This window comes from Ostrinia furnacalis, unplaced genomic scaffold, assembly GCF_004193835.3.
Source record: "Ostrinia furnacalis isolate ACB-3 unplaced genomic scaffold, ASM419383v2 OfSCF7340, whole genome shotgun sequence".
In the NCBI taxonomy this organism is placed as follows: domain Eukaryota; kingdom Metazoa; phylum Arthropoda; class Insecta; order Lepidoptera; family Crambidae; genus Ostrinia; species Ostrinia furnacalis.
The window spans coordinates 634,382-775,081 of record NW_021137579.1 but is presented as its reverse complement, the minus strand read 5'-3'; the positions used below and the strand labels follow the sequence as shown (position 1 = coordinate 775,081).

General features: G+C 36.6%; 8 protein-coding genes across 8 annotated transcripts; 3 read left to right on the top strand and 5 right to left on the bottom strand.

The window, feature by feature from the left end:
* Window positions 1–17,046: 17,046 nt before the first annotated feature.
* Window positions 17,047–18,022, top strand: LOC114364036 (lisH domain-containing protein FOPNL). Its single transcript, XM_028320015.1, has 2 exons — window positions 17,047–17,185; window positions 17,684–18,022. The coding sequence occupies exons 1-2, from the start codon at window positions 17,090–17,092 to the stop codon at window positions 18,020–18,022; spliced, it is 435 nt and encodes a 144-aa protein (XP_028175816.1). The 5' UTR covers window positions 17,047–17,089.
* Window positions 18,023–50,927: 32,905 nt separating this feature from the next.
* On the bottom strand, window positions 50,928–67,014 carry LOC114364032 (uncharacterized). The gene is made up of 17 exons (XM_028320010.1): window positions 66,940–67,014; window positions 66,655–66,788; window positions 66,159–66,280; window positions 65,634–65,791; window positions 64,681–64,864; window positions 63,332–63,438; window positions 62,561–62,782; window positions 61,229–61,441; window positions 60,144–60,330; window positions 59,618–59,760; window positions 59,038–59,157; window positions 57,289–57,490; window positions 56,181–56,276; window positions 54,642–54,850; window positions 54,099–54,194; window positions 53,141–53,284; window positions 50,928–51,375 (listed from the first exon to the last, which is right to left on the bottom strand). Exons 1-17 carry the CDS (start codon window positions 67,012–67,014, stop codon window positions 51,184–51,186), a joined length of 2,604 nt encoding a protein of 867 aa, XP_028175811.1. The 3' UTR covers window positions 50,928–51,183.
* Window positions 67,015–67,044: 30 nt separating this feature from the next.
* fh (frataxin) lies at window positions 67,045–67,931 on the bottom strand. Its single transcript, XM_028320012.1, has 2 exons — window positions 67,589–67,931; window positions 67,045–67,342 (listed from the first exon to the last, which is right to left on the bottom strand). The coding sequence occupies exons 1-2, from the start codon at window positions 67,871–67,873 to the stop codon at window positions 67,091–67,093; spliced, it is 537 nt and encodes a 178-aa protein (XP_028175813.1). The 5' UTR covers window positions 67,874–67,931; the 3' UTR covers window positions 67,045–67,090.
* Window positions 67,932–69,601: 1,670 nt separating this feature from the next.
* LOC114364017 (carbonic anhydrase 1) lies at window positions 69,602–77,282 on the bottom strand. The gene is made up of 6 exons (XM_028319995.1): window positions 77,195–77,282; window positions 76,733–76,951; window positions 76,098–76,258; window positions 74,272–74,358; window positions 70,279–70,506; window positions 69,602–69,884 (listed from the first exon to the last, which is right to left on the bottom strand). Exons 1-6 carry the CDS (start codon window positions 77,220–77,222, stop codon window positions 69,618–69,620), a joined length of 990 nt encoding a protein of 329 aa, XP_028175796.1. The 5' UTR covers window positions 77,223–77,282; the 3' UTR covers window positions 69,602–69,617.
* A 368-nt stretch (window positions 77,283–77,650) lies between these two features.
* Window positions 77,651–79,514, top strand: LOC114364016 (MYCBP-associated protein). The gene is made up of 2 exons (XM_028319994.1): window positions 77,651–78,195; window positions 78,266–79,514. The coding sequence occupies exons 1-2, from the start codon at window positions 77,681–77,683 to the stop codon at window positions 79,512–79,514; spliced, it is 1,764 nt and encodes a 587-aa protein (XP_028175795.1). The 5' UTR covers window positions 77,651–77,680.
* Window positions 79,515–80,009: 495 nt separating this feature from the next.
* Window positions 80,010–95,645, bottom strand: CAH3 (Carbonic anhydrase 3). The gene is made up of 6 exons (XM_028319993.1): window positions 95,486–95,645; window positions 86,559–86,708; window positions 84,968–85,106; window positions 83,008–83,204; window positions 82,098–82,237; window positions 80,010–80,169 (listed from the first exon to the last, which is right to left on the bottom strand). Exons 1-6 carry the CDS (start codon window positions 95,556–95,558, stop codon window positions 80,044–80,046), a joined length of 825 nt encoding a protein of 274 aa, XP_028175794.1. The 5' UTR covers window positions 95,559–95,645; the 3' UTR covers window positions 80,010–80,043.
* LOC114364014 (uncharacterized) lies at window positions 89,547–93,239 on the top strand. The gene is made up of 2 exons (XM_028319992.1): window positions 89,547–90,227; window positions 91,643–93,239. The coding sequence occupies exons 1-2, from the start codon at window positions 90,053–90,055 to the stop codon at window positions 92,344–92,346; spliced, it is 879 nt and encodes a 292-aa protein (XP_028175793.1). The 5' UTR covers window positions 89,547–90,052; the 3' UTR covers window positions 92,347–93,239.
* A 7,358-nt stretch (window positions 95,646–103,003) lies between the features above and the next one.
* On the bottom strand, window positions 103,004–137,869 carry LOC114364013 (carbonic anhydrase 6). The gene is made up of 9 exons (XM_028319991.1): window positions 137,706–137,869; window positions 136,635–136,744; window positions 132,530–132,616; window positions 132,074–132,110; window positions 129,207–129,236; window positions 125,193–125,360; window positions 117,449–117,696; window positions 108,542–108,751; window positions 103,004–103,171 (listed from the first exon to the last, which is right to left on the bottom strand). The coding sequence occupies exons 1-9, from the start codon at window positions 137,794–137,796 to the stop codon at window positions 103,058–103,060; spliced, it is 1,095 nt and encodes a 364-aa protein (XP_028175792.1). The 5' UTR covers window positions 137,797–137,869; the 3' UTR covers window positions 103,004–103,057.
* Between the last annotated feature and the right edge of the window lie 2,831 nt (window positions 137,870–140,700).

The window sequence follows — 140,700 nt, the reverse complement described above, 5'->3', positions numbered from 1 at the left end:
TTTCGCAGATTTATTAGTTTTTATATTTAAGCACAAGAATCGTCCTCTTTCGAATCAGACAGGGTTTTCCTAACATACTGTAGAGCATTGCGTAAATTCTAATGCTCATCACACTTACATTTATTTCGGACCCAGTGAGAAAATAACTTCTCAATTGGCATTTAAGCCTATGCCCATTCTCAAATTAATATAAAACACACGTTGGTTTTTCGTTACGGATGTTCCCAAAAGGTATCTTTATCTCTGAAAGTTGTACTTTTTAAACAATCTTTTTTTACGTAGAAAACAACTTTTCCGAGTTATCGTGAAATCTACACGAGCGTGAAGTTAAAACGGAACTTTTCAATTTTAGTATTTATGAACTCTTCAGTGTTTACACTACAACTTGGTTAACAGATAAATACACGAAATTTCTAGCTAATATACAGCCCACTTCTTTACTTGCATAATTTATATTCCCCAAAATTCTCAGCGTTTATCAAACAAAAATGTTGATGAAATGCATAATTTTCCCAATATTAATTACCCTTTCGTTGGTAAGCTAATTCAGAACACAACCCTCTCTAATTCACAAGAAGTAAAAGTAGGATTTGGCTCACACACTCCCACGCAAAATAGCCCTCCTTATTTATTAACACGTTGAGTGCGAAACCAGGTCTATAGACCTGGTGTACGTCTCGCTTACCGTGCGGCTAAGAAAATTATAGTCTTCCTTGTCGTGCGAAAGGCATAACTTCAATTGGGTCCGGTGTAGGAAAGTGATGAACATATATCTATGATGTATTCTTAAAATAGAATCCAATGATGTACCTACCTTAATACCAGGTTTTTAGACCTGGTACCGCACGGAAGTAATAAAATGTCTTCACAATGCGAAACCAGGTCGAAGCACCTTGTACCCTGCGCACCTGGTACCGCACCTCACGCTAGCTTCGTGCAGCCAGTGTTGCCTCGCATTTGTAAGAAACGCACATGTCGACATGGCGTCAAGAGAAACGAACAAAATCAAAACTGCAAATTGATTATAATTTAATTTGCTACACGATTTATTGCTAATTTAAATAATGTTTTTCGTGACAAACATTTGAAGTTGTAACTAAATGTTGTTAAATAATATGTTTTCTTTAAATATAGCTTATTTAATTATTTATGCACGTATGTCTTATTTGTAAAATATTTAGACTAAATTATTAAAACATCTTTGTTTGTTACTTTTTTAAATTTTTATTAAAACTTAATTTGAACTATCGATATTTGTATTTCACATCCCTAGAATACCCACCAGACTTCCCTACTTCAGTGCGGCACAGGGTGCATAAGCCTTGTATTTTGAATATAGCTATAATTTTTATACTAAACAAGTTATTCACGAACGCCTTCAGGTGTATGTCAATAAATGCATTATTATTAATATTCAAAGAAAAAATACACAATATCTATTAACATGAAGCCAAAAGTAAAATTAATATATCTTAAATATTACAAGGTCTTTAAGCCTTGTGCCGCCACAATGTAATTTTTAATACCAGGTTTATTGACCTTGTACCGAAGGAATGGAAAGTATTAGAAAGTTACTGCCGCAGCAAAGGTGTTAATACAGTTCACTCAGAAGAACAACGCTGTGCAAATGATGTGGAAGTCCCAAAACATCGTAATTATTAGGACAATGTTGGTTCTGATACATTAACTTTAATCGCAAACGAAACAAAGACAGAGTCCCAAACTACTGCAGAAACTACAAAATTAATTCAGAGATTTCCTCTTATTGCGTTACAAATAAATATGGATGAAGCCGACGGATTCTGTATGAATATGGAGGAGGAAGAAATGGGCCTAATAGAGACAAATTGTTTAACAAGCATTCTGAAGTGTAGGCATGTTATTAGTGGTAATGTACCTAATGCTAATACTGTTAGTTGATTACCTATGTAATTGCCGAAAGTTCAAACATTTATAACTTTATCCCTATAACTCAATGGTATCTTTATTATTTAAGTTTTTTGATTAAAATGTTTTTATTTTAATAATAACTAGCGTCTCTCTCCGGCTTCACACGGATGCTAAATACATATAAACCTTCCTCTTGAATTACTCTTTCTATTTTAAAAAACCGCATCAAAATCCGTTGCGTAGTTCTAAAGATCTAAGCATACATAGAGACAGACAGCAGAAAGCGACATGGTTTTATACTATGCCTATGTAGTGATACTGTTAGAAAGTACAAAATGCTTTTATTTAAACCACCTTATATTTTCATCTTTTTTAATGTATAACAAACCTAACCTTCAAATACATTTTCATTTACAAAGGTCATCCGTGTCAATGACAAGTTATTCAATAATTAACTTTAAAAAAAAATAAAACCGACTTCAAATGCGTGAACACAAAAAAAAACTAAAAATTAAAAATATTGCGTATAAAAAAGTTCATCCCCAATTTTCCACCCTTGGGGGTGAAATATTTTCTTCAAATTCGCATGAAACCACCCTTTTGATAATACCTATTCAACAAAAAAATAATCGTTCAAATTGATTTATAATTAATCGGCGGAGATATTGCGTATAAAAAAGTTCATCCCCAATTTTCCACCATTGGGGGTTGTTTTTTCTATTATAAAATTTAAATGGGACCACCCTTGAGGTATTACCTATACGCCGAAAAAAGATTTGTTCAAATCTGTTCATAATTGGCGGAGTTATCGCGTAACAAACATAGAAAAAAAAAAAACATACGGGTCGAATTGAGAACCTCCTCCTTTTTTTTTAAGTCGGTTGAAAATGTAATGCCTCACGGTCCGTATCGCGATAAATGTAGAGTCCAAGTTGTCCTAAGATTTGGATAAGGGTTGAATTTGAAATTAGGCATCTCAGCAAGAAAATCACGCTTCAAATAAAAGGTTTTTCTGTACAGAAGTATGAACGCGAAATAGGTAAATACCAGTTTATTTAAGTAATAAGTAAATCTACTTATGTGCCGAGTAACCTTGATTTTAATTTCATAAGAGCCTACCTACGTATTTAATTTTCCTTATACTACTGTAAATCTTAGCCAAATTGATCAATAGTGTAAGCAACTGATCTGCAATATTACGGAGAATTTAAAATACCTTATTGGTATTATTAATAGTACTAACGACCCGCCCTAGTTTCGCAATGCTATGTATTCTAAATCTTCCTCTTAAATCACTCTATTTTAAAAATCGCATCAAAATCTGTTGCGTAGTTTTAAAGATCTAAGCATACATAGGCAAAAGGCAAAAGGGAAGGAAAAGCAACTTTGTTTTATACTCTGTAATGAATATGAATAAAGAAATATTTTTATCTATTCAAAGAAATAAAGGAAAACCAATAACACTTAAGTGATCTGTCCTTTCACTGACCGATAAATAATCCTCAATAGCTTTTAACTATTTAAGAACCAATTAAAACATACCTTAAATACACATCAAAGGTGAATTTAATTGAACGCCGTTTACATAAGAAATTACTTAGACAGTGTGTGAAAATTTTAGTGTATTTATCTTACCTAATTTAAAATCCAAATACTAATAACTATAAAACTGAGTTTGCCATCCCAATATTACAGCAATAAATACTAATTCCGGAAAGTTTTCCCTAGAGCAACTTGCTCAATGGGAAAACTGTTCGACCAAAGGAGCCATTAATTTTGGCACTAATCGTATATCCTGTATATCGCATACTATATTCACTATTCTTCCACAAAGGTGTATATAAAACCTCTTTTTATAATTTGTGGCCCAAGTTTTTAAGGCCAAACTGATAAAAAAGGGAATACAAAAATATTCGCACTTTTCGATGTGTGATCTGATTATGAAAAGTTTCATTCGAAAAATTGCTGAAACAGGAGTTGAAAAATAGTATTAGTAAAATGTGGATTTATCCATAATCTTTCTTTCATACTAAACTTTAATTTATTGGTAATTGTTTGTGAAAATCCAAGAAACTTTTATTGAAGTTGGCAATGTTTTGAAGTTCCACATTTTCCCTTAAAACGTTATAAAATCGATATGTGCATTAAAATAAATCGGTAAATTGAAATTATAAATTACTTAACTACTTACTGATTAAAATTTTTGAACACTTTTTTATTATTATTAGTCAAGTAAAATCGTGTCAACTCCTACTTTGAACTTACCTGTTTCTATCCTATAAGGTGTGCATGCCAATAAACACGGCACTCATGTCCAAGCACTTTTAGACACGACTATACCACTGACACAAAACGATCGCGCGGCAAAATCAAAGGGCTTAACACGTCCGCCCCCGACCGAGACCACGGGCGCACTGAGCTTCAGCAGTGCCGATCCGAATATTTTGAAGATCGGAGCACCTCGGGAAACTTCGTGTTAGGTGCAGTTACATATCTTTTGCATTACAGCCTGTTTGATATGTGAATAATTTAGACACTGAAAAAGGTGAGGCATCTGACGGCTTAATTGAGCGTTTGATCATGCGGATGATGGAAGGTAAACGGTATATCAAAGTGACCTAAACCTTTTCTTGGTCCTTTTTGATGCTTGTGTAATCGTATTACGTATGATCTAATTTATCCTTAACAACGTTCGGCCAATGTAATAGTAGCAGTAATGATGCGGCAACCTTTTCAAATACCTAATGACTTTCACGATTTTTTAACATAAAGTTTATCTATTTAGGCAATTTTGTTAAGAATTTATTTAACTATGATTTTTTTCACCAAGTTTAAAGCCATATTTTTCTCACTGTATAAGCGTGGTATAAGATACAATACAGATTATTTGTTTTTCTATACTACGAAATAAGATACGCGTAGCGCCTCTGTAGACATGTCGTAGCGCATATTGCTACGAGTAATGCTACGGACTACGAGAAATATCTAAACTCTGATTTTTAATTCGACGGAATTTTGACATTTCAGAAGTGTTGGCAACATTGAAACATTCCCACTAAGAAGGGAGAGCATTTTCACAAATTAAAAAATAATCCTTTCTTGAATATAAGGTTTCACTTGAAAAACTAAGTCTTAAAAATGTACTGATCATTTCAAAATGGTTATTTGAATTTTTATTATCATATTTTCGAAGTTACAAAAAAAATTGGGAAATTATTTTTCTATTACTGGACTCCCTGGCCAATAATCCATGGGTTACAAACCTTTTTTATTAAAATAATTTTGTTAATAAAATCTTAGCTTCATAAAATAATCAATTTAACAAGATGCCAATTTTATAATCCAACTTGATTATGATGACGATAATGATGATTGATGATCAATACATATTTTCATTTATGATAATATGTTGTTTTACTGTGTTAAAAACAAGTTTTTTTCTATTTAATCTCTAAAATGTACATAATAATTCGTGTACATTGAATTCATAAAACAAACAATAGTTCATTCTTGTAAGTTGTACTTGATGAAATTTCATTTCATATTATTTATTAGTAATTCAAAGCAAAAAAGACTTATTACATCTGACTTGTCAAAAAATGACAGCTGTCAGAATTCCGTCGAATTAAAAATCGGACTATACGTTAAATACTAAACTTCTATTACCGTACAATGAAGGCAAACTTCAGAAAAATGCATTCAGAGAACTGCTTCTGAATTAATATATACCTACTCGATACTTCTATTTATTTCAACCGATAGACAGTGGTGACTGAGTTTATTGCAGCGCTTCTTCTCAGCACCTGCCAAATGTTGGTCTCGAAGCGCTGGTAGGGCAAAAAGATTATGAGACATTGAAGGCTCCAGAAGAGCAAAACTTTAAAGCTTTTTAATTAGTCTTTTATTTTTTGTTTTTGATTTGCAAGCACTATTTTTAATAGTTTACGCAAATAAAGGATTTATGAATTTGACTTTGCATTTTATAATAATGTCATTATCAAAATTATAATGAATAGGGATGTTCTTTCGTACATGGTTAATAATACAAATTCCTAGTAATTTATTTCAAAAGGCAATCTAATAATAAATTTCTGTCTAATTACCGTTTCATTGAACATTTAAATCTAATTTAACGATTAATTTTCAAGGAAACGAGTCAGTGGAGCGTATCACCTAATTGCTTGCCGCAATGATGTCAAATTTTTACCCAGTAGGCATGTAAAAAAGGAATCTGTGTGAATATAAGATACTAGCGGGCGCCCGCGACTTCGTACGCATGGACCCCGTTTTACCTCCATAGAGGTGGAGTTTCGAAAAGGCCGTTCTTAACGGATGTCTTAACACCCATCACGGAACCTCCCTGACATTTTTCAAGTTTGTAGATGTTTTAGTTTCTGAGATTTCGCTTTTTAAGGTATACTAGCGGCTGCCCGCGATTTCGTACGCGTGGATCCCGTTTTGAAAAATCCCGTCTAAGTAGTGCACCTACGTTCTAAAAGGAACCCCCATGCAAAATTTGAGACTCCTAGCACTTGGAGTTTCAAGATTTCGTGATGAGTGAGTGAGTCAATCAGTGACCTTTTCCTTTTATAGTATAGATATCATCAACATCCTCCTCGTTACTATCGCATATTTCCATGCAATGCATTGTAGTTTCTTAATACTTTGGCCTTGTTTCATAGAATTCAATAAGACCAAAGTAAATTCCATACAAAAGTTTGGAAATAACGAAAGTGCCCGTCGCAGCCAACCGGCTAACAACGAGGGTCACAGCCTCCTAATTATCGCATTAATCATACGAAATCGTTAAAAACCAGTGAATGGGCCTGCGATAAATTCGGCAACTTCTTTTATTAGAAAGAAGGTCAAACAATGTTTCATGTTCGATCCGGGATAGGGATGTGCTAGTGTAAAGTAACCGGTTTCGGTTCAAGACATCAGATGTTTTTTTTTGCTTTTTACAAGCGTTTTTACAAGAACTGTTTTTTTTATTTGAGCAAATTATAGTAAGGATTTGCGTGTAAACGGATGATCGGGATTACTGTAAATAATTAAAATGTAAACTTTCAATTGAAACAAATATAAATTATACAATAACGCGTAATGCGTGTTTTACTGAATTAAAGCGGTGAAACGCATTGGATAAATATTTAACGCAAAAAATGGTTTCAATAAAGTCTTATGCTGAGTTAAACTTTGACGAACGTCAAAAATCTGTCAAATTCCATATAAAAAGCACTGGATTGTTATTGTTAAATAAGGTGGTGCAACTCCTCCTCAGTCTTAGTTATTAAGTAGTTTAGTATCTTTCCATAAAATGCGCACTACTGTTGATACTCAGATGAATTAAGTGATTGCTCTGAAAACTTTTTATAATGATTTCAAGTTGATAGAATATGCTTAAAATATTCAAAGCGCAACCTAATCGGTTTTTCTGAAGAAACATTGTTTCCCATCCCTACTGACCAGTGGGCACGCTTTATGCCAACTCCAGTTCTTTTGAACTTTTGTTCGAATTCATAGAAATTTTCAGAGTCACTTAGCTCTTTTATCTTTGCCCTAAAGTGTTCCTTGCCGTGACGTTCGTTAAGGTAATTAAGTTCCTTACTCACGACAGGTTTCGCTTTAAAAATAAATCGCATGGAAAAATTACAGTAACTGTGCAAGTGAGGTTTAATTTCAGTTGGTTGGGTCAGGTAATCTTAATTGTTACTAATTATTAACGTTAAAATATGATATTTGAACATTATATTCTGTTCTTCACATTTGATGATTATTTTTATGTATTACTTACTTGCTTTCCGCCCGCGGCATCGCCCGCGTGGAATTTTGTCTGTCACAGAAACATCTTATCGCGCGCGTCTTGTTTCAAATACCGGGATAAAAGCTATCCTATATCCTTTCCCGGGACCCAAACTATTTCTATGCCAAATTTCATCAAAATCTGTTCGGTGGTTTAGGCGTGAAAGCAAGACATAATAGTTATACCCAGACAGACAGACAGACAGAGTTAAACTGTCTCTTTCGCATTTTATAATATTAAAGTATAAATTTAAGAGTATAGTGTTTTAAGAAAGGCCTATGTTTAGCAGTGGACGATCTGTGACTGAAATGATGATGATAGTTATTAGATGATTAGTGACGGATCAAAAAGAATGAGAATTGCCAAAAGCAATTAACAAAAATAGTTTAAGCCCTTTAAAAATATTAATTGCTTAATAGTTACTGCATCTCCTAGCATTAATAGGTATAACAGCATCGTATACAAAAACGTTAGTATTAACTTCGAGAGTAAAATCGCACACAAACGGCTGTATCATACATTTATTCCGAGAAAATCAAATATCTACCAACACGGTTCATGAAAGCTCGCTGACAGACGGACTGACGGCAGAGGTATATAGGAAAGCCCCTTTGGTTGCTAGGGAAGTCTTCAAAGTTCATACAAAGATTTATGCCTATATAATTTTTAAGTGACCCCTATGACAACAAAATTCCTGTTATTTGTTACCATAGGGGTCACTTAAAAATTAGGGATTGATGGTGAAAACGGGCATTAGACAAGCTGATTTTGAGATGAGGATTTTAGTTACATCTTATTCAGTATCCTCTAGACTTAGGTACAAAGAGAATGGCTCTTAGCTTATATTTGCCTATTCAAGAACTGAACCCCCGACCCTTGTCTTTGTCGAGCAGAGGACGATCCACTAGACCAGACAACTATTTCGCTTATTGCCAGTCCAATACGAACTTCGTGCTCTATTGTATACAACTTCAAATTGTCATTAACTAAATTAAATTCGCCATTATACGTCTGCTAAAACGAGACACTTATTAAAACTTTTGTAACTTAAATATTGTAACAATATTTTATAATTAAAACCGATGGAATAAAGTTGGTCCTTTGATTGCTAATTTAATTTTGAAATACTTGCAAATATTTATCCTTTTTAATTACAAAGTAGATAATTTAAAATATTGCAATTAATTTCTCGATCTATTTTTGGCAAATAATCTTTGAAATGTCATCAGTGAAAGTTCTATGTAAAATAAACCAGCCTATTTTTAGTTACTACAATCTGTATCTAAAAGATGACTCGCGAATGTTGGTGAACATAGATTAGGTATTATTACTCCTACACACTAAACTTAACTAGACGTTTGATGAACTTTAACTCCTCTCTTAAAAGATATATTTTTATAGCAGATAATAAGCTATAACTAAGTACTGTCTTTAAATCTACACACGAGTAGGTAGCAACGAAGGCATTTTTCCGTTCGTTCAAGTGATCTTATTTATGTCTGGCGACAATAATGCGCAAAAATATTGGTCTAACGGTTGCAAATCGTACAACAAATATGATTCATCCATTCACCAGCATGAGGAACGAAAAATAAAGCATATTCTTTTAATGTTTATGACCAAGCAAAAAATCATGCGTAGTTGTAAACCGAGACCACTTCTTGGCAGAGCTTTCCTTAACAATATGCCAAATATGAGCTAGAAATATTCTTAAAGTTTACGGAAAAAGTGATGTTACTGATCACAGCTCCAATATTGTTACCAAAGATTAAGTTAATATTATCGTGAATTACATTTAAGCTGCTAATCTAAATTTAACAGCTGATACTGTATCCCCAGACACCAGACGTAACATAATTTGACAGACGGCTGCTAAAGAGGTTAGCATAACTTTGCATACACTATTGAAAGCTGGAAAGATAAAATATTCAATAGGTACTTTTAGTTCGTGACAGTTTCTATTAGATTAAGTATGGTAATAAGGGTTTAATAAGGGTTTGCGAATTTGGACTTTGAAATAACAAAGGCATAGTTGAGGCGAACTATGTAATTGTGAAGAATATTAATTATTTTTGGAGCCTTCTAAGGCCGTCTGCTCACTAGCTGTATTTGTAACTACGCCTGAAATTATTTTCGTTTTCAAAAAATCCTAGAGAAATTGGTATTTATTTAGTTAACAATCTGTAAGTAAATAATTAACATTCATATAGTCGAGGTTCTAATGCTCGTAACAATAATAAATATTCGTCATTAAATATTAGTCATTTTAGTCTTTCAGTCACTACACTACTAGACTCTAGTGCATTGGTTCCCAAAGTGGGGCGCGCGAGCCATCTGTGTACTTAAGTATAAAAACCTGCGACCGCTGAGAGAATGCATTCCAGACTGCTCGATACGACCAATAAATGATTTTGACTAGAGGAGGGGGGGCGCGGAATTTTAGTATGGTCGAAAGGGGGCGCGTCTCAAATAAGTTTGGGAACCAATGCTCTATTGTATGTATCGAAAAATCTAGCCAGTTCTATTTGCAGTATTCGTTGGCCTTAATCGGCTTCCTGCACACCGTGCATTCTGTTCTGGCGAAACTTTCGAATATACCAACAGGTAACAGCACCGTAAAACAGGCTGGATTGCATCATCTTACTTTAACTTTTACAAACGTCAGAAATCTGCCAAACTCCATACAAAACACATAGGTTATCGTTATAGTTACGGTCAAAGTTTGGTAGTGCAGCTCAGCCTTACAGTTCCAGCTCGCTAGTGCGTACTCGGCCTAAGACGGTAGAGTGGGAATGTACTACCACAATCCTGACCGATCCTAATTTAGAGCTGCCGCAAACTGGTACTAGCCAGTGATTATAACCACAAATAGATTATTCACTCATACATAACTGAAATATGACGTTAGGTACTGTTAATTATGAAAAATCTAAACGTTAAAATAACGGTATCGTTGTGGCCAATGAGCTGTTGTCATAGTGTGACATTGACAATACGTCAATGTCACAATAAGATCAAACGTCAGATAGCGGAACGCGCGGAGACGACTCTGCGCGCTTTTGTGCTAAGTGATGAATTGTATCTAAATTAAGGCAATATAATGTGAAAGATGAGTATCCAGTGTTTTATTTATGAGAATAGATCGACCGGCCTCTAATAGTACAAAGGTAAGCTTTCATGTACATTCAGAATAAACATTTTTATTTTAAATCACCCTCCCTGTCACATTACAACCACCATGAAACACCGGTATAGGTGTACCAGAATCTCATGGCAAACAAAAATATTGCAAAAGTGTGTTTTTCATATGGCCATTGTCTATGGCTTTATTGTCACCTGTCAAAGTAAATCAAGAGATCTGTCAGCCGCTACAGAAATTTTGTAATCTCTTCATGCCTATTTGTTATTTTTGTGAAAAAGATGAAAAAACTCAAGTAAGTCATATTGTTTTCATAATGTATTGTAAAATAAGGCATTATTCAAAGTCAATCTTTGATTTTAGAGCGCGTCGTTGAGTTGACAGTAAGTTGGAGTGAAATGTTTTGATACTTACCTACATTTAGTTTATTACCTAACTGCGTCAGAAGGAGGGTTATGTTTATTTTTATATTATTCTTACCTGGGTGCTTTATCGGGATTTTCAGGTGTATTTCATGCATTGGTGCAGAGGAATGGTGAAAATGTTATGACCATGTAAAGAAAATTGAAAAAGATTTCATCAAGCAAGTTTGAGTAATTGAAATGCTGAAAAAGCGATTTATATTATATTAATACCTCTTTAACTTGATCATCTATTTGAAGAACAAGAAATGCAAGTGGAGTTCTTAGAATCGTTTTCTAGTTCTGAATGAAGTGATAAGTTATAAGTATGATACAATAAAATTATTTACAGTAATATACGGTTTACTTATTTTTCAAGACATGTTCGTATGTTAAAAACCCGATGTATAACAACATTCTTCATACACATCATACCTAAAATGTATAGGTAGGCATTCGTACTTCATGTTCATTAATATTAGTCATAAATAAAAATTAAACAGTATCAAGATCGTTTAATCCAATTTCCCCAGTATTGCACTCAACAAAGTTTATTTTCCCCATTTGCCATGAGATTCTGGTACACCTATACCTTGATGCATTTCTTCTTCTTATCATTTCGACAACAAACCTACACAGTGTCAGCCCAAAACTCCGCTACAAGAGTGGCGTTGTTGCACTGACTGTCTACTGGATTTTTGGATCCGTGTATTATAATATTCCATAATTATAGTTTGTATGGCTTGGTGGTTGCGCTCTTGACTTTATATTACTGGTTGCGTTGGCGTGGGTTCATATCTCGTCTATGCCAAATGTTAGACCCTAACCATAAATGTGTTGAACTAGTTGCCGCCGCAGTTAAATTTTTCCACCATATCATGATGTGATTATTAAGAAAGACTATTATTTTTTTAATACCAGCCAGTCTGCTTGTGACCAAGGCTGCAGCATCGCAGCCGAAACGTCAAGCCGTGAGTACATAATGTAACTCATTAATAAACGTCGCGTTAAGACCCGCGTTTTTACTATTTTAGTTATATTTTAATTCCATGAAAATGTAAAGTGTTTATACGGGTAGGTGAGTTTATGGCAAACTGACTGACAACGTTTCAAGATTATTTTCTTTTCAAATTCCCAAAATTAAGTCCTATTTTAACAAATGGGCAACCTTCAAGTGATACAATTCCGCGTTTAAAGGTTAAACCATACCAGGCATAGGTTCAGTAAGCCCATAACCTTAACATCATCTACAATTCTATAACATTAATTTTGATATAAATAAATTAATAGTCTACTCATATATTTATAAATATAAACCCATCTTTCCCTTGGCCACGCCATTCTTTTTTAAATCGGATATTTTCAGAAAACTCGACAGTACTCTATCTTCGTGCGTTTTATGATTTATTATGGCGCATCCACACATACCGGGCGGTACGGCCGGCGGTACGGCCGGCGGCCAACCCGGCGGCCAGGACGGCACACCGGCAAAGCATTTTGAAAGCCGGCGGCAAACCCGGCGGCATAAGCCGGCGGCATGTGTGGACACGCCATTATGAATTTTACAGACATGAATCTATGGTCTTGGTAGAAAACGATTTTCACTTGGACGAAGCGAGTTAAGGCGTCGTGTGAAATGGTACTTCCAATTATAACTAGATTTCCAGTTTGAACATAATAGGGAGAGTAGGTTATTAACCCTACTCTATGTATCCATATTGCATTAAATTATGTAGGTACCAATTTCCGCAAAAGACAAACCACATCGCGTGCGGGAAACGATAGAATCCGAATTGCGAGTTACGGCCTATATTTCAAAATCAAATTGGTCCCGAGCGGCGTCAATTTAAAGTAACAATAATTTTACAGAATCGTCCGCCCCTAAAACGTTTTAATGCGTTGTTTTGAGAAGATTTCGCGAGTCAATACGCGATTGTCTGTGTTATTGACTTGTTTACAAAAAAATTAAACATTGTGGTACATTTTGGCTGAACTGAAATACAGCCTAAAATTAATATTGTAAAGTCGGCACTATATCAAAGTAATGTCCACCGACGATGACGCTTCGATAAAAATATTACTCATATACTTAAAAGCTTGTAATATACTTAGTTATAAGCAAATAATTTAAAAATCCTTGCTTAATCTTGGCTCAAGGTATTTTCAAATAATTTACATCTTACATTTTGAACGACGTAACGTAAATGTACTTTTTGATAATTACTCTATGTAATTACTTGACACTATTTACTTTTTTACAGGTCATTGTCCTAAGACCAAACCTAAGTTTTGTTATCACATGGCGTGTATGTAAAAGCATGAGAGTCTCTATCGACGCCTTGGAAAAACAGTCAATTACAAGAAGTATAAATATAAGAACGGCACGAAACGGTTTTCAGTTTGGGGAGAATAATTAATTAAAATATTAAAGTATTATATAGCTTTAGAACTGTAATTAGGTATTAAACTCGAACACACTTGAAAGGCTAACAACGTTACCTATTACTAGGGTTTGATACCCGACTTATGCAGTGTTTAACTTGAGAACAACGCTTGTTAGTGAACAAAGCAGATCCCGAATTTGGGTTCGGTTATTAACATTTAGTTGGGGAACGTAACTTTGCGACTGAATCTCACTTAGTACACCCACGTCTAGTTATACCTTGATATTTGTAGCGCATCGGTAACGTATGAGAGGACGATCTGTGTAAGTTTCGTGGTAAAGTTAGTCGTGTGGTTCTGCCAAAGTAGAATAGAACTACCCCACACTTTCTGTAGTTTTGTAAGAGACTATGGGAACAAATAACGTGCATTTTTGTAAACTACTTAAAAAGCCCTTTATTTTGATTTGAGTGGGACTCGATAAGTTTTGGGGAAGAAAAATTTTTTTTAAGACAATATGGCGCCTAAAATCCGCCATTTTGTTTTTTTTCCAACTTTAATATAGCCAGTGTCACTCTCACGATTAAGACGAATCTAACAACACCACTTACGATAAAATCGGTCAAGCCGTTTAGGCTGTAGGCAGTGCCAAAGAAACATACATATATACATACACTCGAAAAACATAACCCTCCTTCTGGCGCAGTCGGGTAAAAAAATATGTGAACATCAGGCATTCTCAACCTGCCTCGCGTGGGGAGTTTGGGCCAAATCTTCCATTTGCCTCTGTAAAATAATAAAAGGTTGTCCTCCTGTAGAAGAGACTAGATGACCTGATGATTAAGATAATGATGGCAATAGAGCAATGATTTCTTCGTGGAAAAAGCTTGTGGGAAATGAGTCGAACATCCCCGCACATTATTCAAATTTATTGTATTAGCTACGGACCTTTTCCTACCTCTAGTTCCAGCTACTGCAACTGTGTAGCCAAGATTGTGTTGATAAATATATAGTTTGACATCTACGTGTAAATGTGTTACTTAATAAACGAGTAATTTTCTTGCAGATCCGCTCGGATTTTGCTTAATCAGTTATAGGATGTTCACTGTGGTTTAATTATTGAGTACCGCACTAAGACACCATCAATTTGCGGTTTTAAATCTCATTAGAGGCAAATGTTACTGTTATATGGGCAGAAGGAAATATACCTGGTTTCATGGGACGCAGGCCGCTACCAATCGATCAACGTGGAAAGCATTGGGGGAGGCCTATGTTCAGCAGTGGACGTCCTGTGGCTGAAATGAATGAATGAAAAAATAGGCGTTTAATAGGTAATACATACACTCAGCTCACAGGACAGGTAGGTATAGATCCCATCAAAAACAATACTTATCTTGTCAAAAAAACCAAGTCTCGCAACTCAGTTGTTCTACGGTAAAAAGTTGTGAGATCCATGTAATACCAAGTCCAGGCCAGGAAATCTTTAACGTTTTACATAAATTATTGACTTGGCCATCGCACTAAATAATTTAATTTGTCTACACGTGTTTTCATGCGATGGCCAAGTCAATATATTTATGTAAAACGTTAAAGATTTCCTGGCCTGGACTTGGTATTACATGGATCTCACAACTTTTTACCGTAGAACAACTGAGTTGCGAGACTTGGTTTTTTTGACAAGTATTGTTTTTGATGGGATCTCATTTCTTTTTGTATTTTGTAGACAGCAGTTATGTATCTAGAAAACTGGACCAAAATTGAAAAATTTTACTCGACTTGGCGGGGACACTACCGTGCGCCTTTATATTTATATGGTATTACAAAGTTATTTAAGTAAGTAGTTAAATATTTATAAAACTGGACCGAAATTGAAAAATTTTGCTAGACTTAGCGGTTGCACTACCGTGCCCCCAAATATTTTAGTTTTTCCTTGATTCATACACCAAACACTAGTTTATATTCCAAATTTGAAGCTTCTAGGTCTGCTAGAAGTGCCTTAGAATTTTGATGATCGGTGAGTCAGTCAGTCAGTCAGTGAGTGACAAAATTAAGAAACTTTGACCCGTTATAATTCTTAAACTACTGGTTCAAATTGAATGAAATTTGAAATATACCGTGTCTTTACAATGCCTGCATAGCTAATGAAAATTTAGCCTTCTAGTTTTATCCACAACGAAGTTACAGGCGGTCGAAAATGGCCTGAATTGCTTCGAGAAAAGGATGGTACGGCCGTGCCGCTTTTTAGCTCGACTTGGTGGGGGCACTGCCGTGCCCCCAGATAGATGAACTACACTGAACCGTCCCATCAAACCATTAAACAGTTTTTCTAAAGTCGTTCTGTAAATCAAGGGTCTACAGTATTTTCAGGTTAGTAAAACCTAAAAAAATGTTATAGCTCGTTATTGTAATAGAAAAGGTAACGTTACTGTTATTTTACCACAAAGGTTTACAGTTTATTTACAAAAGAGTCGATGACAAACATCAAAGCAAACACTGGCAATTAGGACCATTTGACGCGCGCTGTAATATAATACTGACATTAATGTGACGCACTAGTGATGCATGTAACAATATCGATAAAATGATGAAATTAAAAATTATGACATAATTTTTGTTTTTAAATGTTTTTAATTTCCCTTTTGTCATTACCGCGCCTTGTGTTAGGTACCTGAGATGAAGCGACTGGTAATGTTAAACTATTTTCATGAGTAACATCAATAAATAATATTTATTGATAATTATGTCCTGTTACCGTGTGGCTTCAAAATTTTAATGACATTACAAGTCTCAGTGATCCCAATTTATTTACCTTGCCAATACAATGTCAGCATCAAAATTCACCTTTTGCCACTGTAGAGCCAACAATACTCAAAGAATAGTTGTTTTTAAGTTATATTTTAGTACCGCTTCGAAACATAAAAATAATAAAAAGGCTACAACAAACTCAGTTTTCTGGGCGTATCATTGATTATTTATTGCTATAGGTACACCCGGTTTTACGTCGATTCCTCTGAATTATTAATTGGTCTTTGTTATTTTATATGTTCCTTGACAGCTAACACCACCAGTAGTTGTTTCATAGTTCATTAATATACAAAAGGGTGTCGTCACCGTAGCATTCATTTATTTAATTGTGTTATCTACAAAATCTGTTGATGGTTAAATTAATTGACTTTTAAGGAGTCTATACTTTTTGATTACATTTGTGATACAATAATAACTATAGCTTTAGGTGGTAACAAAAAGTAAAATGTTAATTCTATAGCAAAGCTTTAAGTAAAAAGACCAATATTCTTTTATTTTTAAAATATTTTATTTTTCTCCGGCTATATCGAAAAAGAAACTTACTAAATTAGTTACCTACATGAAAAAAATCTATGAGACAAACTTTTGAGATCATCGACATTCCCACTTCACTACCCCCGGCTGTAAGCTCAAAACAATAAAAGTAATATTATTATTCCCATAATTATAATGAACGAAAACAGAGTAAATTCTGAGCAAGAGCTCCTGGTAGCCATAAAAGATCTGCTCAAGAAAAGTGGCCATTTGAATAAATTACAGGCTGAGGTAATTAACATTTTGTTCGTTGTACCAGTTGTACTGTGTGTAGGTAATTGAGGTTAAGCCAAATGGTATTGGAAAATAATAATCATGATGGAACGAAGATGGAACTGAATACCTACATGAAATATGTGCGTGAATTTGAGTGGAATTGTTTCAAAACTTTCTCAGAGTTCAATGCCATACTTATGACATGCTCTGAACATGCTCTGAATACATTCCCTATCAATGCCATACTGGTTTTGACAAAAAATAGGTGTTTTTGATCTGGAGACTCTTGATAATCGGACACTCTTGACAAAGTGATCGTGGTTGCGCTGACGAGGTACACGGTGGGGTATTCGACTGTATCATTTCCGAGGGTAGGTAGATCTGAATATTTGGAATATTCTTGCATAGTCTATCATGATACACCCTAACCTCAATCAGAGTCGACCAACGAACTGCCTATCCCTATGAAAATCAATTTAATCTTTTTGGTGATGCGATTCTAATCCGTTTCAGATGCGTGCCAAAGTGACTGAAGTACTCCAAGAAAGGCAATTCTCGATAAATGCCGGAGAAAGGAAAACCCTGATACCCGCTCCAACTGACGAAGTCCTTCTAGTGAACGAACTGGTGCGGGAATACCTTGAATGGAACGGGTACTTGTATACAGCATCAGTGATGACATCAGAGGCAGCTATGGCGAAGGATAAAAGAACAAGGGCGGATCTCTGTGCGGAGGTTGGTGTGAGAGATGATGAGAAGTCATCATCACTGCCGCTTCTGTCAAATATTGTGGCTGCGTACACTGAGAGGATTAAACGCAAAATTAATAAGAGCAAGAAGGATGCTTGTTAGTAATTTTGTTTTATTTGTGATGTTTGGTTGAATAAAACTTGCACTTGGATATTTTTATGGAGTGTTTTTATGTTTGAAGTGAGATTTTGTTTGGCCCCCGTTTCTTTTCATTACAATTAATTTATACTTAGGTACCTTTTAGAATGGTGCAAGTAACAAATTTCCAAAGAAACAGTTTATCTACTTGGTAGCTTAGTTATTGTTTTGAAGATACGTTCAACAGCTAAAAGACTACTATAGACTACTAAAAAAAATATTTTGCATCTAAATTACGTACTGCATATTTACCTACATATACTCCGTTTTGTACACCCTATATAACCTCGATTAATGCAGTTGCAGCCAGGCTAACAAAAATAGCGCGCGGCTTAGCGATATTTTCTTAGCTTTGGAATAAGAAAACGAAGTTAGCATCTTAAAGTGGTTAGCAGAATGGAAACTTGCCGGAATAGTTAGCTGATACAACAATGTGTGCTTGCAAACTGTTTACGGTGGGTGAACTCAGCCTACAGTAGCTAAAGGTATAACTCGTAAATTTTGCGTTCATCATCATCATCATTTCAGCCATAGGACGTCGACTGCTGAACATAGGTCTCCCCCAATGCTTTCCATGTTGATCGATTGGTAGCGGCCTGCGTTCAGCGCTTCCCTGCTACCTTTATGATGTCGTCGGTCCACCTTGTGGGTGGACGTCCCACGCTGCGTTTTCCCCGCGGCCTCCATTCCAGAACCTTGCTGCCCCATCGGCCGTCAGTTCTGCGTACTAGGTATGTTTCCTGCCCATGTTGCGTTCAAAGACTGAAAATGCTCATTGGAACAAAACAGGGTGTAGTTCGTTGTGAAACTCTATTTCAGTCCTTTTTAACCGACTTCAACAAAAGGAGGAAGTTCCCAATTCGGTTGGTTTTTTTTTCTATGTATACAGTGTGAGTCACGTTAAAGTGTACATATGAAAATAGATGAAACTAGACCTATTTTTATCGACAAAAAAGAGGTCAAAAAATTTTTGAGATTTTTTTTTTAAATTTTATCGATTTTTTTTTCTTCCAATTACTTATTGTAAAGAAAACGTAATAACTTTTAAACTAAGCGGTATATCCTGATAAAATAAAAACAGTAATAATGCCAAATAACAGGCGATACTAAAAAAATACATAAAATACACAAAAAATGCCAAGAAATAATAAAAAATGATACTTTTTGAAAAAAATCTGCTCAAAAATTCGTGTTTTTTTGGTTATTTGATAAATTTATCCAAAAAATGCCCCTATAACTGGTGGTTTTTATTATTTTGTATTATTCTCTATCGTATTACCTTCGTAAAACCAAAAATCGCATGTCTCTATTCCTATCACAACATTTGCTATGATCGTTTGAACAAAGGCCTGCCACAACATTATTATCCGCTACAGGTAGAGACAATTTTAATTTTAACTAAAATGCTTATTTTTCTTCGAAATCTTTTGTTTTATTTCAAATCTAACTTGTCTTTATGAAAATTACAAATCTAGAGCCATTTTCAGTTTCTTTGTCAACGAAGCGTTGAATGGCGCGCCCGGAGAGGCTTAGTTCAAACGATCATAGCAAATGTTGTGATAGGGATAGAGACATGCGATTTTTGGTTTTACGAAGGTAATACGATAGAGAATAATACAAAGTAATAAAAACCACCGGTTATAGGGGCATTTTTTGGAGAAATTTATCAAATAACCAAAAAAACACGAATTTTTAAGCAGATTTTTTTCAAAAAGTATCATTTTTTATTATTTGTTGGCATTTTTTGTGTCGAGACGAGCAGGTTGCGGTGCTCTATCCACGGTGAGTCGGGATAGTGAGCGGAGGCGTCTTCGATGGTCGGGCGTGGAGCTGGGCCAGAGCTGTACCCGTGCCCAGTGATGAAGTGACGGTTGCTTGCTGCCGAGGAACCAGGAAGGTCGGTTGCGATCTGCGATGGTCCCTGAAGGCTGGATGCTGGCTTGTTGAAGACTGGAGCTGATGACGGAGTGGCGGAGATGGTGAGGATGGCGGAGGCTGATGCCGAAGATGGTGGTGATGGAAGGTCACGTTCCAATCACGTCGGGGTCACCAATGTGGGATATGATGCTCAACCACAATAAGGAAGCTAGATGTTAGTGCTTCCTTCCGAGCGGGTGTTGTGCTCGGGGACCAAGGTCCAATTTACACCATCTTGGTTTGTCTATATATACTTTTGGCAGGATCTAAAACTTCGTCACCGCGATGCAGGTTTGTATGAGCGGCGGAGTGTGCCATAGTAAAATATGATTGTGAACATGAAGAAAGTAAAACATGCAGATTATTTTTTTGTTTGACTGTAGTTTTATTATCACTTGGCAGATTTTAAAGAACTTTGAATCCAAAGTTTCCTTTACTGATTCTGTAAAAAATGTGTGAAGTTTGATCTGCCCAGACTCAGAGTACATTTTTGTAGTGTGTAATAGGTGATAACTTGTTGTGACCGTTGAAAGCGCTGCAGCTTGCTGCAGCTAACTTTGAAGCCAGTGGGCATGCTTATTACGTTAATAAATTAAAAAGGCACTTTACGTGGTCATTAATTAAATTCAAATTGGATTGCCTAGCATAGTAGACATCAACGTAGAATTAATCACCTCATCCATACCCATTAAGGTGTATTGCGTGATTGATTGCTACCCTGCTGACCTTCAGTCAGCGGTATGTCAATGAGTTAATAGCCTACGTCTTGGCTATTCATTCATACCCTGCCCCCTGGGTGCCCCTTGGCCATCAGTCTTGGCGAAGTGCAGGTTATTTGTTATTGTCCCCAGTAACGCCGTGCTGATTGATGGTGTTTGGGCATAGCATCTTTAATTGACGACCAAAGGTGGATACCCATTTCATTAAGAACTTTCATTTGACTCGTAGGTACACCAAAGTAAGGTTTCTCCTATATGTATGTATAATGTGACAACACAATGCTAATTTAAATATGTAGAGTAGAATAAAATATTATTTAAGGCTATATCTGTGTACACTTGTACAGTTTGCATTATTTTGATAAAGGCTTATAATTCGTTACAACTTTTGCTCATAGCGTAGCGTACGTTAAGAAACCGGAAAGGGTATTCCTTTACGTTAGTTTGATCGCGCTCGAGTCTAACCTCTAGTTAAACGACTCTATTAGTTGTCCAAATTCAACTCAAAAATGTGCCACCTGCGGCATTCGAACCCGCCACCACGCATAGTCCTTTACACAAAAATTAGACAAGGAAACAAACTATATAACTGTTTAGTTGATAACAACAAGTTAATTTATTTTGAGTATCCAATCCAAAATATTAGGATAACATATTAATTCTTATTTTCATCAATCAATAACAGCTTAGTCAGAATCGCTTCAGTCACGCAATCAACATTAGGAATAGCTCTAATTATGGGACGTAAACTTCACAAAAGTGCACCATTCGAAACACACCTTTACTCCGCCCACGAATCAGTTTAATGCCAGTTTTTGACACAGCGAAGAAAAAGTAGTAAAGTAACGAGAAAATGCAGACACGTTCAAATTATGTATTAACGTATTTCAATGCAAGTAGGCAGGTAAGTAGTGGTTTACATACGGTATGTATGTACGGTACATGTATATCATCATCATCAAAATTTAGCCTCGTCTACAGAAACACGACCCACTCTAATAATTTTGCAAAGGAAACATTTGGCCAAAAATCACCTCCTTTATACATCTGGGCATAGACACGCGCATTTCAATTTGTTTGATGCGTACTGAAAATGCTCAATACTGTTTAAAAGTTTCGATTACTATATCTCAACAAGGAGAAGTAACTAGAACTAGTTTTTGAAGTATGAAATATACGTTAACAAGGTTTAAAGAACTCTGCACCAAGCTACGCTTGATATTTATAATACTACTTCAATTTACACTATGACCTTACCTCCGAGCCATTTTTGAAATGGCCACTCAAAGCCACAATGAACGGTAACGGACGAGTACATTTATCTTCGGAAATCTGTCCGCTATTCAATCGTGTCAAAGAACCATTGTGCCCTAACTGATTACTACAGGTAATAGAAGCGAAAATACGACTTGTACAATGGGATCATCACGGATGCCAGCTTAGGCTACTCACGGGCGATGGGGTTTTAACAGCTTGAGTTATGATTTTCCGTTTGGTTCGTTCGTTTCAGCCGAAAGACCGGTCCTGCGCCGCTCGCATCCAGGCACTTCCCGGGACCCTCACCAGATCGTCGGTCCACCTAGTGGGAGGCCTGCCCACGCTACGTCTTCCAGCTCGTGGTCGCCACTCAAGAACTTTCCTGCCCCAGCGGCCATCAGCTCTACGAGCTATGTGCCCCGCCCACTGCCACTTGATTTTATTTTATTTTATTTTATTTGGGATAACAAACAATTGCGCAATGTTGCAAATACAACTGCTGAACATTAAATAAACTTATACTATTACGCAACCAGCACTATTATCCTCATAGTAATATTACAAACTTATTTTGGTACAAGCTAACCAAGCAAACAAACAGTGTTATTTATGTGCTTTAACTTGATTTTTCGTTTAATAATGACTAGTTAACAAAATTTGCATTTAAAACTGAGTTGTAATACAAACTATACACTCTTTTTGATACTGCTTCTAAAAGGTAACATTGGCTTTACTTTTTAGAAGCAGTATCAAAAACAATGTCAATATGGTTTCCCAAATATTAATAGAGCTCTAGAATCAGAAAATAATTGAGGAAAAATAGATTGTGTTCTAACATCAAACAGCCTTTACAACTTTTATCATTATATTGTAATTGCAAAAAAAAAACTAAGTATCTATTGATGGATACCGACGATTAGCAATGAGGTTCAGTTAATACTTATCCATATCATCATATCTGTACCCTAAAATATGATAGTGTGACTATGAGGAAAAAAATATTCTGTGCCACACTGGGGTCACAAATTGGTGTGACAGCAAATCGGGACTGCTCTCAAAACACGGCTTGTACTTGAGGCTTGTCTGTACCTAATTATCTCACAGCCAATTATTATATCCAATTGAAATCTGCTGGACGTTCTTCCCTTCCATGTGTATTCCTACAGAGCTCTTCCTGAATGGCAAGCGATCTAAGAGCAACCCCATGCGCGATTTAGACCAGTATGGGATTCAATTTGCCCGGGAGACTCCATTAAAACTACGCGACCGTATATCAAAACGGATTATAACTAAGTACATATCATGTCGGAATTACGTTGGCATTCCATACAATTAATCACAAACTGTATGGGATTAAATGGTCCAATTCAACAATTAAATTAGTTAACTGTGGCAATGGGGGGTTGCATTTGACGAGTTGTGGATATAACGATTATTACCAGCGGTTTAATCCCCATTTGGAATGTGGTTTTGGGCACGGAATATTGATAATTTTACAGCGAATCTATCATTTAATTTTGTTTTAACGAAATTACGCAGCAGTCAAACAAAATTATGATTTGTGTAAATTAATTATTAATTCACATCAAAGCTTCTAATCAAGCAATTTACAGTCAGGAATCAGGAAAGTAATTAGTATAATATTTTACTGTCCTGAGCTCGAGATAAATACTAACACATTTTATCAAAGTTGAAAGAAATTACAGTGGGCAGGGCACATAGCTCGCAGAGCTGACGGCCGCTAGGGCACAAAAGTTCTTGAGTGGCAACCACGAGCCGGAAGACGTAGCGTGGGCAGGCCTCCCACTAGGTAGACCGACGATCTGGTGAAGGTCGCGGGAGGCGCCTGGATGCGAGCGGCGCAGGGCCGGTCTTTGTGGAAATCCTAAGGGGAGGCCTTTGTTCAGCAGTGGACGTCTTTTGGCTGAAACGAACGAACGAACGAAAGAAATTACACCACTCCAAAATCCAAATTACTTGCAATTATGTATTGATAAAATCTATGCCCTAAGAGCTTTGGACGAAACTTGGCACAAATAATGCTATTACCTTACAGACATAAACATTAACTCACTTGTCACATAAGCACTTAGGCGATTAAGTACAAAAGGCTAGGTAAAAACTGTTTTCCTGCCAAATCAGGTGACCCCAATAGGTTTTTTGCCAAGCGAGATCGTCAAATATGTCTAGAGTCCTCGCAGACTACATGGCGCAAATACACTATACGGCAAATTGACCGAGACGAAGGTGCGAGCCCACACACCAAAGTATGGGCGACAGTGGAGTGGGAAGGAGAAAGTAACCGAAATGCGTGTTTACACTATTACCGTCTCAGTCATAGTAGCATAGTGTACTTGCGCCAACAGACTTTTTGTCGACCGAAAGTTTCATCGGACTAATTCTGCATGAAGAAATGAGAAACTATACACATAACCGATTTGGTAGGACCGGCTGATTTCTCAAACAAATTAAAAGCCGACCAAAGTTACCGCCTGAAAATAATGTGTAGTTTGCGGGAACTTTAATAAGTAACTAACGCCCGTATTCACAAACGAAGCTTGCTTGCTTGAACGCATAGCGTTGAATAGAGCTCTGCGATTGGTTCATGTGTCAACATATGCGTCCACGCGCACTGTGAGACCTTATAGTAATGTGAATAAGGGCGTAAATATTGGAAAAAGTCGGTGAGACGCAAAATAATAATATACCTAGATGACGTGACGCGTTCTACGACCTTTATTTAAATTCTAGTCATATTTTCTAGGCTAATGGATGCCATTGTGGAGAGAGTGACATTTTATTTCTATTCATTCTGTGGGAGTATGAATTGTTAGTCTTTTAGGGTAATTATGTTGTATTAGGCGTAGTTGAGGTTTTCCATGACAGTTTAAAAACCTAGTTAATGCTTGACAAGTTCATTTTTACACGCGATATTTATGTCCTACTTATTTAGAAATAAAACATAATTTTAGCAGACACAGTGACGTGCAGTTTAACTTAAGTAAGCTAAATACAACAAGTAACTTATCTAAAAGCATAAACCGCTTCCACCTTCGGCCTGATCGTCACTTACCATCAGGTGAAATACAGGCCAAGAGCTTCCTCGTTGTGGATAAAAATAAAAAAAAATAAAAAAATAAACTGTTTCTGTTTCGGTCATTCTTCCTTTTTTTGGAACGAAAAATCTTTGGTTCTTTTCCCCTCCTACCCAAACTCAAAGTGGCAAACTCCGGGACCCAGAAACGTTTAAAGACGAATACTTACAAGTTTTCCGGACAGCACCCTGTTTTAGGGATGTCTCTCTGTAATCAACCAATCATAAAATCATTATCAGGACGGGTAAACATCGTAAAACTTACTCAAATACCTATTGTGAATACTCGTAGGTAATTAGCATAGTTTATTTGATTGTTTTTTTTTAAGTTGATTACCAGTCTTTATTGATTTAGGCCTGATTTTTCAATCATCGGATAATATCTTGCTGGTCATTTTGACACATTTCCCATATTGAGACTGTCAATGTGCCAAACTTACCTACCTATTATTCGGTCAAAAGTTATGACGATTGAGAAAAGAACTCAGAAGATTGACTGAAGTATTATTCGCCTTTCCAATTTTATTCAGGTTGGAACTTCTATACATACCTATGTGGCAAAGACTAGTGTGTCTTTTTATGCTGGAATCCTGACGATAGAGTCGAACGGATAGAGTCTTCTCGTAATATTTAACAATGCTAACCAGACTTTGACTGCAAAAATGATGTGTACTCGATCACTTGCAAGAAAAACAATCGACTGCCGACTCGATTGGAATTCGATATGATCGCAAATTGTTTCTGACGAGTGCATCCCTAGCGGGTTAGCCGAAGCGACAAATTAGGCAATTTGCGGCGCTGGTCCGGCGCCCGAGCAGCCGGTGTCCGCGACTCTAATTGATTGTGCGTTCCCGTTGCGTATTAGTTGATCAACCGTCAGTTGACTGCGGTGATTGGGTGTGTTTGGCCGAAATGATTACAAATGGAATGACGTGAGTTCGACAAAGGAATGAAAGCTATCTTACCGAGTAGCAAAATCTGGTACTATAAAAGACCTGAGAACGTTTTGAACGTGCTATTGCCAAAAATAGATTCTGATACAATGAGTTCTCCAATCTCAAGCGTCTGGAGATCGAGTTTCAAAGCCAGATTTAGATACAGATTTTAATTAGTAACATTATGGATTACAATCTCACAAATATACTCTACTAGCTTTCCGCCCGCGGCTTCGCGCGCGTGGACTACATTATCTACATATTTAACGGAACTCTATTTTTTTCCAAAATAAAATTTAGCCTATGTTACTCGTGGATAATGTAGCTTTCGAATGGTGAAAGAATTTTTAAAAACGATCCAGTAGTTTTTGAGCCTATTAATTACAACCAAACAAACAAACAAAGTTTTCCTCTTTATAATATTAGTGTAGATAGATACTCAGCAATATTAAGACTGGTAACTTTAGCTTTTTAAAGGGTAAGGGTCACACCTGCAGGGTGCAAATACAATCTTTGGTTACCCATAAAATGGCTATTCACTTTATGACTATCACTAAAAACAAGGCAAGGACGTTGGTTCAGCTGTTAATTTAGATTTTTAAGCATTCCAAATCCTTTGCATCAATAAATTGCATTCATTCAATAAAGTTTCTCCACATTTATTTCAATAATTTTAAACCATGTTTTAAAAACTATTGCAATAAAAACTGGATCCGTTGCCAGTAAACCACAGTTAAAATCAGCATGAAATACTGAATTGAACTCTCTATATTCAATATCAAGTTAAAACACCGTGGCACCTCATTTTTGTTACCCACCTCTTGTGTTAGTGTGAGATGCTTATTTTGGGACAGCCTGTATTTGAATTAATGGCAATCATCTCCAACAAACACAAGCTTTGAATTATGACCTTGCTGGGATAAGCCTGTACCCAAAAGTAATTAGTTAATTGACTAGTTCTAACGATTGATTGACTAACCAACCCAACCCTAATTCTCTTGTAATTGGAGTTGGTAATCACGACCAGAGTAAATACAAATGAGTAGGTCATCTTCATAGAAACGCACCGAGCGCGGTTTGTATCTGAGCGCGTGCCAATACGTAAAACACAAAATTCGGGGCAACTCACCGATAATCAACGCTAAATTTTGTCAGTGTGTGCGTGCGCGCCGCATACGTATTGGCGCGCGCTCACATACAAACCGCGCTCGGGCGTTTCTATGAAGATCACCTACTCATTTGTATTTACTCTGTCACGACGCAACCTCAAGACCGAACAATCAGTGTTCTGGGTCGATTTAAATAGGCCACATTTGTCACAGGTCAATATATGTATAAGCGGTACTCAGCTAATGATGCTGTTTTAAGACACATACTTAAGTATCGATAAAATAAAAGCACTAAGGTTGATGGTGCTGACGGATGACAGAATCTTATTGGTTACATAAACGTTAATTGCTTTTATTACGATTAATCAAGTCGATTAAATCTTCAAGTCCTAATTAAATTGGAAACCGTAACACCTAATTTTCTAGATGGAAAAAATGTTACTAAGATACTGGACTATTAACGTCCATTTTATCAGTCCAAGGCACATAAAAGTAATCCATAGTGGAAGATTTTTTTTAAGAATCCAGTTGATATACTATCGATAAAGTATATCGATAGTAGACATACCTACCTAACTATCGACATCGCACATCACTACGTCCAACTAATGGGCAAGAATTGGACCCGATAAATAAGGTGGTGGCCGCGTGGTGGCATTGGCAGCGACACAATTAATTACCACACGGACTATTTACCTTGTGTGTAAGGCATTTTACTGTATTAACAGAAGTAAATAAGGGAGATTAATTTAATTTAATATAGTTTTCGAACATGTTTAAGTATAGTAGAAAACTTCATGACATACAGAATAGCTGGTGAGATTATCCTTACCAAAATTTTTCTTCTAGCGTGATAATACTAAAAAATATGCACACCATGTAAAATCCCCCATTTGACCCCCTAAAGGGGGTGAGATTTTGATTTGAGCATCACAATAACTCCTTTTGCGTCAGTTAGGGTTCGCATGCTATAATAGGCTAGTTGCCTAAAAAAATTTTTTTAGTCCGTAATGTTTAATATCAAAAAATATTGGACACATATATTTTTATTTGTCAATCTAACAAATAATTACATAGTTATGGTGCGTTGAAGTTGCGCACGACGTCACAACGTGCGGCATTTTTAAGCAAGCGTTGACGTCACGGGCCTCTTCTTATGAACTTTGGGGCGCTTTATCTCTTTAAATTTTCATTAGTTTGAAAAAGTGAAAAATACGTGTAGAGTATTTTTTTATAAGTTAACTGACGGACTAATTAAAACTCTTGCTTTTTGACCCAGGCAACATCCCCAATTGTTATGAGAATCCAAAATTATTCTAAACATACTCGTAGTAGGTACAGGCACACTTCGGGATGCATAATAATCAAAAGCTGATAACGTTTTCGTTAATCAATACATTTTTAAAGTAATCACTTAAAAATTAATATTCTCATGCATACCGGATTAGTTAACCCTCGAAAGACATAAATTATGAAATGATATATTATGACACGTTTAAATGAGTTACCCCTTACTTTACGGGTCTCACAACCCCATCATTTATAATTAAATATTACATTCAAAGCCAGAATTTTCAAAGCAATGTTTTAGGTAGTTCGCAAAACTCATTAAGGCGTACAATACCAAAAATAAATATATTTCCTCAGAGCACAGTTGAGCGAAATTTTCAACACCCACAAAATCATTTTCCAATCTCGGCCTAATCTTCGTTTGGTTCATAAAGCTTTGAAACTGTATTCAAAACGCGAAATATAAAGGAATCCTTTGTAATAACTTATATGAGATCTTGAGTTTGTCTGTATGGTACAGAAATAACAATATGTTATTTTAAGCTAAACTAAATGACTCGCAGAACCTGCCAGCTGAGACAAATACCTACCTTCCCTAGGTGCTATACATTAAGGAAAAAACCTAATAACAATGAGAAAGAAAGATTCTTGAGACCGCTTAGTACGTGAAAAGGTAATAAAACACTAAAGGAAGAAAATATAGGTATGCAAGCTGCCAATACTCACGCTTTTTAGCTTAACAGGCAGTGAAATATTTTTGACTAAGATGATGATGATGGTTTACAAAGTATATCAATTATTAAGAAATAAGAAGAAACACACAATTTTTAATAGAACCTTATTATATCTGCTTTTTTGAAGTCGACTAAACGATTGGCATGATTAGACTGGACTTTAATACTGATGTACGTAAATCTAATTTTAACCCATATATGCCCAGAACTATTTAGGTCCCAGATTTTTATGTATGTTGGCATATTTACTCTATATAGGCCCATAATCATGAACCAAGATGAGTTTTTGGATTTCAGGATTTGGAACTAATTTTTTTTCAGTCGGTCGAAAACGACCGCCTGGGCATATATGAGACTAGAATGTAGGTGTTCATAGTATAAAGTATTTTCAAATAATAGTCGTATTTATTATATAATTAGTTTACAAATTTGAACAGAATATAGCAAATAGTGTATAATAATCATATTTGGTTTATTTAGGAACTTGAATAATAATACAGTTAGTACAATTTAGGCCGCAAAACATTTGTCATGGAGATTTACACTACACTTGCTGCATTTCTTCACAGTTATGTGTTTGCATACTGCACAATTTCTACGAATCTGACCGATGAGGATCAATCAAATGCTCAGCACCATATCGCCTTACACTTAGTGGTGTATTAGACGGCACTGGGCGTGTTGAAGGTAGACTGAGTTCAAGGAGATCTATCTTTTGGAAGCCAATTTCTAGCAATTGACCTTCGAAACTCCAGAGTTATTATTGACGGTGACATCAATCAACCATGTCAAAAACATTAGAACCATTTTTTTCCTTCACATCAATAATTTTGCCATAATAGCAAGATCCCTTGGAGCATCTGTAGACACTTTGAAGTTTCGAAGGTAAATTACTAGAAATCCGCTTCTTACAAATGGATCTCCTCGAACTCAGCCTGGACCTTCAACACGCCCAGTGCCCTCTAATATACCTCTAAAAGGCTGTATGCTGTCAGCATTTGATCCACACCAGTCAGAATCGTAGGAATTGTGCTTTATGCAAAAACAAACAAGTGTTTTGCAGAATTTCGTGCCTAAATTGTACTAACTGTGTAATTATTCAAGGTCCTAAATTAACCAAATAACATTATATTACACTGTTTGCTATAATTTGATGAAATTATAAACTAATTATATAATAAACACGACTTTTATTTGAAATCCTTGATACTATGAAAATCTACATTCTGGTCTCATATATGCCCATGCGGTCGTTTTCGACCATCAGAACTTTTGCAAAAAATAACAAAGCACATATTTATATTTTCATAACACTTCTTAGTTATTTACCTTGAAAATATATTCATTTTAATATTTCAATCGCAATAATCGTTTAAAACAGAATACATAAAAGAATATTTACATTTTCGTAAGACTGGGTGCACTAATTTCAACAACAAAAAAATCTGTGAAATTCAATTTCAAATTCTAAAAAAAGTGGCGGCGTACGAACTTAGTAACTGTTATATTTGATTAGGAAGTTCTTTCAAAATTATATTTATAGCGCTAAAACAGAAAACAAACGTACAGTTTTTTTGTAATTGGCATCGCAAGGGTACATGTACCATTGGGTCGTTTTTGTGCCTCTGGGCATATATGGGTTAAATTTCCCCATAAACATAAAATCCACGTATAAAGTAACATGATTACCTTGGCTTCAAACAAAGCATGTAAACTCAAACGGTAGGTAATTCCATACAAATTGTATGGACGAAATAAAAAGGGTTGAAGTTTACAAGCGTTTTATTTTGGCATACATTACGAAACAAGAATATATTTCACCCTATTGTATTAGACTGGGAGATCGAACACAATAAAAAGGCAGTCAGTCACACCGAACTGAACATTTGAAGTACCTAACTAATCTCCCACATTAACAACTCTATACTCGATAGATAACAAGATTGGGATAATCCATTGGGAAGAATCAATCATTTCACCCTAGGGATCATTGACAAGATGATATAAGGAAACCAAATTAATTGTTCGTCAAAAAGATGATTCAGTTAGAGAGCATCACTTCTAGCATTTGGCATATTAGGTACAGCGCTAGTAGCATCCTCTAAGACTTTGCTGTATCCAACAGAATTCCACTAGAATATGTTGTACATTTCATAACGTGACCAAGCGGAAAATAACTCTACTTTGAAATAACTTTGACTATGACACTCATAGGTAAAATCAAATTTAGACTTTTTGAAGTAGATCACATAGAAATCAAGTTCGCTCTCTTTGATCGTATCTCCTTAGTCAGTCCTTCACAAATTGCTTCATCATTATCATGATTACAGACCCACTGCTGAATATAGGCCTCCCCCAATGATTTCCATATCGCCCGGTTAGTAGCGGCCTGCATGCAGCTCCTTCCTGCTACCTTTATGAGGTCATGGGTCCACCTTGTGGGTGGACGTCTCACGGTGTGTTTTCCGGTACGTGGCCTCCACTCCAAAACCTTGCTGTCCAATCGGCCGTCACAAACTTTGTTCGTTCGTTTCAGCCAAATGACGTCCACTGCTGGAAAAACTTATGAAAAAATAACAACAAATTCCACTTCACGGTTACCTTCGGTGTGATAAGCAGTCGCGATCACGACCTTCCGACTGAAATGGGGCGTGAGCACTTAGATGTGTGTTTATCTTGCAGATAGTACTTGCTAATGCTCCAGCTACTTTTTGTTTGGCTTTGGCACGGGCTTTCTGAGATGTAGATCTTGAACGGTTCTACTCGGTAGGTAGGGATTAATTTGTTTCTTTGTAGTTAAGGTAGACAATACTGAAATTAAGCCTGCAGATTAGGCATTTCAGTGCGTTATTCGATTATCTGATAGAATATTTGTATTGAAATATTTGAATGAGTTTTTTAATGAAAATAGTAACGCAACTCTATAATACTTTGAAATGGTTTGATGTAGAGAGTTGCTTAAGAGCCATTTCACAAAAATATTCCGCGCGAATTTAGGTAAAAGCTGTCAACGCAACGTCAAAAGAGTAAAAAGAACGCTGAAATGGACAAAAAAATCTTGAGCCGTGACCGTATTAAGACTTGATTTAAGTTATTAATTTTAAGGTAGAATGAGGTATTCAAACTTGATTAATTAATTTAAATTTTTAATAGAGTTTATTAAGTCTTTTATATTTCGATTCATAATGAAACACGAATAGGTATAATATGTAAAATATATTAAGTACAAAATAAAGACAGTCACATAGTGAAAAAAAAAATCTGCCCCCTTACAGCTCCATCATCGGACCCTGGATACGAAATATTCGTCAAGGCGAATCACACAAGCCCTTCTTCTGCGATGAAGTGGAAAATGGTTCTAATAGAATTAAAATATTCTAAGAAAATTAATTTTGTTAAATGATTATATTTTTTGATATAAAATCTACACATCATTATGTTTAAATATTTGAATACTTACAAAATTATGAGATCTTTCTAAAACAAAATTAAAACACTACACCTGCCGCAGATTTCTTTGTAAACAATGTTTTTTTGTTTTTTCTTCAGATGCTAAAATCACCAGGCTATTGTGTGCGCATACTCTGGAGTATTCCACATACAACTGGTCGTCGGAGAAGCATAGATTTCCATTAAGTCTACTCCCGCTACCATATGGAACTCCGCTAAAACTCGTGAGGGCGCCAACACTTGCTTTTGTATCGAAAATTAGTATGAGATGAGCAGCTGCGCACGCGGTTGCCCGTTGCAGGCTCTATGCAACCACACTATTTTAAACCGTGGTCTCTAAGCACGAGATGGGAAACTGCACTCTCTTGAATTCTCTTGAATTTGATGGTGTTAGGGGAATCCTAGGAATTAATACAGACTTTCCAATGGAATCTACTCATCAATATTGCGAAATTGCGAGTTGCAATGCAATGTTACGTTTTCACTTGTTATTTTATTGTAATCTGACCTTGATTTTTCAAACACGTGTCAAAAAAAAAAAAATCAAAAGTACTAAGGAATATTTCATTGATATCAACTTAGAAACAAGCATAGATCACAGAAACTAAAGGGAAATGTGACAAGGGACAAATTGGAACATATTGCTTGTGAAAGCAATGATGACGCTTGTTGCTTGATGACGACGTCATTATGTAAACAGTTTATATTGCTTGCATAGTACTAAAGATTATTCGAACGTTGAATACTGATACCGCAATGGATAATGAGCACATAATTTGATTTCTTTGTGTGTGTGAATTTCTAATACGACACTGAGTTTCAAACTCAGCGCATTACTTTGCATCTCTCTATATTTCTATGGAGCCAAGTTATCTCCAAAATAACATTCCACACCTTTTTAAGCTAGTCAGGTAATAATTTTAATAAAATACGAAGCACGTTATCTATCAATAGGATATTATATTTTAGAAGTTAATAAATTATGCATAAAATATAAACACTTTAGAAGTTTAGTTACATTATTACCTATAGTCTGTGCTAATTTTATCATGATAGGAGGAAGTTGAATCGACAGAGCATATCAAAATAACATTTATACCTACTCAGTATAGCTAAATAAATAGGCCTTTACTTTTATAAAAAAAATATTTACAAACATAGCATTAATCTCCATTATTTACCTACCTAAGATTTTAACTCTTCAGATGCAAGTCACACGACCTATAAAAACGTAAAAATGAGTAGGTACACATAACTTTTTAACCTTACAACTGTTTTCTGTTGTTCAAATAATATTTTTCGTGCAATTTTTATAAAACGCAAGCACAAAGCACGCATGAAATTAATTGAAAAAGATGATTAAACGGCAACGCTCAAAGTAAAAATCACACGCCTTTACAAACGTCCCTTCTGCAACAATTGGACGGGAGAAAAATATATTATTCAAGACAACATTTTGTTGTCCCGGATGAACTTTTGGGTTCACAAACGCTCCAAAGAAATTTATTTTACCATGTTCGTGATTTATGCATATTATGCAAGTAGGTATCTTGATTAATATCTTTATTTAAAAGCAACTAAGTATTATAAGGCAAAGTAGACGAAGTAGTCAAATATTTTAAGATAATTTTACATTGGTCACATTTGACACCAAAATCCTCCACACAATTATTATTACAAGTACATCATAGCGAGCGCTTCTAGACCATTTATATCTAGTGGCATTTCACATCTTTTTACCCGACTGCGCCAGAAGGAGGGTTATGTTTTTCAATTGTATGTATTTAACTAAGTCATTGGTGAACCAGCTGCATTTTTTTTTAAATGACACCTTCACATCTACTTATGATGCCGTGCTTAGTTGTGACTTTATCAGTAGGTACTTATAGTAAGAATAAGTCACATTAACTCGTTTGTAACTTTCTGCCAACTTACTATTTGGAACTGAGATTAAGTAATTTAAACGCTTTATCTGGTGCTTATGCAAAACCAGTCTTGGCACATAATTGTGTATTAAAACCAGTTTAGATAAACATCCAAGGAAGAGTATATTCTATTATTTAGGCCAAAGGAAGTTTCGGCTGGAGAGTACAACGTTAGTGCTTACATCGATCGTTATAACCACAAACTAGCTACATACTTTTTAGCCACTAAGACCGTTTTGTAATTACATTAATATCAAAATAATAAACAACCCCCTTGTAACAGCTGATTTTTTTTTATGTGATAGGAGGCAAACGAGCAGACGGATCACCTGATGGTAAGTGATTACCGTCGCCCATAGACACCCGCAGACCCAGGGGCGATCGATTTATTAGATAATCATTTTAGTGACGAAGAGTTAAAAGACAAAATAGCATAGCATAGTGACTAAAAACAGGACCATGTTATAAGTTGGTATAACTTTCAAAGGCTCTCAATCAACCTTTATTAAAAGGACCGCATAGGAAACTTTTAGTACCCTTATTAATTTGCTTATAATGCATTTCTGAAAACTATGACTTATTAAGTGAGTTACAAAAATATTATTCCGAGACAATGCTTCTAATTCATCAAACTTAAAACAATGGCATCATTTTACCGTCAACTCTTCACCACTTCGCCAATATAAAAAGGTACCAACAAGTACTAAAACAAAGAGATTAATTATAAGTCCCGTCCAAGTATCTCCTAATTAAACGTTTTATGAAAGAAGAAGATAATTAATTTACGCCTCGTAGGAAACCGCTTGCGAAATCCACGAAAAATTCGTACTCCAACAAAAAGGACAGGGAAGCGTGAACATTTTTGATACCTTGGGTTCCGTACTATGCTTTAAAAATGTAGCAAATGGTTACAGTTGTGAAGTCAAAGTCAAAATTTCTTTATTTGTGTAGAAGACTATTTAAATAGTACTTACAACATGTTTTATAATCTTTTTACCCTACCAGCGCTTCGAAACCAACATTTGGCATGTGCTGAGAAGTAGCACCGCAACAAACTCAGTCACCACTCAGTAATCAATAATCATCATCATTAATTTCAGCCACAGGACGTCCACTGCTTCTTTTTCTTGTCGCGTCAACAACAAAACTATACAGTATCGCAAAACTCCGCTACAAGAGTGGCTTTCTGCGTGCGTACAGTGCTGTCCACTGCTGAACATTGGCATCTTCTAATTATTTCCAAATTGGCCGATAGATTGCGGCCTGCATTCAGCGCCTGCCTGCAACCTTTATGAGGTTATTTTGGGGGTGGACGTCATACGCTGCGCTTGGTACGTGGTCTCCATCCCAAAACCTTGCCATATCGGTTGCAATAAGTATGCGTTGGAACTTTCTCTTTCCTCGAAAAAACTAAAGTTAATAATTTTGTTCATCACATATAGGATTTGAATGGGAAATTAATATGTTTTGTTTTGAAATTTTAATTAAGTAACGTGGTATTTGTAATAAATATTGAGATAGTTATAAAGCATGTCATGCAAATACTATAAAATATGTATGATATATACACCTTTCACACGTGTCACAGCCTCCAATGTCAGTCCCTCTCGGGAAAATAAGTTACTCATTAATTCAATACGAGTACAGTATCAGGTCTGTCCTTTGACATGCGAATCTCTAAACGTCTACTTAGGAGGGAAAAAACCGAATTTCCCTCAGACATTTGACGCAGCCCTAACAATACGATGGGACCCGGAGTGCCCTTGAACAAGGCGCCATAAAATTGAAAGAAGATTTTGCCCCCGAATTGAGCAATTCGGTAATGTTTTTCACGCGTTCCTTTTAAAATCTGACGCGAGGTTGCGGAGTAGGGAAATATTTTTTTCGAGTCCTTTATATTCCTGATTGAAAATGTAACAATAGGTAACATATTATTATAATTGGGAGTACCTACCGTATTAAGTAGGTTTTGTACATGTCGTAATATGTAAGTGTCTTTTGATATTAGCGATGATATTATGACCTAACTAAACCTTGCCTCCCCAACTCGTCTGGCCAACGTGGGGAGTGTAGGCCAATAATTAAAACCTACCTACATAGTTTTATCCCTCATACTCGTAAATATTGAATATAAAACTTTTAAGTCTTAATAAACTATTAATTGAAAAAGTTTGTAAAAAAAGCACCACTTTTGGACGCAACCGTTTCTCTAACAGGGAGTAGGGGGATCTTTATTTTTTGATTCGAGATTTATAAACTAAGTTTTCCGTCCAAAAATCAAATAACATCAATTCTCTATAGTCCTCATCAGCAACACATTGCATCAATTGTTCGACACATCGAGTCATCTCAAAACTAAGCTCACTTTATAGCAAATTGGTCTCCACAAAAAGTGCTGGCAAGACGATCACGAGATAGACAATGAAACAAATGAATCTGACCGCGATCACCTCGATGCAACACAGCTGGACTCAGTAGACATTATAAAACTAGGCTTTTTAAAGTCATTTTTAATTATTTGAGTGGTAGTGTTTGTTTCAAGTCCACCTGGCTAGCTACCATTATATCAGCTTAGTCAGTCGCCAAAGCAGCGATACAGCTTGTTGTTTCGCCAGTTGGATGTGAGCTAGTTCTTTTGTAGTCAAAGAGTGCGAGTGAACCTCGCTTCCATCATCGGCCTGATCGTCACTTAGCCCAGGGATTAATGGGCCGTTCTGTTGGATGATACCTACCAATAACGGCTGTCAGCCGACAAATACTAGTGCAGGATGGGTTCAAGCAGTAGTAGATCACCCTGGCATCACCTAGATGCGCCTGCTTGAACCATGAGTGTCTCGACTCCCTTAACCAGAGCGAAACGACTGGTTTTAACTTGACCTAGTTCTTATGGTCAGGTGACCCTTAGGAACATAGGCTGATGTATGCTGTTTAGTGTATTCACCAGTCGCAAAAAAATATTCGTTTTTCTTTACAACAATGTAACCCTTCTGTGTACCTGTATCGTATTGACGTCTTCAGCTAGAAATGTAATACCAAGTTGCAATAGTTGAGTCAATACTTGCAATCAGTGTCGCCCCCTGGCGGAGCGCCAAACGGGTGCGGCTAAGGACTCAGATTCACTGGCAGAGGTACAAATCTTGCTGCGCTGAGAACTTTTGTGGCAGAAAATGTACTTAGCAGTAAGTCACTTATCTTTGAGAAAGAAAATCTTTATTCGACTAGCTGACCCGGCGAACTTCGTACCGCCTTAGCGTAGAGATTTTCTTAATATTTTTTTCCGTAAGAACCATCCTTGGACTTCCACAAACATTAAAAAAAAAGAATTATCGAAATCGGTTCAGCCGTTCACACGTGATGCCGTGACAACGCGAAACGGGTTTCATTTTTATATATATAGAAGATTATAAAGTTTTAGGAACAAGAGAGCGTGAGCGTGCATATTTTTTAAAGATTTTTGTTACACATTTTGGTACAAATTCGTAATATTCCCGCTACACTATCCAGATAAACTAATTAAGCGTGCTTGAAGTTCACCTTAAATGTAGTTCAGCGGACGACAGCGATCGCACTTGCGACCCTCAACTTAGCAGTCCAATACAACTGTTGGGCTAACACCTAAGAGTCATTTTACAAAAATATGAAATAAAAACAAACACAACAATCAAACAACAAATCATAAAGAGCAGACAAAAAAAATACAACAGGAACGCATATAATATGCCTGTCTGTATTTTATATCGATTTAATTCTGAAACAGTTACAGAGCACTAGTAGGTACCTATTTTGACCTCTAAACTATTCAGAGTCCCATAAAGTGAGAGGTTTCAATCAATTTCCACGCGTTCAAAGTCACAGGTACACCTTGATAATGTTAATTCAGTACATGACACTACCGTAGCCCAAAAGGTTAACCAAAGTGGCAATAGGCCCAACACAAAGCAAACGCAGTCACTCAGCCATGTTAGGTTGAGTCAAGTGGACTCGAATGGAGTGTGATCAATAAGCGATGACCTGCTCAATGAACTGATGATTAGTTTCCTGGAACCAATAGATAGCTACATAGATTAGGGTTACTAAAGTCTTGGGTTCCGTTCTTTGTGGTACACCAAGTGAAAACTACTTGGAGGTTGGAGCGAATGGGTTTTCCACAAAAAACCAGAACATAATAATATGACAGAATATTTTATGTGTCAATAAAAAACTATCTGTATCTAAGTATTATTTTTTTGTGTCTGGATTCATTGCACATTGGTGATTTGAATCAAAAGCATTGTTGGATATGAATCTACTGTATGGTTTGAATCGTTACCAATTTCATTTGATAACGTGCCTAATATAGTCATAGAGCACGTTTCAGACGCTTTTTCAAAACAGTTCCAAAGTTAACTGAAAACTGTAAAGCAAAAAAACATAGTTATTCCTAAAAAAAATACAAACATGTTCAAACATTTAAATCCCCTGTTTCCCCGTATGTCTAATGAAATTTCTCGTATACGATATCTTAGGGCGATATTTATACACAATTGCAATGTTTGCTCGAGATCTCACTGTCCTCTAAGGCACTGTTGGCCCGAGAACGCCCCTTAATTGAATAACGGACAGGTGGGGGTAACAAGGAAATCTAATATGCTGGCATTCCTTTGTTTTTGCAAAGAAAAAAATAACGATCGCGACTGGATTAGGTTTGTTATTTAGTTGCGATTTTCAGGATTTTCGCTTTGTTTTTAGGTTTGTTGTGGCTGTTTGTTTAAATTGTTTTCTTTAAATGAGGGTTTTCGCGATTGAAAAATCCGCCAAAATCCACCAATCACGCAGCATTTGGACCTCGCGTCTACGTATTGCCATCTGGCGGATTTTGCAATCGCGAAAACCCTCATTGTGATTAACGTTTTTCATTTATTTAAAAGAAATGGTTAGAATACCCAATAACGCTATACCTGCTCTGCGATTTGCTGAATATAAACTGAATGAAGGGTGATGTTGATGATGACCATTTTGTTTCCCTATGCTATGAAAATTGTGAGTTAAAAGTTCTCTTCTAAAATGTAGGTCTGTACGTTTTAAATATAGGTACATGAACTATGCACAATATTCTTTCACCATAAGATTGTTTTTATACAAAATCTTTTCTTTTGTTTTTTTGAGATACGGTCTAGACATTTTAATTTCGATTCGATTTCAATTTAAAGTAGACTGGGACAGAAAACCCTATGAATATAGTAGAAATGATTACTGTTGATTCTATACTATAAAGTTTTTAATTAAAACGAATAATTGAAATCGTGTCTACCAGACCAACCCTTTTTGCGAAAGGTCGATAGAGTATAAAAAAATTGGCCAAGTGCGTGTCGTGCCACGCGCAGTGTAGGGTTCCGTAGTTGTCCGTCGTTACCACAATATATTTCAGAAGCAAGCAATTTCTTCATCTAAAGTAACTTTTAATATTTTCTTCTAATGAAATTTTACTAGGTAAGAAATTGTATTATACATGAGTTAAACGACTATTACTCTTAAACTAACTGATCTATCTTAACCGTTATAGTTTTCCTTGAAAGTTCATAAAAAGTACTATTATCATGAATTTTTCCAGATTTTTTAGGCCTACAGCCCTACTCGAACAAAAATTGGCACTTTAAACTTTAATAATTTGCAAACAGATTCCTAAATGGAAAAATAGTCTTAGAAACACTCCTAAACTATTTTAAAAGACCTATCCAACGATACCCCACAGGATGAGGTAGAAAATGAAAAAAAAAATTAAATCATCCCCTCTTTAAATGTAGGAAAGTCTCTAGTGCCAATAGTTTCCAAGCAAAACCCCGGACGGACAGACAGACAGAGAGACGTACATAACGAAACTATAAGGGTTCCTTATCAGGACTACGGAACTCTAAAAATATAGGCAACTTTTCTCTAAAAAGCCAGTTTGTGAAGACTTTAAAAGTGTTTGTTTTTACAAGTGTTGAACGGATTTTGAATTTCCAATGATTCTGAGAACAGTAACTTTTTCGATACCATTTTGTTCGGACTTTGTTACTAACTTGACAGGCTTCCAACGCCAAACAAAAATTACCATACCTACTGTGTGCACGTACAAAGTAAATAAATGCAAAAACACAAAACACTATCAAGCGTACAAAGCAATATATTCCAAAAAACAAAGAGTAATGGCATATATTCCCATCAGAGGATTATAGAGTAGGCCCACGCACAAATTCAATGGGTCATTAAAATTTGTAGTAATGGTTGTATTTTTGAAAAAAACCTTATTCTTTGATGTCTAGTCTACACAAAATTAAATGAATTTAGGGCTCTTTCTAGACGTCGACAGAAAAGCACCTAAATGATTTCTTTTCCATAAACTATGATTAAATATTGATTTATCTAACCAATCTACCTAATAAGTTGTCTACGAGTCAATGGAAAGGCTTCGCAAAGTACCTAATGTTGTTTCTTAGGAGAGCCAAGACTCTTATTTTTTCCAGTGATACACAGATAATATCGAAGGTCACCCACAAGAAGTACAGATAATCTCAGTTACGTATGTAAGCTAGGAAGGCGCTGGATGCAAGCGGCTACGAACCCTCTGGAAATCATTGGTTCAGCAGTGGACAGGACAGTAGTAATGGAGTTCTACTGATTTTTGAAAGAATGTATACTGAATCTCGCTCTGCTATGTGAATGGCATACATTGTAGGTTACTCACTATTTTCGCCGACGTTCAGTAGACTATAAAAAGGTCACAATGTATTGGCTTTAAAGGCGGTAGAGCGTGAACAACAGATAAATAAGGATAGTTCTACACGCTTTGAGGAGTCCCGTTCGGTTTCCAATAGACAACAGTTGGGAAATGTGTGTTGAGTATGAAAAGAAATACTTATTTTGTAATGTATTGCTTCAGGAGATTTAACATTTTGTCATGGGTTATCTTAAACAAATAGAAGTAAGTAGAGTTTACTCTGACATTATAGATCGTTCCATCCATGAAGACGCGCCCCACCATTCTGCCGCTTATGTTTGAGTGTTATCGGTACACGCTAAATTATCCATGAGTGCATGCGCACACTGCAATAATGACGCTCGGATTACTTGGATCAAACTCGCCGCGCGCTTTCCTCGACCAAAAATTTGTGGAGCGCATCTTCGTGCTAAATTTTTACGAAATTCTGTATAATTTTTTATAATGTGGAAAATCCTTGTGTAATAAGTTCTTTCATCAAAAATTCCACTGGTGAAAATGTTATACTACTTGGCGTGTGCTTTGCAACAATTCGGTAGAGCGCTTACCACAATTACCTTCTATACCTTCCTTCACTGTAGTGTTATCAAGCCGAGTGCCAGAAAAGTTAGACCGATTTCTGCCAAATAGGCAAACTGTGTGCCTATTTATTGTCCTAAGTTAAAAATAACGCCAAATCTATTCCATTGTCCAGTGCGGTACCGATAAATCGTAGTTAGGAACTGACATCGATTTTCTTGAGACCACAAATTGTGAAACTTGGCTATTGTGATAGGTACGAGATTAAAGTCGATTTTGTGATTTCTGTCATCAGTATTGTAATGTGTCTGAACTTTATCTTTTTGTAAGTATAATTTCAGCCACAGGACGTCTACTGCTGAAAATAGGCATAGGCCTCTCCCAATGATTTACATGGACCTTTATGAGGTCGTCTGTCCTCCTTGTGATTGAAATATAAATAAATATCTATGCGACCCAGTCCCAAACTAAAGAAAGCTTTTACTGAGGATACCACAATGGTTACCATAAATGCTTTTTAAATCTAGCACTTATATTTAACACCTATGCTAAGACAGCACTAAATCACTAAACATTACATGACCTTTTTTACGTTCTATTGTCACCCGTATCAAATCCAAACCTCACCAACAATGAGTTACAAATCACTATTGAAACATATAGCAATCAAATGTCGAACTCTACCATCTTCCCTCGAAGTAATTTTCCCTCTTTTCAGAAGGAAAAATTCCAATTTTCTTCAATGAAAAAAAGGAAAAATCCTTACTAATAAATCAAACTGTAAACGCAAACTGCCGAAAATAGGTGCACCCAATGCACAAAGACGACGGAACTTGGTAAGCGTTCGCAATCTGGCGCACAATGGGCGAGTTCCACAATTTGTGGCCGCACGGAATCGATGGCAGTTCCTAACTATTGGCAGTGCACAATGGCTTAGTTTTGGCCGTCTTGGTTTGGGCAAAAGTAAGAAAAATAATTATCATTTAAAATTATTCTAAAGTATACACTGGGCCTTAAAATTAACAATTCAATCATCTATCTGACCAAAGAAATAAATGTGCTATTCCTGCTTTTATAAGTTATAATGGATATGTAACATGGTGTGGTGGATTCCTCCCATATTGGAAAACAAAGTCATCTGCGGTTGCAGATTTGAATCTCGCTGGAGTAAGATAATAATATACTAATATTCATTCCTGTGTCTCTATTTTTATCTACTCGCAAAACTGGGAATTGTTAGGCTGAGTTGCACCACCTAACTTTAAGGGTAACTATATCGTTATCCGGTGCTTTTTGTATGGAGTTTGACAGATTTTTGACGTTTGTTAAAGTTAAATTACGATGGTGCAACCCAGCCTAACTAGGTAATAGATCAATTTTATTACCGATTTAAACTTATGTTAATGTACGTGAATTCAAATCAGTTCGGTGTCACAAACACCGTTATGGCTCATAAGTCTGCCACAAAAGTTGTTTCAGTCTCAGTATTGGATTATTGTCCTCTATGACGTTAATCAATTCTGAACCCAAACAATATAATCAATCAATGCGGTACAGATCCGGACACAAGTTCCTACTGACCAAATAGATACGTTTAGGCCAATCCCGGCCGTCAATCCTGCACAATCGGATAAGGCGAACTGCGTAATATCAATTACAAACATAACTAAAGCTTGAGGTGTACACACATGCGCATAGCTGTGTTTGTGGACCAACACTAGCCACATATTGCCTCGAAGCAATGGGATTGTTGAGAATATCTTAGGAATATTTTTTTTAATGTAGACAAAAAAGGACAACATTAAGGCTGGCTTGCACCATCTTATTTTAACTTTGACAAACGTCAAAAATCTGTCAAACTCCATACAAAAACACCGGTTGGTGTAACTCAGCCTAAGAACGCTAAAGTTAGGCTAAAAAATTTCTTGGATTGGAGGACTTTGTTCATTACGTATCATGTAAGTTGTAATTTGCTGTATTTGATTGAGGCTTACAAAGGTGACTGAGTTTCTTCCACCACTTCTTCTCAGCACCAGCCCATAATAATAATAAGTAGTGGTAGGGAAAGCTATATTTGGAACGTGTATAAGTGCCCTGGAATGAATTATTTGATTTGATTTATTTCAAGATCCTACCTCAGTACACTGCTGGACAAAGAATATGCCAATACACGCCACTAAACCTAGTTATGTGCATGTAATCTTCAGTTTAACCTTTCAGACACTTTCTGTACAAAAGCAACCAAAATGACTAACTAAACGTATCGTTTTTCAATTTCAGTCACTTTCTGTGAATAAGGAAACGAAGACCTAAAGGTTTTTTTCAGTGTTGTGTGCATCACTTTTTGTAAAGAGACAACCAAACGCAGATCATTTATGTCCTTAAACGTATCGTTTTTCAGTTTTTTTTATCCATATCTCTTGGCCTTTATCTCACCTGATGGTAAGTGATGATCAGGCCGAAGGTGAAAGCGAGCTTCACCCGGAATCCCCAACCACGGAGGAACTGGCTATCTTACCTCTAACTGCCGGAACACAATAATGCTGTTAACATTGTTGTTATGGCGACATACTTAGGTAAGATGGTGGTAGCTAGCCAGGCGGACTTAGAACAAGTAACAACACTCTTTGTGTTTATGGAAACAAGAGTTGATCACTTAAACGCTTTTCTCAGCATTATGTGCACTCGGCATTACAGTGCTACGTCTACGATATCAGATATTATTGCAGCTAAAGCAACACAGCAAGCCGCTCTAATTTACTTAGCGAGTAAGCACAAGATAGTGGCGCTTAGTACAAAGGGGACATTAGTTTGGTTCCAAAACTATTGGCAAGTAGACAATTTATGCTCACTGTACTTCTTGCCAGGGTCGGACTGGGTTTGAAATTCGTAATGTTAAAAAAAGGGTAATTAATACGCTTTGACTTTTTCAAATAACACAAGAACACATAAATGCAGACGTGAACCTACAGACATCAAGGTATCTAATCAAGGTAAAGACGGTATGGTAGTTAGGCATCAACTGTAACATTTACCTAGTTAAGTAGTTTTAATAATATGGTGCTTCTTATCTGGAGAGTGGAAAACATTTCAGAAGTTAATTAAAAAACTTTTCTGTCGCTACCTATTTAGGTACTTGATGAGTTAACGAAGAGATTGGACACTAATAACCGATGAAACTCAACGAAAAAATAATTTGCTGAAAAAAATACGTCATTATTATTTTGTGGTCATACAGCTTCTGTGTGGCAGATTCTTGTGGTACAAATATTTGAGGCCATGAAACAGTTTTCTCATGCAAATTCCATCAGTCCCCGAATCCAGCTCCAGCTATTGGTAAATACGGGACTGGCCCGCCGTCAGTTCGGTTTCGCTAAGATTGCGCCAGAGGTCGCCTTTGTCGGAGGGAAATTGGAAATCATTGTTTATGTGTTCCGACCGGGGTTTAATGAAACCGATGTTTGGTATAGTATCAATATTAGATGTAATTAACAATGGCGTTGAAATATTGGGACGGCGGGAATGGAAAGGTTCCACATCGGTGATTGGCTTAGACTGGTGACTCTACATTCTTTTTTATGGGTTGATAACAAACCCACATTCTAATTCACTGTCCTAAATCAGATAGTATTTGTTTATTTCTCATTCAATTGTTGTGAACCACCCATTTGGCTGTCACCAATTTAGACCAGCTTGGATGAACTGGCACTGAACTTTTTGGCTACTTTGGGTGTCAGGAACTATTTCACGCTGACCTGCTGATTCAGTTGAACGCAATTGTTTTGTATTTTAAAGCTACGTGTCCCAAGCTTCAACGTTTTAAACTGTGTGAAATGTCTAAAGAAACAAAATGCAATAAAATAGTTTGTGACAGGACGAGCATCACAAAAACAGCATATTTTTGCGATTCGCTGCACCTAACCCGTGCCAACTTTGGAGCCACTTTAAAAATACATTTTATGTCACAATTTCGCGTCACCACAATGGTCGTTAGAGTTTGTTACGTAGGCAATAAAGTCTAAAATCAAACAGTATAAATCAAATTTTGATTTGGGGCTCGCTGAATGCATAACAATCGTATCACACTGGTGGCGCGAGTTGAATAAACAAGCAAGGGACAACTTCACTGATCCGTCCCTTACTGTTGGTTTACTTACTTACTATATCACTATCACTACATATTATAAAACAAAGTTGCTTTCCTGTCTGTCTGTCCCTATGTAGGTATGCTTAGATCTTTAAAACTACGCAACGGATTTTGATGCGGTATTTTAATAGATAGAGTGATACAAGAGGAAGGTTCTTAAATATAATAAGTACACATACCTATGCGAAGCAGGGGCGGGGCGCTAGTCTATTTTATTACAACATACCAAAATGGTACTTTCAGGTACCTACTTCATAAAACTCGACTCTCAAAACAGAAAGACTTATTATAAGATTTTAAACTTTCGCGTTCCATTTTAACTAAAATAGTAAGACACGGGTCTTAACTCATTAATAAACGTTGCGTGAAAACCCGTGTCTTACTATTTTAGAAAGACTTATTCATCTCAAATTATTTTTATCACACAAGATATCAAGCTCCGATCGGCGGAGTAGGTAATATTAAAGAAACCCTGAAAGACAACGGGTTTGTTACGTCACTTCTTTAATACCTACTCAATTTATTACCAAACAATAAATGTACTAAAGGCGTTTAGGGCACGCAAATTTTCCGTCACGGGCTTAATAAGTTTAGGCAACAGGGATGCAAGCTTTTGGGATTTGCAAGTAAGCTCCCTGAATGGCTCAACTCACTAATGAAGATTTGATTTTCCTTTACAAAAAATCTTACATAGCAAGTAAAATATTCGTATAAAACAGGCGTTTCTCGTAGCCATTCAAGTATCAGGAATAGAAAACAATTGTTACCGCGGTCTCATGCGACCACTTAAATTCCACTAATTAGATTGCAACCAAATTAAGGTAAGCAAGAGAGTTCTAAACAAGTCCTAAACAGTGAGTACCAAGTGAGTACCAAGCGAGTACCAAGTGAGTGCCAAGCGAGAACCAAGCGAGTATCAAGTGAGTACCAAGTGAGTATCAAGTGAGTGCCAAGTGAGTTCCACCAGTAACTTCAGAGCTGATCTCAATTTCCATGTAACATGTCGAACTACGCCGCGACGCTGTCTGGGCGACTGTCCCGGTTTCTATTTCGGATCCATGTTGACAGCGGAACGTACTATGGAATGTCTAATTGTTAATTTACATTACTATGCATTGGAATATTAACTTCTGTTAACTTATATCGTCCTATAATGTTGTGTAAACTTATGTAGGTAAACTTCCAGTCATTGAACTCTACCAGCCATTGACAAAACACAATAAAACCAAGTTGTTCTAAAACGGGAACACTGCAACTGATGTCTTCCTATAAAGATATCAGTTGGTGTACCCTTTTTAAAGCAACACTAATCAAAATAATAATATGGTTTTACTGTATTCTGTCCTATGACTAAGCTTCCAATCTGTATGGTGCCATTCTTCACCATCATACACTTTTTAAGCGTTTAATAAGTTTCAGTTTAATATATTCTATTAAACTGAACTTTTGAATTAGTAAATCACTCGGACACATTTTAAATGATAGGTACATTAATAATGATTCAACTCTTTGAACCGCTCGACGTTTTCTATTAAGCATTTTCTCCATGAAGTATCTAATAAATATTCAAAAGTTGCGGTCTGGTATTTAGAAAAACATTTTGCTTGGTAAGCTCTCACAGCAGTCTTATAGAAAAGAATGGAAAACTTCCCTGGAGTAGAGGCGTGTTTATATGGATAAATCTATAAAATACTCGTACAGCTGAAGTTCGTTCGTTCGTTTCAGCCGAAAGAGGCCCACTGCTGGACAAAGACCTCCCCCAAGGTTTTCTACGAAAACCGATCTTGCTCCGCTCGTATCCAGGCACCTCCCGCGACCTTCACCAGATCGTCGGTCCACCTAGTACGTACGCACGTAGTAGAACGAACAGCTGAAGAGTTTGTTTGAACGCGTTAATCTCAGGAACTGCTGATCCGATTTGAATAATTATCTTTGTGTTGTATAGCCCCTTTATCGAGGAAGGCTATAGGTTTTGTAACATCGCCCTACAGCCAATAGGGGCGGAGCAGTAAGAAAAATTGTTGCAAAAACGGGAAATATTATTCAAACTATTTTCACGCGTACGAAATCGCGGGCACAGCTAGTTTTTAATATGAAACAAGGTTTTATTGCACTGAAATTGAGGAAGACAAGTGGCAGTTGCACAATGTGCTTTTGTTATCTTTATGAGAAAAGGAAATACAGGGTGTTAGGTAAATGGGTATATGAGCCGACACTAGCCCATGTTAACATGGTCATATAAATGGTATGCTGAAGTCAGAAATTTGATATCATCATTTTATTTTTTTTAATTTTCATACAGAATTAATTTTATAAAATCCGATTTGTATGAAAAATAAAATAATTAAAATGAAGATATCAATTTTCTGACTTCACCATACCATTTATATGACCATGTTAACATGGGCTAGTGTCGGCTCATATACCCATTTACCTAACACCCTGTATATCAGAAAATCGTGAAGCTCGGCTTTTGCCCGAGTCAGAGCAGTCGGATTATTTCGAGTTTTATCGGTGCTCTTTTAATGGTACGCTATTATACTCGTTTACATGTGTAGGTGGTATATCAGTAGACATTAATTTATCTAAGTGGTACAATATAATATTAATAAGACAAATAATAATTCATTCATGACGACCTACTTAATAAGTCAATGAAATTCATTAACGTCCGTATTCACAAACATTACTATGAGGTCTTACAGTGCGCGTGGACGCAAAGGTGACACACGAACCAATCACAAAGCTGTATTCAACGCTGTGCGTTCTATTTTCTGCTTCACTTAAGCAAGTATCGTTTGTGAACGCGCAAAAATTATTACTATTTATCTCTACCAAAAATCATTACATAACTTTAACAAAACTTAACTCTGTAAACAATTTTAAACGATAGGTACCTAATACTCGCATACCTACACATAATAATAATTGTGTTATATCGGTAGATGATGAATTTGTTACTGTTAATAATTATTATTCTGTGGTATTATCTGAAAAGGTTTTTCCAGTAACTTCATGAATTAATTGATTCCATTAAAAAAACTTACTGCTTCTTCGTTGGGGATCTTTTGAAATAAAAATACCCGCTCTCAGTGGACTCCGCCTTACAATCGGTGTCATAAGTTTTATAACTGAATTTATGGTACGCCCCTTCACAGACATTGACATTTGGAAGGGGACTTTAAACTTTAGATTTTCTTTTAAGTTGTTCCTCTGATAACTTTTTGTAAAGGCGCCCCACCACTGGGGACATTCGTATGTAATGGAAAGGTTCATAATACTACTACATAAACATAACGTAGAAATCAGTGAACGAGTAACAACGATTGTTACAGTGCGTAAAATATGACATCAATGAGTGAGGATACTGAGCAGTGGGGTGGTAGGTATAATCCAAATTAAAGATTGTTTGTCTCATTATAGGAAAATATTTTACACTCTTGCTTTACTGATTGCCTTTAAAGCAAGTGTTATAATACCTAGGTACATCTTATATTTTAAAAGTTTCTAAATTAAAATGAATGAATTGTTTAATTTTAATGAAAATGATATTAGTTACTTACCTTTCAGTAGTAACCTTTCAGTACTTTCAGGTTTCAGTAGTAATTATGAACAGTTACGCAGACTTTCTTGAGAGAATCTGAAGACGTCACCTTGCGCCGTTTTGTATCACTTGTACACTTATTTCACAAACACTTATATCTACTTATTTCAACATTAGGTATTGCACGTGAATATTCGATTCGAACATCTTCTTGGATTTTACATTACAGTCGATTGTCCAGGCGAATGAGCACCTTAATGTAGAGCTATCAGGTCTCATAGATGCCAGATGATAATGTTATTACAGTTTGACATCTCGCTGCTAGAAATTTCTTCGGAGTTTCTTCGAAATATTGTGGCGATTGTTGTTATATTGTACAGTCGTGGACAAAAATTGATATAAGCCAAAAATGAGTGTTTTTGCTCCACGACTGTTTTCGTGTTTCGGTTGAAAATTGGGACTTAACATCCACATTGTTTCTATCAGAAGTTGTTGAGAATTTTATTGTCGCCGTGGTAGTGTTAGGGTAATAAGTTAAGGTAAATAGTGTGCTTGCCTAATGGTCACCTGCTCGGTTAAGTTAATTAGTTTGTTAATCTTGTTAGTAGAACTACATAATAAACAAGTAGTTCTAATAAACAATAATTCTGAAGATAAAAATATCATTTAAATAACCACTCAAAATATTTCTCTAAAGTCTATTCATTAAAGGATCATTATGTAAAATAAAAAGTATTTTAAGCCATTTTATTTTTATGATTATTTGGTTAACAACAGTACATTTCAATTGTTACATTATACTTAGTAAGTTGCACTTTTAACTTTCACTATTGGTGATCATTTGTAGTTCTTTATATTCAGTAACACGACCTGCGGTGTTACAATCTGCCCTCTGTCTACGTGGTCGACCCAACGAGTAAGACAGCATGACTTCTGTTGGTATAATATTTATTGTTTCCTAGCGCATTATCTTTTTATTAATTGGTGCTGAAGATATTGGTAGGGTCTTTCGGTCTTCCGGTTGAGAATGTCGCAAGGCGCGATCCAAGTCAACTGTGCGCCATTTATTGATGACCATTGGTACTTCTTTGTATTTAGTTGAGCGTAGATGGTTTGCGGTGTAGCAAAATAAAATTAAAATAAAACTTAGAGCAGTCCTTCAGTTGGCGCCTTGAACATGGCATATACCACCTAGTTTTTTCTTGACGCTCTGAGGCCAGCATGACACGTCACTGACCTACAGTAGCCCTTCAGTTGGCGCCTTGAACATGGCATATAACTCTAACAGTTGTCGCGTGATCTTGCAAGTCTTGGCGCCTCTGAAGTCAGCCAACTCATAGCGCATCAAACTGTTCAATCTCAGTAAATAAATAAAATAAAAATAAAACTTAGAGCAGTCCTTCAGTTGGCGCCTTGAACATGGCATATAACTCTATCAGTTGTCGCGTGCTCTTGCAAGTCTTAGCGCCTCTGACGTCACCAAACTGCATCACGTAACCTTCTGAGGTATGTCACGTGCGTGACCTACAGTAGCTGTTCAGTTGGCGCCTTGAACATGGCATATAACTCTAACAGTTGCCGCGTGCTCTTGAAAGTCTTGGCGCCTCAGACGTTAGCGCGGCGTATAAGGTACGTCATAATAGAGCAGTTCTCGAGTTGGCGCCATAATCACATTATAATTATGTAACTCTAACAGTTGTCTCAAGCTCTTGCAATTCTTGGCTACTCCACGGAATGTCACGTGACCTACAGTAGCCCTTCAGTTGGCGCCTTGAACATGGCATATAACTCTATCAGTTGTCGCGTGCTTTTACAAGTCTTAGCGCCTCTGACGTCAGCGCGGCGCATGACGTGTGCGCGTGCGCCTTCTATGCCCGACCAGGCCTTTGCGCAAGCGACCAGCTTACTCCACGGCATTGGCCATTCGTTGCGGAGGAACTGTGAAAGAAAATCGACTTCATTACTGGGTTTTAGGTTAGATTGTATATTTTGCTAGAAACATGGATAAGTTGTTGAGTGACGATTTAAAAAAAAACAATAGGACTGGACTGGGAGTAGGACAAGGACTTATGCATAGAATAATATATCTCAGTCCCAGCATCTCGGCTAATCCTAGGATAGAAATTGATCAAGCCCGCTGCTAATATTTCAGTGCCAATCTTCCATTTTCACTGAGTTGAGAGTCAGTGCATACAGGTACAACTAGGCTCTACAGTTTGGCCTTCAATTCCACTCAACAAATTTAATCCTGTGTAGCTTAAATCAGCAGCTAGCAAGTGTATATGTTACGGTTAATGTGATAAATTGAAAATTATTAATAATAACCGGTTATTATGAATAATTACCGACAGTCGCGGTAAAAGTGATAAATTAATCACATTTAACAGTGATTATTCAATAATTCAAACTTAGTACTAACAAATTTCATAAAAGAGAACAACATAATCTTGTGTACGTGCTCGTGTACAGCCAAACTTTTGAACGTTTTGATATCATATATTAATATAATTTGGCATAATGAGTTTGGAATGTTTCTTGCATAATATTACTTTTCCATGATGCCTATAACATAATGTTTTGATTTAAAGTGAAAAATAGGTTAAGGTGCTATTTAGTTAGTTTTATACACACACTAGCGGCCGCCCGCGACTTCGTACGCGTGAATCCCGTTTTTCCCGCTAATTCCCGTTCCCGTGGGAATTCCGGAAATTCCTTTCTTAGTGCACCTCTACGGTACCTAAGATACGTCCCTTCCAAATTTCAAGTGCCTACGTTTAGCCGTTTAGGCTGTGCGTTGATCTGTCAGTCAGTCAGTCAGTTTCTCCTTTTATATATTTAGATTTACCAAATCAAACGGTAATTATTCATAATAACCGGCGATTATTCATAATTTTCACATTTATCACTTTGACCGTAACATATACAGTGTGATAAACCGTAACATAAACGATCATAGCAAATGTTGTGATAGGGATAGAGACATGCGATTTTTGGGTTTACAAAGATAATACGATAGAGAACAATACAAAGTAATAAAAACCACCGGTTATAGGGGCATTTTTTGGAGAAATTGATCAAATAACCAAAAAAAACACGAATTTTTAAGCAGATTTTTTTCAAAAAGTATATTTTTTTACTATTCGTTGGCCTTTTTTGTGTACTTTATGTATTTTTTTAGTATCGCCTGTTATTTAGCATTATTACTGTTTTTGTTTTATCAGGATATAATGCTTAGTTTAAAAGTTATTACGTTTGCTTTACAATAAGTAATTGGTAGAAAAAAAATTCTATAAAAAATTAAAAAAAAATCTCAAAAAGATTTTGACCACTTTTTTGTCGATAAAAATAGGTCTAGTTTCATCTATTTTCATATGTACACTTTAACGTGACTCACACTGTATAATTATCAGGTCATTTAGCCTCTACTGCAGGAGGACGACCATCTCAATTTTACCAGAGGTAAATGGAGGATTTGCCCTAAGATTCCTTCTTCCCACGCAAGCCAGAAGTTGGGGAGCCTTGGATGATTAAATAATTATGTCAAGTTAAATAGATAAAGGTGACTGAGTTTCTTGCGCTGCTTCTTTACAGCACTGGCCCATTCATTGTCCCGAAGCAGTGGCTGGTAAAGTAATACTTGGACGTCTAAAAGCGTTTTTGAAAGCCTATCTGAAGAATATGACTTTGGACTTTTCAACAATACCTGATCAAACGGTCGCCTCCCAATGTGGAACATGATGTATATGAGCGGAGCCTTGTTAAGCGGCACCGAACTATCGCAAGGCTCTTGCGTACCGAGTTCCTTGTATATCCTCTCTGCGTGTAACTGGAGGTGGTCGTAGATTACCTAGGAAATATGTTGCTAGATTAGTATCAAGCACATTGGTAACTATAGATCTAGGGTCGAAGTACTATTTAAATCTATTTAAATAAAAATGAATTGATGTTCGTTAGTCTGATTTAAACTCGAGAACGGCTGGGCCGATTGAGCTGATTTTGGTTTTAAAATGTTTGTCGTAGTCCAGGGTAGGTCTAAACGGTGAGCAAATACGCGCGCGATATTGTTTTTCTGTGACAGACAAAATTCCACGCGGGCGAAGCCGCGAGCGGAAAGCTAGTAGTCTATACAAATAAAGACATTTTTGACTTTGAGGGCATAACTGAGTCAGTGCCAGAGATATAGGAGCGGCAGGGGAGGCGTGTTGTAACATTTATGACAAGTCTGAAGCACATCTGAAGTCTCTCTGACGTTTGACATCAAAAAACACCCTCCCGTGCCGCTTCCATACCTGATGATAGACTAAACATCTTCATAGCATTGACATTATTTATTAATTTACATTATTTTTCTTGTCGTGTCGACAACAAACCTACACAGTGTCAGCCCAAAACTCCGCCACAAGAATGGCACTGTCAGTAGCCTTCCTGCGTGCAGTTCTTTGGGCACGTAGGGCACGAAATCATGTGCTTCGTCGACTGACATAATTTGTAATTTGCATTGTATAACTTGTTGGCGCTTTGGAATCTCTGTGAGCCTTCAAGCAGCCTATTATAAATAAATAAGTTTGGCAAGCTCTTTTTGGGACACCCTGTATACATATACATATTAGTAGCATTTATTATTTTAAAAAGTTTAGTTTCATATTTTATATATTACTTACCCGCAAGCTATCTCTCCCCGGTGCTGACATCAGAATTTGACTAGTCAGAGCCGCGGCGTCACTCGCCCGTTCCGCGTTAGAGCCTGGCACATCTCCCTAGGAATAAAATAACATTATTTTTAGATAGTCGATATTCTTAAATGACGTCAACGTTCTTAATAAAACATCAACCGTGTGATGCAAGGAAATCTACTGTGGATCTAGATTATCTAAATAATTGCCGCATGCAGGAAAATGGGTAGAAAATGAGAAAACACAAAACAGGGCAGATATGTACCATCTTAGATTGCATCTCACTTAACACCAAGTGTGATTGCAGTCAAATACCTGCTTTGCCATGCATAAAAAATTGCTGTGACATACAGACGGACAGACGGACAGACAGACATACATGACGAATCTATAAGGGTTCCGTTTTTTGCCATTTGGCTACGGAACCCTAAAAAAGCCGGCCAATTGCGACATAGACTCACGAACTGAGGGTTCAGTACCCTTCAACTCTTTCTCAATATAAGTTAACTACTATAAAGGAATAAAAAATACCTCTTCAAAAAGTTCCGCGAACTCCGGAAAATCCTCCAATCCAAATGTATTGGACAACGTAAACGTTTTTTTAGTCTGTGCCACCAGTTGAACAATTTCTTGTGTGTGTTTGTCATCTTCGTCTATAGAACATAGCGCTTCGGCGATCGCTAATGCTATGGAAGATGGTGAACTGTGGCTTCCATCAAAACTCAACGAACTTGAGGTATCTGAAAATTAGACTTTATTACTGTGACATAAAGACGATGTCAGCTTTGTCTATGGCGAACTATGGCTTACATCGAAACTCAACGAGCTTGAGTTATCTGCAAAATTAGACTTTATTACTGAGACATAAAGACGATATCAGCTTCATCTATGGAACATACAGCTTTGTCAATCGCTAGTTATATGTAAGACATGGAACTGTGGCTTCCATAGAAACTCAACGAACTTGAGGTATCTTCAAAACTAGACTTTATTACTGTGACATAAAGACGATGTGAGCTTCGTCTATGGAACATAGAGCTTTGGCAATTGCTAGTGATATCGAAGACAGTGAACTGTGGCTTCCATCGAAACTCAGCGAGCTTGAGGTATCTGCAAAATTAGACTTTATTTCTGAGCAATAAAGACGATGTCAGCTTGGTCTATGGAACATACAGCTTTGTCAATCGCTAGTGATATCGAAGATAGTGAACTGTGGCTTCCATCGAAACTCAACGAGCTTGAGGTATCTGCAAAAGTGGACTTTATTGCTGAGACATAAAGACGATGTCAGCTTGGTCTATCGAACATACAGCTTTGTCAATCGCCAGTTCTATCGAAGATGATGAACTGTGGCTTCCATCGAAACTCAACGAACTTGAGGTATCTGAAAATTAGACTTTATTACTGTGACATAAAGACGATGTCAGCTTGGTCTATGGAACATACAGCTTTGTCAATCGCCAGTTCTATCGAAGATGATGAACTGTGGCTTCCATCGAAACTCAGCGAGCTTGAGTTATCTGCAAAATTAGACTTTATTACTGAGACATAAAGACGATGTCAGCTTCGTCTATGGAACATACAGCTTTGTCAATCGCTAGTGATATCTAAGACAGTGAACTGTGGCTTCCATCGAAACTCAACGAGCTTGAGGTATCTGCAAAAGTGGACTCTATAACTAAGAGATAAGAATGCAGCGCTTCAGCAATTAATAGTGCTATTGAAAATGGCTAACTGTGACTCCCACCGAAACTCAATGAACTTGAGGTGACTGCATGCAAAAGTGGACTTAATTACTAAGACATAGAACGGCGCTTGCACGATCTCTAGTGCTATGGTGAACTGTGGCTTTCATCGAAATTCAACGAGCTTGAGGTATCTGCAAAAGTGGACTTTATTGCTGAGACATAAAGACGATGTCAGCTTCGTCTATGGAACATAGAGCTTTGGCAATTGCCAGTGCTATCGAAGATTACAAACTGTGGCTCCCATCGAAACTCAAAGAGCTATTAAATTGGACTTTATTACTAAGAGATAGAGATGATATTGAATGTGACGAACAATACTCACTGGTTGTATGAGACAAACTCATGATCCGAACATGTTTCCCTCTCTGTCTGTTTGACTTGCTACCCATATTGTGCGGCTCTCCATTGGCTGTAGCAGCTGAAATAATATGTTAGACTTAGTAATACAGGGGGTTAGGTAATATATAAACAAAATAAAATTTATAAAATCAGATTTGTATGAAAATTAAAATAATTAAAATTAAGATATCAATTTTCCAAAGATGGGCTAGTGTGCCGACACTTATGATAATACTAGCTTTCCGCCCGCGGCTTCGCCCGCGTGGAATTTTGTCTGTCACAGAAAAACTTTATCGCGCGCGTCCCTGTTTCAAAAACCGGGATAAAAACTATCCTATGTTTTTTCCCGGGACTCAAACTATCTCTATGCCAAATTTCATCAAAATCGGTTGCGAGGTTTAAGCGGGAAGGCGTAACAGACAGACAGACAGACAGACAGACAGAGTTACTTCCGCATTTATAATATTAGTTGGGATGAGCCGCATATACCCAATTAGCTAACACCCTGTACCTATATTATGGACAACGCAACAATATCGGTTAGAACAGTCAGCGTCAAATAGTTCGTGACACCCAAAGTAGCCAAAAAGTTCGCAACACGTCTTTGTTACAATGAGGGCTATCGTTTTTATACTTAACAGTTGGCACCCCTGGCGATTGACAGGACCTTACTCTACAGTGGCGCTACTGGTGAGCGCTAAAACGATAGCCCTCATTGGAATAAGACTGTGTTGTCAACTTTTTGGCTACTTTGGTTGTCAAGAACCATTTGACGCTGACTGTATTGTTGCGTCTTATTAAAATCGCATTCATCAATTTAGGTACCTACATTAAAATTTAGATGTATGCCGTTAGGCAAATAAATAGATCAAATACAAAAAATAAAATAGTTTATGGTGCATTTTTAATGTCAAATTATGTTTGTCTCAAAAGTACTGTAATCAGCCCATTACATTTTCATTGTAAAATCACACCTATTCCAACTACTTAAGCTATAGTCTTAACCTTCTGCCTAACTTAAATGAAATGCTCGGAACTAAAGTCAAGCAATATTGACCCTTATCACTATCCAGTTCGATACAAAATCTCACCTTTTTCCTTCGCAGCTTCCTTGTTAGCCCACTTCAGCATTTCTTCATACGTGACTGTAATCAACATTTGTAGTAACACACAGCCTCCTACAGGGTTGACGTGGGAAGGCAAAGTCTTCTCTATGATTGTACACGCGTTCGTGAAGCTACGTGGTATGCAGTTTAGCGAACGGGATACGCAGGTTAGGCAGAGAGACATTGTCTGAAACGAAGAAATTTTATTATGAAAAGAAATATATTTTTTGTAATGTTTGTGGCGTGATATAACGCCCCGAAAAGGGCCAACATACAAATAAAGAATTTGATTAACATGTTTCTATAGGTTAACCAATCAAAATGAAGAGTTAAAGTGCCTGATTTTTTAAATTATAAGAACGGAAAATAAATCAACTTAAACTGCTGAATATATACAGAATCTAATTTGTTACTTCTATTCGCTGGGTGCGAAGTACTAGGTGGGGGGGACATAATCTATCGCAGCGCTCATGGTGGTCAAAAGTAGAAATAATGTAAGCTCTGTCATCAGATGTATCTGTCAATGGCAAAGCGATTCTACATAATACATTTTAATATCATTAATTAATCGCATGAAAAGGGTCCTACTGGGAACTTAAATAAAAGAGTGGACTGTATTTCGATAGGGCTGTTTTAATAGCCGTTTACAATTTGGAAATAACTAAACTATACAACGTGGTAGTACAAAAATGAGTCACAGTAGTTGTTGTGCACAGATGTTTGCCTTATGATGAGAGCGTGAATTATTGAACTCTGCCCTTGTTTTGTTCTTAATTCTTCTACATCTCGGACTTGTCCAGCCAATATCAACAACTTTCCTTTAAATACGGTTTGTGGTTGGAATTTGATATTGTAACACTCACAAACCCGGTCTTCAGAACAATACTCATTTCGATCTGAAAACGATATTTAATTTATTACTAGCGATACAGGATCATTTAAATATATTTACTGTTATATAATGAAACCGTTAAAGTAGCTTTTTCTTTTTGTTTTACTGTAAAACTACAACTATAAATGAAGTAAACAAACCCCGACACAATCAAAATTAAACACACTTTTCGGACTTACCTCATTTGATTTGAATGACCAAAATGATTTCAAAACCTTTTTTCCACCCAAATCGTGGTATCAAAACAATTTATTAGTCGAAAATATTTGTTATTTTTACATTTCGATATTTTTTCACAAATAAACGACCTAAATGTCAATGTGACAGAGCCCACAAAGTTATGGACGCTAGTTGGCGCTGTAATCGTGCACAGAGCCAATAGTGAGTGTAGTGGAAGTTAATAAATGAAAAGAGTGGACTGTATGAAAATAATTGTCTTTTCGGTATAAAACAAGATTATCGAGACCGTTTAGTGCAAAGTCGTTGAAGAGAGTGCGTCAGGATCGTCTTCTTAGATGTTCGCTCGCGAACCGAACATTGCTCGTTCGTTCGCCGAACGCTCGCCGCTCCCTCCGGTCACGCCGCCCGCGGGCAATGTCCGTGAGTAGACAAATTCGAATCTAAGACGATTTATTAAAATAGACTTCTCTTTACCCCTCTTTCTCTCTTACCATCACTGTGATTGGGACGAGACGAGAAACAACACAATTAACACATTGATAAGAAAAACGTCATTTTTCCTGGAAAAAGTACCTACAATTTCGCGTAGTGACAGTCCTTTTATCAATGCGTGGACGAGAATGGTTCTGACAGTGATATAATAAGATTTAATTATAGGTTACCTGATACATAGAAGCTCCTGAAAGAACAGCATTGACAAGTATTGGTGGTATGAACTCAAGCGCTGTTCCGACGATTGCAAGTATCCCGGCCAACCAGGGAGGCCTTCGGTCGCACCAAACCTTGAAAAACGAAGTTCACGATTTACCCACTGTTTCTAATATTGGGGTAGCTTTTTAAAACGTTCACGGCTTATGGCTAAGGCAAAAAACAAATCAATCAAAAGAGCTTAAAACTATTCACGTGCATCAATCAAGCTGCAGTGTCGTATAAACAACACTAGGGGTATTGCATTAACGACATTCGGACGTTAAGCCAGAGCGTGAACCGAACCTAACTGAATAGCATCTTCAGCCATTGTTAAAAGCTCAAATTGCTGAACACTAGACTTTTTTCCTTATCTTTCTATCACTGTATAATGCATTTCTCTAGATTTTTCTCTGTATGCTAAAAAGATAGTAGGTATCTTCTTTGGACTCTGCATCAATATGTTGCTTAGCTTGAAAAGTGAAAAGCAATAATATGCAAATATTTTACGAATTCACTGCAGTCATGACGCTTTGTGACCTACATTTTATTTACCTGTCGTTTATCCAAACAAGCGGCCCAGTCTCTGCCTGATATCTCCAAGGCGTAACAGAGGGTTGACTTGAGTTCGGCTTTGCTTCCAATAGTGGCCAGAATGTGGGTCAACGCTCCAGCTGTTCTGGCGTATTCTTCTCTGGCTGAAAAGTTTTTACCGATTAAATAACGTATCGTCACCATCAAAATTATAAGAAGTACTAAGACGGTCAAGAGAGTCAAGCGTAGTGTGGTTAAAAAATAATATTAACAAAAAAAACTGACTCCAACAAAAGTGCATTAAACGTGATAAAATAATATATATTATTTATTTATTAGAGCCAATTTTTAACAATGATTAATATGTTCAGAGTCATTGCAAGCATATCAAGTTTCTTCATGACTTGAAAAGAAATTCTCAAGTTAGCTGTATGTTTTATTTACCTATGTTTGTTACCGCATTTTTATAATATTTAATTCTTTTTTTTTTTTGAGTCTGTCATTAAAATTTAGTGATGGATTAGCGATAAACTAAGATAAACCTCACCGTCACTATCGCCTTTAAACTTGCAGAATCCGTCAGCCGTGCATAAAAACCCGTTGCACTTCTGGTTTTTCCCATCCACACTGTACCACAGACCATCAGCTGGCCAGCGAGAGTTGTCCGCTGACATGTGCTTGATGGCTCGGATTAGCAGCATTCGGGCTAGGTGGCAGTTACGCATCATTAGGACCTTAAGAACGTGGACATAAGGTTTATTATAGTGTCACTTAACAAATTCAATAAGGTCGTTTTATGGAGTTATCGTTTTGAGCTATTTTTGGAATTATGGAGTTTTTTGGAGTTACCGTTTTTTTAAGTTGTGGCGAGAGCCAGAGAGTTATCCACCGACATGTGCTTAATGGCTCGGATTAGCAGCATTCGAGCTAGGTGGCAGTTGCGCATCATTAGAACCTTAAGAAGGAGGACATAAGGTTGATTATAGTGTTACTTAACAAATTCAATAAGGTCGTTTTTTGGAGTTATGGATCGTTTATGCTGACATAATAATTATGCATGATAGCTCGGATTAGCAGCATTCGAGCTAGGTGGCAGTTGCGCATCATTAGAACCTTAAGAAGGAGGACATAAGGTTGATTATAGTGTCACTTAACAAATTCAATAAGGTCGTTTTTTGGAGTTATGGATCGTTTATGCTGACATAATAATTATGCATGATAGCTCGGATTAGCAGCATTCGAGCTAGGTGGCAGTTGCGCATCATTAGAACCTTAAGAAGGAGGACATAAGGTTGATTATAGTGTCACTTACATTTATAAGGCTTGAAGTATAAGTTTCAAGTGGTTCCTGATTACGGTCCTATTCTTATTGACTAGCTTTTGATTGTGCCTCTGTCCGCGTGGAAATATGTTTTATGACATTTTAGCCTATATTGGCCAAACTGCATGATTCATAGTGGAAAATTTTCCGGTTTTTGAAAGGGGTAGGGTAATACTTTATACCCTTATGTGATAGACCAAAATTTACAGGCGAAGCCACGGGCAAAAGCTAGTAGGCTAATCCAGAAATCATTGAGCATGTTCAGCAGTAGACGTCCTGTGGCTGAAATGATGATGATAATGATTACCTACCTTCACAATCAAAGCCCAAGATGGCTGCGGTTGCGCTAACAACACAACCAACTCCAGTCCTATAGCAGTCTTATTGGGGAGGTCTTGTGTGCTTTTAACATTTAGGGATATGTCATCAAAACTTCCTTCAAATAAATCCGGACTGACGAACGTGAACCATGGGTAGGGGCTGTCTTTGGACGAGACTGCCGGCTTGTCCTGCTCTTTGAAGGCCTGGAATTGGTGTAAGAATGTTATAGGATATTCGACCTAAATAATATGAGCGTAAGGTTCAAATTACGGTGGCAATATGTGGAAAAGAGTCCTGTTATTATCAAGTTAACCCCCTATATGGCACAAGTTGGATTTTTTTTTTATGTGATAGGAGGCAAACGAGCAGACGGATCTATCTATTTTCGATATTATGGTAAGAGAATAAGGTTTAAATTATGGTAGCAATTATGTAGTTTCTATTCTATAGCAGTCTTGTTGGGCAGGTCTTGTGTGCTCTTAACATTCAGGGATATGTCATCAAAACTGCCTTCGAATAGGTCCGGGCTCACGAATGTGAACTAAGGGTACGGGCTGTCTTTGGACGAGACTGCCGGCTTGTCCTGCTCTTTGAATTGATGATAAAAGTGTTGAAGTACTTCGACCTTTGATAAGTACCTAGGGAATAATGTTGGCAATATATGGGACAGAATCTTTTTACTAGCAAGTTAACTCCCTATATGGCACAAGTTGGAAATGTTAATCAATTTTCGACCTAATAGTAAGTGAATAAGGTAATAACTAATAAATAAATGTCTTTAACCGTAAGTGAATGTCCGACCCAACCATGTCAGATCGATGGCAGTAACTGAGCTTCTCCAGATATTTAAACACTTCTTACACTTCGCGTGAACATCCCTCACGTCTGGAGTCTGCTGTTTTATGTCCAGTCCAGCCAAGTCTGCACCGGTTGAGCAAATTGATGGAAACAACTGAGCTACTCTGAGAAAACTAACTTGATGTATAAAATGCAGCTCGGCGCCTCTATACACCAGACATTTGAACAATTTGTTGCACTTCGCGTGGACATCCCTAACATCTCGAGTCTGCTGTTTTATGTCCAGTCCAGCCAAGTCTGCACCGGTTGAGCAGATTGATGAAGTATCTGAGCTACGTTGAGCAAACTTACTTGATGTATAAAATGCAGCTCGGCGCCTCTATACACCAGACATTTGAACAGCTTGTTACACTTCGCGTGGACATCCCTAACATCTCGAGTCTGCTGTTTTATTTCCAGTCCAGCCAAGTCTGCACCGGTTGAGCAGATTGATGAAGTATCTGAGCTACGTTGAGCAAACTTACTTGATGTATAAAATGCAGCTCGGCGCCCCTATACACCAGGCACTTGAACAATTTGTTGCACTTCGCGTGGACATCCCTAACATCTCGAGTCTGCTGTTTTATTTCCAGTCCAGCCAAGTCTGCACCGGTTGAGCAAATAGATGGAAGTAACTGAGCTACACAGAGTAGGATATTGAGAATGTCGTTGAGGAGCAGGCGGTTAGTAGCTTCTGTTGTTGTTGTCTGAAATAAACAAAAAAATATTTTTAGAAGCTAAAACTGGGCTATTATAACATCAGGTCATTTAGTTTATATTACAGGAATACAAACCTATTTAATTTACAGGAGGCAAATGCAAGATTTGGCCTAATGTCCCGATTCTGGCCAGACAGACGTTAGGGAAGTTTTATAGCAAAAAAAACTAAATTATATCGACACGTTTTAGCACATTATCATTTTAATTTAATAGCTATCCACCATGCACCCTACTGTTATTTACATAAGTATAAACCTATTTTTTTTTCTCTCTTTTTATTATCTCTGTACCGAGTGCGACGGGCGCCCGCAGTGAGTGTGCGAGCGCGACAGCAACATAATTACGCGCGAGCGATAAGGATGGGTAGCTTGGGGTCATTGGACGAAATTTTACGTGCTCGCAGACCAGGCTTTAGTAGAGATAATTCATTCAATTCATGGGTAGATAGGATATGCTGTCATTTAAGCGTGGGCATCCAGCGTAGCTACTAACGTTAACTAATATTTACCGTTTAAACCAAAAATGAACCTTCTTACCTGGCAATAACGCACAGTCAATATGGTAAGAGTTTCATTCAGCATTCCAGCAAAGATTCTTTGAGCCATTCTCGGAGGCACGGTATCCCATAGATCTTTTCTACTACCTGTAACGAAAACAAACATTCATCGATAAGGAGGCGACTTTAAGATGGCCTTAAAATTCGTAATTATTACTATCCGTTCGTTTTAAGTTTCCCGCAGACTAAAGACTGTTAGTCGGCCGATAGTTGGGCCCGATTTTATTTGTACGAAGAATCGACCGGTACTAAATCGGTGTAATGTCAGGCCTGTTCATCTCCGCGAGTTTACATCGAAAACAAAACACGCCCGATGGCCCACCTACAGGATACTATTCGACAAGGCCTCACATACGAGCGAACATTGACTCACGCACGCGTATTCTTGTGTATGATGTAGAGGTGGGCGCCACGCCGGCGCGNGCTAATCCAACATTAACTATTTGTGCCTCCAAAGAGCTCAAAAATACATGTTAAGGGTACTTTTATCGGCACATTGGTACGCTTGCCTTTAGGAAATATACGAGAACCTGATCTCAGCCAAACCCGCTATCCAAATATCAAAGTATCTAATTTACTAGGGTAAACCACTGCTCTAGTGGCTCAAACTCCAAGTAACTGCAAATCACCTGATTAATCTTGACGGCAGATACTAAAAAAGCAGATTTTTGAAAAAAAACCTAATTAACAAAGGTCAAACAAGGTCACGCCGCCGACGCCGCCGCCGCCGAGGTCAAAAAGTCGGCGCGCCGCCGCCGGCCAATTGTATATCGGCGCCCACCTCTAGTATGATGTAAGAAAATAAAGAAAATGGTGTACTAAATACTGTGCAGTATTTAACTGTCTACATAATAATAAAAACACAGAATGTACTTTTTTAAGTTGCCTCAAGACACTGAGAGGTAAATAAGTAGTTACAAATACAAATACAAATATTTTATTTATGCAAACACACCGTTTACGCATACACCTTCAAATACAATTGGTAACAATAAAATCATATTAATATTATTCATGATATTTCCTCCGCCATTTTCCGCAGTTTGGCACCTCACGTCACATCATTTTACCGAAGTCAGCCCTTTTGTCGGCCGATAGTTTAGTCGGGCAGTTAATCATGCGCATGTATGGAAGTGCGCACATTACACCGATTTGATTTTCATACAAATTAGAAGCGGACCCAACTATCGGCCAACTAAAAGTCGGTGGTCTGCGCATAGGCTAATGCATAGTACCTTTCAAGCTGTAGATCCTGGCTACACAGGAGTTGCAGCGGTGGGAACCAGAGGTGGGAATAGTCCAGTGTTTGTCAGTATAAAGCAAACGTACCGTTCATATAAAGCCACCATCCCTGCACAGAGGGAGTCCCCGCTTCATGCACCGTCCGCGTCTGTCCATCAATGGGCCGGCCTCCGGAGTCCTGCAGGATGTATAGAGAGAGCACCCTGTTGTGGAGATCTAGCACCCTCTCTGCGACTGCCTCTGACATTGTTACGTAGCGTTTGTAACAGGCCTGTAAAAAAAAACAACAATCTTATCAATAAGCTAGCTCGATTCGTCTTTCGATAATACAACTAAAATAATACAAAAAAGTTAAACCCGGGACGAACTTTGGTTTAAAATGACAAAAAGTGTTCGTCTGAATAACTTAAGTAAGATCAGAGAACAAATGAGTAGGTCATAGTAAGTGGAGAACTAACAGTTCTTACAAAATCAGTCAACATTGAACCTGAGGTGCATCTTACCAGAGTAAATACAAATGAGTAGGTCATCTTCACAGAAACGCACCGAGCGCGGTTTGTATGTGAGCGCGCGCCAATACGTAAGTATGAGGCGCGCACGCACATACTGACAAAATTCAGCGCAGCTCACCGCTAATCCACGCTAAATTGAGAATGAAGATGACCTACTCATTTGTATTTACTCTGGTAAGATGCACCTCAGGTTCAATGTTGACTGATTTTGTAAGAACTGTTAGTTCTCCACTATTCCAATGATTGAATTAGGCCCGATTCGACCAAACTTTTATCCGAGAATAACTCCTGGTATAACTGACACATTGATTGTATTTATCTTTAGAAGTAGTTTTCACTCCTATGACGAAGTGGTTACTTCTAACTCTATGTTTTAAGGTTGACTCTATGGAAGCAACTTTGAAGACTTATTGCAAAATGTACCTATACTTAGTCGAGTGAAAAATGAACTACATTTTTTTTGGAGTTTAAACCATATTACATTAGAATAAATTACATATTAGTGCTTGTGACGGAAATATCTCTAACCTGCAGCAAAGATAGTCTCTCTGAGCTGCCCATATCCTCAACGTGTTGCAGATAGCAGAACAGACTGTTCTTCAGCAGGGCAGCTGCTCCAAGAGTAGCCGTCAATACTGGCAAGTCCGCGTGATCGAGAGCTTCTTGGGCCAACATATGCAAGTGCTCTAGAAGTTGACAAAAGAGACTTTGTGACGTTGATGATAAGGGTGTGAAAAGTTAAGAGAAACCCTGATCAGAATAGATATGTAGAAACATGCAAATATGGACCTTAATGCTGAAGGACAGATGTTCTGAAAGTTGACAAAAAACATGAATAAAAGAGACTTTATAACGTTGATGATAAAGGTGTGGAAAGTTGAGAGAAACCCTGATCCCCAAAATGCTGGAGGTGTTAGTACAAAGGACAGCAACAAATCAGTTTAGGTTTTATTAGCACTGGGGCATCTTATGTAGCTGTAACAAAAGCGATTTTGCAAACAAAAATAGGTACATATTTTAGTCTAAAGATAAATTAACTACATAAAAACTTACCAAGCAAAGAATCACTGGATTTAATGGCTAATTGCACGAATTTGTCAGGGTCTGAAGTTTTGGCGACACCAATATCTCCAGAATCATCTTCTTCAGTCTTGACAAACATTCCTGATCCTTGTCTGGAATATAAAAAAAATCTATTTATTAACATTTAAAGTGACTACATAATAGAGTAGTCAGTACAATGGTATCATCATCATCATTTCAGCCACAGGACGTTCACTGCTGAAAATAGGGCTCCCCCAATAATTGGCAGATTGGCCGGTTTGTAACAGTCTGCATTCAGCTCTTCCTGCTATTTTTATGAGGCCCATGTCCACCTAGTAGATGGACATCCCATGCTGCATACTTTAAAGGCTGGTCTATTTATTGAATAAAATAGAGTATTTTATTAATTAAATTGGAGGTCAATCAATTGAGTGAATCATACAAGAAGAAAATTTTATAAGAATTTTATAGGCATACCTTTACCTAGTCAAGTAAATATACTTACTTGAAAGCAACTGAAAACTCCTCTTCTAACCAGAGCACAATTTTCACCGCTGCAAATGAGGCATTTCTGGGAAAGTCCAATCTCCCACCGACTACTCCAGGACAAATTGTCTCAGATAATACCGTCTGGTTTGCCTGGAAAATGGGATCAAATTAATTATACATTTGCAAGAGCTAGATATTTTTTTAAAATCTAGAATAGATATTACAACAGAAGAAAAAGGAAAACAGCCTGAATAATAAAAAGTGGTTTTGTAGCTTATATAAGGTATTTAGTGCATATTACCTGATAATATTCCAAGTCCCTTTGCAATAATATGGGAATCCGATCCATAATATTTCCATCTTCTATCACCTCCATCTTGATTTAGGTGAAAATAAAACAAAATTGGAACAAAAAAAAACTATTTACTTACAATAAATAACTAAAAAATAAACTAAACTAAACTATGTGCACAATTTTTGAATTGAATTTTGTTGTTGACTATTTTTGATATTTCTTCTTGTAGTAAGCGGTGTAGAGGGACGCCGTCATGTTTGTAGATCCAATAGCCTCCGTTTTTGAGAATCAGGTCGTAACGCTTGGGTCCGGAGACGGGAGAACTGAGCCAGATCTGTTTGTTCGGTGTTTGTCTATTTATTACGTATGTTCCATATTTGGGACCAAGTGCTACAGTTAGAACTCCATCCTGAAATAATAATTTAGATCTTCATTTTAATTAGGATTATAACAGTGGTTGTTATTAATCAGAGACAGAAGTTTTAGTGAAACCTGGTTTGATTTGCTTAACTTTGAATTGGGTACTCATATTATGATTAATCTAGTAAATAGTGAGAATAAAAGAAATGTAACATGTATGCACAAACATTAAATAGGTACTCAATTGTATTGATATAATTTCAACAGGTAAATAATGGACTTACAAAGTACTCACACTGTACATAACATCTGCGCCTTTTAGATTGGGCGAGTCCTCAACAATTTCTTCGAAGTAATCGCATAAAGATTCTAGAGTTTCATTGCAGATTTCTTCAAAAACTACCTGGTCAACTTGATCAGCAGATTCAGTTTCAGATGAACTGGAAAAATTTCGCGGAACATGGAAATAGGGACTTTTTACACTATGTAGGGCACACGACTGTTGCCGCACTACTAAGGGTAAAATATTGATTTGCCTCCGCGCCAGCCACCGGCTGGTACGAAGAATATTTCTGAGCATTTTACGAAATTTCGAACGACTGAATTTGAGGTTACTTTTTTGTTGACTGACTCATAGAGAAAAGTAATACATTAGGAAATAGAGAACCCTCTCTGTCAAATTTTTGAGCCTACTAATTGACAGCCTGGTGTTAAATTCGCTGTACTTAACCTACGTACGTAACGCTCACATACACACATAGTACTAGAGATGGGTTTCCACCCGGGTAAAAACCCACATGAGGGTAAAAACCCAATAAAAACCCGTTTCATTCCACCCGTGGGTGTTTACACCGGGTGAAAACAAATAGTTTTATAATTATTTCAATTGGTATCTTTTCTTTATTTTTATTGAATTTTTCTCATTTAAGTTTATTGATTAATAAGTAATAAGTCAAATTTAACACTAATATGCATTTATATCGTGGCCAAATCGTAAAATTGATCACGTTATGATGATGTGACCAATTATTTCATAAAATGGTGTTATTTCAAGAATCGTTGAACCGATTTAAAATAAATTTAGTAGGAACACAATAATTTGTGATCATGGCAAGGACATGGAGGGGGGGATGCCAAAGATGCCAAACTCTCTCTTTGATGACATTACGGTATAAAGTTACAAATAACAACACCAACTACAAAGTACTTCTGCTTAAAAACTTGAAATCGACCGCCCTTCCGCCACTGTAACGCATTGTAACGTTTTTCAAGACCTCCTCTCCCCCCAGATTGCATTACGTANCGTTCGTTCGTTTCAGCCAAATGACGTCCACTGCTGGACAAAGGCCTCTCCCAAGGTTTTCCATAATGAATGCATACTTACCTACATACGTACCTCATTACAAATAAGTACCTAGATTAATTATTTTTTTACTAGACAGCAACCCTAACAGCGTAAGAAGAGTTCAGAGGCACGCGATAGAAAGAGACAAAACTTGTAGGTGAATAAAATTGTAGGTACGTAGTGCTGTGCGAGCTGAATTCCACTGTATCGCGTCGTAGCAAGACTCGCATTTATTTAAATCGTCTTGCGGAGTAATCCTTCTGTACCTGTACTATTACTTATTCTGTGCCGATGTCGCTGTTTGGAAGCAAGTTTCACTTCGATGACCGTTGTATGGAAGTTTCCATACCCTGGACTGACTCACTGACAGAACAGCTGATTCGAGTCTCTGTCATTGTCAATGTCATTTCACTATTTTAACGTTCTACGGAAAAATTAAAATCTTTTATCATTATTTCTTATATTTGTATTAAATAAAAATATTAAGACCCTTTAATAACCTCAATCGATAAAGATAACAATGGCGCAGTCTTGGCGCAGTCCCTTTTCCAAAAAGTATGAGCGTGAATTCGGAAACAAGGTAGTGACGACAGCGGCATCTATTTTTTCATGACGCCAACATGAATTAATTGTTGCCCAAAGCAAGCAAACCTTGGAAGGTTTTAAGCCACAAAACTAGATGGCAGCACTAATTTCAAAATAATTCTTCGCTGAGACTGAAAGCTAAGGAATGGATAGAGTCGTCTTTTTACAATTTTTATTTTTTATAGATCTTATTATTTTTCATTTAATTAAATATTTAGTTGTTGATCTTTGCATTTTTCCTATAGCCTTTATATCATGCAGTCAATCAGAAGCAAATTCGTCGAAATCAGAAAAAAAATGGAGTAGAAGAAATCAAATTTCCAAACAAATAAATTTTATTTTGACTTGACACGTGATAGCATATCTATTTCAACCTCCACAAGCAGGTTCATTCTTACTTTTCTTCCTCCGTTTTTTCCTCCTCTGGTTGTGGTATCATGTACGCGTTCTGTGGCGGGAGCATCCAGTAGTTGGCTTCGTATGCTGGGGACAGCACCGATATGGAAGGTTCTGGAACCCTCGGGATAGGCAGCAAGGAGTTGTATTGACTCCAGTGCGGGCTGATGAAGAAGACGTGGCGGTCCTCGCGTTCTTGCAGTGGCCTGTTGTTGCCGCGATTCGGCTCGTCCCATGGGTCCCATAGTTTTCGGAAGGCTTTCATCTGTTGATAGATAATAAAGATAAACTGATCAGGAAATGAATAAGTTTTAGCATTAAGTCTTAATGCCTTGGGACTTTACCTAATTTTATTTTTTACCTACTCATTTTGCTTTTTTTGCTTTTCCTTCAAGTACCGGCAATTAGAGACACAATAAAAGTCAATTGTAACCGCGGTCTCATGCGTCCACTTCGAGTTTCACTAGACAAGCATTTACGTGCATTCCTTCATAAGCAGGTTTTACTAACAGTTTGACCTACCAACTCTATGAAGTCTCCCTTACCAAGAATTACATCAATTAAGTACCAAATGAGGATCTTAAAGTAAAGGGGAGGCCTTTGTACAACAGTGGACGTCATTTGGCTGAAACAAATGAGGATCTAAACTCCAATATCACCTGGTCAAAAGAAGCAAACAATGTTATCCTCGGCACCAACCACCGGACCGTGAACTTCTCCCCTCTGACCGTGCTCAGGCTGCCCCAATACAAGAAGTAGTCTTCGAAGAACATCGGCAGCAGACGAGACATCGGGTACGGGCCTATCCGAGTGCTGGTTTGGGCTTCTTGCACCCGAGGGAAGCCTTCGATCACCCAGCTGAGACGGTCGTCTGGGTTCACACCATACTGAAAATAATAGAGGTGTATTTTATAATAATTAATTATTCATCAATTTTAATCAACAATGACACTTCGTCAAATCCGGGTGTATCCACATCACCATGCGTTACCTGTGGTTAAACTGCTCGCTCATTCCTACTGGTCTTAGCTTTCTTGATTTTATATCGGTAGATGCACCCCTGAAAATCTAAATTATTTACCAGTGACCAGTAGAACTCAGCAATGGGACCGCAGGCAACACATGCATAACTATGATACCAATAGAAACGTTAACAGTAGGTAGTCTAAAAATGAGTTTTAATATTGCTAGCAATAAGAGCTGTAGAGTTTCTGATATAACAAACTTTCGTCCTCAGATAGATTTTTTTTAAAGATTATTTCAAAATTAATGATAATCCCGTTAGCCCTTCGTACTAAGCTAAGCTAAGCTAAGCTTCGTAATAAGTATATGCTTGTGTCACAAGTGAGCTCACCACAATAGTCGAGCGGCGGCGGGGACCGAACCCGCGTTCCCCGGATCACGAGTCGGCCAGTCCGACCCTTTCACCGTTCGGCTATCATGGCTTCAGGTTACCTCTTGGGCATTACTATGTGAGGACGAATATTTTGTAGATCTCGTAGATTTCCACGAGATAAAAATATACCTGCTTATATCATGGGAACAGAGAGCAGAAATAACAGGAGTGGAACTGACAGGCAATCCCCTCTAGCAATGTAAGTAGACCAGTGGTTCACTCAGTTTATAAAAACTAGTTGCAGCGCCACCAATGACATATTCCAAATGTCACTATTGAAGAGTAACGTGCTGCGATAAAAATGGTGAATTGCAGTGTTTTTAATTGTAAGAAGAGATCTGAAACATCAAATCTTGAAAAGGACAACATTACATTCCATCGGTAAATATTATTTTATTTATTTCACATTAATTAATACACTAAATTTGCAAAAAACTAAATTTCTAGAAGTGTTGCCACTGGAATGACTGGAAAGCAAAAATTCCTAATTGTGTAATATTTTAAGGATAGTGTACTTATAACAATATAATCGAAATTCTATGCAAACAATTTGATACTGCCAATAGGTGTTCTCTTTTATGATATTTGTTAGTATTAATACATTATTAATAATCACTGATAAATGTAAATTCATTTATTACTTTTACCTCGACTGTCGGGAATTATTCATAATAACCGGCGATTATTAATAATTTTCAATTTATCACATTTACCCTGACATAATAAATTACTCCAACCCAAAATAAGTAGCTAAGGCATTTGTGTTATGGAAATCGGGAACGACGAACCACAACACACCCAAACCAGAGACAATGTGAAAAGATCGTTTTCTATATTGTCCCGGCCGGGAATCGAACCCGGGACCTCAGGATTGGCCCGGCACACCTTGAAAACCGGTGTGTGCGCCTCTCCGCCACGGAAGTCGTCAAAAATGTTACCTAAATGTAAAATAAAATAAAATATTAAAACTTCATTTTCTCAATATTCCCATATAAGAGAGAAAAAAAAATGCACGGAAATTCATTGGATATTAGTATGTATCATCTGTGATAGGTTTCGTTTGTGTCCGCTACTTTTCGAAAAGTGGGGCAAAAAGTTCCCAATGTCATTAGTTTGGGAGATAAATCCCGTAGCAGAAACTACGCTTAAGCCCTAATTGCTCCTTTGATACCATCCAAGGTAGGAGCCGCTCTATGCGTATGACAAAGCACGTGGGTACCTTACTTATGTATTAATTGTATACCTTAATCAAACTTTACTATATGTTAGACAGAAGTACTAAATCTACTCGGTACAAATCAGGCGCTATTATCGCTAGCAAAAGGTTTCTTCCAGACAACCCTCTTCTTAAGTAATAACCAAGTAGGTACCTAATTAGTATTGTAACTTTGTATTAGTACTTATAGATAGAACAAAACATAAGACTTTTTCAAAACACGATAAAATACTACCTACCTCTAATAACATATCCTGCAAGTAATATTACGTAAGTAAACTTAACCTCGTGTATCGTTTCTTGCTAAAACACTAGGCCAATATTCTAACGCTCGTGGATTCTTGGAATAAACTGAACCTTATAATTGGAAAAGTAGGGTACGGAAGTATGTTTGTATGTCATCCGGCCGCAAGGATTAACTAGAAGTTATATCATGTGTAAGTAGGTAGTGGTGTGTTTCAGAATACTTAATTAACACAATACAAACAATCAAACTAGGATAGGATATTTTTTACTATGAGTACATACATTCCTGAAAAAACCTCCTTACTTTTTGTAAGCAATGAACAGAAATAATTTAAAAGTTTTATTAATGCCTAATTATTTTAATAAATAAAATATTAAGTCTAACTTAGACTTGAACAGTGTCTAGAATTTAGTTTAGAAAAGTCTGAAACGAATTTGTTCGCTATTGTACTCCATATTTTGAGCACGAATAAATAATCTTTGTGAGAGAGGATATTCGATGGCTCCTACGTATAAGGGCGAAACTGCCGCTTACGCCTTTTTCCAATTATTTAAGCAATGATTTCACTTTGCTCTAATCTATAACATCAGTAAGAAATTTTTTTTTTTTTTCATTAGATACAAAATAAAATTTTAGGCAAATAGGCGTATGTGCAAAACTACGCCACGTATAAAGCCCAATCATACGATTCGTCAATCTATACGAGTAGTTGCTTACATAAACATATATTTTTTATAATCCAAATCTTAAATAAAGCCACGAAAATATTTAGCAAATTGTTTTATTTATAAATTATGACACATTATATAGTTATTTAATTTTTAGCGTTAAGAGTCGCATCTCAAACTAATTTGAAAATTTTAAATAACTTGAAAAAATCGAACTGCCTAAGGCATCGTGGGTTCAATTCCCGCCTTAGGCAATTCGATTTTTTCAAGTTATTTATATTTTTTAAAAATATGACACATTATGTTAAAAGACCTAACTAAATCTCGAGCACAGTATATGGGCGTATTTGCGTTAAAACGTAAAACGGTACATTAAACGACTTTTTCTAACTGATTTATTATTGATATAGCACATGATAACAATTAAAATAATTACATGCATAAATAAAGAGAGTAATCGCTTAAAATATTATATTTACGTTGTCATTTAAGTCTCTTTACGTTGAACAATAAACACGAAATTATAGAAATATGCCGACGTAAAAGGGCAATGCGTAAAATCTCAAAATATATAAGAAAAATATAAAAATTGATAACAGCAGTAGCAAAAGCATTACATGTTAAGGCTAAATGTGAAATTTCATTAAATTCGTTTTAGTAGGTCAGAAGATATGACCCAAATATATGGTTCTGGCCACTAAAATGGCTCTCCTGTAAAATTTACTTTTTTCACTTACGCCAGTATACGTAGGAGCAATATTATTGCTCGCTCCTATTCTGTATTTTGATATTTACGTCGAAAGTTATTTCTAAAGCTGGAGCTTCCTCTTTGTATGTGCTCTGCTCATGCTTTGTTTTAGTAATCTCTTTTTAGGGTTAAAATATTACAGGTTTTGAAAGATATTAAAGTTTAAGCCTTTGACTATCGCCTAACATAACTCAAAATTTAGGCAGATGTTAAAGATAATTCTCTCTATTTTTTATGCGAAACAAAGCAGGTATTTGATTACAATCGTACCTGATTATAAAAGATGAGATGCAGTCAGATGAGAAGTGATACATACCTGTAAATACTCACTATCGCTCTATTCGATCTAGTTACGTATGTAGTTTTATAATGATTACCTTGATTAAATAACAAATCATTACAACCCCGTCATCGTGACGCAAAGCTTCTTCTTGCGTCATGTATTCGGACCTAAAGAACGTCACCTGAAATCAAAAGTAGAAAATTATAATTAAAACTTTAGCTATGGCTTCTACTTGTACCTAGACTCTCTCATTTTTTAAGGGACAGCCATGTTCAATTTTATTAAAAGCGAGTCTCTTGCTTAACCCTTCATTTGGCAAGACATAAACTGTTTGATTTTTTCAAAAAAATCTATTTAGACCTAATTGTTACTATCAAATAAAGTTAAGAAAAATAATAAAAAAAATATTTGGTTGATATTTTCGCGAAAAACGATTGTTGCTTATTTACCACATTGCCAAATAGGGGTACTTAAATGAAACATTGAGATATATTATAGAATTAATTTTTTAATATGAAAATCATGAAAAAATCAATTGTATTTCACATTTTATGCATTAAACTAGTTTTTGGCCATTTTCGCAAAGTCGACAACGACCTTTTTCTTCAACAATTGATAGATGACTTATGTCATCATACTTCACAATTATTATGCCGAGCCAATATTAGCTTTTTATTTTCTCTTTAGCTTCTGAAACTGGTATGTTACCGTTATCTGCTATAGTTGTTGACTTCAACACAAGAAAAATGTGTTTATCATTTAAATCAGTTCAGCGGTATAAGCGTGAAGAGAGACAACACAGAGACAGACAGCAAATTCTTCCTCCCTCCTAAAATGCTGTGCCCGACAGGGTCCATAATTGCATCCAAAGTAATTACTATACCATCTCTGTAACATAATCCATGTAATACATGTTTGATTTATTGGGTATTGACACTCTTTTGTATTGACAAAAAGCTAAACCTATTTTGTTAGATGTTTGGCACTGTTGCTTCTAGGCAACATCGAGGTTCGGAAGAATGTCATGTATTAGAAAACACAGTTTCTACGCCAAATATTGCTTTATATGATTAGTTTGATTTATTATGAACAAAATTTAGACAAAACAAAAACAATTGGAGTTCATAAAATAGTATAAAATCATAAAACTTCCGTCTTTGTTATTGTCATTGCGCGTCATCTTGGCGTCTGAAAGAAATTTGGATATGAAATCAGTCCCAAACTCAGTCGACGACCGATTCACTAGTGTTTTGCTGAACTAAGCTTCGTAACAAAATCGAATGATTTGTACAAAACTTTTTATTTCGTGCTATAGAAATATTCAAAGTGGTTGTTGCTTAAAAGCATCACTGCCAAATGAAGGGATATAGGTACTTATCATGTATCCTCTTTGAAAATACTTAACAAGTATTATTATGCTGGTTAATGAGAAATTTTATTTACCTGAGGAATATTTTCCTCTAGGTAAATATTTGTCTCAAAAATACTTCAGTTAGCAGTTAGAGCATTATAATTTAATCAATTTTCTCGGAATAAGAACGAAGTTTTTGATTTCATTATATTACATTTCCAATTAATTCTGCCTTTGAATCATTTGATAAAGTTTCGAAGAAATAAAGTCAATTTCTGCCTGGTTTCTGCCTGATACCTACAGATTCCAAAAAGTTACAAAATGATTTCATCATCATCATTTCAGCCATAGGACAGCCACTGCTGAACATAGGCCTCCCCGAATGATTTCCATTTTGATCAGTTGGTAGCGGCCTGCGTTCTTTAGCTTTAAGATGTCGTCGGTCCACCTTGTGGATGGACGTCCCACGCTGCGTTTTCCGCACAAAAAGGTTAAGCAATAATGTAATTTCTTACTACTGCGTTAAGTAATTGCCTTGTTGATTTTCTAAAGTTTCTACCATTACTTACTTGCATTTCCCCAGGATACCTCCTCTTGTCAATAGTGTGATCACTCCCTTCCATCATGTCTGGTCCCCAGTGAAAATGGATTTGTGATAGGACATGTTTAGATAAAAATGGTCCTCCTTCTAAATATGGCCGCTCCGTCTTCCATTTCGCTCCTATAAGAACTAGTAGAGACAAAAAATATGAGAGCCTAACGCCCGTATTCACTATTCAGCAAATCGAATGTACAGCGTTGAATAGATCTCTGTGATGGGTTCGTGTGTCACCCTGTGCGTCCACGCGTACTATGAGACCTCATAGTAATGTTTGTGAATACGGGCGTTAATTTGCCTAGATTGCATAGTTACCCTGAGAATAGTGGTAATTTTAGGAAGCTGTCGTAATTATTATCTAATCAGAACTCGCTGACTAGGATTAGGCCGAATGTGTTCATTAAGCTTACTGAGCTTTTCTTGAATAACAAGATTCAGAATTGCAGGAAATTAAGTAAAGTACTTTGAATGTTTTTAATTTTATTTATTTAGGTAAAATGTAATTCTCCCACTCAGTACGTGAGTGACGATCGTATATTCCTCCCGTGGTCAGACATGACTTGTTGTGAAAAGTAAAGTTTTATTAAAAACAGCTAGGAGACTTACGAGTATATCCCGTATTGGTCATCTTAACCTTATGAGGGTATACATCAAAGTTGTACCACTTGAGTTCAGGGCAGGAGTATTTAAGAGACCCCGTGATGGACACATCTATGGGGGTAGGAAGGTGACCCTCGAACTCACTCCAGTAGTATATCCATTCTACGGTTCCGTATGGAGGTACAACTTTTTCCTCTTCTTTCGGAGCTGCTGTTTCTTCCTCCTCTGAATTATTAAGAATAGGTTACAAGCTTATGATGGTAAGGCATGAATAGAATCATTGGTAGAGATTGCGGTCTTTCGATTAGAAATTATGAAACTGAAAGACACCAAAATTTCACTACTTTCTTGCTATTTGTAACATGCTGCTGTAAAGGTAGTTAATCGTAGTAGAACAGTACAATTTTATGGACTTCGATAGTAAGCTGCTTGTTCTATCTTCATGTATTTGTAGTAAAGAAAAGTTACCTGTTTGTACGACCACAGCTATCTGCATTATTTAGTACACAATAATTTTTTGATAAGAATTTGTAAAATATTTTATCCCAATGCTACAAACAACTACATTTTGAAATGTTTTGATGGAAAATGACACCAATATGACGTAAATAATTTCCTTATTACACAAACTCCGTTTAATATAAAGCTGGATTAATATAATTAAATACATGCTTACTTAACTGTATTTTTTTCCATACTGTAATGGAGAGAGAATTATTTTACATTAAGATTATGATGAGATGCACAGCATTTGATTTATAATTTCTTTTGCTATCATTTATTTAAAAGACAATTTATTAAATGGACTCTTTTGTATAAACGCCAAACGTCAATTTCCAAAATAAATAACCGAGTTGAAAATGAAAATGTAATGTCGTAAAAGTTATAAATACCTACCTATTGGTAAAAAATAAAACAGATTATTCAAATTAATTGAGGTTTCAACAAACAAACATGGAGAGAAGGGAAAATATCGATATAAAAGAGATTATCAGGATGAGCGATCACATCGAGCCAGATCACGAATTACTTGTTTGGGAAAAATGGATCAAAATTAGGCAAGAGGAAACTACGAGACTGGGAAAATTAACTAAGCGCCCTCCAGCCGATCTGACAATGAACCTTTTAGAGAAAATTCGTGAAGATAAAGAATGGAAAGTTGCTTTAGAGCATGCTCAAATTAAAAAGAAGCCTTCGTTGAGAGGAGGACTTTGGGAGCAACCTCTTAGATTAAAACAAGCATGTTTTTGTCAGCCCATTTACGAAGTGCAGAGAACAGCGGCTGAAAAAGGAACACCAGCAGTAATTGAGCACATAGGTGTACCAGATTTTGTCCAGGAGAAAGAAAAGGGGTTAACTGGAGAGCCTAAACGCAAGCCGTGTGTGCAATTAGATGCAGATTACGTAAAGTACAGGAAAGATAGAGAAGAACGACTCGAAAAGAAAATCAAGAGAATTGATCCTTTTAGGTAAGTTCCATTTCTTCTATTAAAGAGTACCTTTTTCAATTTCATCTTATTTTTATGAACATTATTTCAGACCTCTCATTGGTGAACTGATAGTTCGTGGTGGAAAACCTAAGACTCCCGTGAAAAAACTTCCTCCGTCACCTAACATTACTATCACGGAAGATGGTCCATACGAGCCCGAGATTACGGCTGTCTATGCTATCAGGATTAACAATACCATAATTTACAAAGATATACCTGGACAGAATTTAGCATGTTTGGATAAAATAAAGAAAGAGAGCTGGCATGAAGAATGTACCTCTTGGACGTACTATTTCAAAGTGCCAATAAAAAGGGCTGGTCGTTGTAAGCTCTATTTGAAAAACTTAGGCACCGTCACACTTCGTTATTGCTGGAAGAAACTTAAGAAGACTATCCCATTTATACCAGAAGACATTTACGAGCAGGTATTTTTCTTCAACAAAAACGAAGATGTCATATCCCCTGGACAGAGCAAAGTATTTTTCTTTACTTTTGTATCCGATAAACCTGAGATATTCAGCGAGTTTTGGGAACTCAGTTTCTGCAATATTTGTTTCTTTGATACCTTAGCTGATAAAATAGTTGTCAATTTATATGCTGATTCCATTGAAGATCTAGAAAGTCTTCATAGAAAAGTTAATGTACTTAAATCGAGAATTGATATAAAAGCGGTTTATAATATCGTTAGAGATATGGTCGACGATGCTGTGACAAAAGCCAGCACTATAGAGCCTCAAATATATCCATACAAGAAACTGTTTTTGGAGTCTGAAATGTTCTTGATGAAGAATCCAGTATGTTATTATCATCAGACAGAGGTGATGAAGATGAAAGATCTCTACACTGAAATGGTTCCAGGAGAACTTTGGGATTTGTCTATTACTTCGTGGAGGGCAGCAATGATGGATAAATTGTATGATGAGAGGATGAAATACTTTGAGTTATTGAGGAAGTCTCATAGTGAGATGCTAAAGCCCTGGTATGAGGGTGAAAGTGTACTGAATCAGAAGTATAGAGCTATGAAGTGGTTGCTGGGAATGATGGCCGATAAGTTTGATGCGGAGTATGAGCGTTTGTTGACTGTCAGTGGAATTCGATTGCCAGCAGAAAGTCAGTCTGAGATCCTAAGTGAAAGCAGACTTGAGCTGGACTTGGATCCACGTAAAGTGAATTTAATGCGAAACCTTTTCTACATGTACGCGTATGAACACGTCGTCACGACCATCGAGATGTGTGCTGGCGTTTTGAGTAGCATAGATTTGAATAGATGGATCGAATTTGACTTTTGTCGCTTTTGAGTTGCTTATTACTCTTTAAATTGACAAACTTATCATGTTCTTATTTTCTTGTTATTATATTAAGGAATGGAAGGCATTTTGATTAAATCTCGTAACACTAATTTAAAGTTTTTATGATTCAACAGTAGGGCGAAATTCGTAAAGGATTTTACGACTTGTTTAACTTTCGGAGAATTCACCCCTAGAGTGTCACACTGAAATTGGAGTTTGTTTTGGTTGTGGTTTAATGAAAATGTCCCTACTTCTAAGCGGCGTGTAATTTTGAAGAAATATTTTATTTGAACAATATTTTTGCCTCTGAAGGGATTTGAACCTACACCATGCAACCTTTCTCTAGTCGGACGACTGATGTGGCCATTGAGCCTCGTAACATTGATATATCGTGTTGAATTATTTTCAGTTTGAAATTGTTATTGGCAGCGGAGTTCTATCATTGAGAGCTCCAATCACTTTTCCCTTTTCCTCCAACTAAAACTAAGAAAATGAAACGAAGAGTTTTGAGTAAAAATATATTTTCTAATAAACGTTGTCATAGCTTCGCCTTGACTTGCTTGACGTAAATGACGGAATGACCTGGGGGATGACGCTGGGTGGGTCGCACGTTCCTCTCGATCGGCTTGTGGTCGAAGCCCTCCAGTTGCCTCAAGAGGCCCAGCTGTGGACAATAATTATCATCAGAAATCAGTTGCAGAAAGCAGAAATCAGCTGGCTGACAATAGTGACTGAGTTTCTTGCGCTGCTTCTTCTCAGTACTGGCCCATTTATTGTCGTGAAGCAGTGGTAGGGTTAATACTAGGACGTGTAAAAGTGCTTTTTATAAGTCTACTAGCATAAATAAATGAGTGAGTTTTTATGAGTTTTTGAGTTTAGTTTTGTAAAAAAAGAATTACCCATTTAAAAAAGGGGAGGTTTTCAGTTTGAACCTGTACGAGTATGTTTGTGTTTTTGGTTGAACCGATTAAAATTTAAAATTAAACTATATTATTTAATTTTCTGGATTTTACTCTTAAAAGAGAGAAATTATTTTTTTTATGAAGACACCGCAGTGCACATTTATTAACAACATCTGAATGCCTAAGATGTCCGCCGTGATAATAACTTTTATCGACGTCAAAATGTATGGGCAAAATCGATAAAATGGCGGCGTGATAACCGCTTATCGCAGCGCGCATCTTAGGCCTACTGATCTCAAATATTGATTAAATCTCTCCCGTTTAAGTGCACATGAGCTTTACGTTCGTTCGAATTCGAGTCCGAGCTTTACGTAATGATGGTGAAATTCAGTGTGTAAAATTACCCGCATCTGCAAACCCAATTTCCGCCTCCGCAAATGATCCCAGCATATAGGTAAGTTCATCGTCATATCATATTAATATCATTATAATTATGTTGTTAAAATATTTATGCTCATGTTGACTTAATTTGATTTGGTATTTATAGAATGACAAATTTTATTTAGTGTTGTTGGTTACACTTCATGAATAAGAAAACTAGCACCATAAATTATGGNAGTGTTAACATATTTTAAGTAAAACTTCTTCGATTTTTGTTAAGATTGAAGCAAGGATCACTCAATCCACATGCACATAAATTATGGTGCTAGTTTTCGAACCATTATGGTTCGACACAAGACAAGAAAAGAAAGAAAAAGAATTGTATTATGCAAAAGATACGGCATACTTAAGGCGGTCTTATCACTATAAGGCGATCTCTTCCAGACAACCTTGAGGATAGTTATTTAGAATCAGCAAAGTATTATTTTATTTGTAAGAGATTGTACTCCAGATCAGAATTCTTTCATCCGTTCGTTCGTTCGTTCGTTTCAGCCAAAGGACGTCCACCGCTGGACAAAGGCCTCCCCCAAAGTTTTCCACAATGAACGGTCCTGCGCTGCCCGCATCCAGGCTCTCTTCCCGCGACCTTCACCAGATCGTCGGTCCACCTAGTACGTCCTTCATCCAATTTTCTGTATTATAATAACATACTGAACCGTCTTAAATCGCGCCATTGAATCTCGTCAAAAAAAGGTCAACAAATTAAAATTGGAGCTTTTGATATTATTCCACGTCATTTAATATCGGATGGGAAAAACAGGAAAACGTTTAAATTACTTTTTTGTACTAAAAGATTGAGAATTGTTCGCTAATAGCGCTACCATATTATTTATTATTGGATTAGTCTCTACAGCGGACTTGCTCTACAGAATTTTATTTGACTGTTTCTGTGTTCCCTAGCTCTTTCACTAAGCTTAGGCGTAGACCACCAACTTTTAGTTGGTCGATAGTTGGGCCCGACTCTAATATTTTGTATGAAGAATTGGCCGATACCAATGGTGGTGTAATGGGCGGACTTTCATACATACCCATACTGTTTAACAGCCTGACCCAACTAACGGCCAACTAAAAGTCGGTGATCTGCTCCTTGGCTAAGTGCTACGCTGTCCACGTAGCCTCGCTTTATAGACGAGTGTTTGCCATTTTACGTTTGGTTTACAGTACAATGTACGCCAAGTGTAAGTCCCTTCAAGTCAGAGGTGAGTTCAGCGTCGTATTTTGTCCAGAATTTTCCAAAATAATTTTTTACCTGTTCCGCTCCAATTTGCACTGGTTTCTCGTATATGATCCAAGTGACGCACTCTGTGTAGGGCGGCGTGGTCAATGAACCCTTGTACGTCACGTAGTTCCCTTCTTGCAGGTCTGATGAGTCCATCCAGGATAAGGAGTCTGCAATTGTCAAGGAAGTTTGATCCTTAATTCTTGGTTATGAAAGACCTTTTTACACCTTGATTGTGGAAACGACTTGAACGATTGGTGGCGTGCTTTGAATTTTGCACGTGTTCAAAATTAATCATTATGTTTTGAATAAGACTTCAAAGAAAAAATATCTACTGAGTGTAATTTAATAGGCAAAAGGAAAAAAGATTGTTTGAACTGTGTGTAATCATAAATAAATCTACGATAAAAGATTTAAGATGTAAAAAAGTCGATTTTGATTGACCAATAAAAGGAATGATCGGGAAAAGTTAAACCCATTGCTTGATAAGACAAGTCTATTTTTTTTTTAGTTCATTATTTATAGGTATGTGTATTGTGTGCAGCGCATTGAACGCTTATTCCCAATGACATAACATCTTATTCCCTACTCAGTTAACTGTCGAGTCTTTTATTGCAAAAATATCATAATACTTTATCTCTCATTTAAATGTTCTGCTAGATGCCCTAGGCAAAAAATGATTCTTTGGTATCTTCGTAGAATCTAAGGGAATCTTATAATGGAAACGTCAAAAAGAAAATTAGTTTTACAGTCGACGCAAATAATGTCCTCACGGTCAAGTCTTTACACATTTATTTACATACACTATCAATAAAAATTTTGTTGAGCTCTTTTTGAACAAGAGACTGCACCAATATTGCATATTTCATATTGCTCTACAATTTACTGCATCCATATTACTTATTACTTTACCACCTACGTCTAAGGTTAAGAAACTGACCTGACGTGACCTGCACTGCTTTCTCCAGCTGTTTGATGCCCTCAAGTCCCTCTATAAGTTTGTCGAACCGCGGATTGGGGGCGTTGACGGCTTCCAGAAGGAATCCCACCACCGCCAGTCCATCTGGATGGCCTACAGCAGCCTCCAAAGAGTGGTATTTGCTGTTGTAGTGGACGAAGTGGCATTCAGCAGCGTATCTGGGGATTTAAAAATGGGCGGTGTTGAATGGGAATAAGGTGTACTTTAGCATTCAGCGCTTTGCTGCAATCTCAGATCATAGAAGGGAATAGATGTGAAACGGGGGCATGGCGCGTGTCTCCGCGATATGCCCAGAAACGAACATCGGCCGCGACGCCAGGTTAGTCGCGATTCAGTCGTACTGAGGAAATGTTCTCCGATATTGTTGGATAATGCGTCGTAACGTGCAATAACATAAGTGAAACGAAGAACTACAGGAACAATGAAGTCATTTACCACATGTAAGTATTGCAAATCCATTGGTATTTTGCTTATAAATAAAAAAAACTAAACATTTTTACGAACGAATTCAGTGCCGTGACATTTACTGCGATATCGAAATTAGTGGTGATAAAAATTCAAACACGTTGTACATTGACGATTTAGTTAGCAACCACTTTATGTCATGCGTAACTACTGCGCAATGTATTTTATTTCTTCCGATATCCACTGACGCGTGAAAATACACAGTACGGCCGCATGTGCCGGTCGTAACATAGTGCAGGGCTCGTGTTCTAATACGGTTTCCTATTATCGATAAATAGAAGTAAATTATTATTTTCTATTTTCTAATTTTGAATGAAAAAATCATGAGTTGCTTGCGATTTTTAAGTTTTTACAAAAACAATAACAATAGTAGAAGGGATTAGTAACTGTCAACTATGTAATTACTATAAGAGCTAGTTGAAAGCCTAATATAGGCATTATTTTTGATAAACATAGGCGGTACGAATTTCGCCATAATTAAAAAGTTAATGCGCGATAGTAGTTAATAATAATTACAGTGATCCTGTTATTATTATTAAAGTAAATAATAATATATTACCAATATTGTAAATACTGGTAAAAATCGCAAGTACCTACTTAACCCATGACTTTTCATACAAACTTTGTCAGTCTATAACTTCTATACTCCATCGATAACGACATTGAGCTTTGGTTGGGGTAAATTAATGTAAGGTAACTTCATTTAGTCCCAATAATTGATTCTGAGTTTTTCTTCCATACAAAATGGAACTGACTCCTTTATGCAAAAATCGTTAAAGAACATAAACATAACGTATAATAATAAAAAGGTTTTCATACAAGCATTTTTTAAACCAATTTCGAGCCTTGCCCCCAGGATTTAAAGTATCGATATCTTATCGACTCCATTTTATCTTTCTTCTCTCTAATTGCTTTTTTCAAAGTGTGCGTCACGTCACGCGGACAGCACTTTTAAGCCGGTTGCACATGTTGTCGTAGACTCTCAGTCGCTTTGTTTTTACACAGTTGAATGTGTGTGTGGGAGCTGTGGTGGGGGAAATGTGGGGACACTGGTTCTCGTTGTAGTTACGCGCGACTTCATATCTATTCTCTTTCTATGATCTGAGGCTGCAATATTTGTCAGATGATGTCCAACCTGGAAATCATTGGCGTAAATTCAGTTGTGGCCGTCCTGTGACCGAAATGATGATTATTATAGGTTTTATAGGTACTATTCAAGGTCGTATTTTGTTGGTATTATCTTCATCTTCTCTTATTATCTGTCCCATATTACATATATTTTGTCTATGTGTGTGATTTCTCAACTCCCGTACTACAGTTTGAGCGCTACTTATTTTACAGTAGTTTGTTGATAGGTATGCAGGGATCGAACTGCGTGCTCTGACATAAACCCAACTAGGTAACCATCAAAATATGCTATCTGTATTTCTAGAGGGCTAAAGTCTATTATGCTCACCCGTGTCCATCTAAAACGTGTTCGCATCCAGTGAAGTCATCAACAGACCAGTGGAAGTGCATCTGCTCGAAGATGTACTCGCCCAGCAGTGGGCCGCCGTTAAGAGTGGGCTTCGCTGAAGACTCGAACGTGAAGTAAGCTAAAAAAAAAAAATAAGAATATGTCACAGGAAAAGAAGCTTTTCATAAAAGGTTCGAATTCGAAAAATCTTTGCTTAAATGGTAAGATTTTCTATCTATTTGAGGTTCCACTTCCACGTTCAATTAAACAAGTAATCAACGTTTATTCGTTTTTCCTTGATTTCTTCCTCGATTCCAAAATAGCTGAGACAGTGTTAACGTTCTTATAATCTGATGTTCTCCTTTAACTATGTGCAAACTTATGGATTCTTTTGTTCATGTGTGAAATGATAACTATCATGTTTGATAACTATCATGTTGAATGCAAAGAAGCAATAGGAAATGAAATATTCGGTGTCCCCTTCCCCTTCTGACCCACCTACCAGTAGTGTCGTGGGAAATATTTTTTCCCTTCTACCTACACTACCAAGGCAGTAGTGTCGTGGGTAACTTACATTTACATTCCCATCGACACTGTTTTAAACAGTTTTCATAGTAAGTTTGCTATTGATTAGTATAAACAAAGCAGTTCTTGGTTTTCAGATCAATACAAGTAAATATTTGTAGAGTGGCGAGTTGTCTTAAGTTTTTTTTTTGTTCTTATTAAATCCAGTTAAATAACTTTGAACAATTCAAAAGTTTTTCTCGTGAATAAATAACATAGGAATTATGTTAATATCGTTACCCTGAAAATGTTGTTTACAAAAAAAGAAAAAGGAAAATGGTTAAAATATTAACAGCAGTTAAACCAAGTCATTTATCAGTGTCAAGAGAAACACCGTATTTATCATGTCACCTAAATACAAATGGTAATAATTCAAGTTCAATATATATAAATCCTTACTTGTGTACCATGTCATAATATTTGTTATCTTATCAACTTGTCGATAACAGGTCTCTGATTTTGTTTGATATAACTTTTTGTTTTCGACTTGTTTAGCACCGAAGTTAAACGCCCGTGTTCACAAACGATGCTTTCTTAAGTGAAGCAGAAAATCGAACGCACAGCGTTGAATAAAGCTCTGTGATTGGTTTGTGTGTCATCTTGTGCGTCCACGAGCACTGTGAGACCTCATAGTAATGTTTGTGAATACGGGCGAAAATCTTGTTAGCGTTTGAACTGTTGACTGTAACCATAAGTAAATCTCTAAATACTCCATGTTTTTATAGGAATGCCACAAAAGTTTTATGATTATAAAGGCACTCGACAAGCTAAAGGTAGTTGGTTCAAATCTTATCTGAGCCTTTTTAGTAGAATTGATCCACCTTTTTCACAAGCCAGCCAGAAAGAAGGAGAATTTGGTTTTTTTTTTTGCGTAAATTTTGATCAAATAGCTAGAGCGGTTCAGATTTAAAAGCAAATTTTTCATTATCAGCATAAAGTTTTCTAACAAGGAATATTCCATTACCTGTCGATTCAGTAGGTTAGTATATTATACTTAACTAATCCTGAAATTAAGCTGGTCTCTTACCTGTGTGTCCATTGTTGACAAGAATGCCGTTGACCTCGTTGTCCCAGTAGCCCCTGAAGCGAAGAGGGTCCAAGGAAGACCAAGTGGGACACCGCTGCAGCGATATGGCGATGGGGGACTGTGACGCTCTGAGCTTTGAAATTTGTTCCGCTGAAAAAGATATAACATCTAAATAAGTACCTAAAATAAGTATGGTAATATGGTTAATTTTACAGACTACTCTAACACAACAATATTACATCTAATCTTGTCTAACTAAACCTGTCTTATCTCGTCCTTCTTAACATAATTCTTAAAATCTTAAATACCTACCTAATTTATATTTTCCAATAAGATAATGTTATTGTTTATGGAATAAATTACTATGACTATGACTGTGACCATGACTGTGCTATGACTGTGGTCTCTAAGTATTACCTACACTGATTTATTCTATAAAACAACCTACTAACTAATAATAATGGGAACCCTTTTAAATAAATAAGAACATACAAAATTGATTACCATAAAATAATTTTTGCTATTTATTTGAAATTATAACCGAGACTTATGATTTAAACTTTATTCAAAACGCTCTGCATTGCTAAAATATTCTTCCACGGAATTACTTAAGTGGGAGCTGCAACATTTAATTCAACGAATTATGGAAATAAGAGCGTGTAAAGTCTAACTTTAAGACATTAATGGAACGTTTACAGTATGTTTATGCGAATTTGCATAGTTCAGCCGAAGTTTCTGACCTGAATTAATGTTCTAGTTTTACAAAGTTCATCAAGGATTTATTTATTTAAGACTTGCTAACGCCAACTTGTTTTAAGACGAAATCTGGTGAAGTGCTAAAGTTTTGAAGTCTATGCTTGGTGATAATGTGGGCACAATCGTTGTCGAAATCGATTCAAACACTTTCAGTTTTGTAAATGCCTCATTGATGGAGATAATAACATCGTGGAATAGTACAGTCACCGTCAAATAGTTAATGACACTAAGGCTGAGTTGCACCATCTTACTTTAACTTTGACAAACGTCAAAAATCTGTCAAACTCCATACAAAAAGCACTGGTTATCGTTATAGTTACGGTCAAAGTTAGGTGGTGCAACTCAGCCTTAAAGTGGCCAAGAAGTTGATAACACAACCCAATTTTAATTGTAACAAAGACGTGTTGCGAACTTTTTGGCTAATTTTGGTGTTCGTTCGTTTCAGCCAAATGACGTCCACTGCTGGACAATGACAAAGGACAAATTTTGGTGTGCTGTCAAATAACTTTGTACAGTCGACAGACGAGTTTGTATAACAAAGAAGCAACTCTAACATTTACCTAAGTAAGAGCCCGCAGTGTTTGGTTTGTACTAGTTATGTAATAAATACGCCAAAGATAATTACGAAGCGTAATAACAAATACCACCAGAATAAAATATTATATTACGTTAGTGTATAATGTTATCCACCAATCTCCAGGCACGTATATATGTACATGTCAGTATTATGCATAGTTTTTCCTACAACTTCAGGACAACATAATCGGTATTGTGCCGTTTCTGGGAAGTTAGTATTCAATAAGGTGAAGGTCAAACCTGAAACCACAGATGAGCAGTGGCAATGTTACGTAGACGATATTGATATCGATATTTAGGTTATCAATTAAAAAAGGAAAAATATAGTTAATTTATGGTAACAAGCTCATGAATCGAAATCGTATTCGAATAGTTCTACCATTGCAAAAAATTTAAAATCAAACACGTTTCTCAATTGTTTTCAATCTAATAGAAACAAATGACATCCGAAAAAGTCGTTCTCATGTTTAAATAGAGAACCTTTTATATAGAAATAAGCGTTATCTATTTCCAAATCATAATAAGTCCATTCTTTTTCCGGGATTCGGAGGACTGAGTAATCAACCACACAGGCCTCTCCATACCGATTTAATGAAGAGGATACTTTCTCCTTATACAGGGTGATAGGCGAAATGGTCGACTGGTTTCTGGAGTCGACAGAGGACACCTAAATATGATAATTTTAAGTCATGTCCCTTATTGTGAAAAGAGTGATTAGAAGTTTTAGTTTACCTTTTTACCTTTACAAAAATGTTTGTGTGTCACCAAAACCCATTAGCTTTTAGCTGTCATCAAAATTATTTTTTCGTAACAGGGACAATACAGGACAAGGAAACCTTTGTCAAGCAGTGGACGTCTTTCAGCTGAAACGAACGAACGAAACGAACGGACTGGGAATAAATCTCATTAGGACCAAAAGTCAAAATCATATTACCAAAGCAATAAGCATCTAAAGCTGAGTTGCACCACCCACCTTTGACCGTAAACATAACGAGAACCAGCGTTTTTGTATGGAGTTTGGCAGATTTTTTGAATTTTGTCAATGTTAAAGTAAGATGGTGCACCCAGCCTAAACATTTTTGACTGTAACAAAAATGATCACACTTTTCACAATAAGATAGATGAATACCTATGATTCATTAGTCAAATTGATGATAGGTATCCAGTGTCAACTCCAGAGATATCTATATCATTCCGCCTAACGCCCTGTATAATACGAAATGAGCATTATTTGTACAGGCTGCCCCGTAACGCGTGGATCATTGTCAGACTATAACTGGACTGGCCTGTATTATTTCCTATCTAAACAACAGCTCTCTGTAAAATGCTACAATTGTTTTGAGATAATTTGACTTAATTACAGTAAATCTCTACGTTACCCTTTTATTCTTTCATTTAGAGTAATTCGTTTGCTCTTATTACTTAATGCCTAACTTTTGCCCACTTGGGATTTAAATATAGCTAATATCACTCACAGGAATTAAAGATACCTAACTATCATAATTTCAAAATCGGGTTCTGTTACCTAAAAGATTACCTACTTTAAACAAACTCATCAATAAAAATGTTTCCTATTCTTAGAGAATAAAGACGATTAATTAATTAAAAATATTAATTTAAACAATAAATTGATTATTGATTAGGGAGTAAAAAGAAAGTAAAGATAAATTAGTGTCGCCTTCATATCTTGATGATTAATTTACAGGACAACATTCCTTGCACAGTAGATAAATCTATAATTATTATACTGTGTTAATTGTATGGGCTGACATCAGACGGACTGCATCGCAGCTACCAGCTACCGTGCGCGGTCATAGCGCGTGGTCGATATATTTAACTGCATCACAGAATAAGTAATAGTACAGGACTGCATGCAGTTGTACATACGGCCAGAGTGTTATCTATCCATTTCCGTTTTTGCGCTCGCTCTCAAATGGTGATTCTTTGCGATAGAAAGAGACGACATGGGCAGTCATTGTTGCCGATAGAACGTTCGACTTCGTGCAATGGTGCAGTCTAGTCGTGCCTTCAACTTCACGCGGTCGGCTACACAGTTACATTTTGTGGTTGTGTAGTGTTACCGCGCGCTCCGTTCGCATACAGTTACTCTGCAGTTAGTATTGGAGCCGAACGCGCGTTGGTTGCGTCGAATGGTTTGAAAAATGGTTTTCGACACCGAATTCTTCATTTCTTTAATAAAAAGTAAAGTCAGCATATGGAATTATAAAACTCCAGAATATAGTAACAAAATAAAGCGCAATAAAGATTGGGCTTTTGTATGCGAATCAATGATACCAAATTTTGCAGAAAAGAATAATAAGGAAAAAAATGCTATTGGTAAGTTTTAAATTTTTTATTATTTTCTTATACACCACTACATTTTTATCACCGAAAAAAAATCTGGGTAATGAGTTATTGATACTGATCCTATTTATGTAAAAAAAAAGTTAAATAAAGTTACTCAATATTTTATCCCAAAATTGGTAATTTATGGACACACGCGTCGCTAGCACTATTTACGTAAGATAATGTAACATTTATTACAACTCAAAATTACTTGAAATGGTCTGAGTTAGCTAAGCTAAGTAAGTAATATAACACTGGAAGTGTGGTCGAGGCGTGAGCGAGACAGACAGATCGGGGCAATTTGCGAGCGCGTACGACTACTCCTAGCGAGCAGCGGAGTGCCCCAGCTGTGACGCGGAAAATACGGACTAAAGAAAATTTTATTAAACAATACTCTACATTTTTAACACATAAGTAACCTGTTAAAATTATTTCGTTGATAAAAATATGTAGTGGTGTATTAAAAGATTTTTGATAGTAATAAACAATTATTAAATAAATTGATATGTAGCCTAAGATGTTTTTATGGCACGTTGACCATGAGCTGTTAGGGAGTTCAAAAATTTGTATGCAAAAAATAGTTCAATCGTATCTAAGCAGGCGTTGTGGTCATAAGAATGTCCCCCGCCCCCTCTATAAACTAAACTGCAGTTGGCTTGAAAAATCTGGAAAAATTCATAATGATAATGCTTTTTATAAAATTTAAAGGAAAACTATAACGGTTAAGATATGTAGCGTCAGCGTTTGTTTAATAGACAAAACACAGTAGGTCGCGCGTCACACGACTGACGCACATCTTATTGGTATATATAAGCAGTTAATAATTCATAAACTGTGCTCTTGATTATCGCACACGCATCCAGCTGTTTCGTTTTGTCGTCTCCCTGCTCAGGAGCCACAGATAGATCAGTTAGTTTAATGCCCGTTTTCACCATCAATCCCTATTTTTAAGTGACCCCTATGGTAACACATAACAGGAATTTTGTTTTCAAAGGGGTCACTTAAAAATTAAGGATTGATGGTGAAAAAGGACATAAGAGTAATAGTCGTCTAACTCATGTACCTATTAAAAAAATTCGTACCTCATAAAAAATCATTAGAAGAAAATATGAAAAGTGACTTTAGTTAAAGTATAATTGCTTGCTTCTGAAATATATTGTGGTAAGGAGGGACAACTACGGAACCCTACACTGCGCGTGCCACGACACGCACTTGGCTAATTTTTTATACTGTGAATGTGAATAATCAAAATATTCAAAGACGCAGGCCGCTACCAACCGGGCAGCATGGAAAACATTGGAGGAGGCCTATGTTCAGCAGTGGACGTCATATGGCTGAGATGATGATGATGATGATGAATGAATCAAAATATAATTATTAATATCATGTTTTTTGTTTATTTACAGCAATTAAACTACAGGGCAGATGGAAGGTGTTAAGAGATGGTTTTATGCGAAGTATAAAAAATCAAACTAAGAAAAGTGGAGCAAAAACGAAACTGTACAAGTATCATAAACAATTATTATTTTTAAAAGATACAATGACTGTTAAAGGCTGGCGTGATCCAGGCGGCGCCGGGACTTCCAATGTACAAAGTGAAATTACACCTGATGAGATTCCTACAAAAAAACCAAAACGAGCCTCAAAGGAAACATCATTGGAAACATCATCTGACAATAGTAATATTTTAATTGAAAGCTTGACTAAAAACGTGATGGAAAAATTAAGTAGCGAGGAAAAAGATTCCGATAAACAATTCCTGTTATGTCTGCTGAATGATTTCAAAGCGATACCTGCTGATGATAAACTAGACGCGAAAAGTGACATCATAAATGTAATTAGATATTACAAAAATAAATCTTCACATCAAAACGAACCTCAAAGAAACCAGCCTTCGCCTCCAGACTATTTCAGAAGATACACTGCTACACAATATTCGAGAAATGTGGCAAATGACTCAACACAAATTCAAAATTCCAACAGTTTGCAATCAATGGGAAGTACACACCTCTCTTGCAACCAACAAACTCCTAGCCAGAGTATTTCATCGCCAGAAATGTATGAAGACATCATGATTGACGTCAAACCTGACACTGACCTACTGGTCTAGAATCTAGATGCTTGGAGTCAACTGCGTGAAGTCAGATGCGATTGCAGACAACTGCATGCAGTTGATTATAGCGACTGCGTGCGGTTGCTGATGCGACTTCGTGCGGTTGTTGTGTTGCAGTCCGTGTGATGGCGGCATAAGCATTATTGTTCTTATTTTTACGATCTATTCATAAGTTATAGGTTTTATCTTTATTTCTGAAGGGTTATCTCGTGTGATAAAAAAAGATAATACGTAGTGGGAAAACACGCGCGATAGAATATACGGAAACATCAATTTCTAAGCCAACACTCTATTCTAGTATGCGGGGTACTTTATTAAATAAAAAGGTCTTTCAACCCTTCAATGGAACTCTTTCTTAAAAATCACTTAAATCAAAGATTTTTATGTCTTAATAAAATTGTGAGAGTGACATTTTTTATAGCTGAACATCCACGTAAGTGAGATGCCAAAATTATAATTATTAGATATGAGGTTATTAATAAACTTGAACTGCGAAGCTAGTAAAACCACTAGGATTGTAAAATGGAAGAAAACAACCGCCACCCACTCTATAATTCTCTCTCACTGGTCTGAAATTCACCACAAAATGGCCACGCCAGTTGAAAGGAACAGGAAATGTGGCTGAATTCTCTCTGAAGTACACTTCCTTTTATTTAGCACAGAACTCGACAACTTCAATCTTTTAATCCTTTTCAATCGAAGTACAGAGAAGTGTTAGTGTATACTTCAAGTTTGGCCGTTGTAAGCTGAAAAGTTTTGTATCCATTTTAAACAATCGCATTGAATTAGAGTCAATTTTAGGGCAGATTTCCTCTGATCTTGTAGAATGAGGGTTTTCGCGAATGAAAAATCCGCCAGTTGGCAATACGTAGACGCGAGGTCCAAATGCTGCATGATTGGTTATTTTTGACATGACATTGACAGATAATAAAATGTCAAAATCCACCAATCACGCAGCAGTCAGACCCCACATCCACGTCCCGCCATCTAGCGGATCTTTCATTCGCGAAAACCCTCATTTAGTAAGTAAAGTCAGCTTCAAAATAGTTCTTGACACCCAAAGTGGCCAAAAAGTTGACAACAAAAACAGTTCCAAGTAACAAAGACGTGTTGCGAATTTAGGGTGTCACAAACTATTTGACTCTGTCTGTACCTACTAAAGAATATTGATCCCATACTTGCTGAAAACTCTAAAAAGTCTTAACCCGAACATAAATTTGAGCCGATTGAGATTAATATAACCTTAACATTAACTTTCAAGTGATGATAAATCGATAAAAATGTAGTCTGTAGAAGTACAGTCAATACTTAGCATGTCAAGTAAAACAGTGGAGGATCTTATTTAATTGTAAGAGTGGCGATTTTACTACAAAAATGTGTAGTCTGATATTATGTAGTCGACTCTGATACCTTTTGTCTCCGGATAAGATAGTAAAACGTTAAACTATGGCTGAGCGTTTGATAAATTATCCTGTTATCATATTTTTCATTGATTATTTATTATTAAAAGGCACTATTAAAACCTGCACCTGGTCTTCCTAAAATAAATTAAAACTTTATTAAGAATACTGACTCACCATTATGGTCCTAAAAGGTTCTGATTGGGTCAACTAACTCGAAANGACTGACAAAGCCCGCAGCATCGCTAAAATCAAGTGGCAGCTTGGGCTAGGCACATAGCTCGTTCTTGAGTGGTGACGACGAGTCGGAAGACGTGGCGTGGACCGACCACACCACGACTATTCCGTATCACACAATGCGTAGGTACTTTAAATAAAATTATTTTTACGTCGTACCTATTTAATTAAAATAAAATCAATAGACTCGGATTTATCTCAAAATACCTCTTAGGCAATAGTACAGAATACCTACCTACTTATACTTTAGTTTTGATTTTCCTAAAAAAATCGACAATGTGGTTAACATACACAAAATCATTACGGAGAATTTAAGAAGCAAGATATTTCTTTAAATACTTTATACAGCAAAAATATTTTAATACAATTTTAAACTGCAAATTTTGTACATAAAATGGTGTTAACTATTTTTATCAAACAATGAGTTGGGCGAGATATTTATCATGGAATTGGTTTTTAGCGTGTGTTCCGAGTGCTCACTTTACTAGAGCTTTTATTCTGTACTAGTAGAATATATAAACCCTGTACTCTCAGGGTAGCATTGTGGCTACTTCTGCTAAAATTAAAACCATACCAAAGAAACTTAGTCTCAAGTTCCAATTTGTAGCATTAACGTAAATTTTGTGCACTGGTGAACTGAGGGCCCATCGTCTGATTGGATTTTCTTTATTTGCAGTAACTATCCAGAGCTCTTATTTTCGTATGTAGCCCTACGATTTACCTTCTAAATATTACCATTCATCAAAATCATCTTATTTGGTCAGATTCAGTAATTTGGTATTTCACATAGTTCATGTGAGGGACCACATTCGGCGGGTTGTAGCGTCCAACTTACAACACCTACAAATTTATCGTTCTGGCTACATTTGTTTTAGAGGTTCTGCTAAATCTTTATGTATACGAAACCTTCGTTTTCCACAGTGGCCTCTCGAAGGGAACGCACATAATCATTTTGGCACACGATGCGCCAAACACCCTGTATAATATTATAAATGCGAAAGTAACTCTGTCTGTCTGTCTGTCTGTCTGTCTGTCTGTTACGCTTTCCCGCTTAAACCTCGCAACCGATTTTGATGAAATTTGGCATAGAGATAGTTTGAGTCCCGGGAAAGAACATAGGATAGTTTTTATCCCGGTTTTTGAAACAGGGACGCGCGCGATAAAGTTTTTCTGTGACAGACAAAATTCCACGCGGGCGAAGCCGCGGGCGGAAAGCTAGTTAATGATAATTATTGATGTAAATGCCTCGTTGCACGACTTACCTTTGAACCTATTTAAAACCAATCAGATGTAGTCGTATGTAAACGTCAGCATAATATCATGTGCGTTTGAACTGGTCTCTTAGTTCACAATGATATGCTGACGTCGGACGGAACATTGAAAAAAAAAAACTAAATCCTATGACATCTTAAGCAGTTTTAACAGGTTCAATAAATAAAAAAAAGGACCTTGATAAATGCTGTCGACTCTACATTTAAAATATATTAAAAAAAACTTACCATCAGAAGATGATGTCCCCGACGCTATGGCCGTCACAGACTTCGGGTTGATTCGCATTATCCTTTTCTCCATTTTAAAAATTAAATTAAAATAAATATAATATATTATTCAACACAGAACACGTCTGGTTTCGGATTGTGTACGTCCGAAAACAAATTGATTTCTTCATACCTACATAATCCAATTCTGATTAGATAGTAGCTACTATTTTATCTTGTTTTTGACATAGCTGAAAGGATTAAACATAGGTATACATATTTATACGTTTATAAAACATTTTGCATTATTAATTTTATTTATAAAAAAATTTGTTTTTTTTTTATTAACACTTTCACCGACAATTCGTCATTTTCGGTACTTCCACACATTTCTTCATGTGGCATTTTGCAGACCGTAAATGGTCATGCAAGTGACTGGAATGTAATAATCTTCTGTAATACGCAAATAAATTTAGTCCAAATCAACTGAATTCTGTCGACTGTACAAAAATGAGTCGATATCAATATGTCAAGACACAAATATTTGAAGATAATATTAATAAATCAGTGATTAACAAAGTTATCTCATGTAAATAACTCATAAATGTTTATGTAATATGTAACCATTAATATGTTTTGTTATCAAAAAATTATCTTCAGCATGTCAGAAAAAAGCACATAAATCTACGAATAAGAACCATGGTATCGTACCTATGTAATATTAATTATTTTTAATGTATTATTCATAATAATCAATAGGTGCGATTTTGCAACAAACAAATCTAGAGTCAAGTTTATTAATGATTGTTTAAAATTATGAATTTTGGGTTCGTTTGGACATAATTTTTCCTAAATTATTGTATTAACTACTTTAGCGTAATGGAAGAAACCGCTATTAGCGTATTTATTAAAACAAAGAAAAAACAATGAAATTATACAAAGTTTTGATTGGATCTTACAAGGACCCTTAGCAGCCTCTTAGCGAGCCAGTATTTTAAATTATATTGTCGTGAATAAATCTTTGTCTTATTGTGTTGTTAAAATTTAATGCCAAATTAAGGATGTCTAATAAAACAGAGCAATTTTCGTGAAAAATGTGGGTATTTCTTTGTGTTTTCATACATTTTCACAGTAATTTACACGCAATCCTATCGTGTATTTTATGTTCTCATTATAGCGTGGTCTTTACGGATGATTTTTGTGCAGATCTCTCTAACACGTTTCAGCCAAATGACGTCTACTGCTGTACAAAGGCCTTCCCCAAGGATTTCCACAACGAACGGTCCTGCGCCGGCGCAGGAAACTGGTTTCGAAAACTGGACGCGCACCGTCGACCAACGACGAAAACGCCCTCGGCTCTACTCGCCGCAAACCGCCGGGCAAGACGCACGTACTTAGCCTACTCATATATTTTTTTGTAAATTTCACGTTACGAAGTAAATCGTTGTAAACATCAAGAAGTCTTGCTCATTTCTCGACAACCACATCGTCGTCCTTCAAATGGGACTGATTATTCTAATACACTTTCCAATTTGAAACACACTGAAAAACATCTCTTATCTCTATCTAAACGACACTGATGCATGTTGTTTCCATCAATAGTTCGTAGATGAAGGATTAACGTTTGATAGAAAGAATTTCAGATAACTGTAACAAATGGCCAACGGAACGGCTCTTCCGATAAGATAGTCCGCTTTAACTGGTGGGTTATGAATAAGGAAAGTGACTTTTAAGCTGGGTTTCTGTGAGAAAGGCCATGCATCGAGTTAAAATTTTCCGAATTTGCAAATGTCGAAGGGTGGTTGTTTATCAACAGGTTATCCATATAAATTCTTGTCTTGAAACACTCTTTTAAATGAAAAGTTAGTGTTATAAAAGTAAAGGATCATAATATTTAGTCAAACTGACGACTTATAATTTGGATTAACCCTTTAACAGCCGTTCAGGTACTCAGTCTGTATTTATTATGATTATACGCATATTCCGGCGGTTAAAGTGTTAATTAACTCGTTCATTTGAGACTGAAAAAGCGCCTAGGTAATTAATAAGATCTTAACTTTATCTATTTTAAATTATTATTGAAATCAAAATAAGTTCTTGAAGTTAGGGACCCAAAACTTAGTTATTGAAATTCATGAATAAATAAACGTTAGGTCGAAAAAGTTAAACGTCTGTTAATAATTATTCAATCATCTCTAAATAATAAATTGATCTGTAGACCTAGTATGCGCGCCGCGATAAGCGGTTATCACGCCATTTTATCGATTACGCCCATACATTTTGACATCAATAAAGTAAGTATATCTAAACAAACCGCAGACCGTTTGTCTGCGTATTGTCGGAAAAAACACGCAAATGTCGGTCGTCGGTCCCATCGGTCTAAATCCCGCAAGCACACATTTCGGTCAACCCACCACTAAGGGCAAACCGCAGACGGTTGTGCAAACAGTGGACAAATTTTGCGAAATCTGATCACGGTGCGCACCTCAACCCGGCTGGTGTGTCAAGTCAAAGCAGAAATAATGTTATTACCTAGTCAGAAGTTCAGTGGAACGGTAGCTTAGAAAACTACTCCGTCTAGGTCAATTTAAACTGCGAGGCTAGTTGATAATTCCGCGATCAATAAATAACAGCTGTTCTGTTCGACACATGGACACATGGTGCAGCCTTCGTGCTGATTGCAGGCAACCTCATTTATTTTTCACCAGCAATGCCAGCCACTTTGGATACGTGCTCGTTTTCTGGTCAATTCATCCGTTCATTCGTTTCAGCCAAATGACGTCCATGTCAAAGGCCTCCCAATATTGATAGTCAATTGACCAGGAATATTAATTAATTAAAATCTCTCATTTCTATGGGATTAGGTTTCACCAAAAAATCGTTCGTTTGTTTCAGCCAAATGACGTCCACTGCTGGACAAAGGCCTCCCCCAAGGATCTCCACAACGACTGGGCCTGCGCTGCCCGCATCCAGGTTCTTCCCGCGACCTTTACCAACCAAACCAAAAATTAAAATACCTAAATAAATAATCGATATAAATACGATTACATATCATTATGCTAGTCATATTATTATTACGTTACGTTACGTAACATCAGGTCTAGTAGTCATTTCCGTTTTTTCTTTTGCTCTCAAATGGCAAGTTTTTTGCGATAGAACTTGGTACCTAGTTAAAACTGTGGCTGAAGGATATAAAATTATCGTTGCACCGACTTAGAGCAACAACAAATTATGAAATTACGCAAGTAACTAATACGATAAATGAAAATGAAAATGAAAAATGTTTATTTCGTTAACAACAACAATTACTAGGATTTGAGGTGGACTCTTTATTGTAAGTGCAATGGCACCTGTGCCAGACAGAAGGAGTCGCTCTCCCTTAACAAATTAACATTAAGCAATTTTTTTTTATCATAACCAAAAAGAAACAATATCACCACATATTTTAGGTTGCGTTTGGTGTGTGTGTGAATTGATAAAGTGATGTCAGAAAATAGAAGAGCTTGCTAAAATCCAACTTGCCATAATCACTTTTATTTTACGAATGATCAGTATCAGTCATCAATTCATTAAACTGTGATCATTTAAATGTAAACAGTGAAAATTTATTTATAAACAAACACATGAAAACGCACGCAGAAACCAGAAATGGAAATGATTAATGATCATTACACTAATTGGATTAATATCGGAACATGCATTTTCGCTCAGCGTCAATTTGGGTAACGTGATGCTCCATTTGGTGAGTTCCCGTGTGTAAATTGTCAATTGACCTGAACGTTTGCGTTACGGTGATTGCAAATACATATTATTATAGCAAAATAGTAATATTTTGTTTACTGCCGCGAACATAGTAATAAGGTATTTACATAAACGGTGAATAGTTTTCAAGAAAAATTACCGATCATAAAACTGCATTGATAGGTAGCAATAAGAGAAAGAGCACTAGAATAATAAAATAATAAAAGAAATTAAATACTACAGAAATGAGGAGATCCGCAAACGAACTTAAGTCTTTGACATAGCCCGACGGATTAGCAAGCTGAAGTGGCAATGGGCAGGGCACATATTACGCAGAACTGACGCCAGATGGGATGGATTTCTAGGCCGCATACCAGAAAACGCAGCGTGTGACTTCCACCCACAAGGTAGACCGACGACATCGTAAAAGTAGCAGGAAGGCGTTGGACACAGGCCGCTAGCAAGGGGCAACATGTAAAGCATTGGGGGGAGGCCTACGTTCAGCAGTGGCTGAGATGATGATGATGTTCTGCCTACACATTATGTGTAGTCTGATATCCTGTCGACTATACCAAAGTAATGAGTAGGTCATCTTCATAGAAACGCACCGAGCGCGGTTTGTATGTGAGCGCGCCAATCTAGGTTAGGTATGCGGCGCGCACTCACACACTGATAAAATTCGACGCAACCACGACTGGCTCCCCGCTAATCCACGCAAAATTTTGTCAGTGTGTGCGTGCGCGCCGCATAGGTACATATTGGCGCGCTCACATACAAACCACGCCCGGCCCGTTCGTTTCTATAAAGATGACCTACTCATTTGTATATAATATTCTGACTATATCCCTCAAGTGATTTTTCCTTTATGTCTTATTACTTTATTTTAGCAACTATTGTAACATGAATGAGCGATATGAGGAAAAGTGAAGGCAATAAGGTTCAAGTTACTGATAGCTGAACAGGTACTGAATTAAATTAGTGAACACGAGAACCCATTTTATTGGCCATTCACATTATGAATTAACCTTTGCTCTTACTTAAGCCGATCCTACACGAGCGGTATATACAGGGTGGAATTTTGTAATGCCACCTGGAGGGAAAGTACTTTTAATATTGTAGATAGAAAAAAAATCTCTAAGAAAACATTCCTTTATTTTTGAAAATAAATAGAACTGCATTCAAAGATTTTCAAAAATTTGCTTGCTACACCCGGGAATCGAACCAACTAAAATCTGTAAAAAATTAGGTACATCCTGTATTTTTATTGCATCGATCTTTAGGGTTAAGTATAAGGATTAAATCTCTCCAACAAACGTGATAAATCAAATGAAAGGAAAACCATGAAATCTTAAATTATCTTCATTATATTTTACAGAAAATTGTATGGATAGTAGAGAATTTTCGAAAAATTGTCGAAAATCTATGAATACAGTTCTCTTTCTTTTCAAAAATAAAGGAATGTTTTCTTTCAGGAAAATTTTCTATCTACATTATTAAGAGTACTTTCCCTCCAGGTGGCATTACAAGATTCCACCTGTATAATAGAGTCCAAACTATTTCCTACAGTGTAAGAAATAGTTTGGACTTTATTTTGAAATTCAGCGGAATGTGCTTTAGAAAATTAGTGGAATTTTCCGCTGAAAATTCTAGATTTACTCATATTCATAGAATCATTCATAAATAATGAGTAAACCGAACACAAAATCGCTTGACTCTATTACTACGAAATAATTTGAAATAGCGAACTGAGTGGGTGTTGTTTACCCACAAACCACGAATAATAAAAACCTAATGTTCGTTTTGATAAAAAAAAGTTTTGCTCTCATTATTAATTCAACGTTCGGTTTTGCATAAAAATTAGGCATTGGCGATGTAAGTATGTTTATTACAAAATGTATAAAACAAGAAATAGAGAGCTGAAATTTCTGATAGCTGTCAGCTTTTTCTTATAGTTCTTGCAACTCACGAAGTGAGCTTTATTTGTGTATGTACGTGTACATGCAAAACTTTAGAAAAACGAACAGTAGCGAGCCACCACACATGTAAACTAATGTAAAGGTCACTCGCCTTAGTGAATTGCAACAACTACACCTGTTTCTACAGCCTGTATAACGTTCATATGGAACGGTATAAGCTTTATAGTGGCAAATTAATACTGACTGCGAGTCTAATAAGTTACTAAAGGACATTGGGAACTTTAATATGAGAAAATGCCCCACGGCGGACAAAGATGAAACGTATTTTATTTCAAAGCTTTATACTTGTAGGTATATTCACTTAAAGCGCTATGTTGTGAGATATGGGAATTCTGAGATATGACGAGTCTAAGTTGAAAATATATTTTGTCTAAAATGATTTGATATTTTTACATGTTATGTTGATTGGCATTGCAGAGTAACCAATAAAAGTAAATAAAATAATATAAATAAATAAAAACTATAAATAAAATAATATAAATAAATAAAATATTATAAATACTTAAATTAATATTAGACAACATCTCATATATTACTCCAACCCAAAATAAGTAGCTAAGGCATTTGTGTTATGGAAATCGGGAACGACGAACCACAACACACCCAAACCAGAGACAATGTGAAAAGATCGTTTTCTATATTGTCCCGGCCGGGAATCGAACCCGGGACCTCAGGATTGGCCCGGCACACCTTGAAAACCGGTGTGTGCGCCTCTCCGCCACCGAGGTCGTCAAAAATGTTACCTAAATGTAAAATAAAATAAAATATTAAAACTTCATTTTCTCAATATTCCCATATAAGAGAGAAAAAAAATGCACGGAAATTCATTGGATATTAGTATGTATCATCTGTGATAGGTTTCGTTTGTGTCCGCTACTTTTCGAAAAGTGGGGCAAAAAGTTCCCAATGTCATTTCATTTAACGAATTTAGCAAAATAATACCTAAAAATAAACTCCTAAGAACAAGAATACTCGTATACTCCTAAACAACTTTTTAACTTCTTTACGTATTTATATAGTATAAATGTACAAAATATGAGTATTATACACTTGTTAACTAGCTCTTAAGGGTGGGTAATAAACTTTGTCGACACGCAACTTCGCAAAACAAAAGATAAACAATTTTAAAACTCACAACTCGCTGGTGCGGTTTTTAACCCTATAGGGATAGGATTTTGACCTCTTGTTACTACCCACACGATAAAGGATAACTTTATCAAGATAACTGAAATTATCAGCTGCAATATCAAACATGCAATTACGTCTACCCCCAACGTCTGGTTAAATGTTCTACCAATTATTAGTTTCTTAAGTACCTACCAACAACAGAGTAATATCATGTACTTATAACGGAGTATATTATGTACTTGTGGCAATTATGCGACAGCAGATGAGGTCTGTAGTGCCCTGAAGACACTAAATTGATCTTTATTAAAGATCCCAGAGCAATAAAGACTGGTTTACATCATCTGGATTCGCTATATTCTCTCTTGAACGATGAAAAATTTTATACCAAGACACAAACACGAACCTAGGTACATTTTGTTTTCGTTTTGTGTTACGAAATCACTTAAAGTAGTTGACTCGGTACTAGTTTGCACCAAGAACGTACAGTCTGAATTTTTCACTAACAATGACTTACTTATTAAGGTTTAGTAAAGGCATTGTTTAGTAGATTTATGTATTTGTCGATGGAAAGTTAAATGAAATCGGCTATCAAAATAATGTAAATATATTTCCTGGATAATTTACCTTAAATATTATTAATAATAGAAACCAGGGGTTCAAGACAAGTAAAAAAACTAAAATAAAATATTATACCTTTTTATTAACGCTACCACTGAGGCCCCAACACAAACACATTGATATTATATTGCTAGGACTTGAAGTAATAAGCCTTCCTATCATTCAAGGGCTGTGTACTCCTGAAGAATACCTTTCCATACTCGCCGGGGAGTCCTAGCAAAGTCCGTGCGGACTCCACAGTTTCCTGAAAATATAATAAACAATGTTATTAATAAATGATTAACTGTTTCCACTTATTGTTGGTTTTATTGCTGGGCCACATACTAAGAAACTACACGAGTAAGCTCGTAAAAAATATACATTGGTAATAAACTAGTTTCATAGTTTTCCGCACAAACTATAGTACACAAAAGTACAGTCTGCGTCAAATAATTCGTGACACCCAAAAGTGGCCAAAAAGTTGACAACATCATTCCATTTGTAACAAAGCCGTATTGCGAACTTATTGGCTACATTGGGTGTCACGAACTTTTTGAAGCTGACTGTACCAAAATAAATTAGTGAGGATAACATTTCAACTAAAATAGAAAATCAGTTTGCAAAATAATTAATTTAAATAATCTCATTTCTAGTTGTAATGAAAGTTAAAGTTCCCATGAATATGTATGTAAAACTGCTGTTTTTCAGAATTTAATAATTTTTGTAATTCTTTTAAAACTTTCTCGTTGCATAATTAAACTATTCATAGTAACCTAAAATACTGACTAAGCAAATTAAAGAAGTATGACGGATAATTAAATTGATTAAGAGGTTATTTCAAAACTGAATAGGTATTCATAAAATACTGGTATAGTCTATCCAATATAGCTTGATTAGAATGACATCTGTCATCAAAAGTAACAACATAACTTGTAGTAGCGATCAATGAGAGCTAAATATTGGCGGACAAGAAATAATTCACGTCTGACCTACAAACAATATTTTCGACGATTGTGCTTCCAATAAAAATGATAATTTCGTGTAAATGCAGCGTTAAATTACACCAATAAGTAGTAATTCGAAATTATAAAAATCAAGCTAGAGTATTAACGACGTCTCTACAAGGTTATCTCGAGTTACAAAAATGTTAGTGTTGGGACATATCGACAAATGTCATATTAAATTAAAACTATATTTTATGTAAAAAACATATTTAACAAATTTTTTTTCTAACTAATTTTTTAACATATTTAAGTCAAGTTATACGTTTTTCTAAATGTTCACTATTAAAAACCAAAAAAACATTTCATTCTTAAATAATCAAACATCAGAAATCAATCACCGGTAATTTTTTGGGTATTCATAGCACCGTTGCTCTAGAAGAGATGCCCACCGCCCTCTATCGAGAGGAAAAAACCACTGAAGAACACTGATGATGATGACTACGACTTAGGTTGTACACCCTGGCCTTGACATGAATTTTAAATTTTACTGTCTTTAAATTTAAACCATAATTGTCATTTTTATGAATAAAGATATGAAGAAAAATTGGGTGCATTATTTTATATCATTTTTTCGAAAACTTATCGATACATCTATGTGAACCGTACGAAACATACCCATCACTAGTCACATTCGTTTGACAGCCGTCATTCTAATCAAGCTATATTGGATAGACTATAGTAACTTGACTTCTGTAAAAGTATTTATTTAGAAAAGTAACTCTTGCAAAGACAGTGACTTATCTGTTCTTTCTAAATTTGTCTTTCTGAAAGTACTAATACGATTGGATAAACTTTGGAGTTTCATGTTCCTTATCTATATTTACTTGCTGAAGTACAGTCGAGAGCACATCAGGATTTACATCGTTATTTTCAAACTCGCACTTATTTTGTAACTGTTTAAGGTGCTACAGAGTTTACTTTGACGTGCCGCCGTCTGTAATCCTCTAAAACTGATCTATTCTAAAACAAGAATGAAAACAATACTTCTCCAGGTGGAATGCACTTTCAATCTATTTTGACTTTCGTCTAGACAAGTCGTAAAATATGATGCAGGAAAATCAGATTTCATCCCTAAAATTTTTGACCAGTTGGGTGTAAAAATACGAAAGCATTTTACATGCAAATGCACATTTTATGCAAAGTTCGTAATAGATAACGTCTGCATCAGGGATGTTATGGATATTCGTAACCGTAACCGATTCAAAAGTTTCGGATAGTTTCGGATGTAAGCAGTTTAAAAATTATTTTTTGTATAGCATTATATACATATTATTATAATGCTTAACAGCCTGATTTACCTTTATAATGCCATCTCGTATCAATTTTTGATTTTTTATTCGATGTAAAATGTGCGGCCATGAATGAACCGTGTTGGGCAACTATTGCAAATTGCATTCTAAAGCACAGATATCCGTAACCGTAACCGAAACCGGCATAATAATATTCCTATATCCGTAACCGTATCCATAACCGAAACTACATATCCATAAAATCCCTAGTGTCTGCATTCACCAAATCTGCATAGGTACTTATTCAATTTAAATCATCTACCTATTGATCTAGCGCTTAAATCACTCAGTTCCTGAGGTATGAGTGGCACGAGGGTGTCCCTGAGACGTCGATGTCAACGAAACTTCAATTACTTTGACTTTAGCAAACGTCAAAAAATCAAAATAAAAAGTATTTATTCAGTTTAGACCACAAAAAATCTGTCAAACTCCACCCAAAAAACGCCGGTTATCGTTAAAGTTACGGTCAAAGTTAGGTGGTGGCAACTCAGCCTTATTGTAACAAAATTATATTTTAGAATTTGTTGGGGAAACTATCTTTTTTTTTTCAAATTCAAATTCTTTAAGTTTCTAAAACTGTATTGAGAGTAATACGCTCGATCTAAAATACATTACACGTTTGTAAATTACTTGATTTATTTTACTACATTAATTTACTTACCTACATCCTACTAATTTATAAATGCGAAAGTTTGGATGTCTGGATGTTTATTACTCTTTCACGCAAAAAGTACTGAACAGATTTTGTTGAAACTTTACAGAATTAATGTTTGTAACCCAGATTAACATATTATTATAGGCTATAATTATACCGATCACAGCACATAATTTCACGCCAGTGAAGCCGCGGGCAAAATCTAGTATGTACACCAAACTCTATCATACGTCATACCACGAGTTTTAACAGGTATTTTTAAAAGATATTTATTAATATCGTAAAAATTATAGCCTTAATCTGACCTATAACAATACTGTATAGTGTTCTTAATAATTTTTGCATGATACATTAATAAGTATACGAATCCATCATAAATACTATAGGGTAGGATGAGAGGGTAGTAGACTTATATTTCATAAAATATACTTGCACAACTTTTGCTTTTTTATAATTCTAAGAGATCCTTTTACATAAGCCTAAGAAGGATCTCTTTTCAAAAATTTACTAAATGTTGTGATAAACTATATGTACTCGTATAACTTGACGTATAAGGCACAGTTTGAAGCTGGTAACCATAAAGGTACTAATAAATTGGAAAAAAATCAAATGATACCGTGAAATAAAATAGCACAGCGCCATCTCATGGCAGCCCTTAAAACAGAATTTATAGCGAGATGACTCGGCTAGTCGCCAGAGGTCGCGATTCGATTCTGCACAGATTCTCAACAATTTTGTCGGCTTGTAACTAATATTTTATTTTAATAACTTACATTATGATCCAATATGCGACAAAATTTGATTTGACAACTCGTATCTAAAGGTGAGTAAAGACTAGTCACTAACTAGAGCATTTAATTTTTTTTTATCCACAACGATGAAGCTCTTGGCCTGTATCTCACCTGATGGTAAGTGATGATCAGGGCAAAGGTGGAAGCTAGCTTCACCCGGAATTCTCAACCACGGAGGAACTGGCTATCTTACCTCTAACTGCCGGAACACAATAATGCTGTTAACATTGTTGTTATGGCGACAGACTTAGGTAAGATGGTGGTAGCTAGCCAGGCGGACTTAGAACAAGCCCTACCACCAGCCAAACCGAACAGAAAAATCTGCCCCCACTGGGAATCGAACCCGGGACCTCTGCGTCTGAAGCAGGTGGTCTTACCACTAGACCACAGAGGCGGTTAAAATTCTATGTAATGTCAGGCCTGGCTCACTCCGCGCGGTACATCCGATAATTACCTACAGCGAAGCGCCCCGCCGGCGGGTATTATATCTAGAGATGGGTTATACTAGGTAAATTTGATACTAGGTGCACCTATTCCAAGTATTTATTAATACTTGATCCAAATACCTATTCCACCTAGTACGTAGTAATTTACCATACTTGACGCGACTAGTGCGGACTAATCCACGTATTATGACTTTAAAATACAATTTTCTTTGAAAAGATACAACCGTATAGTAGTATTAATAATGCAATTTGAAATTGAATAATAATGTTTTTGCTGGCTGTTGATTTATTGATATCCTCCCTTCATACTTCAACAGGCTATTCCTATCTCACACCTGCCTGCGCTCAAATTTGTTTGTCAGACAGAGACGGAGTGAATCTCTACGTTCGCACATAAGCTTAGCGAGAAATACGCGGTGCGCGTAATACACGATTACGGATTATGCAATAATAATCTCTATTACTTTGATGGTAGGGTCGGAAATCGTGTAATTTAAAAAATACTAGGTGGACGACTACGGATTATGCAATAATAACCTCTATTACTTTGATGGTAGGGTCGGAAATCGTGTAATTTAACCCTATACTTGGCAAAGACGGTTTTGGTTAATATTTGTGATTTACACTATAAATATTGGATTTAGGACGAGTAAAAATCATGTAAAAAATACGAAAAAAAATCTTAGGTATGTAGTTTTGGAAATATAGTATGTATCCTTNAACAGCGTAAGAAGAGTTCAGAGGCACGCGATAGAAAGAGACAAAACTTGTAGGTGAATAAAATTGTAGGTACGTATGCTGTGCGAGCTGAATTCCACTGTATCGCGTCGTAGCAAGACTCGCATTTATTTAAATCGTCTTGCGGAGTAATCCTTCTGTACCTGTACTATTACTTATTCTGTGGTAATGTATCGTTATTCCAAATGGTCTAATACAGGGAAAATGTACGACGTTTGGTTCGTGAAAAGGTGAAACGCTAGAACATTTCATAAAGCGGATCGTTTTTAGTTACGATTAGGTAAATGCTCTAGTGTCTATACTCACCTTTAACTTTTTGATGCAGAAGTTTCGTTTTTAGGCGGTTATCACACTGCGCCGCGCTCCGTCGCGGAGCGCGTGATTTTCATATAAAAAATCACGCGCGCGGACGCGTTGTTAGTGTGAAGTGCCGCGCGTGTTTTCTATACAAACTGAGGTACTTGCATATAATGAAAAAATCTGTCGCCCCGCGCTCCGCAACGGAGCGCGGCGCAGTGTGATAACCGCCTTACTGTACAAAGTGTTACTAATACTCGTCTACTTTCTCTAATAAAATAATTTAAACCTAGGTTAAAATAATAATTTAAACCTAGGTTTTTATTTTACAAAAATTAAGAAAATAAAATATTATTTTCTTAATTTTTGTACAAAATAAAATCATCTAGATGAGAGCTATAGAATTTGTACCAACCCTAGTAACAGGCAGAGTCCTTCCCCTAATCATCCACAGTACAGCTTCAGTGCACGGCGGCGCAGTCATCGAACCTTGGTAACAGGCGTATTCCTTGAAGGGAGGGCTGAAGTGACTCAGGGGCTTTGGAGTCAAACACCCATCGATGGTGGTGCTGGCTACGGCTGTCTTGATCAAGTCATTCAGACCTTCCTGGGTGTGGTTTGAGTACTGCGAACAAAGGTTCAAGTGCTGGTTTAAAAAGGTTTAAAGTACGGCCAACTAGGAGCGATACAAAAGGTCGATTCGACTGTCGAACTGACAATTTATTCTGTCTCTTCCCATCTTGTGTATTTGTCGTAATGTCTCGTTCTCCCGCCAAAATATGTCAAAGTCAAACTCCTGCTATTCCAAATGACCATGACATTGTGTTTGTTTACATTTGGTATCGCTTCTCGTTGGCCGTACTTTAGTTGCCATACAAATTATTCAGTGTCAGATTTTATTGAAACATCTGACATGGCATAATCAGATGTGTCCTCTGTGTGTGTGATATTTCTTAGAGGACAATGAGGTTGACTCAAGTTTGCGATGTGGTTAAAGTGGTATGGGCACAAAAATTACATAGATACACTGCCAGTTTATTATGACCTATTTGGGAATTGAATCTCTGAGTCTGAATTTTCTTACAGTCAAATAGTTCGTCACACCCAAACTGACCAAAAAGTTGACAACACAATTTTATTCCAATTGCAACAAAGACCTATTGTGAAAGTTTCATGCTTACGCAACTAATACATAAAGTAGCTAAACGTTTTTAATATAAAATTATTATTATTGATAATATTTTAATCTTGTCAACATGGAATAGTTATTTCCGACTTTCAGTACAAACTTATTACTTATGCTTATCGTATATCAGATGTGGTCTATGATTTATAGTAGCAATCGCACGCTATCTGACATAGTGAATGATAATGACAAAATATACAATCGTCGTACATACAGTTTAACAGTTAAGAGACAGGCAACACATGCAAATACAAAAGTACGTGATAACGTATTTTTTTACTGAAATATACATTCCATACCTTGTCTTATGTATTATGTATAGGTACTTTTGTAGAGAGTTCTATGAAGACCTTGACCGTGTGACTTTGGTAATTTAGTCAATAAGGATGAAACAAGAGAGGAAAGGAAGCTATAAAATGAAATTATTGCTCACAGAATTGCCTATCTATAATAATAACAGTGGTTTATTTTAATCTTCAGCTATTTCGAAATGCAAAAACAGCATTCATATACTGGTAAGAAAAGTATACTAGCAGCTCAAAATATTTAACCTAACACTGCCCTTCGCCCATATAAACTTTTTCCACTTCTCGTTCCAACAGCTGCAAACCTATGTAACCAGGATCTACATACAGCTTTATCTACACTAATATTATAAAGAGGAAAACTTTGTTTGTTTGTTTGGTTGTAATGAATAGGCTCAAAAACTACTGGACCGTTTTTAAAAATTCTTTCACCATTCGAAAGCTACATTATCCACGAGTAACATAGGCTAAATTAAATTTTGGAAAAACATAGGGTTCAGGGGTCCACGCGCGCGAAGCCGCGGGCGGAAAGCTAGTCATCTATAAAAACCCAAACAGTGAAGGTCATGTTGGTTTCGCGTGAAATTTAAACTGTCATTGAACCCGCAACGAAATTAATCATAGGAGTTCGAAGTTAAGAATTGACTTCCCTCCAGTCCAAAGTGGATGATAGATGACAAACAAAGGTAAAAAAAACTATCTACGTAAACTTGATCCAATTTGCTATAAGTTTAAAAGAGTAAAATAATAAAAGAGTATTATTATGCTTGGTGCACATAGTACAAGCTCTGCTTAGTTTGTGACTTGACGTCGCAGTGTGCGAAGTAAAATCAATTTAATATTTTATAAAGAAAATGTACAGAGGTAAATAAAATAACACACCACAGAGCCGTTGATCTTTTTAACCCATATCATCGCTCCGACCCTTGTTCCCGGTTCTCCAGGGTGCCATTACGCAGTGCGTCAAATACTGGAAAAAAGATTATTCCGTGGACGTTGCGACCGAGTGGCTTATTTCCCTTGATATTTAGCCTGATTTCCAATAATACACTGAATGATAGAAATGGATTCGGTTTCTACCTTTGAAAGGGTTTGGCAACCCATGACCTCAGCTAAATCTAAATTAGGTACTTATCTACTTATGTTACTATTTTAGTTAGCGTAACGTGGATAATAAAGCCTCTAAGTCATTTTACAACTTCAAATACTGATATAGATTTTCATTGTATCGTATCGCATCGTAGGTAAATGTAACAGAAAGATGAAATGCCAAAAAAAAGTTTCTTGTCTAGAACAAAAAAATCTTACTAAATAATAAGACTATGAAATAAAGCAAAATCTTCACACCATTTCCCAAATTTCTGAAGATTCAAAATTATATCTCTATCAGAATTTCCTGCAACTCTGAAGACAGTGTAACCAGAATTATAGATACATTCAATCTTGATCAATTCAGCGACTGTAGACTATGAAATCCAACCGTTTAACAGCTGTAACAGTCTACATTATTTGTTCAACCTGCGCTCAGTTATGCTTGTGAACTCAACTGGAAACTACGATTGGTATGGATCGATCTGTGGAACTACTGTTCAACTATGGGATTCCATTTGTTCGAATCAAGCGAAAAATGCACGATTCTGGGAGTAGAGATGCTACAGTAAACATTATTTCGTATCTTATCTTTAAAACCACAACCATTAAATAATTTTAGCTTGTTTTTCCAACAACACAGTACCAACTATTTGTTAAGCAAGGAAAACCTGTTATTTGCCAACATTTTGGACAAGTTTTAGCGATAATTTATCTATTGTAATATTGTTTGTATGAATTTCCGTTTGTCGATGAATAATAATTAACCTTTGAACGCGATGTATGTTATTCTTTTAAAAATTTCGGGACAGATTTTATTGACGATTTCCCTTTATCAGAACAGCACAATAATTTAGGCTACTTTATTATAAATATAGGCGGGTGAAGTCATGGGAAAAAGCTAGTAAATAATGTTGGTTGAGCTTTATTCCGAAAACTGTGCCCCATCAGAAAAATTGTTAACTTACTCAAAGCTTTTAGTAAATTAACTTTTCAAAAATATCGGTACATACGTAGTGGCGCAAATTTTACACGAGTATTTACTGAACACTTACGTAAGTGACAATCTGTGTCGACCATTGAACTAAATAAAAGCGCCTGCAGTTCATCGTCTAGAGCCAAGTAGAGCAATAAATCCCTGACATTTAGCTGTCAATATTTGGCGAATTTCATGAGTGTGGAAAGGTTAAAACCAGAAAAGAGTGACATTAATTGAATTTGTCTATTTCCTTAACTCATCGGTAAATTGCATCTACATATTTAACCAAATTACGGGTTCTCTTCTATGTACAAAAGTTAATAATTTCCGTAGCAGATTATACTCTATGGTATAAACAAAAGGCCGAAACTTTCTAGCAGACTGAGCTTATTATGGGCATAAACAATAATGTTGGGTAATCTCTAAACGCTTACAACATGTTTTCCTATTAACTAGCGCGGTCGTTATCAAAACAATGTTGAGATCCTGGTTTGACTACTCATGGGATATCATCTTACGTTATTGAATGTATACAGGGTGTTAGGTAAATGGGTATATGAGCCGACACTAGCCCACGTTAACATAGTCATAAATGGTATAGTGAAGTCAGAAATTTGATATCATCATTTTAATTTTTTTAATTTTCATACAAAATAAATTTTATAAAATCCGATTTGTATGAAAATTAAAATAATTAAAATGAAGATATCAATTTTCTGACTTCACCATACCATTTATATGACCTTGTTAACATGGGCTAGTGTCGGCTCATATACCCATTTACCTAACACCCTGTATATTTCAAGACTAACAAAAGACAGTAGATTTATAATGAGGGTTGTCGCGTATGAAAAATCCGCCAGATGGCAATACGTAGACGCAAGGTCCAAATGCTGCATGAATGGTTATTTTTGACATGACATTGACAGATATGTCAAAATCCACCAATCACGCAGCAGTCAGACCCCACATCCACGTCCCGCCATCTAGCGGATCTTTCATACGCGAAAACCCTCATTGAATTAAAATTTAAATAACCTTATTGTAAGTTACGAAAATTGTTACGTATTATTTTTACGTGATTTAAAGAATAGCAATCCGATTAGGATCTATTACGATTACACTTGCTCATTCATCAAGTTAAAATTAAAAAGATAATCTAATAGAATTTTACTATCTTATTCTAACTTCGAAGAAAAAAAATAATATCTGAAAACAGTTCAGTTTATCAACAACTAAGAAATGTTGGTAGAGGGAACATTTCGAATGAAGCACCAAGCGACAAGCCAAATCCTATTCTAGATAACGTTGAATATCTAAAAGATGGATGCCCATTGAGACATCTTAATCTAAATGAAATAAATCTGGGACCAACGTTCGCCAAAGACAATGTCTTTAAATCAGTTTACAATATTATTAATCTGCTAATCGAAATTCTGGTAAAGATTCATTGGACATTAAAATTTCTATTAAGTAGGTATACATCGATGATATTTTGTATGTAAATAATTCCAAACAAAACTCTTTTTTTCTCTTAACTCCAGGGATAGATTTCAGTGCGCTCCGGTTTACAAATTAGTATTGGCCTGAGGAACAAAATGCACTATAGTTTCATTCTGGGCAGCACTTGGTCCAGACCCTGGCACTATCCTTTTACTGTAACATTTTATTTGTAAATTTTCTTTCTCCAATTTATACAGAGTACGACATTTCTGTTTCTATTTACCAATGAAATATTAATATTTTTCAGCACAAAGTTAAAAAGTATTTGTTTAATTTCATGGTTTACTCAATTTTGAATTGTATTTTATTTAGCAAATGTAATAAACTAATGTGAAGTTTCCGAAATATGGGAAAGAAAGTTCAATCGTACAGTCAAAAAGTTCATATAAACACGTCTTTGTTACCTACTTAAAATAATATTTGGTTGTGTTTTCAACGTTTTGACCATTTTGGGTGTCACGAATTATTTGACTTGAGCCGCTAAAATAAATTCAATCTTAACTTTACATCAATGCTTTAACGATTTCGATTTTTGCTCTTAAAACCTCTTTGTCAAGTTAAGAGTTTCGATTAATAAAGACACATTAAGGTGGTTTCCGCGATCCATTAGGATTACGAGTTACTTTATACATTGAAAGATTCCTATGTTCTACGAAAACCAATTTTCTGTTAACTTTATGGCGGATAAGGAAATTTCTAACAGAGCTGTTATGTCTAACAGCTCTGTTAGAAAGTTTGAAGAGGAAGTTTGTTCCAACGATCCTCTTTAGCACTCCACCAAATGTTTATTCTGAAACGCTTTTAGGGCAATTATGACATAGTTAATTAGAATGTCTTGTTTTTAATATCCTGTTTAATTGTTTGTTTTGATTTAATTAACTTGAAGTAAGTACAAATATAGTTTCATTTCACTTTTGTTTCATAATAAGTAGTACAAGTTCCTTTTTACCACCATAGCCCTGTGATCGACTGGAATCAAACGTAGGGTCCTCTAATCTCTGATAGGGAAGTTATTGCTAAAACTCTAGGGCTTTCAAAACCTGGACTTTGCTTATTAGCAAAATAAAGCCGACCCCGCTTAATTGCATCTTCTTTAATATTTAAATTGAAGAGTTTAACAATAACAAAGCTTACTGGTTGGGTTTTTATTGGCGGTCAAACTGTAGTTCCGGGCCACATAGGAGTTACAGCGGTGGGAACGAGAGACTATTCTCAAGTCCCGTAAATAACGTAGCTCGGTTTTGTTTTTCTTGAAAATGTCCCTATTTGTACTGTTAGGCTAAGAACTCACGGCGCGATTTTGCGCGGGTGAAAATCGCGCCGCGCGCTATGACACAAAATGATCGCCCGCCGATCGGGCGGTGCGGTTACCGCGGCCCGCGCGATTCCGCCGCGCCCGCTGCGGGTGAAAACCGCGTCGTGAGTTGTGCATTAGTTTTTTCATATTTGTATGTATTTGCATTTCACAGAAGCTGCGGGCCATGAGTTCTTAGCCTTAGGAATCATGGTCACGGACTGTCCTTTGTAAGGTCAGTGTATCAATCAGTCAGTGCGCCACGAATGGAAAGACAAACGTAGACTTACATTAAAGTATTGAATAAGGGCCAAATCTATATTCATTGGTGGAATCAAGTAGCAACAACCATTCCGTCTGTAGTCTAGACGAATGAATTTAAAATAACGCATTGGGCCTGCCTGGAGATTTTTTTTGTGGATTGATAGATCAAAGGCAGTGTTTTGTATTTAGGGTGATTGCTACAGTTATTGGCCCTTTAAGAGCGTTGTGTAAGTTAACTTGTGTAAAATGTAACAAAAACTCGACTTTTCTTTACTTTTTATATTTTATTATGAGAAAACAATATTGCTGCTATTTAAGCTAGTACCTATTTGGTGTTATACGATAAGAATTACAATAATAATTTTAAAAATATCAGAGATCACATTAAATTTAGCTATTGGCCCCAAAAACACAGTAATTGGCTCCTAGAAGTACAGTTATTAGCCACCGAAAAAAAACCATAAAAATCACTGAAACTTCACGCTTTGTAATTCTAACTCATTTAGTCTTTCCTTAAGATTAGCTAAGAATTCGTCATCAGTATCACTCTTATCGATTTCTTCATCTATCTCATCATCGTCAGTACCTACATTCAGTAACATTGTAACAATTGTGACAAAGATAACTGTCTTGGCCCCCCGGCTAATTACTGATCCTAATAGGTTAGGACGTTAGTATTTTAATAGCAAATATTTAAGGGTTAAATTAACTTAATCTTGAATAAAAATACAATAAAAGTAAAATTTAATTATTGGCCACCCATGGCCAATAACTGAAATAAATAGAAAACGTGGTATAGTTATTGGCCGGTATAATTTTAAAGTTATTTTGTTCCAAAACAAAGTAACTTAATCTATCTACATAAGCTACCGTTTATCTCTTTACAAAAAAACAGTAAAATTACTATAACAAGCAAAAACAATTAAATTACGAACAATATTCATAATTATATTTACCTTAAAATTTTGACAAGCATGCGGCTACTCGGACGACTCGTTGTCGAAAGATAGCTTCTGCTGTTTAGAGTGCCATCTGTTCTTACTCTGACATACTACATTGGACAGCGTATTGCTCAGAGAAAGTATTTGTGTCTCTTTTCCACTCTTAATAACGTACATATGCTTGTTTATTTTTATTTTAGCCAAGGTGGCCAATAACTATGTACAGGCCAATTACTATAGCAATCACCCTACTTAGACTTTTTTTTACATTATCTATTAGAGCTCACAGACGAGCGATAATATATCGGCGGCTGCTTGTGATTTAAGTTGGCGACAGTCACCGATAATAATCGCCGACGACAGATATTCAACTTCGACGACTGTCGCCGACGCATCGCAAATACCGCCGGCTGACAGTCACCGATGCTGCATCGCGACTCTCTCTCTTAGACACTTATTCACTAATGTATAGTCAGAGTATCAACATGTCATCATGATGGCAAAAGGCAGGAGTCAGAGACTGTCGTCGACCCTCACCTACCACTATCGCAAGCAGTCGCCGACATATTGGTCTGTCCCTCGGTTGTGATTTCTTCAAGAAACAAAAATTACCAAAATGTTGTGGCAGCTCGTAGAAATTTGGCCGATAGGGCAAAAAGTTTTCAAATGGCGACCACAATAATAATATTATCCTTTCTTTTGAGTAATAATTTTGACTTATTCCTCACATTCATGATATTATTATTCCATCTCCACGTGTATGTATTTTTATAGGTACCTTTTTACTTTGAAGTCTTGTCATAACAACGTAAAAGTTTGCAAAGAAATAATTCCAATTTGCAATCGAACAAGAAACCTTTCCACTTCTAAAGTACGATAACCATTTTGTTCATCTGTTACTCGACAAAAATACAAGCAATAAAATACATTATTGTAGGTATGTTGTTTTCTGATTTCTTCCAACAAATTGATATTATTATTTTGACCTTTTTTATTAATTGTCATAACAATAATTGTGTTCCCCCTCGCAATTGTTATGGGACAATTAGTTTAGGACTAGGTAAGGTCAGACAAATCTAAATAAAATGACGAAGGATATTAATTTATTTGGTTGCTATTTCTACTCATTTTGTTTAGACAAATTTTGTTCCATTTCTATTTAATAAAATAGTACGACCGAAATGTCATCATTAAAAATAATCTACAGCTGATAATTTCAATTAAAGTGCCAGTTGGTTTTCAATATTGAAAGTCCTCTTTAAAATTGAGAATTTATTGGAATTTAAAGTGTCACATTGACCCACGTTCATCGCGTAGGCAGAACAATATTGCGAATTTGCGATTCATGTGCGTAATTATTGTTGATTGGTTACATTCTTTGAGTTTTTGTCTTTTGATTTTTATCCCTGATCACTGAGTATTTGCAGAAGTATAATTGTTTTAATTTGACAATTACAGTCCAATATTTGAAGCGATTATTAAATTATTTAAACCATAGAGTACCTACATTATATGTAGGATTTAAACTATTATATCTTATCTTTGTGACACTTTCAACTTTCAATAGTTTGTAGTTAAAACAACTTTGTAGTTTGTAGTGACACCTAAGAAAACCGAGAAGTGAACCAATATTATAACTTGCAAGATACAGAAGAAGACAGGTAAATGTCTAAAACCTTGTAAAATCAGTCAATTTTAGGTGGAATTTAACTGCCTATTAACTACAATTAAACTAGAATATTTGGCTATTAAAACACTTGCCCGATACAACGTAGACACTGCCAGAAACGCCAACGGATCGCTCACAGATCCTTGCAGAGCTTCTTCCATGGAATTGTATTCTGCTGACAGGTGCATAACCTGGCTCTCTATGGGGTACTGCAGACCACCCACTGTGTGTTCAGAGGGCCAATGGAGGGTGAGGGAATGGAAGACGTAGCGGCGGCTGTGCGCTGCCCCTCCGTAGATGTAGGGCCGGGTGTTGTTCTTCCATTTGGCGATTAGGGTCACTGGAAATGGAGAAAAAGGGATTTAAGTTGGTGTTGTGAGGACGGGACTATTCCCACCTCACATCCCCACTGCTGCAATTCCTGTGTAGCCAGGAACTAAAGCTTGACCGCAAATAAAAAAGGCAACCAGTGAAGGTCAAGTTTCAACGGGGGAAAGTTAAACTATCATTGGACCCGCAACGAAATTAATCAGATCATAGGAGGAATTCGATTAACTTCCCTGCAGTGTAAAGGTGCTGTGGATGGGTGGTTAGAGGATGCCTAAACTGTGAGATGATTACATCGTTATGGCACTCTGGTGATTTTTTTAAATTAAATTAAAGCATAATAATGTAGTAGGTACTGTGATAATTAGATATCAGATTATCAAATTCTTTATGAGGACTTTCTTAGACCTAGCGCCTCATCTCAAAGATATCAGTTATTCAAACTTAATTTCAAAATCTCAAAAGAAATGTATCTGAAATATCATTCAAACTATTCATAATATCTTTTTATGATGTTTTAAGCTTACAAAATATCGGCTTAAATATGAATAGTTACTAAGATGAAAGTGATTTAGATGTCAAATTAAACCAACATAGATTTTTATAAGACAAAGGACATTGTCAGAAACCGCCNTTCATGTTATTTATTTACGTGCAAAATGTAAGTAAGTAAATCATAAAAGTGGAACGCCGAGCTATTTCCAAAACCCGTCCAATATTATAATACAATTTGGCTGCGACAACTACAATACAGAACATCTCCCAAATCGATGTGCATAAAATAATATAATACAATACTAGTAAGTCAGAGGTTATGATAACAATATTGCTATCAATAAGTTTATAGAATTGGTCCGCCAGGAATAATTGTTCTTACATAAAGATTTGTGTCATTTAGAACCTAGAAAGTATTATTTCGGCACTGTTGATCTAACGGCGAACAATGTATGGAGAACGAACATTGTCCTTTTATCCTCAATATATTCTGTTTATTTATCAAGGTCAAGCAAACTGGGGCAATGCAGACAACAAAACAAAGCGAATTTATGCAAACGTCAGCCTCCCATTTTATTTCTTGCTGAGATTTGCCCCACAAAATTAGGAGGGTGGGGCAAGTCGTCCACTTCTACGCATTATGGGGTCGCCCCGAAAGTTAGAAATATGTCTTGAGATTAGTCTCAGACCAGTTTATTTGTTTGGCGACTGTGTTAAACAACCATAATACGGTGAACTACATCTGATAAAAGTTGTATTATTTTCGAGAAGTTTTTTGTAAACAAATAGCTCAGTTTTCGCTGCGTAGGTACTGCTGTCCTTATTGTTATTATGTAAAGCCACATAAAGAGTAGGCCACTTATAAGTAAGTAACTTTAACAGTGTTGTAAATTAATAGTTTAAGACTGAGTTGCATCAACTTATTTTGACTTTAACAAACGTCAAAAATCTGTCAAACTCCATACAAAAAGCACCGGATATTGTTAAAGTTACGGTCAAAGTAAGTTTGCAACTCAGCCTTATAAATAGTATCATTGGAATTTTCTAGATTATTTTTGGAGCGTTAGAGCCTTTACACACAGAATGCATTTATTCAATGATTCTGAGATGACGTTAGTTAAAATAATACCTAACCTAACTGTAATCTAAACCGGGTGTGTACAGTTAACAGCACATGAAATTATTTTTTTTGATGCAGAATAGTATCTATTACAACGACATAAGATGCCACAGTGTACAGCTTGATTTGGTCTTCTATGTACTATCAATTTTGTTTTAACTTTTTTTTCAATACACACAGATAACAATAAAGTCACATGTTGCAGTAATACAATATTACGATAAGATTTACTTATAATTAGCAGCAGCTATTAATCAACTCGCTAAATCTGAGATTATTATTGATAACTAAATCTGACTGCATATTTAATTAAGTAATCGAATTAATGAGTAAAGACCTGATATTATTTGTAGGTCAGCTTAAGGTGAATCAAAAAGGGCAAGGTATTCTACTTAATGTAAACTAGGCTACATTGGGGTCTAAGTTTATAGCCTAGCAAAATCTGGCTTCATCAATATGAAAATGGGCTGTGAATATAAAGTGTGGTTTACTACATAATCTAACGTTTTGGTTTATCGATTCCTAGACGACTGGAATAAGAATTGAAATTCATGTGCGTTTTATTGATAACAACATTCGATGGATTTTTAAGCATTTATTTATTTAACAACGTTAAGCACCTAATCATTTAGTCATAAAATAACTTTCACCAAGATTATCGAAAGCACTATTTTCTTATCATAAAATAACTCATCACAAACTTCTCATATCTTTTTGAAAGTTAAATTAGTTCTAAAAGTATTTTTTCGCATGAAAAGATGACGAGAAATGTCACTTTAAGAATTAGTAAAGTGAAATCTTCAAAAAGTTTACTTTGTTTTATTCAATTTTGTAAAAATAAAATAAGTTTTTGTTTGAACTGAAAATACTAACATACGTGGGACACTATTTAAGTTGTGAGCCTAACTATGAAAACAAAGTATTTTATTATTAAAATGATATTGATTGCGTTTATTGGTATTGTCTTTCATGATTTATGTACTATTTATTTATTAATGTGTCCGAAACACTTTTCATAGCATTTTTTCCACTCAGCTTGAGGCACCTCCAAATCATGGTTTTTGACCGCACCGACAGTTGCTTCTGGCTACATAAATCGCTGTTCACGCATTTAATTTTAATATATGGGTACCAAAAAAAAAAAGTGTTTTTTTTTTGTAAGTGCTATTTGAATGCACTTGCAATTGGAGCTAGTGGAGTACTCCAATTGCAAGGCAGTGATTGATGTTATAAGTGTATGATTGTTAAAGTTTTGTTAAAATCTTTTAGACTGCTAACAATGTATGATACGTAGACTTTAAAGCTTTTTGTTGTGTCTTCTTTACGGCCATTCTCAGATGAGCTAGTTTNGCAAGTGGAACCCCAAGCTTGGTGCCAGCCATTGAAATCCCCGCAGATTAGATGAGTGGCTCCAGCCGTCTGCTGAAGAAACAGCTGAAGTTTTCCTAGTGTGTTGTTGTCATCGCTGCGGGGTTCGATGTACACGGAAACGAGGTACATTTTACGGCCATTACTATCCTTGATCTGAACAGTGCATAGGTTTGTGTCGGAGTGGTCGGTAATGCCTAGTGTGCTGAAGATCCCATCCTTAACTAGGATCGCTGCCTTGACTGGTGTTATGTCATTGGGGAATTGGTATGTTGTGTAACCGGGAAAAGGTTTGAGCCGTTTTAAATTGGATGTATATGGTTCGTTAATAAATACTAAGTCAGTTGATGTGTCAGTAATATGCAAGTTGAGTTCATCAGTTGTTTGACGAGACGTGTAAAAGCTCACATTTTCGTCACGAATGGCGATTCGACTATGCTGGTCAGTTTCCCTTATTAAACTGAAGACTTTTGGAAAAAAAGTGGCTGTTTACTATTAAGAATTAACCATTCTAAATTTCTCTAGTGAAGTTTCTGTCATATAATCGGATATTTCGTAAAAATAAGCGACCGTAAGTTTCAAAGTGTTCAGAGCGTATGGGACTTTTGTTGGAATTGGTTCATCTTAAAACACCTCCATAGTCGATAGCTGTTTATTTTCAGGATCATTATGCATAGATCCTTAATTCGTCAACTGTCACAATTTTAAAAACGTCTTTTAAAGCCTTTTAAACTTATTTATCAAACATTTCCAAGGACTAAACGACACAAGCGTCCTATTAAGCGTTTGAAAAATTTTGTGACATCCAGCGAGAAAAAAACGTGTTAAACAAAATATGGTAATACAACATTTTATTACTGCTAGTGGAATTAATGCCTAGGATTATCTCAATCCTACGATATATCACATGACGAGATTTCTCTTCCATTTTTCTGACAACATCAATGTTTTCCGCCACTATTAGTCATTTTGGACGACTTTCGCAAAGTTCACTGGTGAGCCAATGACATACAATATATACTTCATAAACTAGCGTTTTACAATGGTCAAGGACAGATCTTTATCACCAAAAGTGAAATTTAGCTGACCGCTTCAGTTTTGTATTGATTAACCACGTCGAAAATCATAATAACTCTTCGCGCGAAAATTTCCGCAAGTCAATTCCATGTTTTTGTAGTCAAGATAATTTTCAATTCAATGTTAATAATACAAAACGTGCTCAAATGATAAAAAGTTTTGAATAAGGTTGTAGTAAAAAATGTCAAACTTTTCATTAAAAGTATCAAATGTCGTCTAACAACACGTTATGTTGTCGAGGCGCACAACTTAAACAGTGCCCTAGTACTAACTAGAACTAGATTTGAACTGGTATACCTGAAACCAGTTTGTAATATTTACTCCCCGAGTAAAATTTGCAAAGATACCAGCTAAATTAACGGTTTTTAAGCAGAAAATACAAAAAATACACCTGAATTCAGTAGTGTCATTTTTTAGTGTGTAAGTTATACTTACTGCCTGAGCAATATTTGCAAAGATAATGCTTAAATTTTACCAAAAATGGTACCTATATTATGCAGTACTCATTTTTGTGTAAGTGCTTAGTCCCTGAGTAAATTAACAAAGATAGACTAAAATACAAGGTTTTAAATCTAAAAATTCTCTCTGGTCTTAGTACTTCAGGACTCTGGCTCGTTGGGAATGCCATTCAAAATTCCTCACAAATATTTTACCTTTGAACAAACGAAATGTGCGGCTGGTATCAAAGTTGTAATGAACAAAAGTTTCTTGAATAGGAAAAGGCTCAGGAAAAAGTTATCTGTGAATACATATAACAAGAAGAAAACTGGTTGAAAAAAAAATATTTTGAAATAATGCAGCAACAAGATGATAAGTTAGCTTTGGTCTAGCTACTAAAACAGGGTTTAAAAAAGTAAGAACCATATTTAAGGGCTTCTTTCAGAGTTCAGCCTAGAATTTACGAGTATATTTAATGCCTTCCTTTAGTGTTGAAACACGGTGAAGAAGCGCCCAACTGAAATATTCATAAAATAACGCTCCGAGCACTCGTTGACCTATGTTTGATTATTCTTTCCTCGCCACAGATCTCTATCCCGTTTTTAGGGTTCCGTAGTCTTGACAAGGAACCCTTATAGTTTCTATATGTCCGTCTGCATGTCCGAGGTTTTGCTTAGAAACTATTGGCACTAGAGAGCTGTAATTTTGTGGAGGTATGTATATTAATCACGCCGACATCGCGACACGACAGCGACAAAACGGTAAAATAAAATTCCGTTTTTTTTTATTGTAGCTCCCTTACATGTAAAGCGGGGATGATTTTTTTAATCTTTTACCGGAGGGGTTTTACGACTATTTTTTAATTTAGGGATCCGTTAGCAAAATATTAAAATTTAAAGTTACAATTTTTGTTCGAGTAGGGCGTCCCCCCTCTAAAAACTAAACTGTTGGCTTGCAAAACTTTAGATGAAGTAATTGCTAGCTTCTGAAATATTATAAATTGTACGACGGACAACTACGGAACCCTACACTGCGCGTGGCACGACACGCACTTGTTCACCGTACTTTCACGCCCTAATGCTAATCTTCCCGAGTGCATATCCGCGTACTCAGCAATCGTGTATGTTATCCCAGTCGACCTGTAATAGGTGAGTATGTTTGATATGTGGCCGATTGACCTGGATTGCGAGTTTAGCTGAATTAATCGGCTTACCTATTAAGTGGTGGGCCCTGTTAGATCAGAGGTGGAATTGTGTAAAGCAAATCGTAATCATTTGACAGTTCATAACGTACGATTATTCTGTCAAACGCTTTGTTTAACTGACTTTATCGTACGTTATGAACTGTCAAATGATTACGATTGCTTTACACAATTCCACCTCAGATCACTGAAAGTGATTCGATTATTATCATCGATATCAATGAACGACTAAATCTGCTTTCGACTGACGTAGATATGTTACTAAAATTAGCATAAATCTCACTTGTTTATCTAGATTGAATTTTTTTAGAGTGAAAGTATGAGTAACATAATTTTATTATGTCTAAAAATTTAAGAAGTGGGTAGTTCATGGGTGATTTATGTAGAGCTGATGGTCGTTGGGGCGGAAAAGTTCTCGAGAAGTGACTATGAACCGGAAAACGTAGTGTGTAGGCCTCCCACTTGGTGGATCGACCATCTAATGAAGGTAACGGGAAACGCCTAGTTCATTGTGTTATCTTTGACGGATTCCCTTGTCCAGCAGTGGGCGTCATTTGGTTTGATCAGCTTATAATTTAACAGAAAGACAGACTTGTTTTCCCATTTTATAAATAATAAAATATTAGTTTAAATAAAATGCCTCTTCAAAGTCTCGTATCTTATTGACAGTGCAGACACGTAGTGCTCCCGATTTGTATATTTCCGCAGAGGATAAAACATTTTACTACCTAAACTCTGTGATAAGAATCTCAATGTTTATAAGCGTTTTTGTTTTCATTTTATTAAGATTTTCTCTTTACAACTAAGTTTTAAAAACGTTTGTCTTAAGTTAATGATGCGTGGACTAATATTTTAGTGCCTAAAGCACATCAATGTTCTTCTTCTTCTTTTCGTGTCGACAACAAACCTACACAGAGTCAGCCCAAAACTCCAAGAGTGGCGTTGTCATCAACGTTTATAATTCATGATAATATTTGACCTAATTTTATTCAAATTTTAAGGGTTCTAATGCAGGCACAAATACTTTTAGGCATTTACCTCGGTAGGTATTCGGTGCCCATCAGAAATTAAAACCCTTGAACTCAGAATGTCTAAATTTAATACGCACTAAATTACTCTCTCTTCATAAGACATAATCCAAACTCATATTTTGTGGCTTTACATTGTATTTTGACATCACCAGAATACTTGTTTACCCTTTTTATGACATGCCTAAGTATTGTAACGAGTGAACAAGTTCTGAGAGGGTACAACGACGTCATTAAACAAATGTTAAGATTTCCTTTATGTAAATAAAAGCTAACAACAACAATGAACATTACTCCCTGTTTTACCATGCCGAGATAATATGCTAATGCCTTTTTATGAATTACGTCCTGTACATAGACCCGAGAAGTCCTTGAATTAGCATTTTCACGGCAACTCCTGTCGGTCGCAAGGTACTAGAGTTTATTGATATCCTGAATCAAGTGAACAACGGGTCTTTAATATCCTAGATAGTTTAATAAATGCCAGCTATCTTGGTTTATCTAGCTCAAGATTTAAGTATTTTCAAGGTAAGTAAGTATATCTGTATAATACGTATGGTTATGTCAATGTAAAAGATACTATTGAATAAATTTAATAAAAGAGACGGCAAATAGACATTTACTTCTATAATTTGTATGTTTTTGGTGTACGACTACGTACGGGAACGCTACGAGAAAGCTACGAGAAAGCTACGAAAATGCTACGAGCATGCTACAGATATGCTACAAGTTAGTTGTTACGGATATGCTTTTTGTCTTACGATTCCTGTGATTTTTTGTACCTCTGTTCCCATCGTTAATGAACTTCATGGCGTCCGGCTTGACGTCATAGTTTTTGAACACCAGTTTCCTTCCAGCTCTTGCACCAACCAGGCCGTGGTAGGGAACATCAACAGGAGATTGTGACCGCCCTCCGCAGTCCGGGAAGATCTTAGGCCAGGTTCTTTGATCTGATAAAAAGATTAGAAACCAAAATAAATGACCTAAAAGTAGTAAATCTGAAACGACTAGGGAACCTTTTTGAATCGCGTGTCAAAGTGCGTAGTAAGTATGTCAGAAAATTCCAACAGAAATACAGCTTCTAGAATGGCAGTTTTGTGTTTTACCGTATTTTGAGTTAACGACATTGTAATATTTGCGCCGATTCAGATCGTTTGATGGATACTAAGATCGTAAAAATATCTTTCTTTTATAACATAGTCAAACGCTTATCTTCACTTTTACAAAGAACACATTGATTTCATGGTTCAATTTGTCTCACCTGGAGGTATTTCAAAACTTTAATTTCTCTACTTTTTCACTATTTTAAAATCATTTTACCATCTGAGGTGGATTGTGTAAAGCAATTGTAATCAATTGACAGTTCATAACGTACGATAAAGTCAGTTAAACAAAGCGTTTGACAGAATAATCGTATGTTATGAACTGTCAAATGATAACGATTGCTTTACACAATTCATGCACAAATTGTTTGTCTTTCGTTTTATAACCCAGGAATTCAGCTCTACCTAAAATTTTCACTCGCAAACCAAGTAAACAGTGTCGATCCAGATCGTTGGAAGGTTTCCTTTTAATTTGTGCCGACTATTTGGCCAACAACCACAGCTCTGTGGCGAATACAGAATTGTTGAATTCATTTCATTTGTTGGAACAGAATCGTGTTATAAACTGGTCCCATTTATTTTCAATTGGTGAGCGATATCGTGTTTACAGTTTGCTTGAAATATTGGTGAGATATGTATTGATTTATCAAATTGGATAGTAGACACCCTTAGCTCGTGAATCTGATACACAACATCATTAAAATCACTTCATTCTAAGTTCGAGCAATGAGTTCGAGTGAAACCTAGTATCGTCATAGTTCCCTTTGCCATAGGAAATCTATGGGAGATGATCGTCTCTTTAGCTTATAGACAGTTTATGACAATAGACTAGTGTTGTCAACTACCCTATTTTGAGTATCTAGCATTCGTCAACTGATTTTGTCTGTCGCATAATACCAGCAAAATAGCCATACAATCTAAAAATATTTAGTCCTCTTTCTTTCTCTTGCCTACATTATTGATTAAATACCAATAGTTTTCTAGCAATACTTGCAAACAGTTCTATAGCATCAAACATTCGATCTCAGCGAGTAAAACCATCTTAAAAACTTAACACAAAAAAGTGTATTGAACATTTCCGCCGATAAATTGAATGGGATTGTTGAATGCAATTTAAATCTCTTTGCACCGGGTTTCAGTGGTTAGGATCTCGTGAAAGGTTTCATTTATAAGTTAGGGACGAACTAGTGTTGCATTTATTAATAGTTTGACTATCGATAGTTAATGAGCTTTTTTTTAAAAATGCTAAGTTTAATCACACTTTATTTACTAAGGACTGATTTTTCAATAAATTCGGATAACTTTTAACTAAAGAAAAAGTTTGGCACATACACTCTCAGTATAGGAATTGGGAAATGTCAAAAAGACAAGTTTATTCATCAGTTAAAAGTTATCCGACGATTGAAAAATCAGCCCATAAAATCTAATTTGCCTTAGATGAGACTTGAATCCAAGACCTTCCCTTTGCTGCGTGACTGTATTGACTATGTCATTAGAATGTTGTCTGAACTACACTCGACAGCAAATAAATCGCACCACCCGCGACAACCATTTTCAAACGTATGCATCCCTACTTCTTACCAATATTGGCACCATTTAAAAGCCTAGTTCTAAACTTCATTTTATTAAAGGAAAGGTTTTTACCCCAAAAATGTGTCTTTACAAGGATCCAGAGTCACTTCTTCAAAAAATAGGTAGTTACGCTATAGCCATTTTTTATGACTATAAAACTGTTAAGCTGGGATTAATCGCTATCCATCTGTTAAAGAGGACACGTGTGATCATTATTTGGTTTTATAACCATAAAATTTGGTCTAATTGATCCCAGAGGTGAGCCCAAAGTGAGGTCTTTTTTCAAGTCACATTTATGGTACATATATGTTAATCATTTACTAAGAAATTAAAAGTGTTTTTCTTTAAGGATATTTATTGGGCTTTCAAATAACACCAATATTGTTGGGGCACCATTATTGTGTCAAAAGAAAATCTTTAAAGTTCGCGTCGCGGGTGGTGCGGTTTATTTGCTGTCGAGTGTATGTATTATTTCGTTACCAAAACAGCAAAACACTTTTGCTTTGGTTGTCAAAAGTAACAACACCGATAGTTGAAATCTTATAGCGCTTTCTGTTTTATCGATAGCTCCTATGATTTATTCTTACACCACTACACTTCAGATTCTCTCTGAGTGCGGGTTGATTCAAATTTTCGTGAACATTACTGCTTTGTGGGATTCTTACTAGATTCTCGCTATAAAAGCATGTTAGCTTCGCATAGCTTCGATAAAGAGATTTCGCTGTCACCTTCTGATTGTATTTGCAGCAATATTTTTATTGTACTAAAGATATTATGGGCTGGAAGACGCCTCCTACTAGGTGGACCGACGATCTGGTGAAGGTCGCGGGAAGAGCCTGGATGCGGGCAGCGCAGGACCGTTCATTGTGGAAAACCTTGGAGGAGGCCTTTGTCCAGCAGTGGACGTCATTCGGCTGAAACGAACGAACGAACGAAAGATATTATGTCTTAAGATGATACAAAATTAATTTATAATTTGATATCGCGACCGTTGATTGATATTATAAGACCCTAAGTTCCCAAGTTGCGGTAAAAGTTTATAATCTTGATAGTTTGCATTTTACAAGTGTCATTTTTGTAAGGTTTTCTTGTGAATGCTACAATGTAACCTTGCCTACTATTGCAATAAACAAAGCACACGATCCGCTACAAAAAATAACCCTCCTTCTGGCGCAGTCGGGTAAAAATTGTTAATCTGCTAAATATTTAGACAATAGCTCTCGAAATCGCAGTATCATTGCGGTAACGACCTCAATTTATCAGCCACCAAAAAACAAAAGAAAGTCAAAGAAGAACGGTCATCTGTGACCCAGACCCGACAGAAACGAGACATACCTCAGTTTTTTTGTCATGTCTTAATTAGTTAAATTATATATTTTTTATATTCGAAATCTATGTATAACACCAAAATATTACCCTTTGTTTTTGTTTAGGCGTTATACAAAAACTAATACAAAATGCCTATTTATCACCAAAATTGGTAAATGTATGTACCTAAATGTCTATTACAGCTGCTATGGAATGTATCTAGGTGACCTGGAGATACAGCCGGATTATATAGGGTGGAAAAAATAATAAGTTACAAAATCCAAAAATTCAATGTTACCAGCTTCCATAATCTGTACCCTATTAATGGTACCATTTGAAAGAGCTCGTGAAGCACTTTCAGAATCAGTAACTAGTTTTTCGATATCTTGTATAGTTTAGAAATAATCGAGTGAGATCACTTATCGTTCCATATGTATAACCACCCTGTATAATCCGGTTGTATCTCCAGGTCACCTAGATACATTCCATAGCAGCTGTAATAGACATTTAGGTACATACATTTACCAATTTTGGTGATAAATAAGCATTTTGTATTAGTTTTTGTATAACGCCTAAACAAAAACAAAGGGTAATATTTTGGTGTTATACATAGATTTCGAATATAAAAAATATATAATTTAACTAATTAAGACATGACAAAAAAACTGAGGTATGTCTCCTTTCTGTCGGGTCTGGGTTTTTTTTGTATGGGGCGTGACCGTTCTTCTTTCGTTCTAAAAATAAATTCTCGGAGTGAACCGACTTGTTTAAGGAATAAAGTACTCAACTCCGTTTCCGAGAACAATAACTCACCTTTGTAACTCCATTCCTTGAGCGTTTCCGCTGCAACAAAAAGTTTTAAATGAGATCTTAATGACGTAGAAATTGATATGTCTGACTTTATGTTATATTAATTTGAATCAGCATGAGTGTTCCCATATACGAGTAAATGGTAGTCGTGTGTAATAGCAAAAAACACTAAGTCAAGGTAATAGAAAGATGAAAATAAAATAAACAATAAGTTAGGTACTATGTTCTTTATCTAAATATATTATATCTCAAAGGTGACTGACTGACTGACATAGTGATCTATCAATGCACAGCCCAAACCACTGAAATTTGGCATGCAGGTAGATGTTATGACGTAGGCATCCGCTAAGAAAGGATTTTACCAAACTCCACCCCTAAGAGCATAAAACGGGATCTATAAGCGTACAAGTCTACAAAATATTTTAAAAATAATTATGTAGATTAAGGTTATAAGTCTAAAAAGTGTTGCCTTTATGAAGCTTTTACAAGTCCTATTTATGTCCTACATAGTGTCAGGCTGAGTTACATCTTATAGTGAGGAAACTCTGCCTACTTTAACCGTAAATAACCGGTGTTTGTGTATTAAAGTTTGACAAAATTTTGAAGTTTGCGTAAGATGGTGCAACCCAAAGTAACTGTTAAAGAAGCGACTGTCAGTTAAAGTAGACCCTTGTTTTTCTAACAAAATATTACATAATACAAAACCTTAACATCTTCCGGCATGTTTCCAATAAATAAAAATATTCGTTTCTGAACTGAACTGAACATTTTCCAAATTGCGGAGTATTACGTCATAGTTAGACAGGGGACAAATTGTTTTGTCACCTGCAGTCGACAAATGCTGGCTGTCAGTAAAGTTGAAGAAGGCCTATAAGTTAACTTTAGTACACTTTACTGAATCTCGTAATCCTATAGTAATAAATAAATTGAAAAAACTATGAAAGAGCGTTAGGTTCTGCGCGCACGGGTTACTTTTTGTCATCGTGACAGTATATCTTTCTCTTTTACACTTTTAAAAACAGAAAAAGAGAAACAACCTTCGACTTATTCTTATCTATGGAAAAGCATACTTAGGTACCGTCAGGTGAAAAAGTGTAAAGTCACACGTGCGCGCGCGCCTTTAGCCATTAGCTTTCTTCGAAAGATATATTTTTTTCATTTATTGATGATTGATAAACAAAATTATTTTCTTTTGCAAACAATCCGTTGTCATGATAATGACAGCTTTACGATTACGAGGGTTTTTCGTGCTTAGGGTACTGATCGCGATTATGTCAAGAAATGTTCCAAATGGGTTTGTTTAAAATTAATTCAATTAATCCTTTTAATTATGTATCAGATAAACATTTCTATTTTAAGCGCTCATTAAGTACTTTCTGTCAGAAAGTGCCTAGAAGCTTCACAACTTTGTTTGGATAATAATGTCTGCTATTTTTAAATATATCAGCTCGTTGGAAACTTACAAGCCAGTTAAATGTTTTACTAGGAGAGTTTTTAGACCAAAGTGTGAGAGTAAAACTCACAATTGAATTTAATATATTATTAATAATGTCTTTAAAAGCTTGTGTCTTTAATACTCAAATTCAAAGCTTTCAGAATACGGGGCTTACTCACTTCCCTCTTTTAAAAGCAAAATAGCATTTCTTGAACAAGTTCAAACTATTGCTAGTGGTGATATTTACCAGACGTGCCTTAGTACTTATGAAATATCATCACCGAACTTTTTTACGATTCAAACATGTCTGTGGCAGCTGATATCTAGAATTTCATAATTAAATTCTCCTAGAAGTCCTAGAGCATGTTTTTATCACTCAATTTATACGCCAACAGCGTTTCAGCTGTGGTTCCTAATTAGTTCCCAAATGAACAACCCTATCAGTGTGGAAAGAAAAACGACAGCAGTGAAACAAAACAAGTTTAACGCCCATTTTCACAAACATTACTATGAGGAGGTCTCACAGTGCGCGTGGACGCGTGGATGAACTAACCACAAAACTCTATTCAACGCTGTGCGTTCGATTTGCTGCTTCACTTAAGCAAGCATCGTTTGTGAATACGGGCGTTAGTCGCAACCTTTTTGTTCAAGCTTTTGAATGAAATATTTCAACAATGTCTGTACAATGTCTGTACTGGGTATAAACTTTGTTACAGACAGTTTAATGCACTATCAGACAGGCTATGTGAACTGAGATATTACTCAGTTGTTGATAGTAAACAACTCTTTTAGTCAAATAATTGCGAGCTAGCGTTAAAACCAGATGCGCCATGCGACCCGCAAACATTTTGAACTTTGCTTATTTACTATTTGCAATTTTATTCATGTAGTTAACTTAAGTTCTTGCGATAGTAAAAAATCTTTATATCGATGCAGGAATACCGAATACAGGTAAATTTTATTTATTTGTGTGATTATTTTCACTTTAGGTTCCGTTAAATTTGACAAAGCGGAAACGCTGGCAGCAGCAATGATGACGGCCGATTTTTCAAATTGCAACCAAATGGAACAACAAATTGAAAAAATGGCCGCCACACCTGCCGCTCGCTATCACATTACGTTTATCCTATGGATATCCCTCAGTAACTCAAGTTTTGGCCAAACCAACGCGTGCAGATCGCCTCGGTGATGGCGATAGCGATGGCGATCATTGCGCCTGCCGTGCATACATCGCCGTGACCAATGACAGGACGCGTTGATGTGACTCATCGCTACAAATTCATACACGACATAATATGATCGCCACCGCCATCGCGCACGCAGGCTGCACGCGTTGGTTTGGCTAAACCTTCACTTTAACCGCTCTTGTTTTACGTGTCTGTGTATTTTATGCTTTATCTATTTTCCTGCTACCTAATGTAAAGAAAACATTTACCTTTCTTTTGTCCTTTCTTGCCTCGCCGAAGAAATTTCTGGAACAAACGTTAGGATTGTTATTAGGCAACTAAATTGCTTATTTTGGTGTCTCTACTCATATTTCTTTTAGGAGAAACCTACGTCTTTAATAATACAAAATTTTTTTGGTGATAGGTAGTTTTTTAATTTTGTTTGAAGTTGACAAAGATAATAATGATCATTCCAATTAGGTTGCCCTTTTCAGCTTTAATCTAAAATTTCCATTTCGGAGTTTTCATAACATTAAGTAGGTATCGTATGCTTTTTCACTGAGCAACTTTTTCAGTTAATTAATTTTTGTTACATTATGATTTAAAGCTATAAAAGCTTTTTGTAAAATAGGTTAGTGGTGAAACAATAGAACCAAATTAAACTTGACCATAAAATTTAGAAAGCAGTTAACATTCCAATTAGGTGTTTAATGAGAGATACTCACTACTTTACGCGGAGGTCTCGTGGCCCTCTCTACAAGATTGATGTCAGGAAATTGGGTTGGGAAGTGGAACACCCAAATGGTCTTCGGCTGTGGAAACAATGTCTGGGTTTATAAACTAAATAATCCTTAGATTCTAAGCTAAGATGTACGGTACTGCAAGTTTTCACTATTAGTCATGATTTTTCACCTGGGTGTGTCTTAGGCTTAGGGTGATACTTGATCAACCATGACTTTTCTAATGAAGTTTCTTAGTCGATGCTGTAAATCTAAAATAGCCGTCGACCATTGAAGCTACAAATCTAATGGCGCCAAGAAAATCTACATAAAATACCTTAAGTTTTTCAGCATTTTTAGATTTTTTTCACCGTAGAACGTGATACCAATCTAATGAATTTTAAATCTTTGTTTCAGAAATCTATTATCCGAGCTTTGTTTACAATGCTTAGTCCGTTTTCTGCTCGTGCAAAAGGTAGGTAGTAAACTCTAGGCCCGAAGAAAGCAATAAATTTTATCTTGAAATGTAAAAAGGACATTGTCAGAAACCGCCTAAAAAACCGCCCAAAAACATTAACCCATCATAATTATTTTCTATTTTTTTAATACATTAAGCACCCTTTTCATTCTAATGGACACTTAAGCATTGAAAAATTAAATAAATAAGTCTTTTAACGTTTATTCTATAATACTATTACAACTTCCGGACGTTTTGGTGCGTGGCATGGTCTAAAACCTATCAAGTTCCATAATTTTTGCCGATAAAATCTGTACGAGGCATTACCGTACTTTATTGCTGGGAGTCCATGTATAGTGATGTTCCTGCGGCCATCATAGACAATAAAATATCGATTTTGAAAATAAAATAAATCGATTAAACTGCTTTGAAGACTAGATTTGCGTTAAAAGCTAAAAAGATATTGACAGTTTGACACTATTACAAGAAGATATCTAAAGTGTCCAACTGGTCGAAGGTCGTAAATAAAATAAAAATAATTAGGACCATAAACTGATATTCATGGTATCATAACTGTAAAAGTGTCAGAATCCGATGTTGAATCCAATGCCAGTTGAAGTGCATCACCTCTTCGCAGAAGGAGACCATGGCGTTCCACGCGCTCTCGCCCAGGAGCATCGCAACCACGACGCTGGGGAGCGCGAGGTCCGGACCAGTCACCGCAGTCAGAGCCCGGCGCTGCTGGACCCATGCTGGGCACACCTCAAGGGTGTGCTGAGCCGTATCTTCCGCAGCGCCGCACTCGTGACATTCAGGGCTCGGCTCTCTACCGATCAGATGCAGGTACCAACCGAAGCATCCGTGTCCGGTTAGCACCTGCACCAGACGATAGGTGAGGAAGCCGTGCCTCCGATGCACCCACTGGTCCAGGACCGGGCGGATCGCCTCTATGGTTCTCACGCCATAGCGGCAGTCCACCAACTCCCGCTCCCAGCGCCGCAGAAGCTCCTCCTGGGCAAGCTCGCGGACGCGCTCCACCTCCTCGTGTGCCGGGCGCTCCCCTGCCTCGCGCCTCGACGTTCTGAACTTGTAGACCACGTCGAGGACCTCTGCTTCGAGTTCCCATGGGGGGAGCCCGGCCAAAACGCACGCCGCACCGTGTGATACGGTGCGGTACCCTCTTATCGCCCGCAAAGCGATGGTGCGCTGCGGGCGCCGCAGAGCGGCCCGGTTCTCTCTGTCGAGAGAACCCACCCATATGGGAGCCCCGTATAGGGCCATGCTCTTTATAACCCCAGCGTAGAGTTTGCGACAGCTCACGCTGGGGCCCCGCGTGTTAGGCAGCAGTCTGCCCAATGCAGCTGCCGCCCCTGTAAGTTTGGGGGCCAGACCCTCGAAATGGGCGTGGAAGTTCCACCGCCCGTCTAACACTAGGCCCAGATATTTCATCTGGCCCCCTATCCGCACACGGACACCCTCTATATTGAGGTGGGCACCTGGTGGCGGTCCGCTCCGAGGCCCGTGAAACATTAGGGCCTCGGTCTTATGGGGGGCCACTTCCAGGCCCACCGCCCTGATACGGGCCACAACCATTTCGGTGGCCGCCTCTATCCGCAGGCAGAGTTCTGGCAGGGCCCTTCCTGTGGCCACGACAAGTGTGTCGTCGGCGTAACAAAGCAGGCTCGTCCCTCTGAGGAGCCTGCACCGCAACACACTGTCGTAGCCAATGTTCCAAAGAGTCGGCCCTAAAGCCGACCCCTGGGGGACCCCGCGGAAAATCCGCTGCTGGACCAACTCCCCATCTGCGCCAACAAGACTGACCTGTCGGTCCCGCAGGTAGTCCGCCACTATCCTGATGAGATAGGCCGGCACTNAAGGGTGGAAACAACCTACGATTCATGTTGTTTATTTACGTGCAATATGTGGGCATATTGTAAAAGTGGAATGCCGAGTTGTATTTCTAAAACTTGTTCTATTATTTTATACTATTTGGCTGCGACTCGGCGTGACGACAATACAAAACATTTTTCGCGAATCGGTGTTCATACATTCACACAATACATTAGACGCCATGTTGTCATAAACGACATATTATAAAATCGCTGTGATTTAATATTCTTAATCATTAATTTTATGGCAAGTGTCCATCAGGAATCATTGTTCTTACACACAGAATCGTATTATTTCGCTTTCGGGTAGTAATATGTCAAAATTGTTGGTTCTTTAGGCGAACAATGTATGGAGAACGAACATTGTCCTTTGGGGCTTAACTGACCCACTTTCGTACTAAAACAACTGAAGCTATAAAAACTGGCCAAGGTTCATCCACGGGGCCAATTTACGGTTTTAATCCGACATTTTATTGAAAGCTAATTACAATTTACGACGACCCCATAATTTTATTAATCCCGGAATCGGGTGCCATCGCGTGCATCCCGAATTGCGGTGTGGTTAATTTAGTTTACATTCGGTACATTGTATGATCTTTTGGGTAATTTTGTCTCTCTTTTGACTATATTTAAATGATACTCATACTCAAGATTTTTTTGGAGCAAGATCCTAAGCTACACGTAAAGAGTGGTAGAGATTTGGTAGACATTCCGTGAGACTAATTAGTTAATTAACTGTTGTAAACTTTATCATATCATTTGATTGAACAGATACCCAGATTGAATTTGTTCTAATCTTATCTATTGAGATACATCACGGCATGCATTCGGCATAAGAGCCAAAGCACACGATACGTTGCGGCGGCGCACCACGGCTAAAGCCGGGTCTAGACATGATCATTTGACCGATCCTATCACCGTATCCGTATCTGCGTATTGTATCAAGCCCCGTATGAAGTTGTGGACGCCTCCGATTTGCTCCGTATCCGTATCTTCTCTTATATCTGTATCACCTTTGATGATCGGACAAAAACCGACACGACATGGGACGGGCCGTATCATAACGGCGTATCGAGATCCCGTATCATGATATGTACATCATTACCCGTCTACATGTGCGATCATGATACGTGTTGACGATACGGTAACGGTGATCGGATCGGGCAAATGATACATGTCTGGACCCGCCTTAAGATTTCGCCGTATCGCGCGACGCTGCATCACACCGCTCGTGTGCGACCGCCACAGATATTTCTATGTAAGACGACGCAAAGACACCGTTCCGGCGTCACACCGCGCCGCAATGGATCCCAATCAATGTGATCATCATCAACAGCCCTTTACAGTCCACAGCTGGAATATGAGCCTCCTCCACTATAGTGGAGGGTTTTGACATAGTCCCCACGCTTGGCAGGCGGGTTGGAGATCGCAGTTTAAAAGATTGATGCTTTTCAGAGAGCGCTGCTGCCCGTTCTCCGTTAGATGAGTAGACCCTAAGGCCCTTTTCACACGTCCCGGTTGCCGGCTAACCGGCGCCGGGTACCCGGTCGTGAAGTGTATGGGCATGCCGGATTAATTACGCCGGAACATGTGAAAGCTACGTACCATGCCCATACACTTCACCACCGGATACCCTGCGCCGGTTAGCCGGCAACCGGGACGTGTGAAAAGGGCCTAAGTCGCCTCTTACGACACCCGCGGGAAGAGTAGGGGTTGGTGACAAATCAATGTGATATTTATATTTAATTATGAAAACGGTACAAACCCGTCCATATTTGATGCGGTCCCTCGCCTCGTTGTCGAGCTGTCTCTGAATGTCGTCGGCGTCGTCCAGTAGAGTGTTGGCCCTGGCACTTGTTTGGTCCTGGGTCGCTTCTGTCAATCACGAGAAACTTGTAAGGGCAAACTACCTGTTTGTTACAAATGTTTGGGACGTTCCAAACACTATCTTCAACCCACGTATATTTGTTTAAGTTCACAGGATGAAGTTTAAAAAAATAAATAAAAAGTACAATTCCTTGGGCCTCCCCCAAGGATTTCTTTGTCCAGCAGTGGACGTCTTACGGCTGAAACGACGATGAGCAAGTTAATAGGTACTTGCCTTATTTAAATTAAGGTAATACAAAATTTTTCATATTTTTTTGTTGCAACATTGACAAATTCCACTATGAATAAGTACTCATCGATTGGTTACATTTAATTATACCCTGAACACGAATAACTCTCGTACCTAATCATAGCACCTCTGGGACTTATTCCAGAAACAACCGAGACTTTGTGGTTTTTACAAAAAAGATACCACATCGATAATATTTATCGTACTCCGGGTATAGTATCCAAGTTTTATAGCTTAGTAACTGTTTATGTTATATTATAAAATCTACATGAGAAGTTTGATTGGAATATTGATATTATGTAGCTATGAAGATAAGAAAATTTGCAAATATCCGAAGGCCTTTATACACAAACAAATAAATGCGGATGCTATCAAGGCCTATAATAGTCATAACTTATGTTATTAGGTCACAATAACAATGCTAACATATGAGATAAGAAAATTGGCTATTCTGTAACCAATAAATAATATTAAAAGATTACTCATACTCAACTAAGAAAGCTATTTTTATCAAATCTATATTATTAGTAGTAGAAATCACACTAATAAAGGCGAAAGTTTGTGAGTGTGTGTGTTTGTTACTTCTTCACATCTAAACGGCTCGAGCGATTTCAATAAAATTTGGTATGGAGTTAGCTGACACCCTGGATTAACACATAGGATACTTTTTACGGCGAGTAACACCGCGAGGCATAGCTAGTATCTATTAAAGTACATTACCAGCAAAGTTCGTAGCTCGTGCACATCTTCCATTGCACGACAAAAGTAAACTGTATGAAATAAAACTTATCAACACCACATTAAGAATCATACATTCGTGTCATTTAAAATATCATTAATTATTTGATTTTACTTAATTTATCAAAAGTATAAACGAAATTACAGCACCGTAACAAAATGACAAGAATGGTAAACAATTTTTCGTTTTTGATTTGAGCAAATGTCATTTAAATTGTCATTGTAACTGTTGAGGTTTCATATCTGACGTAAATTACCAGAAATATAAAAGGCCTTCTTTATTTCTTAGTTAAGGCTTGATACACACAGCCTAGCAGCAGGCAGAAAGGTTCTGGAATGGTGGCCGCGTACCGGAAAACGCAGCGTGGGACGTCCATTTACAAGGTGGACCGACGACATCGTAAAGGTAGCAGGGAAGCGCTGGACGCAGGCCGCTACCAATCGATCGACATGGAAAGCATTGGGGGAGGCCTATGTTCAGCAGTGGACGTCCTATGGCTGAAATGATGATGATGATGAAGATGACACAGCCAAGACTGCTGAATTGTTGAACAGCTGAGCACACACCTAGTAGAGTAATGATTTTCACTTGCTCGGCAAAGCTGCACAACACCGACATCGATCTTTTAAAATGCGTATAATAACAAAGTCCTCCGCTGTTGCTGTCTGTCTGTTCACGATCAATAATTCTTTCAGTAAGATTTTCATGCTGTTTTCACCAATAGATAGGGTGTTTCATGATGAAGGTCTCTGTAACTTTCAGTCGTCGTTCGTCGTTGTCGTTTCAGCCAAATGACGTCCACTGCTGGTCAAAGGCCTCTCCCAAGGATTTCCATAACGACCGGTCCTGCGCTGCCCGTAATCAGGCTCTTCCCGCGACCTTCACCAGATCGTCGGTCCACCTGGTGGGAGGTCTGCCCACGCTACGTCTTCCAGCCCGTGGTCGCCACTCAAGAACTTTTCTGCCCCAACGGCCATCGTCTCTACGAGCTATGTGCCCCGCCCACTGCCACTTGATTTTGGCAATTCTGCGAGCTATGGAACTTTCTGTAACAGACCGTAATTCACACGGGCGAAACCGTAGACAAATGCTAATTTAACATAACAATGCTCATACTAAAATATGTCCTTCGTCGCATTCGAACCCGTAATCAAAGCCTTCTTGTAATTCATCTAAACAATACCGTGATCTACACACAAATACTGATTGATTTCTCAAAATCTTCTCACATAACATCCCCAAAATAGAATACAGAAACCCTGGAACAATACATGTTCCCTTCGACAAATAACGAAGCATTCAAAACGTCACAAAGGTTCACGTTTGCTAGGGTGCGAAAGGGGGGTTACCTACGTATTAACTTACCCCTTTTTCTGGGTATTTCCCAGGTTCATTAGCCGATTAGAAAGGCTTTTATATAACAAACTGCTGAAACACGACACGAATGAGCTGTCATTGTGCTGAAAACAATGGGTTATTTTGGTAGAAGTAAATACTTTAGCTTTATTAGGATGCATGGATATTCAGCTACATAATAAATAAGGTATAGAAGTGTTCTATTTTAATAATGTTCTTAATGTCTCGTCTCACTACAAATAAAGGTACACAAATACATAGTTTCAAAGTTTTCTAGACTCATCCTCATCAAAACTCTACTATGAAATATGAAACCAGAGGATACAAATTAAGTATACTTACAGAAAACACCAGGCCTTTGTCCAGCAGTGGACGTCTTTCGGCTGAAACGAACGAACAGAAAACACTACGATTTTCATGTCAGTTTTATGATAATTGTATTTGTTCAATAATACTCTTCTCTTATTGTTCTAACAGATTAAATGCTTCAAAATGAAGTTAGTAAGTTGAAATAGTAAGAAATCTTCTTAAAAGCATCAACAGTGTGGACTTACGAGATAGACTGGAGAGCAAAATAAATGCAAACTTAGTTCCAAGAAGATTGTACAAACAACTGAGAGAGAAGCAGGTTTCTAGGTTGCATTTATTAAATAAAACGTTGTTCTCTTTGATATTAAAATAAATGAATTAATTTTGGCTTAGGTAAGTTAACATACCACTAAGTAACTATAAAATCTCGTTGCTAACTTAGGTGTGGTCTCTCTTGCAATTCACTGTGTTTTTTTGATTATTTTTTGTTCAATCGATTTTTTTAAATCTACAGAATCACTTTAAAAAACGTGCTATGCTTTTCTATTCAGTTTTTCTTCTCCCTTTTTTATTTTTCCGAATATAAAAGTGTAGTTTCGTAAAAGAAAAAATACTTAAGTTTTTAAGCTTTCGCATTGGCTTTGAAAAGACTTTAGTCTTAAATATTACTTACTAGCTTTCCGCCCGCGGCTTCGCCCGCGTGGAATTTTGTCTGTCACAGAAAAACTTTATCGCGCGCGTCCCTGTTTCAAAAACCGGGATAAAAACTATCCTATGTTCTTTCCCGGGACTCAAACTATCTCTATGCCAAATTTCATCAAAATCGGTTGCGAGGTTTACCTAAGCGGGAAAGCGTAACAGACAGACAGACAGACAGACAGACAGAGTTACTTTCGCATTTATAATATTAGTTGGGATAATAAGTGCCATTGAACTTCGGTCATAGAACCCAACACTTAATTGTTTAAAATAATTACGCTCGCATTAATTGACACCTCACGTTTACTAAATGAAATTGCCGATCAAATAACGTGGGAGGGAAGCCCTAAGCTCATGTTGCTTTTCCAAGAAACCTGTAATAATTCATGCACACGGAACTTATCAGTTTATTATTATAACCTTTGCGCAATAGTTGGTATATAAGTATAACAGATTAAAAATGAGAATAGTCTGATTGATTGGATCAGTATCGATGATATGACAAACATTTAATTTTCTTGCCAGCTGAGTGAATTTTCATTGTATCATTGTTAGACAGCACAGTCATATTAACTCGTAATCCTAATGAATCTAGGGTGATGAAATACTAAT

Bases quoted from the DNA above. Each gene is read 5' to 3' on its own strand.
- LOC114364036 (XM_028320015.1), top strand. From the start codon at position 17,090: ATGAACGAAAACAGAGTAAATTCTGAGCAAGAGCTCCTGGTAGCCATA. The intron at 17,186-17,683 runs GTAATTAACATT...AATCCGTTTCAG, and splicing joins TGAATAAATTACAGGCTGAG to ATGCGTGCCAAAGTGACTGA.
- LOC114364032 (XM_028320010.1), bottom strand. From the start codon at position 67,014: ATGGAGGTGATAGAAGATGGAAATATTATGGATCGGATTCCCATATTA. The intron at 53,285-54,098 runs GTAAGTAATATA...CATATTTCCTAG, and splicing joins CGGGGAGAGATAGCTTGCGG to GTAATCTACGACCACCTCCA. The intron at 51,376-53,140 runs GTATTGTTGAAA...TTTCTTTCACAG, and splicing joins GGAGGCGACCGTTTGATCAG to TTCCTCCGCAACGAATGGCC.
- fh (XM_028320012.1), bottom strand. From the start codon at position 67,873: ATGCTCAGAAATATTCTTCGTACCAGCCGGTGGCTGGCGCGGAGGCAA. The intron at 67,343-67,588 runs GTGAGTACTTTG...TTATTATTTCAG, and splicing joins GCGCAGATGTTATGTACAGT to GATGGAGTTCTAACTGTAGC.
- LOC114364017 (XM_028319995.1), bottom strand. From the start codon at position 77,222: ATGCAGATAGCTGTGGTCGTACAAACAG. The intron at 76,952-77,194 runs GTAACTTTTCTT...TTAATAATTCAG, and splicing joins AGCTGTGGTCGTACAAACAG to AGGAGGAAGAAACAGCAGCT. The intron at 70,507-74,271 runs GTAATCATTATA...TATTATTTTCAG, and splicing joins TGATTTGTTATTTAATCAAG to TATGGTGTGAACCCAGACGA.
- LOC114364016 (XM_028319994.1), top strand. From the start codon at position 77,681: ATGGAGAGAAGGGAAAATATCGATATAAAAGAGATTATCAGGATGAGC. The intron at 78,196-78,265 runs GTAAGTTCCATT...ACATTATTTCAG, and splicing joins AAGAGAATTGATCCTTTTAG to ACCTCTCATTGGTGAACTGA.
- LOC114364014 (XM_028319992.1), top strand. From the start codon at position 90,053: ATGGTTTTCGACACCGAATTCTTCATTTCTTTAATAAAAAGTAAAGTC. The intron at 90,228-91,642 runs GTAAGTTTTAAA...GTTTATTTACAG, and splicing joins TAAGGAAAAAAATGCTATTG to CAATTAAACTACAGGGCAGA.
- CAH3 (XM_028319993.1), bottom strand. From the start codon at position 95,558: ATGGAGAAAAGGATAATGCGAATCAACCCGAAGTCTGTGACGGCCATA. The intron at 86,709-95,485 runs GTAAGTTTTTTT...TATCTTTTTCAG, and splicing joins GGGGACATCATCTTCTGATG to CGGAACAAATTTCAAAGCTC. The intron at 83,205-84,967 runs GTGAGCATAATA...TTAAATCCCCAG, and splicing joins CACGTTTTAGATGGACACGG to ATACGCTGCTGAATGCCACT.
- LOC114364013 (XM_028319991.1), bottom strand. From the start codon at position 137,796: ATGATTCTTAATGTGGTGTTGATAAGTTTTATTTCATACAGTTTACTT. The intron at 129,237-132,073 runs GTAAATGTTTTC...TTTTTGTTGCAG, and splicing joins CAAGAAAGGACAAAAGAAAG to CGGAAACGCTCAAGGAATGG. The intron at 103,172-108,541 runs GTTGGTACAAAT...TTATATTTTCAG, and splicing joins GGACTCTGCCTGTTACTAGG to GAAACTGTGGAGTCCGCACG.